General features: G+C 34.7%; 1 long non-coding RNA gene across 1 annotated transcript; it reads right to left on the bottom strand.

Annotated features, from left to right (window-relative positions):
* Positions 1-56707: 56707 nt before the first annotated feature.
* LOC141521289 (uncharacterized) lies at positions 56708-121402 on the bottom strand. The gene is made up of 3 exons (XR_012477882.1): positions 121330-121402; positions 71890-71999; positions 56708-56816 (listed from the first exon to the last, which is right to left on the bottom strand). It is a non-coding gene; the product is annotated as an uncharacterized LOC141521289 (long non-coding RNA).
* Between the last annotated feature and the right edge of the window lie 22777 nt (positions 121403-144179).

Raw genomic sequence — 144179 nt, 5'->3', positions numbered from 1 at the left:
CCTTTAATACACACACACACACACACACACACACACACACACACACACACACACACACACAAAACCCTAAATATTCAATCAGACAGCTTCTCTTCCTCCCTTGTCCCCCTCATGCACAATGGAAAAGAAAAAAGGCAGATTAAATCCAGAAACCCCAGGTGATTGTATTAGGCTATCCTGTAGCTGATGATTTCTTTGCTTTTGAATTTACCTACAATCTATTCAAATCTTAGTGATAGTGGATCCTGATTATTTATTTTTCATTTTCTGTGTTCATTCTTGCAATTAAAATCAACTAAATCCTAACTACAACTTGTAAGTTTTATGGTTGGAAGGTTGGGGAAATTGGAGCCAGGGTGCTTTGAATTCAGTTGCCTTTCTTGGGTCAACTTTGTTCCACAATTGCCCTTCATGCTGGTCTGTTTACACAGACCTTTGCCTGAATGATTTGAGAGGGTCTCTTGACTGGATAATTGGGCATTCACTTGGAAGCTTTATTTTGACAGTAGGTTAATAGGTTAATTCAGAATCCAAAAAGGCATTCAGAGGTATAGACAGGGGAAGCATTTTTTAAAATGAATAATGTGTTGTCAAGCAAATTTGTTTGGTTTCTCTGGAAGGCGAACAACTTTTATACATGTATCTCATTTAATTATATTTTCAATTATTCCTCTTCCCCAATCAAGACCTTGCTTTCTGACAGTGAAACAAATATAACATTCATAATTCAGACTTAGGCTATGAGAATAATGCAATGTAGTAGTAAGATCTAAGTTTTTATTATGCTCAAGAAATAAGGTGAAAGTAATGCATGTCTTGTACAGCTTGCCTATTACCCTTGGCCTCAAGTGGACCATCATTTACATTCCAACAACACTGCTCTCCACTATGAAAGATTGCCCAAAGGGCAAAGAATTCTCTCCAGAGGTATTCATTGAATACACATTAAACCTGGATGGAGAACAGATTAACATTGACAGTATGAGAGAAATAATAAGAGTGTTTGGGGAAAACCTACTAATTTTAATAAATAACTTCTAAGTGATTTCATTGGATAATTGGAACCTTTCAAATATGAAATTTCACAGAATAGGGAAAGGGAAATACTGACACAGTAATATCTCATCATGAAAATGGCCTTCCCTACTCTTTCCCAAATGAACTATAAACTTCACAGAGCTTTTTTTTTAAATCATTATACTGGGAGGGGTTAGGAAGAATGATGTCCTGTCACATTATCTATCTCTTATTAACAAACGTACATGCTATCTTTATTGGGTAGGACTGTTATAGCAAAAGCTATTCAAGTATGATATAGTAGGGTCTTTTTGGAATCAGAAGACTTAGGCTAAAATCCTGATCTATAACTTGTGTGACTTAGGGTAGAAAAGATGCTTCATCTGGGCCTCAATCTCCCCATCAGTAAAATGAGAATAATAATTCTAATATCTCCTAATTAATGTGTTGTTTCAATACTTGGATGAGATAAAATATATAAAAACATTTTATAAATTTTAACATTTTATATTTACATACATATTCATTCACTCATTCATTCATTTATTCATTTATTCATTATGTAACTGATACCACGATTTTATCAGTTCTTCAAGGTACCAGTAAAGAAATTTCCTTTGGCATGATCAGTACCTTACCCAAAACAGTCTTTGAAAATTGCCTGGGGGAAGAGAATTTAAGTGAACTAGTCAGGATCACAAGAAAGCAGGAATTGAATTCAGGTTTTTTGTCCTTCCAACTCTTTCTACTCTATTTCAATAACATAATAACATAGCATAATATGCTGCTGTGTTCTATAAATATAGGATACTGTTATTACTTTTCAGAGTAGGAAATCACATTAGTGAATGTGGACAGAGAGAGAGCAGTAATTTAATTTTTTCCTTTACATACATTCAAATGTCTATTAGAGGTAATGTAGCTGGCAAGAAGCTTGAATCATAAGTATCATCCCTTACTTCCAGCATCTTTATTAAAAATCCTATGTGACAATAACCCTAGGAAGATGATAGAGTGCAGACAGCAACTCAGATGAACTCTCCTAGTATTCTCTTCCAATAATTTAAAAATAACTTCGAAGTTTGGAGTGTTAGAGGAAACCACAGGTCAGAGTAAAACATTTTCCTAGCCTAAATCAATATAGGAGGTGGAAGCTGTCAGTGACACCAGGTTGGGACCTGCCTGGAGTGTGGCAGCAGCAATAGCAGCAGCTTTGGGAGCTTTCAACCCAGAGATGGTAAAGGAGGGGGAGAGAAGTCATATAACTAGTCAGGAAGGGAATTCTTCACTGGTCCTGGGTATAGCTGGCACTGATTGACAACTATATTGTCCAGATCCTATTTTGAGTACCATTTCTAGGGTGGATAGTAACACTTGTGATCTATCAGGTCACAGTTCCAAAGCAGAGAGGAGTGCTAGTGTTTGCAGAAGAGCAAGAGATCTGATTACAGTTCCAGGGTCAAGAGAATAGGTAGCACTTGTGACTGCATCAGAACAGGAATTTGTCTTGGATAAAGACCAGAGGTTAGACCAAGGAGTAGTGTCAATACTTCTCCCTGAATCATACTACGTTGGAAGCATGAAAAACTAGCAGACCACCAGAATTAATTCTGAAAATAGCAGCACAAAAAAATCCTGAAGTTTAAGATAGTGTATCCTCACTCCAAGTCAGCAGATCACTTCTTTAACATAAAGTTAAAACTCAAGAAATAAGCTGAGAAAATCAGCAAATAATATCAACAAAAAATAACAACTATGGTTATATGAATAACCAATACAATCTTAGAAGACAAAAATGTGAAATAGCTTAAAAAGGCTAAAAAAAAGGCTAATTGGACCCAAATCCAGGAAGAATTCCTGGAAGAGTTAAAAAAGAAATGAGTGGAAGAAGACAAACTGGGAAAAGAAGTGATGCAAAACTAGAATTAACATTTTGATATGAGGCAAAAAAAATACTGAAGAAAATAAGATCTTTAAAAATAAAACTAACATATGTTAACCAAGTTTTTACTAAGCTGTCTTTAACCTGATCTTGACAAAACAGATCAAACGCATAGCACCAGTACATGGTGGTGTTTTATTAATTACTTGCAAGGAAAATCATGGGATTACTCCATTCCTTAGAGTTTGACCTTGCAGTTGTAGAGCCAGATAATTTATTTTATTCATCAGTGGATGAATCATAGAACAATCAGATTTGAGACTTGAATGATCTTCTCAGAACAAACTCACAATGCAGGACATTACAATAATCATATCACTTGTGACCCTCTAAGTAGAAACAGCTTGATTGATAGTATCATTTGGGGATTATAGTAAAGTATACATTTTACTAATATACTTTGCTTAACACAGGTAAGCAGAGTTCAGGACAGGACCTGTCATGATTGATGGATGCTTCCTACTACTTGTTATCCCAGGTCCAGAGCCTACCTGTGAAAAGGAACTCTAGAAACCAAATTGTTATTATTGTTGAATTCATTATATATGCAAATATTTATATATTATACATGTAATTATAAGTATATATATATTTATGTAAATATATATATAATTCTAATCAATCTAAAAGCATAACTTTTGGCATCTAATGGCATAAGAAGCACACAAATTCATGCTTGAAAAGCAGAACTGGCCAAATGGAAAAAGAAGTACAAAAATACACTGAGGAAAATAAGGAAGTAGAAGCTAATCCCACAAGAATATTTCACTGGAAAAACATCTGACCTAGAAAAAATATCAGAAAATATAATTTAAGAACAACTGGATTATTAGAAAATCATGATCATAAGAAGACCCTAGGGCTGTTGGGTAGCACAGCAGAAAGAGCCCTGACCCTGAGGTCAGGAGGACCTGAGTTCATATCTGACTTCAGACAGTTAATAATGACCTAGCTATGTGACCTTGGGCAAGTCACTTAACTCCATTGTCATGCAAAAAACGGAAACAAAGAAAAAAGACCCCAGACATCATATTTTAAGAAATTATCAAGGAAAATTTCCACGATATCTTAAATCTAAAGGATACTAGACATGGACAGAATCCACTGATCCTCCTGAAAGAGATCCCAAAATGAAAATGAAAATTGAGAGGATGCTCATCAATTGTGCAATGACTGAAAATGTTGTGGCCTATGGTTGTGATTGGATACTAGTATGCCATAAATGGTTTCAGAAAAAACATGACAAGACCTATATGAACTAGTTCAAAGTGAAATGAGAAGAACAGGGAGATTATTTTGTGCAATGTTGTAATATTGATCAACTATGAAAGACATAGTTATTTTGATCAATATAATGATCCAAGTAAATTCCAAATTTCTCATGATGAAAAAAGTCTATCCAGTTCAAAAAGAGAAACTAAGAGTTCTCGAGGCAAAATGAAATATAGTTTTATTTTTATTCCTTTGCTTTTTTTTGGTGTTATGGATAACATGGAAATGTTATGCATGATTTCACATATACCTTGTTATAGCTTCCGTGCTTTCTCAGTGTGTTGGTGAGAATGTGGAAGAGGGAGAGAGAGAGAGAGAGAGAGAGAGAGAGAGAGTTGGAAATTCAAACTCTTTTTCTTTTTGCAAGTGAATTTTAATTTATTATTACTATTATTAAAATAATTTTGTTATGAGTGAATATAAATCCCCCTCCCCTCCCAAGAAGATGAGAAAACTCAAGAATAGTTAGAAAAGAAAAAAAATTTCCTTCAGTCTGTGTTCAGATTCCAATGGCTCCCTCTCTGGGGTGAGTTGCCCTCTCTATCATAAGTCCACCAGAGAAGCTGCTTCAATATCTTTCCCACAGTTTCCACCACTAGCTGTACCTCCACTCTGTTCCTCCCCACTCTCAATTAGTCTATTCTCTCTCTCTCCTTTCATTCTGGCCCTGTTCAGAAGTGTGTTGTATCTGAGTACACTCTCCCCTGATCTTCCCTCTCTGCTAACACCCATTCCCCCCTTCCCTCCCCCAATCCCCCCTTATCCCATCCCTTTCCTCTCGTTTTTCCTTTAGGGTAAGATAGATTTCCTCACCCTATTAAGTGTGTATGTTATTTCTTCTCTGAGCCATTTCTTTTTTTTAATTTATTTTTATTAAAGATATTATTTGTTTTACAATTTCCCCCCAATCTTGCTTCCCTCCCCCCCCTCCCCCCAACAGAAAGCACTGTCAGTCTTTACTTTGTTTCCATGTTGTACCTTGATCCAAATTGGGTGTGATGAGAAAGAAATCATATCCTTAAAGAGAAGTCTAAGAGGTAACAAGATCAGACAATAAGCTATCTGTTTTTTTTTCTAAATTAAAGGGAATAGTCCTTACACTTTGTTCAAACTCCACAGCTCCTTATCTGGATACAGATGGTACTCTCCTTTGCAGACAGCCCAAAATTGTTCCGGATTGCTGCACTGATGGAATGAGCAAGTCCTTCAAGGTTGAACATCACTCCCATGTTGCTGTTAGGGTGTACAGTGTTTTTCTGGTTCTGCTCTGAGCCATTTCTGATGAGAATGAAGGCTTATTTATTCCCCCTTGCCTTCCCCCTTTCCACTCCATTGAAAAAGCTTTTCTTGACTCTTATGTGAAATTTCTTAGCTTCTTCTTCATCTCCTTTCTCCTTCCTCCCAGTACTTTCCTTTATCACCCATTGACTCCATCTTTTTACCATATTTTACCATTATATTCTGCTCCTTCCCATGTCCTGTGTGTGTGTGTGTGTGTGTGTGTGTGCTCCTTCTAGCAGCTCTTATAAATGAGAAAGTTCATGTGAGTTATCAATATCTTCTTCATGTGCAGAAATACAAACAGTTCAATATCATTAAGTTCCTCATAGCTAGTCCTTCTCATCCACCCCCTCTATGGTTTACCAGAGTTCTGTACTTGGAGATCAAACTTTCTGTTCAGCTCTGGTTGTTTCAATAGGAAAGTCTGAAAGTCCCCTGTTTCATTGAAAGTCCATTTTTTTCCCCTGAAAGAGAATGTTGAGTTTTGCTGGGTATTTGATTCTTGGTTGTAAACCAAGATCTTTTGCCTTCCAGAATATCATATTCCAATCCCAATGAGTCCTTAATGTAGATGCTGCCAGATCCTGTGTAATCCTGACTATAGAGCCTCGGTAGTTCAATTGTTTATTTCTGGCAGCTTTTAGAATTTTCTCTTTGATTTGGGAGTTTGGGAATTTGGCTGTAATATTCCCAGAAGGTTTTTTTTTTGAGATCTCTTTCAACACATGACTGATGAATTCTCTCAAATTCTATTTTACCCTCTGCTGCTAGGATCTCAGGGAAATTTTGCTGTATTATTTCTTGAAAAATGAAGTCTAGGCTCTTTTCCTGATTGTGGCTTTCAAATAGCCCAATAATTTTTAAATTATTTCCTCTGGATGTGTTTTTGAGGGTGGTTGTTTTTCCAATGAGATATTTCACATTTTCTTCTAATTTTTGGCTTTTTTAGAAGAGTTTTATTTCTTCCTGATTTCTTGCAAAGTCATCAGCTTCCTTTAGTTCCATTTTGCATTTGAAGAAATTATTTTCTTCAGAGAGTTTTTTTATCTCCTTTTACAGCTGGCAAATTCTGCTTTTCAAGGCCTTCTTCTCCTCATTTGCCTTTTGTTTTGCTTTTTCCATTAGGCCTAAACTGGTTTTCAACATATTATTTTCTTCAGTTTTTTTTGTATTTCTTTCACCAAACTGTTGATTTGGTTTTCATGATTTTTCTGCATTGCTCTCATTTCTCCTCCCAACTTTTCCTCCACCTCCCTTACTTGATTTTCAACATCTTTTTTTGAGCTCATGCATACTCTGAACCCATTTTCTATTTCTCTTGGAAGTTTTGGATATGGTAGCTTCAATTTTGATATCATCTGAGTATGTGTTTTGATCTTCCATGGGATTAAAGCAATTCTCTATGGTCAGATTCTCCTTTTTCTGTTGTTTACTCATTTCCTCAGCCCAAGAATAATTTATAGCACTTCTAAGGCTTTGAGGTTTTGGGGGGCAGGCACCCTATTGGGACCTTTATTCCTCCAAGGTTTTTATGCTCTCTTGCCTGTGCTTTGATATGTAGATGACCACCCACACTTCTCTCTGCCCTGGAGCTGTAAGGAGGAGTTTTGCTTGGGTGGATAGAGCACTGACTTTGGAGTCAGGAGGACCAGAGTTCAAAGTCAACCTCAGACATGTAATAATTACCTAGCTATGCGATCTTGGGCAAGTCATTTAACCCCATTGCCTTGCAAAAACAAAACAAAAAGAAGAAGGAAGTACAAAATCATCATCATCATCATCATCATCATCATCATCATCTTCCTTTATTAGAATACAGGTCAAGGCCTGTCTTTCTTTTTCTTATTTGTATCTCTGGCATTTATCATCATGCCTGGAACTTTGTAGGTGTTTTAAAAAATGTTCTTTGTATTATATTATATTGTATTTTAAAATAAATCTCAGCCTTGATACTTACTAGTTGCGTGACTCCTGGACGTGATACAACATCTCTGAGGCTGTTTCCCCACTTATAAAATGGAGATAAAAATAGCATTTATTAGGCACAAGGCATTGTGTCATAATATTGGACCAGATAGTCTCTGAGTAAAAGAAGAAAAGACTCAGAGAGGGGGCTTGACAAATGCAGATTTTGTTAATTATAAAAATGACCTTTCTAACTAATAGAACTGCCCCCAAAAAGGAATGTACATGCTTCTGAAGAAAGAATTTGAGAGCATTTTATTCCTAGAAGTTGGCCAGGACTAGATGACCAATTTGGAATGTTGTAGAGAAGATTATGAGTCAGATGGGGGGTGAAGAATACAATGGAAAAGTATTTCCAGCATCCTAATTACCCAGCATGCAGTTCATACCATGACCATAACTAGGGTAAGGAAACTGAGGCTGAATGTAGAGGAGGTCAAATTGGTCACATAACTCATGTGATTCTTTCATATCTGCTTTGGGGATTTTCTAACAAATGTACAATGCTGTGCATTCCAGCAGGATACAGAAAGGTGAGAACCAGACTTACTTTATCAATAGTTGGATATTTTCATAGGCATCTCAAACTCAACATGTCTAATCAAAACAAGACTCATTTTTTCCTCCTTGAATTTCTAAATGTTTCTGTTTCTGTTTAAGTAATCATCAATCATTCAGTAACCCTCTTTACAACCTCAGCATCACTTTAGACTTTTCTCTCTCTCCCTTCACTCCATATCCAATCATCTGCCAAGTCTTGGTAGACCCACATTTTCAATGTTTCACATATATACCCTTTTCTTTATTTGCACAGCTGCCACCCTAACTCAAGTTCTAATTACCTCTCACCTAGACTCAACAGATTCCTAATTATTCTGGTTAATTACAGTCTCTCTTCTCTCAATCCTTCTACCATACAGCTTCTGAAATGATCTTCCTAAAACATATTTGACCACATCACTCCCTTACTCAAGGACATTCAATGTCTCTTTATTCCATCCAGTTTATAATATAAACTCATCAGCTTGATATTTCAAGCCCTTCACATCAGCCTCTACCCTACTTTCTGAACTATTTCACATTACTTCCATTCAAACTACATTCCAACAAAACTTGATGACTTTTTATTGCCTATCCACATTCCATTCCATGCCTTAGGGCCTTTCCACAGTCTCTCCTCCTTGAACAGAATCCATTCCCTCTTGACCCATCCATTTGAATTCCAATCTTCCTTCTGTGCTCAGTTTATGGAATACAGAGGCAACTTGGGGTGCAATGTATAGTGCTATAGCCTTGGAGTCAGGAAGATCTAAGTTCAGATCTGATCTCAGATACTTGATACTTAGTAACTGTGTGACCTTATGCAAGTCACTTAATCCTGCTTACCTCACATGCAGGACATCTCTAGTCATCCTGATTCATATCATGCCACTGAACCTAGATAGCTCCAGAGGAGCAAGTGAAGCTGGTGACTTAGCACAGCACCTCTTCATTCAAAATCCAAGTCTAATGATTACAGGAATCATTATTATCCTTTATTAAACCTGTGATGATCCTACTTTCTAGCAAATCTATTCCTCCACTAATAATCATGTGTATACAGAGATGCAACATGGCATTCCAGACCATACTGGGAAGATGATATCAAACTGAGTACCTCAAAAGGATACAGCTTTGCTGTGCTTTCTATGGCCTATGAATAGCTTGAGTTTGGCTACTATGACTCATGACTCCTGGGTGATATGAGGCACAATAAAACTCCAGTCACCAAAAACAAAACAAACAAACCAAAAACTCCTCTGGTGTGGAATTCAATGACAAAGGAAGGACATTGTCTCTAGAAGACCATAGTTAAATACTTAAGTTCCATGGGAACAACCTTTTAGCTCTTTCTAATTAATGTCATTCCACAGATTTTAAGAGATGAATAAAGGCCCATAGATAATCGATTCTGATTTGGAAGGGACCTTGGAGATCATCAAACCTCATTATCTAGTTGAAGAAAATAAACTTTCTGAGGTTAAATGATTGCCTAAAGAGAAGGATAACTAGGTGGCATAGTGGATAGATTGTGGGTCCAAATGAGATCATAAAGAGTCAAACAAGACTGAAATGACAACAAAATCACACAGATAGAGACTGGATTTTAACTTGGGTCGTCTTGTTACAAATTCAGTGTATTTTTCCCCCATACCACACTGGTCATAGAAATCTAGAAAAAATTAGTTGATTGAGATACTTAAAGGCAAAATGACTAGGGGTTGAGCATAGAAGGCTTATGTATATTTTCTATAATAAGTTAGTGTCAAACTTCTGATTTATAAATTAACTCCTTTTGAGTTTTTTTCAGTACAGATTACTTCACAGGATTTGGTAATTTCTGAAGGCAATAATAAAAGTAAATTGCTAAAACTTCAAAGTCAAAGACTAGTCTAGAGTAAAGGTGGAAAGCCTAGCAACCACAGGTCCTGCCTACATCATCAGGTCTCTATTCAACTTACCTCAAAGAACTAGTGATTATGGGTAGAGCTGGACCTGGAATCAGGAATACCTGAGTTCAAATTCACTCTCAGTCACACAGATCACAGTATGACCCTGGGCAAATCATTTAACCTCTGTAGGTCTTAATCTCCTGTAAAAGGAAATGGCAAACTACTCTAGTACCTTGACCAAGAAAAGGATAATATGGTCCATGGGGTGAGGAAGAATCAGATATGAATGAATTATTGTAAGAACTAGATTAACAGACTGCCTGGTGACTCTCTGATCCTGAAGGGAATTAGATCCAAGAACTTAAGTACAAAGAGCTCATAAGTGAGGCAATGGGAAAGAGCATACATTTTTAAGATTATGAGAAAGACAGTTTATTGCTCATAGGCATGCAAAAATGTTGTTTTCCATCCCTATAGACCTACAGGTGAGCACTGGTAAGGATATAGTTGTACAGTTGGAAATATGCCACATTTAGGAACTGGATTTCTGGGTTTCTGCCTTTAGCTCTGATTATCCTTACTGGGAAGATTCATAGGAACTGAATAGGAAGTGAATTTTTAGGGTATTCAATCAAGAGATGGTCTGAACTATAATCTCAAAGGCATTGTGATTAGAAAAGTTTGCTAACCTATCATAATTGGATTAGGTAAAGTTTGCACAACTGACTCTGATCACAAAAGTCTTGCTCTAGTTGCTAAACGTAGTAGATTCAACCATTATTGGGATCTTGGAATTTCCCAGAACATGGACAGGTGATCAAATCCTCACATCATGTTTTAACCAGCAGCCGCTAGTAGAGAGAACCTATAAGGGGGAGAGGGGTCTACAGAAGGTGATCCCAAGAGGAGACTGTACTTGAGGGCATTGTGCTTTGAGCAGCAACTCCAATCTTGAATTGATTCATACTTTTGCCTAGGGCAAACCCTGCAGAAAGGGCAAGTTGCCAAATATCTGGCCTCAGTCCAAAAATCATTTTCTTGCCAAACCATGGAAAGATCTACTTGTATACAGCACATTCACTGCCAGTGTCACTATTTACAGTCTGTTCTGAGATTTAGGGCTATGCACTTCATCAATGCATATGACTTGACACAAATACTCCAGAGTGTTAGACAAGTCAAAGTCTACTGCAACCATATGTTCAAATTCATGTCCTGGATACTTTTGTGGAAAAGAATTTCAAATGAAATAAACTCAGTTTACTTTGTAGAAACGGTATTATATCGTGTAGACTTGGAGTTAGGAAGACATAAATTTAAATCTCATCTCCAATACTTACCAGGATTCTTACTCATGACAGATCATTTAATTTCTCTACGTCTCTATTTCTTCATATGTCAAAAGAAAAAGTTAAACTGAATGACCTCTAAGTTCCTTTTCAACTCTAAATATATGATCCTGTAACTTCTGGTGTACTTTGAATTGTGCTGTCCCTGGAGAAGCAGTAGTAATAGTAATGGCAATAATTAGTATAGTGTGACTGGTAATTAAAAAAGATTCCAGCTATTTCAAAATTAGAAGAAACCTCAGAGCTCCTCAAGTTCAACCTCAAAATAAATGTAATTCCTCTTAAAAGCTTGTTTTAGATAGAAATATCAGGAGTTCTTTCTATTGGTGAATGTTTAGGATTGGCATATTATAGAATCAAAGTATACATGAGAAACTAAAGATATCCATGGAAATAAAAGTAAACAGAGTAAAATACATCACTGACTAGTGTTCTTAAACTATACATTCATATAGTAAAGTGAAGATGACTATATTGGTCTGACTAGCTAAAATATCATTTAAGATCTAACAGAATAGGAGTCAGGTAGGTAGACATTAATGGCACAATTAAGTCATTGGATTCCATTATAGGGAGTTGTGGAAAGACTGTGTTTCAGGAATAGGTGATATATAGCACAAACCATGAAAGTAGGAGGGGATGAAAGGAAAGATGGGGGAAATGGTACCATTTTGACAAGACTGTCTAATTTGTGGAGTCAAATTTAAAGTTCTTACATTCTATAATTCTGTTTGTCCATTGGTGATTTAGTGAAAACAATACTTCCTTAAGTGTTCTCTATTCACATTCTAATGTTGTCTTTCTAGCTAAGTATAGAAATTGGAACTATTCTAATCATTTTTTTGTATTTTATGATTTTTAAAATATTTTTTCATCTATATGCACATGTATATTTTTAAGTTACAAAATATCCTTCTACCCTCCCTTCCCATCCCCTTCCCCTCCCTGGCAAACAGTCAGGTTAAAGTTGAACATACATATTTTTGGCAAACATGTTTACATATTCATCATTTTCAGTATAAGGATTTAGGATTAAGGGAAAGGAGATATATAAGGGATAATTTTTATAAAGTGTTCATCAGATTCTGATGGGTTGTTTTGTTTGTGTGTGTGTGTGTGTGTGTGTGTGTGTGTGTGTGTGTGTTTTGGTTTGTTTTGGTTTTCTTCCTCTGAATGGGGCTAACATAGTACATAGCCAGTCTAATACACTTGTCCTAACTCTCTGGACTGCCGAGAGGAGTGCTTCCATCAATGTTGTTCATCTCACAATGTTGTTATTCGTGTGTACATTGTTCTCTTGCTTCTGTTCCCTTCACTCAGCATCAGATCCGGTAAGTCATTCCAAACTTCTCTAGAGTTGGACCATTTATGGCTTCTTATAGAAAAATAATATTTTATAGTATTCATGCACCATAACTTATTTAGTCATTCCCCAATTGATGGGCATTCCCTCAATTTCCAATTCTTTACTACTACAAAAAGAGCTGCTATGAATATTTTGGAACATGTAGGACATTTCCCTTTTTTTATAATTTCTTCTTGGATATAGTCCTAGAATTGGAATTGCTGGGTCAAAGAGAATTAACATTTTCATTGCTCTTTGGACACAATTTCATATTACTCTCCAGAATGGTTGGATCCATTCACAATTCAAACTATTCTATTTTCTAATATTAACAGAGTTGAGTCTCCCTCCCATTCCCATGGTTTTGAGTCAGAGTTGATCCAGCACATTGGATCCTCATTCATCCAAAATCTTGCCTTCACTGCAATAATCTGATACTTCATCTCACCCCCTTCTCTTAATAAACATAATATTCTTAGCTTTATATATGTTTCATGTATAGTTAAAATATATATGTTATCTAGGAGGAGAAGAATGCTTACCTTTTTCAACTTTCTGCTATAAACACATTAAAAAAGACAAACTAGAGAAGTTCACTAGAGAAGTTACGTGCCATTTCAGAAGTCACAGAAAAGCCATTCCAGTTAGATGTAATATATTGTTACTTATGTTAGTAAGATTTTACAAAATAATAGGCAAATGGCAGTTGCTAGGGCTGAGGCACAGGAAAAGAAAGGAGTGACAAGAAAGAAAAGAACACGTTATGATGTCTTATGCCAATGGGGTGATCATCTTGGAGCTACTTTTGAAAGACAGAAAGTTGGAGCACATGGAACACAAAATGAAGAGCAAAATTATAATAAATTTTATGATTTTTGTCTTAAAATTCTCCTTTGGATCAGAGATTTGGAATTAGAAGAAATCTTAGGAATTATGTAATACAAGTCATTTATTTTGGAGATGAGCAAATTATAACCCAGAGAGCTTAAAAGAATTGTTCAAAATTACATGGGCCATAAATGACAGAGCTGGAATTTGAACCCAATTCCTATTGATTTTATACCAAGTCTCCATATCAATAACTCTAGTTTCCACCTTAGTAAATGTATAAAGGGGTTCTCATTCAAGTTCAGTTTTGGTTAGATGATCCCAGAGGTCCTAATTCTGAATTTCAGGGAAGCTGCAAAACTAAATATGTCCAGCTAGCTATCAGAATTGACCTTTTCATGTACCAAAACTCATGGCTTACAATTATAACTCCTCATTGAAAAGCTATTAAACACACAAGGAAAACAGTCTTTAATGCCTTGGTACATTTCAGTTCTATCAGAATACTACTCTTTTGCAAACACAGATTATGAATTCAAATAAGGGTAGGAATTGAGAGGGGAGACAACAGATCCAGAGTCTGAAGTCCTAACTCTGAATCTTCATGCCCTAATTATTATCTATGTGACCATAATTAAATCATTTATGCCATCTGAGATATAATTTCCTCATCAGCAAAATGAGGTATTAGATAATCTTTCAGGAGTCAAAGCCAAGATGGTGGCACGAAAGAAAGCAGCATTTCCCAGGAACTCCTTCTCCCACAAATGCCAAAAATCAAATAAATGATGTCTCTAACCAAAGTTTAGAGGGGCAGAACCCACAGAAAGACTGAGTGATACATTTTCCCAGTCCAAGATAACTTAGAAGTTCCATGGGAAAGGTGTGTTTCACCAGGACTGGGGGTTGGAAACAAAGCAGAGGCCACAGTGCAGCCCAGCCCAGAGATCACCAGCAGCAGCTTGAAGGAGCAGGAAAAGAACTCTGCTAGCTCCAAGATGATCACCCCATTGGCATTAGTGTGGATTGAGGAGTACCAGCTACAGAATCTGCAGCAAGAATCTAGAGAAAGCAGCCTGCACCCCCCAGAGACAGTAAGGGAAGTCTGTAGAGATTTCTCTGCTCTCCCTCACGGTAGGACTCTCCTGTGAGCCTACACTCAGATCCAGGTTGCATTTTGGGCTTCCATACTAAAATAGCAGGATCCCTCCTTATAGCCCCAGGCCAGAGGGAAGTATAGGGATCATCTACATATCAAAGCACAGGCAAGAGAGCATAAAACCTTGGAGGAATAAAGGTCCAAGTGGGGTGCCCCCCCCAAAAAACCCCAAAGCCTTAGAAGTGCTGTAAATTAGTCTTGGGCTGAGGAAATGAGTAAACAACAGAAAAAGAAGAATCTGACTATAGAGCATTACTTTAGGCCCATAGAAGATCAAAACACATACTCAGTTGATGACAAAAATTGAATATTCCGTATCTGAAAATTTCAAGAGAAATAGAAAATGGGCTCAGACTATGAATGAGCTCAAAAAAGACTTTGAAAAGCAATTAAGGGAAGTGGAGGAAAAATTGGGAGGAGAAATGAGAGCAATGCAGAAAAATCATGAAAACCAAATCAGCAGCTTGGTGAAAGATATACAGAAAAATAGTGAGGAAAATAATATTTTGAAAACCAGTTTAGGCCTAATGGAAAAAAGCAAAACAAAAAAGGCAAATAAGGAGAAGAATGTCTTAAAAAGCAGAATTGGACAGCTATAAAAGGAGATAAGAAAGCTCTCTGAAGAAAATAACTCCTTCAAATGCATAATGGAACTAAAGGAAGTTGATAACTTTGCAAGAAATCAGGAAGAAATAAAACTCTTCTAAAAAAGCCAAAAATTAGAAGAAAATGTGAACTATCTTATTGCAAAAGCAATCAACCTCGAAAACAGATCCAGAAGAAATAATTTAAAAATTATTGGGCTATTTGAAAGCCATGAACAGGAGTAGAGCCTAGACTTCATTTTTCAAGAAATAATACAGCAAAATTGCTCTGAGATCCTAGAAGCAGAGGGTAAAATAGAATTTGAGAGAATTCACCAGTCATCTCCTGAAAGAGATCTCAAAAAAAACCTTCCAAGAATATTATAGCCAAATTCCCAAACTCCCAAATCAAAGAGAAAATTCTAAAAGCTGCCAGGAACAAACAATTCAACTACCAAGGCTCTATAGTCAGGATTACACAGGATCTGGCAGCATCTACATTAAGGACTCATTGGGATTGGAATATGATGTTCCGGAAGGCAAAAGATCTTGGTTTACAACCGAGAATCAAATACCCAGCAAAACTAAACATTCTCTTTCAGGGGAAAAGATGGACTTTCAATGAAAAAGAGGACTTTCAAACCTTCCTACTGAAACAACCAGAGCAGAACAGAAAGTTTGATCTCCAAGTACAGAATTCTGGTGAACCATAGAGGTAGAAGATAAGGACTAACCATGAAGAACTTAATGATATTGAACTGTTTGTATTCCTGCACATGAAGAAGATATTGATAACTCATACAAGCTTTCTCATTTATAAGAGCTGTTAGAAGGAGTACATATATATATATATATATATATATATATATACATATATATACATATATATACATATATATGTATAGACAGGATATAGGAAGGAGCAGAATATAATGGTATAATATAGTAAAAAGATGGAGTCAATGGATGATAAAGGAAAGTACTGGGAGGAAGGGAAAGGAGATGAAGAAGAAGCTAAGAAATTTCACATAAGAGTCAAGAAAAAGTTTTTTTCAATGGAGTGGAAAGGGGGAAGGCAAAGGGGAACGAGTGAGCCTTCATTCTCATCAGAAATGGCTCAGAGAGGAAATAACACACACACTTAATAGGATATAGAAATCTATCTTACCCTAGAGAAAAATGAGAAGCAAGGGATGGCATAAGAGGGAATGGGAGGAAGGAAGGGAGGGAATAGGTGATAGGAGAGGGAAGATCGAGGGAGAGGGTACTTAAATTCAATACATCTTTGGACAGGACTAGGATGAAAGGAGAGAGAAAGAGAATAGAATAAATGAGAGTGGGGAGGAATAGAGTGGAAGTACAGCTAGTAATAGCAACTGTGGAAAAAATATTGAAGCAACTTCTCTGGTGGACTTATGATAAAGAAAGCAACTCACCCTAGAGACAGAGCCATTGAAATCTGAACAAAGACTGAAGTACAATTTTTTTTTTCCTTTCTCTCTACTCTTGTGGTTTCTCATCTTCTTGAGGGGGGAAGGGGTTTATGTTTACTCTTATAACAGATTCAATTTACATCAATGTATAGCATGGAAACAATGTAGAGTCTATCAGACAGCCTTCTTTGCGGAGGGAGGGAAGGAAGGGTGAGGGGCAAATTGTAAAATTCAAAACCCTACAAAAAATGATAGGTACAGATTACTATTGTATATAATTGGAAAACAAAATTTCATACAAAAAAAAAACTCACCTCCCCCTCAGTGGAGTTGCTGTCTCCCTTTGGGAGGCCAGCCTGCTCTAGAGGAAATGTGATTTCTCAAATAAATGCCCTTTGTTTGACTTGGAAAAAAAAATCTTTCAGATTCCTTTAAATCTTTGATCTAATTTTCCCATGAATATAAAGATTGAAAAAAGAATTTTCCTTAGAAGTAAGAAGGAACCCAGACTCATGGAGGCATGGGGTACTGTTTAGATCCCCATGAAAACACACTGAGTACATACTCCCTTGTGCCTAAACTTCCATTAAAGCTATGTAGATTTAGAACTGGAGAGGAGTGTTGTTTTCTTTTTTTTTCTTTTTTGGAGAGAGGTGATTTTTCATTCTTCCCATTCTCATCACATTAAATTGTGGTTCCTCTAGAACGTGGAATGTCTTTTGCCTTTCTTTACATACCAATGTACTTATTAACAAACTATCATCCAAATATATAAATTTCCTTTTCTACTTTATAGAAAATTATAAAGATTAAGCCCTTTTTCCTTGAAAACTATTTCATAAACTATTAAGATATTTTTGTTTAAATTTCCAACAAATAACAATAAAACTAGAAAACATCAAAATAGGAATGACTGCAGTGAACCACCTACAAGTTTCTTGAGTAATCCTAATGAAACCATCAGTCTAGAAAAACATAGGAGTAACTATCTGGATCATAAAAATCTTCAGTAAATAGAATTTTTTACTTGGTAAGTCCATTTCAATATGATTTTTTCCTTTGCTGTTTTGTATTTTATTTTATGCATTTAAAAAAAAAACACTACAAATACAAAATTCCAAGAATGGGTCCATGGGCTTCATCAGACTCCCAAAAGTTTATTTGTCACTAAAAAGGTTAATAACTTCTGAAGAATATTAGAATTGTGTCTAATCTTCTCCTTTCATATCCTTCAAAGAAATTTACATATGAAGGAGTAGAAAACTTATAAATCAGTCATTTTCAATATGAAAGAGGTTTGAGGAATGTAGGAATAAGATGAAGTGCCTGATATTCTTTGCCATGGAGATTGTAGGGAAATTTAGTATTGCATTATTTGATTGGATTATTTTTATTTTATTTTATTTTTTGCCATAGTCAATAGAATTTGTCTCCCCACTCAGGATACTCCCTGAATTTCCAGGTAGTTCCAACTTAAATACCATTCTTCAAAATATAATGGGGATTCTGACTGAAAGGGAATTAAAGTGAAGAATAAGTCCATTGTTCTATTCACTCTAAGGAAGAGTCATTTAAACATTTTACTTGTATTTCTGTTTATGAGTCCTTTTGACATTCTAGTGGAAACTGCAGTTGCTTTTTCAGCAATTAAATTAAATATAAATGACTAATTAAATATAATTAATTATATTTAATTAAAATTTATTGCATTAAATATAAAGGATTATAAAGGGAACCAATGACAGTGAAATAAAGTCAAGTCAACAAGCAATTATTATATGTCAGGTATTGTGCCAAGTCCTGGGTATATAAATAGAAGCAAAAAGATAGGTCCTGTCCTCACAAAGATTACCTTCTAATGAGGAACACAAAACATAAAAGGGAATTGTAAAAAGGTAAGAAGAGATATGGCATATTGAAGTGAGGAAATATTAGACAGAGAAATATGTTTTATAATTAATCTGTTCCCTCTACACTGACCATGATTCTTTACATTTAACATTGTTCAAGTAATTAATATGATGTCAATGAACTTTTAATAAAGTACCTTTCAAATTACCCTGACTAGTACTCCTTTTAAATCCCTGCCCCTTAATACAACACAAGCCCCTAACAACAAAATGATGGATCCCTGGCCGCCTGAAAGGATTGTCTTTGAGCTACTGTTACTCATTAATATATTGCTCATTACTTCATGTTTATTCTCTGAGCCCCAGGCCCTCCCATCTATATATCACTACCTATCCCTTCTTATGCCCCTTTAAAAACTCACGTTACTCAGTAGAGTTGTTTTTCTTCCTTTGTAAATCTAGCCTGCTCTTGGGAAGAATAATTCCTCAGATAATCTCTCATACTTCTGTACATTTTCTTACTGCTTGTCCCACCATGGCAGCTGATGTTTCTGAGTTTGCTACTGATTCTAATTCCCTTAGGGGAATCGATGATTTCTGACTGCATTGATTCTTTCTCTCCCTTAGCTTCTTCTGCTAACTACAGAAATATTCAAATAATTTTTTTTGTCCATAAATACATGTGGGTCAGAGTTAGTATTTTCATGAATTTCTCAAATAATTGAGCTTGAAACAAGATCATCCTAAAAACAGTTTCCAAAAATATTTTAAAACCTCCTTTAAAAAAATATTTTTAAACCTCATTTTAAAATTTCTTTGATTGGTTCCCTCTTCATCAATATGGTTCAGGAAGACATCAGCACAGGAATGTATTCCTAATGAAGTCCTGAAAATAGAAGGATACTAGGTTTAGGTCTTTGAGAAAAGGTATGCTGGGGACAAAGAACAAGGCGACTAAAGCCAGGTGGCAAAAGCAAGCTCATAGACCTCAAGTGAAGGAAAGCTGCAGGAATCTTTCCCTATAAGATGTAATCCATGTTAATTAATGAATAGGAATCAGAGGCATAACTTGATGAGAGGACTTGTCATTTTGCAGCAGAGAAACAACAGTTAAGGATCTAATTGCCAAAAACAATTAGTTAATATAGGAAGCTATGTATTGGGAAATAGGAATAATCATCTTCTATGACACTCTTCCTCTCCTCCTCTAGAGATTTATTTTGTCCTAAGTTTATCCAAAAATTTGTGACATTTGACTTGTTTACTAAAATGAATAAAACCTGTTTCATTTGTATTTGTACACTCAAATACGTTGCTGTCCAGTAAGAAACAAAAGCCAAGATATGATGGAATATGTTCTGATTCAAACCCAAGGACTTATGGATAATATTGAAGGCAATATATAAGATGATTGTTGAAGGAAATGGCTTTTTGCATAAATGTTCCTTCTTTCTATTCTCTGTGTGTCTGACAGTTCTCTTTTAAATTTAGAAAAGTCAGATCACTTCATCTCTGACTCATGTTGCTTCTCATGATTACAGCACCAGCCCACATTACATAATGAGAAGAGGCATTAGCATGTGAGAAAAGGATAAATTGTCTGTACACTGATAAATGACATTCACTCTGGTTTTCATGTCACTGGTAGAGTTGTCAGATCCTTAAGATACATTCCCAGCATTGAAATGTTTACTTTCATGACATATCAAAATAAGAGAATGAAAAAGATAAGGATGCTGCACCATACATTTAAACAGAAGTGTGGGAAACAGAAGTATGGTCATTTAAACATGGGAAACCACTTCTTAATCTGCTGATTAAGAACACGAAATCAATAGATGGATTTTTCAATTCTGCAGTAATAATTTGCCCTTAAGAAATTTATGGAACTTGAGTTGTTCCTTCTCTACCCCTATCTCACTCCCTATTTATTAGTGTAGATGTAATGGAGACTGCCCAATGGAAGTCCCATCTTCTGAGCATATGAAACTATTTTGCCTGACAAACCTTGTAGAAAGTTTAATGAGTCTATCTCTGGAAGTGCATGATGAAGTTTCTTGAAGGGCCCTCATCTCCACTTCAAATTGTCCTCAGGTATGACTATCTTGTAAATTTGCACACTATGAGGTGAAAAAACAGACTTCTGATTTTTTACTGGGAATACATAAGAAAAGATGCCTGAAGAGGCAACTCAGTCCTTCTTCCTTCCCTCTGGGGTCAGGAAAAGACTTCAACCCTCTCTCAGTCATAAAACCTCTTGAACATGGCCCTGACTACTGTGTGGTGCATAAAAAATTTGGCAAACATAATTTCTGGGTAATCAATCATGTTATTAATAATGTTAGCATATTATTAATAAAATATGTCAGTGACATTCTGGAATGCCAAAGATCCCTTAGCTACTCAACACTTATATGCCCTCAGAAAAGTGGATGTTCCTGAGGGTAGCAATTGGTTAACAAATAATGAGAGAATGAATATTATAATGAGAGGTGTGCCTATTTGAATGGGTTGGAGTATATAATTTTCTTCCTGTTATTTATTTTCAAATCTCCCCCAGGTTTGGACAATCTAATCAAAGAATTTAACAGGTCTCAGTATGACAGAGGCAATGCCCTTATAGTGATTTAGCTAGGTAAGAAAGAAATAAAACAAAGAATGACTTCTTTTACCTAGTCAAAAAAAATCAATCAAGAAGGGAAAGACTCTCAGGGTTTCTGGCCAAAATAGAAGCAATAGCTATTTACATTCATTCTGAGTCAATCAGGGCCAAACAAAGATCAAATGGGGGGGCTAGGCTAGACACCTATTGTTCTAAATCAACAAGAGGCAGAAAGATTTGGAGCTGGTCAATCCCAAATTATCTTTCCAAGTTTCAGAAATCAAAATTACATTCCCTTGGTCAAAGCAGAAAAAGGTGAGATACTTTATACCAGGAGTGGGGACATTTTTTTTCTTCCAAAAGTCAAAACTTAAAAATTAGTCTGCTATTTTTTGGTCAAACAATTCACCACTAAAAAACACTCCTCAATTTATTGAATTTCAAGTTCTGCCTATAATTGTCTTGGCAACACCAGACCAAACCATTTCACAGGCCATAAACAGATGTTCCCTGTCCCAGTCCTATGTGAACAGTTGGAAGGAAAAAGAAAGGAGAAAAGAGAGAGAGAAAGGAAGAAGAAAGGAAGGAAGAAAGGAAGGAAGAAACTACAGGAGGACAAACCCATTAAGTCATTAAGTGAGTCTCAAACTCAAAATTAATTTCAGGTCTAGCATTTTTTGTATCAGCAGTTACCTTTCAGTTCTAAGTGAGGTGGACTTTTCATGTCTAAAGTAATTCATGCATTTGGATTCTTCCCTCCTCTTCCTTTCTTCCCCTTTCTTCCTCTCCTTCTTCTCTCCCTCACACCTTTCCCCATTCCAATTCATTCTCAAATTCAGTTGAAAATATGATGTCCCTAAAGCAAAGAATTGATTTTGTAACTTTCTTTATTCTATTGACTCCCTATTACCTCTAGAATTAAATTTAAAAATCTTCTTGTTAGTGATTTAGGGAATTATGAGAATATGATGCAGGGAATTATGAATATGGGAGATTTGTAATTGGAAAAAGATTTTGTACTCCTTTATACCTTTAAATTTTGTAAAAATTGTGGTCAGCTCCTGTGATGTAAATTGACTCTCATTGTTCCATTGTTAAATGCAAAATTCCTAACTTCTCCCCATTCCCACCCCCCAATTTTCAACCTTTTGCCTGACTTCAGTTGCATGGGGGGGGGTGGGGATTTTCCCTTTTGCCCGAAGTTTCCAGACCCTTCTATCCCCATCGAATTATAAAAACCTGTCCTATTTTCACTTGAGTCTCAGCCCAGCCAGCTCTCCCTGGCTGTCTCTCTTTCTATCCTTGTCTCCCAAACAGATCCCACCTAACCTTTTGTTATTCTCCTGCCTCTAGTAGTTTACAATGTGCTGCTGCTTCTCCAGGAGGAGAAAAGATTTTAATCTGTATACTTTCAGGCTTGAAAGTTTTATAATCACAGGGCTGTATGTGAATTTTTTTCCATCATTTAAAACCTCTCAATCTTAAATTGGTGACACCAACCGCCCCCCAACATTAGCTTTTAAAGTCTTTCTTAACCTAGCTTTTCCTATATTTCCAATCTTATTATGATTTAGTTCTCTGATCCAGCGTTCCTGACACATTTCATCCCCCACTCCCCACTCTGAGAACTTTCATTATCTCTCTTCCTTACCCAGCTCCTAGGTTTCCTGCCTTTCTTGCCTTTCTTGCTTCTACTCAGTTCCTTCTTCTCTCTGAGATTACCTTCCATTTGCACAATTTATGTCTATGCATACATACATTCATGTAGATACATTTTCATTTACATCTTGTCTCCTGCATGAAAATATGAACTCTTTGAAAACAGGGACCATGATGTTGTCTTTCTTTGTATTGTCAATCCTAGCACAATGCCTGTGATAAAGTAAATTCTTAATAAATGTTCAATGATTGATTGACTTTTGTTTCCTTTCTCTTCCCTTTTATTTTAATTTTTTTTAATTTGTTTAAGTCAATGGAGTTAAGAGACTTGCCTAAGGTCACACAGCTAAACCGTTATTAAGTGTCTGAGGTCAAATTTGAACTCAGATCCTCCTGACTCCAGGGCTGGAGCTCTATCCACTGTGCCACCTAGCTGCCCCTCTGTGCCCTTTTCTTCCTTTGCCTCTCACCAGTTAAGGCAAGCTGGCTTTGATGGATGTCTAAAGAATATATTATGGAAATATGCTAGTTTGCCTTAAAGAAAAATGTGCAGATTAGGCATTACATCTTTTAGAATTTGAAAGATTGGGAGTGAAAGAGGAATTAGATTTACTTTGGCAACAAAGGATAAAACAATGAGTGATGGAGAAAAAATTCACAAAGACAAATTTCAGCTTACTATAAGGCAACATATCCTAATCGCAGTAGTCAAAGGCAGAATGTGCTGCCTTTGGAAAAGTAGATCTCTGCTTTATTAGAATTCTTTTAGTATAAGCCATATTGAGGCAGGGAAACTAAGGACACAGAGAAATATTGTAATTTCATATATATTGGAAACACATTTTTGCAATATTTTCTGTACTGTTAAAGTATTTCTTTTTTTGGCTTTTGTGAACCCCAATTATGGCAAGCAGACAGCCCCTAGGTTCTTATGAATTCTAAGTCACTTTGAACACCCTTGGTCATACATTTGCCTGTAGGGCAGTCTAGTTATGAATGTGCAGTAAATATTGCCCTAAACCAGTAGAAGCTCATCCTACAGTAGCCCCTCCAAAACCAGATATTAATGTCTCCCAAAATGCTTCCCTTTCACAAATCCTAGAGGGGCATTTAAGGAGAGTCTTGTGTCTGTCTGTCTGTCTGTCTGTCTGTCTGTCTCTCTCTCTCTCTCTTGCCTTTCCTACATGTCTTGTTCAGGCACCTGGGTCTGCTTGGATTAAACTACTGCTCATTATTCTCCACATTAATTTGAAAGAATTCTTAACCCTCTATAAGATGTTTAACTGATGAGTTTTTTCTACAAGTAATCAATTATTTGCCTGTTGTAACTTTTCCTAATAAATTTGTTTTTCTTTTTTTATACTTGCACTCTGGGGTCAGATGGTCTGTAAGTTCTTCATCAACCAAACCCAGAGAAAAAATTTCGTCATCAGTACAACTTCTCATCAGGAATGTTATAAATTGGATTTCTGCTTTAGTATGACTTGTGTTTCATTATTTTTGAAAGGACCACTGACATTAGGCTTTTGTATGGGATTTCACTGATAGATTCCTGGTCATATTCTTTTCTCCCAATTAATGTATAAATATACAACTGAAGAAGCTGACTATTTCAATCTACTTTGTACACATTTTGAAAAGCAACTCTTCATTTTTTCTGAGGAAGAAATATCTTTAACTTGAATTAAATCAAATGATGTTCTTTAATATTTAACAAGAATGTGTATGGGCAGAGTTTTCTTCATTAAAATTTTCTCCAGTTAGAGAACTGCTAATTAGAGACAAGTTATTTGATTCTTTTACACTGAAACCCTGGAAAATATAAGGAGACTATTTTCTAATCAAATTGCAGCTGAAGAAATTGGTAATGCCTGCTGCCCTCCACCTCCCTGAATTATTTTGCATGTAATTTAACTTTATTAAATTAATTTTAATAGAAAAAGCTTGTGGAAAAAACATAGGGATTTTAATTGCTAGTGGAAAGTATGGCAAAGTTCACCATTTTTTCCCCCTAGCATTTTGTCCCCTACTCTGGCTTTAAGGTTTGTATGGCTTTTATGATGGAACTAATTGTAAGGATGGTAAAGAAAAGTGTCCTCAGTACATCTTTAACTCAACTTCTTTGTAGCTTTTCTTTGAAATTTATTTACCTAGGTCAATTGATTAATCAAAAAATAATTATTGGGGCAGCTAGGTCATACAGTGAATAGAGCACTGGCCCTGGAATCAGGAGGACCTGAATTTAAACCCAATCTCAGACACATAATACTTACCTAGCTGTGTGACCTTAGGCAAGTCACTTAATCCCATTGCTTTGTCAAAAAAAATCACATATATATATATATATGTATATATATATATATATATATATATATATATATATATATATATATATATATATATATATATATATATATATATATATATTAACAGGCACTATGCTAAATACTGAAAATGCACATAAAAATATAATACAGTCCCTGATCATAAGAAGTTTACATTCTAATGGGGAAGAAAACTGATTAAGCTGAAAAGACCCTATGGTCCTTAAGGTACTGTAGCAAAGCAGATAAATGGTAAGATACCTTCTTTAGTGACTCTCCCATGTGGTTTTATTACAGATCAAAATTTACAGCTTTCATCTCCATTTTAATTTCTCTGAACGAAATAGATTTCTTTTTCTTTTCTTTTTTTTTTTACTTCTTTGTATTTATCATTAAAGGGGCATCCAAATAGTATAGTGGATAGTGTGGGGCATGGAAGCAGGAAGCAATATTCCTGAGTTCAAATCTGGCTTCAGACACTAAATTATTTGATCCTGGGCAAGTCTTTTAAACCAATTGCCTCCAATTCATTTTCTGTAAAATGAACTGGAGAAGGAATGGCAAATCACTCTAGTATCTTTGCTAAGAAAGCCCAGATGGGATCTCAAAAAATTGAATATGCCTGAAATTATTGAACAAAACCTACCATTGCATGTAATGTCAAATGTAAAACAAGGGTAGGAAAAAAATGGGACTTTGAATTAAATGGGCTTATTTTGCTCTTCATTATTTTGTGCAAGACTTTTAATGGTTTTTTTTAGATTATTGAGCACATATTTTTTTATAGCACAGTGGTATACCATCACAATCATATGCCACAGATTCTTCAGCCATTCTTCAACTGACAGGCATTCCTGTAATTTCTATTTTGAAAGAACTGATAAATAGAAGTATCTATAGAATAATTTTACATATATATTCCTATTTGTGTTTAATGGTAATCATCTTTAGGGCAGGAGGGGGAAGAAGGGAAGAGAAAAAAAGGGAAAAAAGGAAAAAAGAAATTTATATGATAACTTTATTATATATTTAAAAGGAATAGCAGTTTATACAAACTAGATTTTCAGCTTCATGTGCAATCAACTTTTTTATATTCATATTATATAAAATACCTGTTTTATTCTATAAATAAAAATAAATGAGGCACATTGGATCAAAATTTAGAGGCCACTCATACTCCTTCCATAGTAGCCTCCAGTTAGCAAAGATAATTGGTTCAAAAAGTAAGCAAGATGACAGGTCCCAAGCCTTAGAAGTGCACTTAGAAGTGACATGCTCAGTAGCTTTAGAATTTCTGCCATGGTGCAGGGGTCCAGCCTCTGTGGGGTCCTTGGAACCTGACAGGAGGGATAGAGTCGGCGAAATGAGTTGAGTCAAAAAGTGGGTAAAGGCAGGAGCAGGTTGACTGACTGTCAGCTGCTTAGATTTATTTTTATAGTCACAAAATCATATGAAACAAGCAAACTAAAATCATTTCCTTGGTTACAAAAGTATACAATTTTCATCATTAATCATATAGTTCATATGGTTACAAGTTTGATCATGTAGTAGTTACAAGTGTGATTATCAATCATGTAGTTAATTTTGTTGTCCCTGCTCAGACCATGATGACCTCAACCTGCCTGTTGCCTAGTTTGCTGCTGCATAGTAAAGTTATTAATTAAACAGAACTTTCCTGATAATAATCTTTGATATCATTTGTTTAATGGAATGCTTTTATATTTTTGTACCGCATATGTAATGTTTTTCAGTATGCTCCCTTGACAACCTATAGTGAGGGTAGTTATGTTTGTCCACCTGTTGGTTGACTCCTTCAATAACCAATTTTTCCTTTCAGCCCTTGTTGGTAAATGTTACAGTTTCCTATGACTTTTTATTCTTTCCCAATAAACTAAGGCTGTTAGAGTTCACATATTGGTTACCTATACTAACTATTCTTTCACCATCTTTATCATATATTCCTGTGTATGATAAGGGGGGCAAAACTGTTAATTTCCCTGGAATTCTATCTGACCCATCTTGTATCTGGTTTCCCCATATATATTCTGACATCTCCCTGGAACTCCCAGTGCTGTATCTTCCAAAGATTTCATAATGTTGAAGCCTTTTGTATGTCTCAAGGAGAGGCAGTCCTGTAAAATTTGGACAGAGTTGACAATCTGTTTTATTCAAGGAATTTCTCTGAAATGCTTCCTTTATAGTCATTCCACTATTAGGATAAGTAAGTTTTGTAATCAATAATAGACCTATAAATATGGGTATACATGGAATCCCTATATATACTGAAGAAGGAAATGTTGTTCCATCAGGCAGTGTGACTGCCTTGAGTCTTCTTGCCCCAAGTGTGTCAAACAGCTTAGAAACCCTGGCTCCCAACACCATGGAAATAATATATTTGTATCTCTCTCCAGGTGTTAATTTTTTGTCTTGAGATTTGTTTTGACTTGAGGATTCATTCCCCACTCACCAGCCATGGTCTTTCATGTTGTTTTCTCAAAGTACCAAAACGTTTTGTTATAGATCTGTGTTTCACAAAATGGAGGGTATATAAAAACCAACTTGTTGATTGGCTACTCCTATTATAAAACCCAGAAAAGGAATACAAAAAAATAATGGTTGAATGAATGCATAATAATAAACAAATACTTGTGATTAAAATTTCAAAACAAAAGGTAAGGGCACTGACATTTAGGCAAGGTTGATGAAATAGTCTGAAGAATTTTTTTCTAATGAATGATATGTTAATTTTTTAAAGAATAGAATGATGAATATATGGATACTTTTTGAGAAAATCTAACTGGAATCTGATAACATAAATGGATGTTTCTCTCTACTCTCAAGATCATTTTTGTATAGTCTTTCACTCCTTTCTTACAGATGTGTGTTTGTTCCACATATATCTATACTTCCTTTGTGAGAAGTATAAAAATATAAACATAGAGCCTTCTGACCAATATGGCAGAGAGAAGCCAGACACTGTCTTTCCAAGCTTTCCCTCAGAACTAACATGAACCAAGGCTCTTAACAGAATTTGGATCCACAAAACCCAGAGAAGAAGCTAGAAGAACATCTACCAATAGGGGAATTTGGGTGAGCCAGGGGCAGAGAGCCCAACCCACAGAGTTTGAGGATAACCCAGATCCTGTTGCACACCCCATCCAGCCAGGTCTAGAGAGTGGGCCACTGATCAACGTCATAGACACTCCAGAAAAAGCATCTAGTATCCCCTCCTGGCCATCCTACTAAGCCCAGTGAGCAAAGCCTCAAGGGATTTCAATACTAAATGTCTGTGAAACAGCCACTACCCCAACACAAGATCCTAGAAAAATGAAGAAAAGCCAGAGAAAAGGGGGATCCATTGAAAGTTACCTAGAAGACAAAGATCCTAATTCATAGAATTCTAGAACTTCTGAGGAGAATATGAAGTAGTCTCCAGCCCAGAAAGACTTCTTAGAATTCTGAGTCAGGAAGGAGTTTAAAAATCAATTGCAAAAGTTGGGAAAAGAAGCACATGAGAAAATTAACACTTTGCAAGAGAAAATTATCATCTTGCAACAAGAAAATGAAAATACAATTGGACAAATGTAAAAAGAAAATAATTCTTGGGGTGGCTAGGGGGGGCAGTGGATTGAGCAGAAGCCCTGGAGTCAGGAGTACCTGAGTTCAAATCTGGCCTCAGACACTTAATAATTACCTAGCTGTGTGGCCTTGGGCAAGCCACTTAACCCCATTGCCTTGCAAAAAAAAAAAAAACACCTTAAAAAAATAAAATAATTATCTCAAAACCACAACTGAGCAAATGCGAAATACCCTCAAAAATAGAATTGACAAATTAGACAAGGTATTGCAAAAGGTAAATGAAGAAAATTCTTCTCTTAAAAAAAAAATGGAATCTGTGGAAACTGATTTCATGAGACAACAAGAATCTGTTAAACAAAACTAAAAAAAAATCCCAAACGGAAGAAAATATAAAAGACCTCATCAACAAAGCAACTGACCTAGAGAATAGATCCAGGAGAGATAATTTAAGAATCATTAGATTTCTGAAAACACTGAGGAGAAAAAAAGCCTGGAATCTATACTTTAGGAAATAGTGAAGGAAAACTGCCCTGCTTTCATGGAACCAGAGGGCAAAATAGTTCTTGAAAGAATACATAAATCCCCTCCTGAAAGGGATCCCAAAATGAAAACACCAAAGAATATTGTGGCCAAATTCCAGAATTATCAGATAAAAAAGAAACTCTTGCAAGCAGCCAGAAAGAAACAATTTAAATGGCAAGGAGCCACAGTAAAGATTACACAGGACCTGGATGCATTAATATTAAAGGATTGAAGGTCCTAGAATATGATATTCTGAAGCAAGGGAGCTTGGAACACAGCCAAGAATTCACTATCCAGCAAAACTGAGCCTTCTCTTCCAGTGGAAAAGATGGATATTTAACAAAATAAGAGACTTCCAACTTTTCCTGATGAAAAGACTAGAGCTAAATAGAAAATTTGGACTTCAAACAGGATACTCAAGAGATACATGAAAAGGTAAAAAGGGGAAAAGAAAAAACCTGTTATTCAATAAGATGAAACTGGTTATATCCCCACCTGGGAGAGTCTCATAACTCTTGAGAATTTTAACTCTATTAGATAGAATATACTAGCCAGAATAATGGATATTCATGACTTGTCAGTGACTCTGATAGAATGATTTAAAAATAATATCTCCTTAAAGGGGGGGGGGGTATTAAAGAGGTTTGATCAGGGTAAATTACATCACATGAAGAGGTACAAAAGACCTATTGCAATAGAGGGGAAGAAGGGAGGAGGTGAGAACCACCTGAACCTTACTCTCATCAGATTTAGTTCAAGGAAGGATTAACATATACACATATCAAGTAAGTTTAGAAACTTATCTTACCTTTCAAGTATTAATAGGGGAAAGGGGGAGGGGGAGGAAAAGAAGAACTGATAAAAGGGAGGGAGGGAAGGAAGAAGGGGAAAAGGGAAAGGAGAAAGAAAAGGGAGGGGGGATGGATATAAGGGGGTAAACACACTGAAGGAGGTGTATTAGGAAACAAAATACTGAGGAACATTAATAAGGTAGAAAAAGGGGAAATTACAAGTGAGGGAAGATAGTATGGAGGGCAATAGTTAGTTATTATAACTTTGAATGTGAATGGGATGAACTCTTGCATAAAAGATAAGACATAGCATACTGGATTAAAAACCAGAATCCTACAATATTCTGCTTACAAGAAACACATTTGAAGCAAAGAGATACCTCCTGATTAAAGGTAAAAGGTTGGAGCAGAATATATTACTCTTAAGCTGAAGTGAAAAAGGCAGAGGTAGTAATCCTTATCTCAGACAAAGCAGCTGGAAAAATAGATCTTTTTAAAAGAAATAAGGAAGGAGGGGCAGCTAGATTGTGCAGTGGATAGAGTACCTGCACTGCAGTCTGGAGTACCTGAATTCAAATCCAGCCTCAGACACTTAATATAATTACCTAGTTGTGTGGCCTTGGTCAAGCCACTTAACCCCATTGTCTTGCAAAAAAAAAACTAAAAAAAAAAAGAGATAAGGAAGGAAACTACACCTTCCTAAAAGTTACCATAAACAATGAAGCAATTTCAATACTAAATATTATGCATCAAGGGGTATAACATCCAAATTCTTAGAGGAGAAGCCAAATGAGTTACAGGAAGACATAGGCAGCAAAACTCTACTGGTGGGACACCTCAATCTCCCTCTTTAAGAATTAGGTAAGTCTAACCATAACATAAACACAAAGGAAGTTAAGGAGGTAAATAGAATGTGAGAAAACCTAGACATGATGGATCTTTGGAGAAAACTGAATGGTTTTAGAAAGAAATATATACCTTTTTTTTTTCTGTAGTACATGGAAGGTACACAAAAAATGACCATGTACTAGGGCATAAAAACCTCATAATCAAATGCAGAAAAGCAAAAATAGCGAATAATTCCTTCTAAGACCATAATGCAATAAAAAAATATGTGCAATAATGGGCCATGGAGAGATAGAGCCAAAACTAACTAAAATCTAAATAGCCTCATTTTTCATGAATTCTATCAAATATTTAAGATTCCAATTCTATATAAACTCTTTGGAAAAAATAGGTGAAGATGGAAGTCTGCCTAACTCCTTGTATGACACCAATATGGTGCTGATTCCTAAACCAGGAAGAGTCAAAACAGAGAAAAAATATTATAGACCAATTTCCCTAATGAATATGGAAGCAAAATTCTTAAATAAAATCTTAACAAAGAAATTACAGCAAACTATCATTGAGATAATACACTATGTACAAGCAGGATTTATCCCAGTAATGCAGAGTTGGTTCAATATTAGGAAAACTGTCAAAATAATTGACTACATTAATAACTAACCTAACAAATCATATGATTATCTCAATAGATGCTGAAAAGACCTTAGACAAATTCCTGTTGGGACAGCTAGGTGGCTTAGTGGATAAAGCACCAGCCTTGGAGTCAGGAGTACCTGGGTTCAAATCAGGTCTCACACACTTAGTAATTACCTAGCTGTGTGGCCTTGGGCAAGCCACTTAACCCCTTTTGCCTTGAAAAAAAAACTAAAAAAAATCATCTAAAAAACTACTAGAAATAATTAGCGACTTTAGCAAAGTTGCAGGATATAGAATAAACTCAATGGTGTTGAGAAACTCAATTTAAAATAACTTCATGCAATATAAAATATTTGGGAGTCTACCTGTCAAGGAAAGTTTAGAAAATCCATAAAAACAACCTTAAAACATTTTTCAAACAAATAAAATCAGATTTAAATAACTGGGCAAATATCAACTTCTGATGGATAGGCTAAGCTAATATGATAAAAATGGCAATTCTACCTAAATTAAACTGTTTATTTGGTGTCTTACCAATCAAACTTCCAAAAAATTACTTTAATGAGCTAGAAAAAAATTGTAACTACATTCATATGGATAAATAAAAAGTTCAAGAATATCAAAGGATTTAATGAAAAAAGTGAAAAAGAAGGTAGCTTAACTTCATCAGATTTAAAATTATATTATAAAGCATTAATCATCAAAGTTGTCTGGTACTGGCTAAGAAATAGAGTTGTGGATCAGTGGAATACACTTGATGCAAAAGGGACAGCAGGAAATGATTATAGTAATCTGTTTGATAAACCAAAAGAGTCAGCTTCTGGGATAAGAACTCACTCTTTGATAAAAACTGTTGGGAAAATAAGAAAATAGTATGGCAGAAACTTGGATTAGACCTACATCTCACACCTTTTACCAAGATAAGATCAAAAGGGTTATAGCATTTAGACATAAAAGACAATATTATATGCAAACTAGGGGATCAAGGAATAGTTTACCTGTCAGATCTATGGAAAGGGGAGCAATTTATGAAGGGGAAGGAAGAGATGGAGTACATCTTTATAAAAAAGTGGATGATATTGATTACATTAAATTAACAAGTTTTTCCACAAAAACCCCACTGTTACCAAGATCAAAAGAAATGTAGCAAATTGAGAAACAGTTTTTACAATTTATGTTTCTAACAAAGGACTCATTTCTGAGATATTTGGAGAACTGGGTCAAATTTATTAAAAAAAGCCACTTCTCAATTGACAAATAGTCAAAGGATATGGGAAGGTAATTTGCAGTTGAGGAAATCAAAGCTATCCATAGTCATATGAAAAATTGCTCTAGATAATTACTGATTAAATAAATGCAAACTAAAGCATCTCTGAGATACTACCTCACACCTCTCACATTGGCCAATATTACTAGAAAGGACAATGATCAGCGTTGGAAGGAATGTGGAAATCTGGGACACTAATGCATTGATGGTGGAGCTGTGAACTGATCCAACCTTTCTAGAAAGCAATTTGGAATTATGCCCAAAAGGACAATAAAAATGTGCAGACCCTTTGATCCAGCAATGTCACTACTGGGTCATGAAAAGATCATGGAAAAGGGTAAAAACATCACTTGTACAAAAATATTCATAGCAGCTCTGTTTGTAGTGGGAAAGAATTGGAAATCGAGGGGATGTCCATCATTTCAGGAATGACTGAACATGTATATTTTGAATTCACTATTGTTCTATTAGAAACCAGGAGGGATGGAATTTTAGAGAAATCTGGAAAGATTTGCATGAATTGATCCTGAGTGAGATAAGCAGGACCAGAAGAACAGTGTAGATACTAACAGCAACATGGGGGTAATGATCAACCTTAATGGACTTGCTCACTCCATCAATGCAGTAATTAGGGGCAATTGTAGGGTATTTGTGACATAGAATATCATCTATATCCAGAGAAAGAACTCTAGAGTTTAAACAAAGATCAAAAATTATAGCCTTCAAATTTTTTTTTTAAAAAAAGTCTTACATACTACACAGTTTTGCTATCTCTAATATTTTATTTCTTCTTCAGAGATATGTTTTTTTTCTCTCTCAAGACATTCAATTTTGATCAATGTATGGTATGGAAACAATAAAAAGATTATCAGATTGCCATGGGGGGAGGAGGGAGGGAAGGGAAGGTGGAGGGGAAAAATTATAAAATTCAAAACCTTACCAAAAAATGATAGATAGAAACTACTATTGTATGTAATTGGAAAATAAATAAAACATTTATATAATAAGATACACACACATATAAATATAGAGGGTTATAATATAAAATCAGGACAGCATGGCAATGATAAGAGTTTAGAAAATTGTCCAATGTGAGTATATACTTGGAAGGGTGAGAAAATAGGGAGTAGGAAGTTTTACAGGGCAATAGGGCTAAATGACTTGTCCAAGGTCATACAACTAGGTAATTATTAAGTGTCTGCAATCTGATTTGAACTCAGGTCCTCATCATTCCAGGGTCAGTGCTCTATCCACTGAACCACCTAGCTGCCCCAATAGGAAGTCAATTGTGTTCTTTGTTTTGATGAATAGTTGAGTCTTATTATGTTTCAAATTGACAAACTAAAATGTGTTAACCCCAGAGTTTGATCTTAAAAAAGAATGGAATTAGGTTAACATGTTTTTATTAGTTCTCTAGGCTTGCAGTTACGCATGCAAAGTGAGATTTTTGGAGAAGCATATTTGGACAATTGCACAAATCATAAGCTAGGATCTAATAAAGTTGCTTCTGCATCTATCTATCAAGGGAGTGGCCCTCAATTCAAGATGCTGCTTTATCTCATTTTCATTAGCAGGGAAGAAGCAGAATCAAAGAAATTCCATTAGATTAGGAGGAATGCTCCCTCCTGACTGAGGACTTTTGTGCCTTATCAATTATGCCAAAGACCTCCACAATGCAATGAAGCCTTCCTCCCTTTCTTTAATGTCTGTGCCATCTTATAACTATTGATACAATGAGAAGATTTATATTTGTTTTTAGATAACATTGTCAAAACCTTCCAGTTTACCTAATATGGGGAATTGCAAATTTTGAGATATGTGGCAGATTTATTTTAAATCTTATCTATTTGATTCTCAGTTTCTGCAGAATCAAATTGTGAGTTCTTTTATTTTCCTTGATAGGGAAGTATAATTTGAATATACAAAGAGTATATAAAATTTTACTCTAAATATAAACTGAAATTGAATCAAACTCTCTTCCCTAGCTTCAAATACAAAAAAAATGAAAAGGAAAACTAAGCAGGTAATAAAATCATAAATAAGGTGGATACAGAAAGTTAGTTGGGGAATTCAGGAAATAATCGTTTAGACCTTTTAAAAAATAACTTCTCAAGTATTTGAAAGAAAGATTCTATCTTAAAGCATTTTAATTAGAATACATATTTGTGTAGCTTTTAACTTTATTTTGCTCAGATAGACCAGGAATGTTATTTCCATGGCATTTACAAATTTAGTGATAAAGCCAACCAAGGTGCTGTGAAGCTTTCATTTTTGATTTCTTGAAATTTAGCTTTGAAAAAACATTATGAATAAAATGGAACTACATGACTATACCTTCAAGCCCAAATCACTCAGGCTTTAATTGACCAGTCAATCCTCTATTTCTCATTGTTTGGGTTAGCCACTGTTTGACTTAGAGTGACTGTAAATACCTAATATTAACTATTCTGACTGGAAACCCTGAGCATCTTCCTCTCCCAGATTACTACTTTTGTGATGGTAAACTAGAACATCTTTTGTCACAATTCTTACCCAGTTCTTAATCAATGAGTGGTCAATGCCTAAGACCTACTGAGACCTGAAATTTAAAAAGGCAAAGTGTATCCTGGGCCATCACCAGTTGTCTATTGTCTTGTCACTGGACTTTGATCAATCCTTTCCACTCTACCATGATACCTCTCCCTAATAAATTTATCCTATCAAACATCTGCAAATTGAAGACTGGAGCAACTAGATCATACAAGAGAATGTACTTTGTTATGGATTAGTCAACTTCCTCCCACCCACTGGCAAATAAATTATTTTTTTCATTTTGATTGGTTTTTGTAATCTCCTTCAGACAAGAGTCATCATAAGTGTGTCTCTGTGTGTGTGAATGTGTGTGTTTGGTGGGTTTGTATAAGTATAGATATATCTCTCTGCCTGCATATGTATGTATATATGTAAATACATATTGTTGCTGTTGTTTTTGAGTTGTGTCCAACTCTTCATGACCCCATTTGGAATTTTCTTGGCAAAGATACTGAAGTATTTTTCCTTCTTCAACTCATTTTATAGATGAAGGAACTGAGGTGAACAGTGTTAAATGACTTGTCCAGGATTATCCACTTAGTATCTGAGGCCAGATTTGAACTCAGGAAGATAAGACATTCCTTTTTAATGCCTGGCATTCTATCCACTGTGCCACTTCATTGTTCAGTGGTTACATAGACACACATTCATGCATATGCACACACACATGTATTTGCAATGTATGCATTATGTTGTAGATATCTATATACAAATATACACCAATATATGCATATGTATACATATGTCTACACTCACATACATGCATACATCTATTGTGACACACATACATAAACAATTCAAACATAATACATAAATACATATGTGGATATATATAAAATATAAATGAAATGATGTGTTTCCCAATAGTGCTTTCCTCTTTTCTTTATTTTTTTTCAAAATATAAAAGATCTTATTATAAAATGCTGAGTTATTGACACTGAGCCAGGAGTCAAGAATATCTGAGTTCAAAGCTGACCTCAGACACTTGCTAGCTATGTGACCCCAGGCAAGTCACTTAATTCTATTTGGGGGAAGGTAGTGGAAAAATCACTAAAATAACTGAAAAACACTGCAATCCTAAAAGACAAATTTATAACAGAAATGCTTTTATACTTTAAAAACGTTTTTTTTAAAGTTTCTAAATCTTTTCTTCCATCTTCCCCCTCTATTGTAAATGAGCGATTAATTCAATAAATGCTGAAGAAATAGTGACTTGTCTTACAAATGGCAAAACCTTGAATTAGCCATCATGAGTTCTGCCATTTTATTAATAAAAGGATTATTAGTCTGTTGCATTCACAGCCCAGGGTAAAGCTTCTTGTTGGCTTTCTGACATTTTCACAAGAGATCTGCAAAACTATGCAATTTCATGAATTCAGTTCGACATTTAAAATTTCTTCTTTCAGTATAATTTTGTGGCTTTGTTGTCCTTCTGTCAGTTTTGAATGGTAGTTTATAATTAGGCATAGGGATCAAAGTGAAGATGTGAAGGAAGGTGCATTTTTTAAAACTAGCTTTGATGCAGGTGCAGATTGCCTTTCCACTTGGAAGCTTTGGTTATTACACAGCAGATCCCCAAACTATCTATCTTTTGTCCATTCTTTTGAGGAAGAGACATCCCTATGTTACAAAATCAATTTATTAAAAAAAATAATGCCAACCCAAAAAACAAATCAAAGGACATACAGATTAAATAAAATAAATGATTTGCTGTCCTAATGTGTACTAATTCTAAACTAACCAATTTTTTAGTTTAGTTTTTTTTTTTTGCAAGGCAATGGGGTTAAGTGGATTGCCCAAGGCCAAATAGCTAGGTAATTATTAAGTGTCTGAGGTCAGATTTGAACTCAGGTGCTCCTGACTCCAGGGCTGGTGCTCTATCCACTGTGCAACCTAGCCACCCCTAAACTAAACAAATTTTAATCTTGCAGATTATCTAAATGACTATTCTGCTTTTATAAATGCCTCATTTATTGCAGGATATATAGATTTCTAATGTCTAACAAAGTCTATCATCTTGAAAGTTGTGTTTTCCATTTTTTCCTTCTTCTAAAGAGGAAGAAATCAGAATACAACCTTGACTTGGAATAAAGGAAATTAACAATTATTTTTTATGACATGTACTTAGACATGTTAAGTTAATGTTCCTTAAAATTCTGAATCGTAAGCAAAGATATATTTGGTGTGCTATTGGACATCTTGTATTGCATAATTGCTGGGAGAATTCTAGTGGCCATTTATCTTTTCCCTGCACTCAAAAATTTTCTCTTTCTGCCTCTTAATCTTTGTGATAATTTTTCTGGGTTGTTTCTTTTGTTTCTATTATGTTGAATTACATTACCTTTAAAAGTTTACTTGCCTTGGTAAATTGTTCATAAGAAGCCCTTTTGCTGAATTCTTCCTCTACTCATTTTCTTCTCAGTAACTCATAGTTTGCCCATGGCTTTAAAACTCAGCTGCTTCTCCTCAAGAATGTTTTTTGTATGCTCGTGTGACAATCTTCCTCCAGGTTTTGCTCATTTCTTCTTTTTTATTACTATATAAAGATGATGAATTACTTTCATATTGCCATGCTTCATTTTTTGGGGGGTAGCATAGTCTATTACTACTACGAAATACTATATATAAAAACTAGGAAGTAAACTGTATATATTTTATACTTTACTGGTGCAGAATCATAGAAGAAATCTGCTGATGTTTGATACTTTTTAAATTGATGATGACAGATTTCTGATGTTGTCAGTGTGATGGACTCTTCTTTTATATTTTATGTCAAGGAATAAACACTGGAAGGATTTAGAGATGACACAATCCAGGTCCTGTGTTTTAGAAATGAAGAAAATGAGGCTTAGAGATGTGACAACTAAAGGCAAATTTATACAGAATAGAATGACAGAACTAGAATTTAGGACCAAATCAACAACTATTTCCATGACATCATGTTATTGAGTAAGATTTACCAAGTTTTACTTTTGCTGGACATGATTTTTCCAAGCTTAGGAAAATCTTTTGAGTTTGTCAGACTTGTATTTTTTTTGAATTATTGTTAGAAACTCAAAAAAGAATTAGGCATACTAGAAAGCAAAGATTAGATTAGGATGGAGTTGAAGTGATAAAATAAATAGGGAAATAAATAAATAAAATAAATAAAAAGGGAAAGAAAGTAGAAAAATATATTATGTATATATAGAACAACTTGGTAGATGTTTCTCTACCTTAAATGTAATATTGGAATGATCATTTTGATATTAAACTAAAGAAAAGTTAACTCATCTCCACACTACATTAAAAGTCTGAGTTATACAATGTCACCTGGAGGGTTAGTGAAGAAATTGAAACATAGTCATCAACTGGCTCTCTATGGAAAAAAATTCAAACAAATTTAATATTCATTTCCCAATTACATCCTCAAAATACCAAACAACAAGCATTTATTAGGTGCTTTCCATGTGCCATTGCACAGGCAGGTAGACAGGTGGCTCAGTGGATAGATTGCCAGACATAGAGTCAGGAAAACTTATCTTTCTGAGTTCATATCTTACCTCAGATACTTATTAGCTGTGAGACTCTGAAAAGGTCACTCAACCCTTGTTTTTATATCTGTAAAATGTTAGGGAAAGAAATAGCAAACTATTCCAGTATCTCTGCCAAGAAAACCCAAAAGAGGTTGCGAAGAGCTGTACATGACTGAAAATGACTGACCACCAACAAATTTAAGGTGCCAGACACTGTACTAAGACTGCTGAAGCAATTCAAGAAGAAGATGAATATTTGAAGCTGTTAATTAACAAGGTCCAGTTTTGCAGAGTCCTGTCAGCAATAATCAATAAACAAGTATCTATTATTAAATGCCTAGCAAGAGCCAGTCATTGAACTAGTGACTGTGAGATTACAGTGGGAAATAAGACAAAAAGTAAGAGTCCTAAAGGAACTTATATTCTAGGAAACTTGTTGGAGTAGTGAAAAGATTGTTGGATTAAGAATCAGGAAGACCTGAGTATGACTTTTCCAAGACATTTAGTAACTGTGTTGATATTGTGCAGTTGTGTCTGACTCTTCAGTTCCCATTTGGGGTTTTCTTGGGAAATGAAAGAATGGCTTGTCATTTCCTATTCCAAGTCATTTCACAGAAGAAAGAACTAAGTCTAAAGAACTTGACCAGAATCACAGAACTAGTAAGTGTCTGAGGCCAAAGTTAAACTCAGGAATATGAGCTTTTCTGATATTAGGCCCAGAACTTCTAGAAACACACACACACACACACACACACACACACACACACACACACACACACACAAATACATATTTATAATGTATGTATAGATCAACTGAATATACAAAAAATGTACAAAAATAAATACAAGATTTTTTTTGAAGAAGCTAATAACAGCTGTGTAGATCAGGAAAAATCTTCATGTAGAAAATAATGATTGAGCTAATTTTGAAGAAAACTAAGGATATTAAGATAAAGATGAGTAGGAAGTTGCTAATTTCAGTCATCAAGAATGAGAATGGAAATTTTTTTCTGACTGCAATGGAGTAAGCCTGAGATTGACTTCTAAAATGAACCTAACATATGGATATTCAGAACCTTTTTTCCCTTTGAGTGATAGAATTGAGGGATTATCACAAAGAACTTAAAGAGTTGAGATGGACTTTAAAGACCATCTGGTCCAGTCCTCTTGTTTGAGCCCAAAGCAAAATAAAACCCAGAGAGATTAAGTGAATGATACCATTTAATAGATGAGTGACCACAGGAAAACTGTTGAGCATCACTCAACCTCATTTTTCTCATATGTTCATTTTCTAATAAAACAATACCTTCACTATTTACCTCACAGGTCTATTGAGGAAAACATTTTTGAAATGTTAAGGTGATATAGAAATATGAGTTTTTGTTAATAATATAATCTTTTCTCTGTCTTGTTTGACTCCATTTTTCTTCTTTAATATTTAATATAGAAACAAGAGAGAAAATCATAGCCATTGATGACATATCTTTTAGAAAATACCTATTTTTATGCTTGAATTGTCCTGTTCTCCCTACATTCATTCTGGACAGGGCTTGGACTACAGCTGATATATTTTATCACCTTTCCATGTTGCAGACACAGAAACATCAACTATTTTAGAAAAGCAGAGCAAAAAGAATCAGCAATAAAGTATAGAAATTGGAATAGGAAAAAAAAGTTCATTGTTTCTAGGGGTCAACTTCTTTTGGAAGACAAAACAATAATTTCAATTTTAATTATATATACATATCCATATACTATTTTGTTTCTCCATTACATGACAAAAAATTTTTAACTTTTATTATTGTTTTGTTTTTGAGTCCCTGAGACATTAAGCAATCTGCTATGTTATACATGGACAATCATGTAAAACATTTCCATTTTAGTCATTTTGTACAAGAGAAACCAAAGAGAGAAAGAAAGAAAAAACAAAGAAAGAGAAAAAAGTATGTTTCAGTCTGTATTCAGATAACATCAGTTCTTTTTCTTGAGACAGATAGCATTTTTTCATCATGGATCCTCTCTGATTGTCTTGGATCTCTGTATTGCTAAGAACACCAAAGTTATTCAAATTCTTCATTGTACAATATTGTAGTTAGACTAAACACGTTCTCCAGGCTCTGCTAATTTTACTTTATATCAGTCCATTTAAGTCCAGGTATTTCTGAAATTGCCATTTCTTATAGCACAACAATATTCCATCACAATCATATATCACAGGTTGCTCAGTATTTCCCAAATGATAGACATTACTCCCATTTTCTAATTCTGGTCAACCATAGAAAATGCTGCTGTAAACATCTGCACAGAGATATATCTGACAGTATCAGAAAGCCCTTGTTACTATTACCTCCCTTCTGGGAAGCCTGTGCCATCAAAGTCCATGTCAGCAGGGGTAGGAAAAAAAAAGCTCACTTCACTCTCAAGATCTTCTCTGGATTTTCTTCCAAATGAAATAAAAAAATAATAAGACCTAGTATGTCACCAAAACAAAGAAATGCTTTCCTTTTGAACCTGCATTGACCCTGGAACATAAGGGCAGAGGAGACAGGGGCAGTGGAGTATATGAGGGAGACAGGAGAGCCATCACTACCATCTTCACCATCACACCTACTATGGCTATCATCATGCTTATTGACTCTACACTAAGGGTCATTATACATGTAACCTGCACTGGAGTTTTCCTTCTATGGAGAAACATTTTATATATGTTGCCAAAGGGAGTACACACTAAATGTCCAGGGACCCTCCATTTTGTTTGATCCTGTTTATTTATGTATTTCAATTCAGTTCAAAAAGCATTTATTAAGCATCAACTATGTACCAGATGCCAAGGATACAAAGGCAAAAACCAAGTTGTCCCTTCTCTTAGGGAGTTTACATTTTAGCAGAAGTTAGGAATAGGACAGGGAACATTCACTTAGCTAGTTACAAAATATATGCAAAGTGAATATAAATTAATTCTGGAAGCAGATTTGAGAAAGTACTAACAATTTTGAGAATTTGTAGGAAAGGTACTTGAACTCATGCTGCAAAGTAGCCTGGTATTACAAGAGACAAAGTTTAAAAGGTAGAGTATTAGGGGCAGCTAGGTAGTGCAGTGGATAGAGCACTAGCCCTGGAGTCAGGAGTACCTGAGCTCAAATCTGACCTCAGACACTTAATAATTATCTACCTGTGTGGCTTTGGACAAGCCACTTAACCCCATTTGCCTTGCAAAAACCTTAAAAAAATGATCAAAGTCATAACATTCCAATATTTGGTTTGATTAGTTTCCTTCATGTCTGAATTCTTATGAGAATGTAAGATGGTAAACAGAAAGAATAAACTATAATGGATAGGAAAATGGGGCATGAATGGGGAAAAGAGAGGTGCATATTTGAAACAAAATGCAAGAGTTTGAAATACATGGATAGTTACAAGAAAACCTAGCAGTCTTTACATTGGATTTGAGCTACACAGATCTTAATATTTGTGGAGTTTGTTTTTTTTTAATTAAAAAACAACTCCTAAAATTTAGAAAAGGCAAAGAAAAGTTTTTCAGTTATATCTAAGGAAAGTAAAATTTCATGCTGATAAAAAGAAGGAAACAAGAATGGTGAAAATCTTTGGACAGAGTAAAAACCTTCTCACTCTGATATATCTCCTTAGAAAAAGAGACCTGTTCAAGAAGGAGGAATGTCTCTGTGCTGGGTTAACAAGTTCTCCCACATCAATGCTTTATGTTTATCATCAGTATTCAAAATCTAGGTACATACATAGAAACTACAGTTGCTAGGAAACTGACATTTTAAATCCTCCCTTTGGCTATTGCTTTGCTCATTTCATTCTTGATCACCCTATTAATTAGTTAGGACTAACACATTGTAAAATTCCTTGTTCATTTTCCCTTATTTTAAAGTGCCATAGACCCTTCTTCCTAAGGCCTTTGATCAGAACTACATTTTTTCCTCCTGCACAACTGTCTACTTCTTTGTTCAAATGCCTAGTTTGTAAGAAGTATCTCATTATACTCTTGATTATGTTCACAAGTTGTTTTCTCCAAATAGTTCTTCATTTGTTTCCATATGACATCACTGTTTTTCAAGATTGCCACTCTCTTAGATACATTTCTTTCAGTGATTTTCATCCACAAAGTAGTGTTATTTCAAAGGAATTCTGTGCTTTAGTTACCAGTGTACTTCAAGGGTTCACTTTCTTTGTTGAAAACTACAGAGAGAACCTTATGGAAAGAAAATAATTCATGAAAAGACTTATGATTTTTCTTCTAATGTAAAATCATCAATGTTTTAAAAATCCAATTGCTAGGTCACATGCAATTTGTTGTAGTCTATGACTAGAAGTGACAATTATTTTATTTTTTTTTGTCTAGATTATGATTTTTCTAGTGTATGGAACTGCCTTTGGAAAAAATTCTTTCCACCAGTGCAAATAAATTATTGAGACCTGGGACACTAAGACTATAAGTGACTTATCCAGTGTTCAGTGTCAATCAATCAATATGGATCAGAGGCAGGACTTCAGGACTTGAACTCAGTTATTCCTGTCTCTGATTTGCTCTTTACTGTAATACCATCTTGCCTCTCATGTGTTGATGTAAATGTATATTTAAAAATATTTTACATCTTTCAAAGTACCTTCCTTGTAATAACTCTTTGTGATTGATAGTACAAGTATTTCTATTTTCATTTTTTTTGATGAGGAATTTGAGTCTCCCCAGAGTCTCCTAAGACTAAATGACTTTCCCTTGGTTACACAGCTATAAAGTGGTGGTACTAAAATTCAAAAACCCATTTTTGATGACTCTTGGGCCAGAATCTTTATCTCTGCTCCTAGACCAACTACTCTCATTGGTAGAAATGATTTGTTTTTTTCTACTGTCTTTCTTTTTGATGATTGTTTTTGTTCTCAAAGAAGACCAAAATGGTATCATCATATAAGTCATTTCAGTGTGTCCAACTGTGGTAGATCAGATCAGCACAAGCTCAGAATGTTCTACCACAGGAAGGGCACAAATAGTCCATGTGATCATTTGTGGCAAATTCTCTAAATGTACACATCTCTCATTTCTTTGTTCTTACTATGTTATAAAAATGCTTGTGTAGGGGGCAGCTAGGTGGTGCAGTGAATGGAGCACTGGCCTGGGAGTCAGGAGGGCCTGAGTTCAAATTCAACCTCAGACACTTAATAATTGTCTAACTGTGTGACCTTGGGCAAGTTACTCTTAACCCCATTGCCTTAAATAAATAAAAAAAAAATTTTAAGAGAGAAAAGAAAATGCTTGTGTTGTTCCATAAATTAAAAATAAAATTTTAAAAAAGGAGAAAAATAAAATAAATCTGAAGATATACAGTTTGGCAATATAAAGACAAATGTTATCTCATATGATAATCAAAAAAACTAAGGGTTTTGTGGAGACAAGATCTTTTTTTTTGGTGAAGCAATGGGGTTATACTGAGCCACCTAACTGCCCCAAGACAAGATCTTTGAATAATATTTGAAGAGCACATTTATTTGATCATTACATCAATATTGAGAAGGAGGTAATCCTCATTATGTAAATGAAGAAACTGAAGCTGACAGAGGTTAAGTGACTTGCTTAGGGCCACAAAACTAGAAAGCATCTGAAGCAAGTTTCAAACTTAACTCTTCCTGTCTCCAAGTCCAGCATTCTTTGCCAATATTTAAACTCAATAAACTCTAAAAATCAGGCACAAGAATCTAACAAGATGATTTTTCCAAGTTATGTATTCTGGACTGTCAAATTTATCAGCATATGTTCAAGCCATAATGGAAAAAGGACTTGGATCTCATGTGTCATATCCCCAAACTAAAATGTAATGTTCCATGAGAACATGCATTTGGTTTTATCTAAATTTTGTTTCTATTCTACCATAATGCTCTATGACAACCAAACGATCATAGATTTAGAACTGGAAGAAGGTCTCAGAGGTTATTTAGTCCATATCCTTCCTTTTACTGATGAGGAAATAGAGACCTAAGAGAGGTTAAATAAGTTGTCCAAGGTCATTTAGGAAATGAAGTAAGAGATAAAAATAGGAAACCTAGTCTTTCAATTCCAAATTCATCACACTTTCCACCAAATTATGTAGGTACTTAAGAGATATTGAATAAACTAAATTTTCAAATCCCAAATGTTCTGGAAAGTTTAACAACCAGAAAATAGGAATGAATTATGTAATTTATTAAATTTTCTTAAATTCTATGCCCAACCCAGATTATTAAGTACATAAGAGCATGCTAGTGGACCTATAAATTTACAGAAATTAATTGAAGAGTTTAATTTCTGTTTTACATTTTTGGCCTGGGGAATTTTAATTTTATAATGGAGGTTTATTTAGGTAATGAATGAATGAATGAAGCAAAAGAAAAAATTAATCAAGTGCTTGCTATGTGTAAAGGAAAAGAGATGGCATTTATGTAACATTTAAATGTTTGCCGAGTACTTTGCCTGAATTATCTCATTTAAACATTACAAATCTCTCTGAGGTAACTGCTATAATTATTTCCCCCATTTTACAGATGAAGAAATTAATATGACAAAAAGTAGCTATCTTGGCCATGATCATATAGGAAGTAAATTTCAGAGGTCAAATTTTAACTATGTCTTCCTCACTTCACTTTTTCTTTTATATTATGTGTTTGTGGTATACACATATGAAACAGATGATGGCATGAGAAGATTCTTTATTTATCTTCACATGCTCAATATCAAGTATAATGTTCTAAATAATATGTGTGTGTGTGTGTGTGTGTGTGTGTGTTTTGGAATCAAAGCTCTAGAGCTGGAAGGTACCTCAGAGTACATCTAGTTTAATTCCCTTGTTTTACAGATGAGGAAACTGATTCCAATGAGTTCATGACTTTCCCAAGGTCATACAGATAGTAAACATCAGAGAGAAGATTTGAACCTGAGACTCCTATAGCCTTTGCCAACATAACTCTAAATGAAACCTCTACACAGACCATAAAACTACAGATTCCACCAAAAGAAGAATAAAATAAGTTCTCAAATCAATATATCATGAAGAATCTTCTGTAAAGGTCTGTCTTTTTGGCAGTAAAGGGAAAATAAAGCCCAGTATATGCAGGAGACTGGAAAAGTCAGCATAAAGTTCTTAGCTACAAAGTAACTCAGGTCCCTGCTCAGTAGGTCAGCTTAATAGCAGGTCAGCAGAGAGGGTCCTAACCCTGGATAAAGTCCAATCCCTGGGAACAGTGGGGCAACAAATAGGACTGGGTTGGGAACAAATCATTGCATAGGCAAAACCTGGTCATAAAAGAGTAAGCAAACCTCTGCATAGAAAATACCTTGTCAAATGATTAACCAGGGACCAGAATCCAGCCCCAGTACAAAAAGCATGGGACTATACTCCCCACACCCTAGGAGTGAACAAAAAAACAAAAAGGATAGAAAGCCACTATTCAGATAGGGATGATAAACATGCCATCTCAGAAGAAGAAGGCAGTGATAAACTGCTTATATGTAAAGTCTCAAAGGAGTTTGTGAATTGGCCTCAAATCCAAAACCTCATGGAAGAGGTCAAAAATGATTTTGAAAACCAAAGAAAGGGGGGAGAAGAAAAATGGAAAAAAGAAATGATAGCCATGCAGGAAAATTATGAAACATTGACTGAAAAAAATAACTCCTTTAAAACAGAAATGACCAATGGAAAAAAGAATGTAACTCTTCAAAATTAAAAATCAGCCAACTGGAAAAGGAATACAAATCATCAAAAATTAAAGTTAACCATCTGCAAAAGGAAAACAATTCATTTGAAAGTAAAATTAGACAAGTGAAAAGGATACAAAATATTAACTAAAAAATAAAACCATAAAAATTAGAATTGGACAAATGGTACTAATGACTCTATGAAACATCAAGATTCCATCAAACAAAATCAAAAGATTGAAAAAATAGAATAAAATGTAAAGCTCCTTTCAGTAAAAGTAAATGACTTGGAAAATAGGTTCAGGAGAGACAATTTATGCATTATTAATCTACCCAAAAGTCTTGATCAAAAAAGATCCTGGAAAATATTTTCTGGAAATTTTCTTAGATAGCTGTCCTAATATTCTAGAACAAGAAGTCAAAATAGTCCTTGAAAGAATCCACAAAACACCTCCAGAAAGAGACCCCAGAATAAAAACTCCAAGAAATATTTTTTTATTGATTTTAATTTAAATTTATTTTTATTAAAGATATTATTTGAGTTTTACATTTTTCCCCCAGTCTTGCTTCCCTCCCCACTCCCCCCACAGAAAGCACTCTGTCAGTCTTTACTTTGTTTCCATGTTGTACCTTGTTCTAAATTGGGTGTGATGACAGAGAAATCATATCCTTAAAGAGAAGAGAAGTCTAAGAGGTAACAAGATCAGACAATAAGCTATCTGTTTTTTTCCCCTAAATTAAAGGGAATAGTCCTTACACTTTGTTCAAACTCCACAGCTCCTTATCTGGATACAGATGGTACTCTCCTTTGCAGACAGCCCAAAATTGTTCCCAATTGTTGCACTGATGGAATGAGCAAGTCCTTCAAGGTTGAACATCACTCCCATGTTGCTGTTAAGGTGTACATTGTTTTTCTGGTTCTGCTCATCTCACTCAGCATCAGTTCATGCAAAATCCACCAGGTTTCCCTGAAATCCCGTCCCCCCTGGTTTCTAATAGAGCAATAGTGTTCCATGACATACATATACCACAGTTTGCTAAGCCATCCCCAATTGAAGGACATGTACTGGATTTCCAATTTTTTGCAACCACAAACAGGGCTGCTATAAATATTTTTGTACAAGTAATGTTTTTACCCTTTTTCCTCATCTCTTCAGGGTATAGACCCAGTAGTGGTATTGCTGGGTCAAAGGGTATGCACATTTTTGTTGCCCTTTGGGCATAGTTCCAAATAGCCAGATTTCCCACATCCCTTCCAACAATTGATCATTATCCTTCCTGGTCATACTGGCCAATCTAAGAGGTGTGAGGTGGTACCTCAGGGAAGCTTTAATTTGCATTTCTCTAATAATTAATAATTTAGAGCATTTTTTCATATGGCTATGGATTACTTTGATCTCCTCATCTGTAAATTGCCTTTGCATATCCTTTGACCATTTGTCAATTGGGGAATGGCTTTTTGTTTTAAAAATATGACTCAGTTCTCTGTATATTTTAGAAATGAGTCCTTTGTCAGAATCATTAGTTGTAAAGATTATTTCCCAATTTACTACATTTCTTTTGATCTTGGTTATATTGGTTTTATCTGTGCAAAAGCTTTTTAATTTAATATAATCGAAATCATCTAATTGGTTTTTGGTGATGTTCTCCAACTCTTCCTTAGTCATAAACTGTTCCCCTTTCCATAGATCTGACAGGTAGACTAGTCCATGATCTTCTAATTTGCTTATAGTATTGTTTTTTATGTCTATGTCCTGTAACCATTTGGATCTTAGCTTGGTAAAGGGTGTGAGGTGTTGGTCTAATCTAAGTTTCTTACATACTAACTTCCAATTTTCCCAGCAATTTTTAACAAAAAGGGAGTTTTTATCCCAATGGCCAGACTCTTTGGGTTTATCAAACACAAGATTACTGTAATCATCTCCTGCTTTTACACCTAGTCTATTCCACTGGTCCACCACTCTATTTCTTAGCCAATACCAAACAGTTTTGATGACTGATGCTTTATAATATAATTTTAGATTGGGTAGGGCTAAGCCACCTTCTTTTGCACTTTTTTCATTAAGCTCCTGGCAATTCTTGACTTTTTATTTCTCCATATGAATTTACTTACAATTTTTTCTAACTCGTTAAAGTAATTTTTTTGGAATTTTGATTGGTGGGGCACTAAACAGATAGTTTAGTTTTGTTAGAATTGTCATTTTTATTATATTAGCTCTACCTATCCATGAGCAGTTGATATTTGCCCAGTTGTTTAAATCTAATTTAATTTGTGTGAGAAGTGTTTTATAATTGTTTTCAAAAATATTCTGAGTCTGTCTTGGCAAATAGACTCCCAAATATTTTATATTGTCTGAGGTTACTTTGAATGGGATTTCTCTTTCTAGCTCTTCCTGCTGTTTCTTGCTAGACATATATAGAAAAGTTGAGGATTTATGAGGGTTTATTTTATAACCTGCAATTTTGCTAAAATTGCTAATTGTTTCCAGTAGGTTTTTTTGGATGATTTCTTGGGATTCTCTAGGTAGACCATCATGTCATCTGCAAAGAGTGAGAGTTTTGTCTCTTCCTTCCCAATTCTAATTCCTTTAATTTCTTTTTCTTCTCTAATTGCTGATGCTAACATTTCTAATACAGTATTGAATAGTAGTGGTGATAATGAGCACCCTTGTTTCACCCCTGATCTTATTGGGAATGCCTCTAGCCTCTCCCCATTGAGTATAATGCTTGTTGATGGTTTCAGATAGCTACTGCTAATTATTTTAAGGAACACTCCATTTATTCCTATGGTCTCTAGTATTTTTAATAGGAATGGATGCTGTATTTTGTCAAAAGTTTTTCAGCATCTATTGATATGATCATATGATTTCTGATAGGTTTGTTGTTGATATAATTGAGTATACTAACAGTTTTCCTAATATTGAAATAACCCTGCATTCCTGGAATAAATCCTACTTGATCATAATGTATTATCCTAGTGATGACTTGTTGTAGTCGTTTTGCTAAGATTTTATTTAGGATTTTTGCATTTATATTCATCAGGGAAATAGGTCTATAATTTTCTTTCTCTGTTTTAACTCTTCCTGGTTTAGGTAACAGCACCATATTGGTTTTATAGATAGAGTTAGGCAGAGTTCCATCTTTCCATATTTTTTCCATAGAGTTTATATAGGATTGGAACCAATTGTTCCTGAAATGTTTGGTAAAATTCACTTGTGAATCCATCAGGCCCTGGAGACTTTTTTTAAGGGAGTTCAGTAATGGCCTGTTGAATTTCTTTTTCTGAGATAGGGTTGTTTAGGTATTTAATCTCTTCTTCATTTAACCTGGGCAACTTATATTTTTGTAAATATTCATCCATTTCACTTAGATTATAAAATTTATTGGCATAAAGTTGGGCAAAATAATTTCGAATTATTACTTTAATTTCCTCCTCATTGGTGGTGAGTTCACCTTTTTAATTTATGATATTAGCAATTTGGTTTTCTTCTTCTTTTTTTTAATAAAATTGACTAGAGGTTTATCAATTTTATCAATTTTATTCATTTTTTCATAATATCAACTTTTGGTTTTATTTATTAATTCAATAGTTTTTTTGCTTTCAATTTTATTAATTTCTCCTTTAAATTTTAGAATTTCTAATTTGGTGCTTAATTGAGGATTTTTGATTTGTTCTTTTTCTAATTTTTTTAGTTGCATGTTTAGTTCATTGATTTCCTCTTTCTCCAATTTATTCATATAAGCATTTAGAGCTATAATATATCCCCAGAGAGTTGCTTTGAATGAATCCCATAGGTTTTGGTATGTTGTTTCTTTATTATCATTATCTAGGATAAAATGGTTAATTCTTTCTATAATTTGTTTTTTGGTCCACTCATTTTTTAAGATAAGGTTATTCAGTTTCCAATTTGCTCTAGGTCTATATCTCCTTGGCCCAGTATTGCATATGACTTTTATTGCATTGTGATCTGAGAAAGATATATTCACTATTTCTGCCTTTCTGCAGTTGATCATTAGGTTTTTATGTCCTAGTACATGGTCAATTTTTGTATAAGTTCCATGTACTGCAGAGAAAAAGGTATATTCCTTTCTATCCCCATTCAGTTTCCTCCATAAATCTACCATACCTAATTTTTCTAAAAATCTATTTACCTCCCTGATTTCTTTCTTGTTTGTTTTATGATTCGATTTATCTAGATCTGATAGAAAGAGGTTGAGGTCTCCCACTAGTAGAGTTTTGCTGTCTATGTCTTCCTGTAATTCTTTCAGCTTCTCCTCTAAGAATTTGGGTGCTGTCCCACTGGGTGCGTATATGTTCAATATTGAAATGACTTTATTGTCTATGGTACCTTTTAGGAGGATACAGTTTCCTTCCTTATCTCTTTTAACGCTATCTATTTTTGCTACTGCTTTGTCTGAGAAAAGAATTGTTACCCCTGCTTTCTTTTACTTCAGCTGAAGCAAAATATATTTTGCTCCAACCTTTTACCTTTACTCTATATGTATCTCTCTGCTTCAAATGAGTTTCTTGTAAGCAGCATATTGTAGGATTCTGGTTTTTAATACACTTTGCTTTTTGCTTACATTTTAAGGGAGAGTTCATCCCATTCACATTCAAGGTTATGATTACTAATTCTTTATTGCCCTCCATGCTATCTTCACTCTGTTTGTATTTTTCCCCTTTCCCCCCTTTTATTCATATTCCCCAGTCTTTTGTTTCTGAAAACCACCCCCTTCAGTGTGTTTGCCCTCCTATATCACACCCTCCCCTTTCTTTCCCCTTTCCCTTTTTCCCTTTTTCCTTCCCTTCCTTTTATTATTTCCCCTTATTTCCCCCACTCCCCTTCCCTTTTTCCATGCCCCCTCCCCTTTTCCCCTTCTAATACTTGAAAGGTTAGATGTTCTGTAAGTTAACTGAGTGTGTGTAGGTTGACTTTAAGCCAAGTTTGATGAGAAGAAGATTCAGGTGTTTCTACTCTGTTCCCTTCCTCCCCACTATTACCATAGGTTTTTTGTACCTCTTAGTGTAATGAGATTTACTCCATTCAATCCCTTTCCTCCTCCTGTCTCTTTCCTGTCCCCCTTTTTAAGGAGGTAGTGTGTTTTAGATCATTCTATCTAAGTCATAGAAAATTCTGAGTGTCTGTCCCTTCTAGTTCTGTATATTCTGTTGAATAGAGTCAAAATTCCTGAGAGTTATTAGAGTCTTTCTCCCAAGTGGGGTTAAAGCCAGTTATATCCCATTAGATAGTAGTCTCATGGATAGGTCATGAATGTCCATCATTTCTGGCTAGGTGTATTCTCTCTGTTACATTTCTCAAGGTTTATGAGAATCTTTTTTTTACCCCCATGCTGGGATATAGCCAGTTTCAACTAACTTACTGGATTGCATTTTTTTTTCTTTTTACCACTCCCCCTTTTTTTTTCACCTTTTCATGTGTCTCTTCAACCTCCTGTTTGATGTCCAAATTTTCTGTTTAGCTCTGGTCTTTTCATCAGAAATTTTTGGAATTCTTCCATTTCGTTAAATGTCCATCTATTTTCCTGGAAGAGAAGGCTCAGCTTTGCAGGAAAGTAGATTCTTGGCTGCATTCCAAGCTCCTATGCTCTTTGAAATATCTCATTCCAGGCCCTTCGATTCCTTAAATTTGATGCAGCCAGGTCCTGCGTGATCCTTACTGTGGCTGCTTGATATTTAAATTATTTCTTTCTGGCTGCTTGCAGGATTTCCTCTTTTATCTGATAGTTCTGCAGTTTGGCCACAACATTCCTTGGTGTTTTCATTTTAGCATCTTTTTCTGGTGGGGATCGATGTACTCTTTCAATAACTACTTTGCCCTCCAATTCCATGATATCAAGGAAGTTTTCCATCACTAGATCCTGTAATATTAAGTCCAGGCTTTTTTACTCTTCAATGTTTTCAGGAAGTCTTATAATTTTGAGGTTGCCCCTCCTCGATCTATTCTCAAGGTCAGTGGTTTTGTTGATGAGGTATTTTACATTTGCTTCTATTTTTTCTATTTTTTGATTTTGTTTAACTGACTCTTGCTGTCTTGTGGAGTCATTAGTTTCTGTAGACTCCATTTTTTTTGGGGGGGGGAGTTTTCTTCATTAACCTTTTGCAACTCCTTTTCCAATTAGTCAATTCTACTTTTGAAAGAACTTTCCATTTGACTAATTGAAGTTTTGAGAGAATTAATTTCTTTTAGCGTTTGCTCATTTGAGGATCTGAGAGAATTATTCTCATTTTGTAATTGTCCAATTGATGATCTGAGAGATTCATTCTCCTTTTGTGTTTGTCCAATTGTACTTTCTAAGGTTTTGTTTTCTTGTTGCAAGGTATTAATTGTCTCTCCCAAATTTTTAAGCTCCTTCCTTATTTCTTCAAGGAAGTCTTTCTGTGCTGGAGACCAGATTGTATTCTCCTCAGAGGTTCCAGGTCTCTCTGAGTTGGGGTCTTTCCCTTCCAGGAATTTTTCTATGGATCCACCTTTCCACTGACCCTTCTTCATTATGCTAAGACCTTGAGTTGGAGGTGGGGGCTGGTTCACCTGGGCTTAGGATAGCTAAAGGCTTTACTGAGTGCAGTTTCTCTGGATGGCCAGTAGGAGGTTCTGGTTGCCCTCTCTGGAGTGTCTGTGACCTTGTTTGAGAGACCTTCTCCCTTTGCCAGAAGGGAGGAATTGGAACTATTGAATTCTTTTGCTTTCAATCAGTGGTGGGCTTTACCCTGGTCTGAGGTCATTCCTCAGCTGGGCTGGTTCTTCTGCTCATACACCTGGGCCTGAGGCAGAAGTAGTTTGCATTTGTTTGGGAGGTGGCCTCTGTGCAATGGAGGCATGGGCTCAGAGTTTCTCAGACCTGAGGAGCCTAAGGATGGTGTCTGCAGCATTCCTGCACCAGAATTCTTCCCTCAGCCTGGTCCCCAAGCTCCAGGGGGACAGCACCAACACCAGTGCCAAGCCCCTGTCATCCAGCGCCCACCGCTGATCTAGCAGGTCCTGCTCTACAGAGCTCAGACTTCCAGTTCCAATTCAGCTGTTAATCTGGCTGATCCGGGGCTGATCCTCCCTCTGAGCCCGGATTCATCCGCCCATACTCAGCCAAAGCTGCTGCGGGAGACAAATCCTGAGGTAGATGTTCTTTCTCCTGGCTTTTCTTTCTGTGTTTTGTGGGTCAGATTTCTTTTAAGAGGTTTGTTTCATGTGATAGATGGGGAAGAGATCAGGAGACTTTAGAACTGTGCCTGTCCTCTCCACCATCTTGGCCGGAAGTCTCCAAGAAATATTTTAATCACATTTGTAAAAAGTACTGCAAACACTCACAAAAGGGTAATTGAAATACCAAGGAAGGACAATCAGAATTACATAGGATTTATCATATTCAACATTAAAACATCAGAGGGTATAGAATAAAATATTTTCGGGCCAAAGGACTTTGGATTACAACAAAGAATTAATTACCCAGTAATCAGCGTATTCTTTCCAGAGAAAAGTTAGATTTTTCAATGAAATAGAGAACTTCCAAAATTTTCTGATACAAAGACCAGAACTGAGTAGAAAATTTGATATTCAAATACAAGACCCAAGAGATACATAAAAAGATAAACGGAAAGAGGAAAAATGCAAGTCAATAACATTAAACATCCCTACAAAGAAAGATGATAACTTGTAAATCTTGAGTACTCTATCTCCCTGAGGAAAGTTAAAAGTCACATACTTAGAGAGAAAGTTTGGTTATAGGATGATCACGAACCATTATTTGATGAAGGTCGAATATAGTTGCAGGGATAGTAGTTAGAGTATATGAGTATAAATAAGTCACAAAGCAATGTTGACTATGAGGATTATATTTTCTATTGGGAGAGAGGGAGGGAGAGTACCTAGAGTATATGGACATAATTAAATCATGACATAATCTTACTTTAGTATATACTATAGTTAAGGAAGGACAATAGGAATAGAGGGAGAGAATGTACTTAAAAGCACTGGACAAAAATAGATCATGAAGTGATTATTCAGCTAGTAAGATCTGGAGTGCTATAGTTGGAGTGCTATAGGGACAGAGGGAGAGAGTGTGTGCTTGATACTTTGGTTGAGGAGGGTTGTAGGTCTTTAGAGACAAAGGAGAGAATGTACATTAATAAAAGCAGAGACAAATTAATAAATCATGAAATAATTTTGCTTTGCTTGATGTTTTGGCTACAATCGCAAGGAATATACTTGGGGGTAGTGTAAATGGTTCATGAAATGATTTTGATTTGCATGGTGCTTTGAGTTATAAAGCTTGGGTGTCCATGGAGGATACTTGAAAAGAGAGTGTGGTATAAATTGACTATAATTTGAAGATATTTATGACCTTTGAGAAATGTATTTCTAATGGGGCAGAAGAGGGGAGTATACTAAGACAGTGACTATGAAGCAATGTTGTTTTATCATCCTATCAATCAGTCCTTGAGAAAAAACTTCTATCAGGACAGATAGGAGTATATATTGACATAGATGTTGTAGGTACAAGATAGGTTAAAACTAAGAAGACATGAAAAGAAGCATTATACTAGGAGAAGGTTAGGCATTAGAGGACAAATATCACCACATGAAGAGGCACAAAGAACTATTATAGTAAAGGGAAAGAAGTAAGGGTCTGAACACTGAGTACATGCTACTTTCAACAGATTTGACCCAAAGAAGGAACAATTTACATTCCCAACTAGAGATTAAAAATCTATCCTACTCTACAGGGAAGTATGGGGGGAGGGAAAGAAAGGGGGGGGAAATTATTGAGAAAAGGGAAGGTGAAACTAAAATTAAAGTTAGAGTTAAAATTAAAAGGAAAAGTTAAAGGAGAAAGGAAGCAAAGCATTATTGAGGAGGCTAAGAGGAAAGGAAAGAGAAAAGCATAAATGAGGAAAGATAGCATGGAGGGGAAATACAGACTTAGTAATCTTAACTGTAAATATGAACAGGATGAATTGTCCCATGACACTGAAGCACTTTGCAGAATGGATTAACAACCATAATCCTACACCTTGTTGTTTGCAAGAAAGACATTTGAAGCAGAGAGAAACACAGAGGGTTAAGGCTGGAGCAAAATATATTATGCTTCATGTGAAGTGAAGAAAGCAGGGGTAGCAATTCTGAATTGAGACAAAGCAAAAGCAAAAATAGATCTCATTAAAAATGAAAAGAAAGGAAACTACATCTTCTTAAAAGTCATCATAGGCAATGAAGTATTATCATTACTTAACATATATGCCTCAGGTGGTATAGCATCCAAATTCCTAGAGGTGAAGTTAAATGACATTCAGAGACATAGACTACAAGACTATAACCTCCTTCACCTTCCTTTCTCAGAATTAGATAAATATAACCACAAAATAAACAAGAAGGCTAAGAAGGTGAATAAAATCTTAAGACAACTTAGATACGATAGACCTTTGGAGAAAATTGAATGGGGATAGAAAGGAATATAACCTTTTTCTCTGCAGCAAATGATACCCATACTAAAACTGATCCTTTACTAGGCTCTAAAACCTTACAATCAAATGCAAAAAAGGGCAGAAATAATAAATGCATGCTTTTCAGATCATGGTGCTATAAAAAATCCATGTAATAAAAGGGCTATGGAAAGATGAACCAAAAATTAATTGGAAACTAAATAACTTAATTTTAAAGAATGAATGAAACAGGGACAGCAAGAAGGCACAGTGGATAGAGCACCAACCATGGAGTCAGGAGGACCTGAGTTCAAATAGCCTAGCTATGTGGTCTTGGGCAAGTCACTTAACCCCATTGCCCTAAATAAAAATAAAATTCAAAACAAAGAAGATCTCTATACAAAAGAATGACAACCAATCATAGAAGTAATCAACAATTCCATCCAAGACTATAACAATGAGATATCATACTAATACTTATGGGAGGCAGTCAAAGAAGCTCTTAAGGAAAATTTTATATATCTAAATGCTTAAATGATAAAATAGAGACAGAGGAGATCTATGAATTGGGCATGAAACTAAAAAAGTTATAAAATAATATAAATATAAAATGTAAAGAATATAAAAACAAAATAAAATAATATAAATATAAATATAGACTTTTGGCCAAGATGGTGGAGAGAAGCCAGACCTCATGCTAAGATCTCCTGATCTTCCCTCATATATAATATGAAACAAACCTCTTAATGGACATCTGATTGACAAAACCCAAAAAGAGAAGGTAGGAGAACACTTACCTCAAGATCTGTCTTTGGGGATTGTGGGTGTGCCAGGTTTCAGAGAGCAGACAGCCAGTAGGGGTGGGGTGAGAGCCAGAATAACCTAAGATGAGCCCTGGAGACTTTCACTTTGGGAACCACTCTAAGAAACAAGAGGAGAATACAGGCATTGGCAGTGGGACAGACACTCTGGAGTGTACTGGAAGGGCTGAAGTGTGAGTCCCAGACTCTAGCACCCCCTACTAGCCCAGTAGAGTTATTAAACTAAAAGAGCAAAGCCTCTAAGGATCCCAACATCAAACCTCTGGGAACCAGTCCCTCCCCCAATGCAAGATATTAGAAAATGAAAAGAGGCCAGTGGAAAGGGGGGTCTACAGAAAATTTCCTAGAAGGAAGAGACCCTAAGAGAGACATAGAAACTCTGAGGAGGATATAATTTGGTCTCCAGCACAGAAAGATTTTCTTGAAGAAATCAGGAAGGAGTTTAAAAATCAACTGTAAAATTTGGAAAAGGAAACCCGAGAGAAGATTAACACCTTGCAAAAAGAAAACAAATCTTTGGAAGATACAATTGGCAAATGCAAAAAGAAAATAATTCTCTCAAAACCTCTATTAGTCAGATGGAAAACTCTTACAAAAAATAGAATTGATCAATTGGAAAAGGAGTTGCAAAAGGTAAATGAAGAAAACTTCCCCAAAACACAATGATATCTGTGGAAAACAATGACTACATGAGACAACAAGAATCTGTTAAACAAAGCCAAAAAAAAATTGAAAAAAATAGAAGAAAATGTAAAATACCTCATCAGCAAAACCACTGATTTCAAGAATAGATTAAGGAAGAATTATTGGTCTTCCTGAAAACACTGAAAAGAAAAAAACCTGGACTCAATATTACAGGATTTAGTGCTGGAAAACTGCCCTGATATCATGGGATCAGAGGGCAAACTAGTCATTGAAACAATACATTGAGCCCCTCCAGAAAGGGATCCCAAAATGAAAATGCCAAGGAATTATTGCCAAATTACAGAAATATCAGATAAAAGAAAATCCTGAAAGCAGCCAGAAAGAAACAATTTAGATAGCAAGAAGCCACAGTAAAGATTACACGGGACCTGGCAGCATTAACATTAAGGAATCAAAGGACCTGGAATGTGATATTCAGAAAAGCAAGGGAGCTTGGAATGCAGCCAATAATCCATTATCTGGAAAAACTGAGTCTTCTCTTCCAGGGCAAAGATGGACATTTAATGAAATAGGAAACTTCCAACCTTTTCTGATGAAAAGACCAGAGCTTAATAGAAAATTTGGACTTCAAACAGGAGACTCAAGGGACACATGAAAAGGTCAAAAAGGGGGGGGGGAGTTATCAAATAAGATGAAACTGGCTATATCCCTACCCAGGAGAAAGACTAATAATTCCCAAGAATTGTAAATCTATTAGAGAGAATTTAATTAGCCAGAAGAGATGGATACTCATGACTTATTTGAGAAACTGCTATTTAATAAGATGAAACTGACTATATACTTACCCAGGAGAAAGACTCTAATAAATCTCAATAATTGTAACTCTAACAGAGATAATATACTTAGCCAGAAGTGATGGACACTTGTGACCTTTCTGTGATTCAGATAGAATGATTTAAAAACAATACCTCCTTAAAAAGAGGACAGTAAAGAGATGGGAGGATGGAAGAGACTGAATGGGGCAAATTTCATTACATTAAGATATACAAAGGACTTATTGCAATAGAGGGGAAGAAGTGAGAAGGTGAGAAACATCTGAATCTTACTCTCATCAGATTGGCTTAAAATTAGCATACATACACTCAGTTAATTTAAGAAACTTATCTTACCTTTAAAGCAGTAAAAGGGGAAAAGGGGAGGGGGAAGAAAGAGGAAACCAAAAGAAGGAAGGAAAGGAAGAGGGGGGCAAAGGGAAAGGGGAGTGGGGGGTTGGATATAGGAGGGCAAACACACTGAAGGCTGTGGTATTCAGAAACAAAATATTGGGGAATATGGATAAAGGAGAAAAAGGAGAAAAATAAAACCAGAGGGAAGATAACATGGAGGGAAATAAAGAGTTAGTAATTATAACTTTGAATGTGAATGGGATGAATTCTCCCTTAAAACATAAGTGAATAGCAGAGTGGATTAAAAACCAGGATCCTACAATATGCTGCTTACAAGAAACTCTTTTGAAATAGAGAGATAACATATAGAGTAAAGGTAAAATGTTGGAGCAAAATATATTTTGCTTCAGCTGAAGTGAAAAAAGCAAGGATAGTAATCCTTATTTCAGACAAAGTAGCTACAAAAATAGATATCACTAAAAGAGATAAGGAAAGAAACTATATCCTCCTAAAAGGTACCATACAAAATAAGTAATTTCAATACTAAATATGTATGTACCCAAGGGTACAGCATACAAATTTCTAGGGGAGAAGTTGAAGTTATAGGAAGACATAAAAAGAGAGCAAAACTGTACTAGTGGGAGACCTCAACCTCCCGCTCTTAGATTTTGATAAATCTAACCATATAATAAACAAGAAAGAAGTTAAGGAGGTAAATAGATTGTTAGAAAACCTAGACATGATAGACTTATGGAGGAAATTGAATGGGGATAGAAAGCAATATACTTTCTTTTCTGCAGTACATGGTACTTACACAAAAATTGACCATGTACTAGGGCATAAAAACCCAAAGATCAATTGCAGAAAGGCAGAAATAGTGAATACATCTTTCCTCAGCTCATAATACAGTAAAAATCACATGCAATTTTGAGCTAGGGAGATAGACCAAAAACTAACAGCAAACTAAATAACCTCATTTTGAAAAATGAATGAATCAAACATTAAATTATATAAATAATTATTTTATCCTAGATAATGACAATAATAAAACAATATACTAAAACCAATGGGATACACTCAAGACAGCTGTCAGGGGATATATTATATCTTTAAATGCTTATATGAATAAATTAGAGAAAGAGGAAATCATTGAACTAAATATGCAACTAAAATTAGAGAAAGAACAAATTAATAACCCCCCAGTTAAATACCAAGTTAGAAATTCTAAAAATTAAGGGAGAAATTAATAAAATTGAAAGCCAGAAAACTATTGAACTAATAAACAAGACCAAGATTTGGTTTTATGAAAAAACAATAAAATTGATAAACCTCTAGTCAATTTGGTTTGAAGAAAAAAAAAAGTAGAAAACCAAATCATAAATGAAAAAGGTGAACCCACCACCAATGAGGAAGAAATTAAAGTAATAATTCAGAATTATTTTGCCCAACTCTATGCCAATAAATGTGATAATCTAAGTGAAATAGATGAATATTTACAAAATATAAGTTGCCCAGGTTAAATGAATAGGAAATTAAATAACTAAATGACCCTATCTCAGAAAAAGAAATTCAACAAGCCATTATGGAACTCCCTAAGAAAAAGTCTCCAGGGCCGGTGGATTCACAAGTGAGTTCTGTCAAAGGGTCAAACACTCAAGGAACAACTGGTTCCAATTCTAAATAAAATCTTTGGAAAAAGAGGTGGAGATGGAACTCTGCCTAACACTTTCTATGACAACAATATGGTGCTGATACCTAAACAAGGAAGAATTAAAACAGAGAAAGAAAATTTTAGACATATCTCCTTGATTAATATTGATGCAAAAATCTAAAATAAAATCTTAGCAAAACAACTACAACAAGTTATCACTAGGATAATACATTATGACCAAGTAGGATGTATCTCACGAATGCAGCATTGGTTCAATATTAGGAAAACTGTCAGTATAATTAATTATATGAATAACAAACCCATCAGAAATCATATGATTATATCAATAGATGCTGAAAAAGCTTTTGACAAAATACAGCACCCATTCCTATTAAAAACACTAGAGAGAGTGTGTAGGAATAAATGGATTATTCCCTAGAATAATAAGCACTATATATCTGAAACCATCAACAAGCATTGTGTTCAATGGGAATAGGCTAGAGGAATTCCCCACAAGATGCCCATTATCACCACTATTATTCAATATTGTATTGGAAATGTTAGCTTCAGTAATAAGAGAAGAAAAAGAAATCAAAGAATAGGAAAGGAAGAGACAAAACTCTCACTCTTTGCAGATGACATGATGGTATACCTAGAGAATCCCAAAAAATCATCTAAAAAACTACTAGAAATAATTAACTTCATCAAGGTTGCAGGATATAAAATAAAGTCCCTTCAATCCTCAACATTTCTAAATGTGACTAGCAAGATGCAGCAGAGCTAGAAAGAGAAATCTCATTCAAAGTAATTTCAGGCAATATATAATACCTAGGAGTCTACTTGCCAAGGTAGACTCAAAAACTTTTTGAAAACAATTACAAAACACTTCTCACACAAGTGAAATCAGATTTAAATAACTGGGAAAATATCAACTGTTCATGGATAGGCTGAACAAATACTTTCAAAATGACAATTCTACCAAAATTAAACTACTTGTTTAGTGCCCAACCAATAAAAATTCCAAAAAAATTTTGCTTTAATGAGTTAGTAAAACATTGTAAGTAAATTCATATAGAGAAATAAAAAGTCAAGAAACTGCAGGAATTTAATGGAAAAAATGTAAGAGAAGGTGGCTTATCCCTACCACATCTAAAATTATATTATAAAGCATGAGTCATCAAAACTGTCTCGTATTGGCTAAGAAATAGAGTGTTGGATCAGTGGCATAGACTAGGTGCAATAGCAGGAATTGATTAAAGTAATTTGCTGTTTGATAAACCCATGGAGTCAAGCTATTGGGATAAAAACTCTCTTCAATAAAAACTGTTGGGAAAATTGGAAGTTAGTATGGCAGAAATGTGAATTAGACCAGCACCTCGCACCTTATACCAAGATAAGATCAAAATGGATACAGGATCTAGACATAAAGAAACAATATTATAAGCAAACTAGGAGATCAAGGAATAGTTTGTCTACCAGATCTATTGGAAAGAGAAGAAGTTAATGAGTAAGGAAGAGATGGAGAACATCATTAAAAATAAACTAGACAATTTTGCTTACATTAAATTAAAATACTTTTGTACAGACAAAACCACTGTAACCAAGATCAAAAGAAATGTAGTAAATTGGGAAATGATTTTATGTCTACTATTTCTGATTCATTTATTTTTAACTATATTCTTTTTTATTTTATTTTGAATTTTTTTTACAATTTCTCCCCTTATCTTGCTTCCCTTCCCCCACCCCCCACAGAAGACAGTCTGTTAGTCTTTACATTGAATGTGATGAGAGAGAAAAATCATATCTCTAAGGAAGAAAAATAAAGTATTGTGCCTAATTGTTGCACTAATGGAATGAGCAAGTCCATCAAGTTTGGTCATCACCCCCATGTTGCTGCTAGGGTGCACAATGTTCCTCTGGTTCTGCTGATCTCTTTCAGCATCAGTCCATGGAAAACTTTCCTGGGTTTCACCAAATTCCCATCCCTCCTGGCTTCTAATAGAACGATAGTGTTCCATCACATACATATACCACATTTTGTCAAGCCATTCCCCAGTTGAAGTACATTTAATTAATTTTCAATTCTTTGCCACCACAAACAGAGCTGCTATGAATATTTTTGTACAAGTGATTTTTTAAAATACATTATTAATACCCCCTCTGCCCAAGAAATATAGACTCTCATGAGAAATAAATTAAAGGAAAGAGTAAAAAATGTGTTTCAGTCTGTGTTCTGATACCATTAGCTCTGTCTTGGGTGGATCACATTCTTTTTGATAAATCCATCATAAGCGGTACTTCCATATTTTTCCACAGTTGCTGTTTCTGATTGTAATTCTGTCCATCCATTCCTCCCTACTACCACATATTATATTTTCTCTCTTCTTTCACTCTGTCCCTCTTCTAAAATGTGCTGTGGGGTAGCTGAGTGGCACAGCAGACTGATCACTGGCCCTGAAGCCAAGAGGCCCCAAGTCCCCATACCACCCCTGAGACCCAGCAACCACCCGGCCCCGTGGTCCAGGACAGGCCTCCCAATCCCAGCACCTTGTAAGAAATAAAAAGAAAATGTGTTATATCTAACTATTCTCTCCTATGATCCACCCTCCCCTCTATCACCCACAACCCCTTTCCCCCTTTCCCCTTTCTCTCCTTTTTACTCTATATATCTATATCCTATTGAGTGTGAATATTGTTTCCCCTCTGAGCCATTTCTAATGAGAGTGAAGGTATTCTCATTCCCCCTTGCCTACCTCCCTTCATATCATTGTGTGTGTGTGTGTGTGTGTGTGTGTGTGTATGTGTGTGTATCTATCTTTTATATGAAATATCCTAGCCTATTCCACCTCTCTTTTCTCTTACTTCAGGGTATTTCCCTTTTAGCCACTGACTCCATTTTACAATATATCATATCTTAAAATTCAGATTTCTCCTGTGCTTCATCTATAAAAGCTCCTTCTACCTGCTCTATTAAATGAAAAGTTTCATATGAGTATTATCAGTACCATTTTTCTATGTAGGAATACATACAGTTTATACCATTAAGTCCCTCATATTTTACCCTTCTCCTCCACTCTCTATGCTTCACCTGAGTCCTGTATTTTAAGGTTGAACTTTCTGTTCAGCTCTAGTTATTACCACAGAAAAAAATTGATATTCCCCTGGTTCATTGAAAGGCAATCTTTTCCCCTGGAAGAGGATGTTCAGTTTTGATGGGTAGTTTATTCTCAGTTGCATTCCAATTTCTTTTGCCTTCTGGAATTTTACATTCCAAGCCCCTATGAGCCCTTAATGTAGTTGCTGCTAAGTTCTGTGTGATCCACAATATTTGAATTGTGTCCCTCTGGCTGCTTGTGATATTTTCTTTTTGACTTGGGAGTTCTGGAACTTGGCTATAATATTCCTGGGGGTTGATTTTTTTGGATCCCTTTCTGGGGGAGACAGGTGGAGTCTCTCAATTTCTATTTTGCCCTATGCTTCTAGAATATCAGGGCAAATTTCCTGTAGGACTTCTTTTAAAATGAGGTCAAGGCTCTTCTCCTGATCATGACTTTTAGGTATCCCAATAATTTTTAAATTATCTTTTCTGAATCTGTTTTCCAGATTAGTTGTTTTTTTCAATGAGATGTTTCATATTTTCTTCTAATTTTTCACTCTTTTGGTGTTGAAGTATTGTGTCGTGACTTCTCGTAATGTCATCTGCTTCCTTTAGCTTCATTCTACATCTGAAGGATTTGTTTTCCTCAGAGAGCTTTCATATCTCCTTTTCTATCTGGCAATTCTTCTTTTTAAGGCATTCTTCTCCTCAATAACTTTTTTGAACTGTTTTATCCCTTTGACTTATGCTGGTTTTTAACATGTTATTTTCTTCAGTATGTTTTTGGATCTCCTTGACTAAGCTGCTGACTTCTTTTTCATGTTTGTCCTTTGTCTCTCTCCTTTCTTTTCCCAATTTTTCTTCTATCTCCCTTACTTGATTTTCAAAAAATTTTTGAGTTCTTTCATAGCCTGAGCCCATCTCTCATTTTTCTTGGAGTCTTTAGATACAGGAGCTTATATTTCCTCATCTTCAGATTGAGTATTATGATCTTTCTTGTGATCATAGCCGAAGAATTTCTCAGTGGTGTTCCTCTTTTTTCTCTGTTTACTCATTTCTCCAGCTTGTGCCTGCTTTGGGGGTGCTTCCTAGCTTTTGAGTATTATTGGGACACCCACTTTGGGTTTTTTTTGAGACACCTCATTGGAACCTATATTCCTCCAAGGTCTTATGTTCTCTTGCCTATGCTTTGATATGTAGATGACCACAGGCACTCCCCTCTGCCCTGGAGCTGTGAGGAGGAAGGGTCCCTGCTATCTTAGTATGAAAGGTCAAACTGCAACCTGAATCTGAGTGTGGGCAAACAGCAAATTTCTACCCCAGGGAGAGTAGAGAGATTTTTGCAATCTTTCCTATCCCCTTACTGTCTGTGGGCTGTGCTCTGAAGGTGCAGGCTGGTTTCCCCTGATTCTCACTGCAGGTCCTGTGGATGCTCCTCACTCCACACTCATTCTGGTGCAGCAGAGTTCTCTCACCACCTCTTCAAGCTGTTCCTGGTGACCTCTGGGCTGGCCTGGGCTGGGCTGCACTGAGTTGTGGCTGGTACTTTTTTCCATCCCCCAGTCTTGATGAAAAATACCTTTCCCATGAAAGTTCTAGGTTATTTTGGACTGGGAAAATGTATCACTCAGCCCAAATTTTGGCTAGAGTCATAATTTGATGGCTTTTGGAGTTTGGGGGGGGAAGGTGTTTCTGGAACATGCTGCCTTGATGCTGCCATCTTGCCTCCAAAACCCCTTCTAACATTTCTAAAATATACAGAGAACTGAGTCAATTAAAAAAAAAAAAGACAAGCCATCCATAATTGACAAATGGTCAAAGGATATACAAAGGCAATTTACAGATAACGAAATCAAAGTGATCCATAGTCACATGAAAAATTGCTCTAAATCAATAATTATTAGAGAAATGCAAATTAAAGCATTTCTGAAGCATTACCTCACACCTCTCAGACTGGCCAATATGACCAGAAAGGACTATGATCATTGTTGGAAGGGATGTGGGAAATCTGGGATACTAATACATTGTTGGTGGAGCTGTGAACTCATCCAAATTTTTGGAGAACAATTTGGAATTATGCGCAAAAGGCAACAAAAATGTGCATACCCTTTGATCCAGCAATCCCACTACCAGGTCTATACCCTGAAGTGATTATGAAAATGGGTAAAAAATCACTTGTACAAAAATATTCATAGCAGCTCTGTTTGTGGTAGCAAAGAATTGAAAATTGAGTGAATGTCCATCAATTGGGGAATGACTTAATAAATTGTGGTATATGTATGTCATAGAACACTATTGTTCTATTAGAAACCAGGTGGGATGGGAATTCAGGGAAGCCTAGGAGTATGAACTGGTGCTGAGCAAGATGAATAGAACCAGAAGAACATTGTACGTACCCTTAACAGCAACAAGGGAGTGATGTTCAACCTTAAGGGACTTGTTCATACCAACAGAGCAACAATCAGGCATTTTGGGATATCTTCATTGAAGAATGTCATCTGTATCCTGAGAAAGAATTGTGAAGTTTGAACAAAGACCAAAGACCTTTACATTTTTAGAAAATGATATCTTAGTATGTAATTCTGCTATATCTCATACTTTGTTTCTTCATTAAGGATATGATTTCTCTCTCATCATATTCAACTTAGATCAATCAATGCATACCATGGAAACAATGTAAAAACTAACAAACTGCCTTCTGTGGGGGGTGGGGGAGGGAAGCAAGATTAGGGGGGGAAATTGTAAAATTCAAAATAAATAATATCTTTCTTAAAAAAAAGAAGTAAAAATCCCCAAAGATCAAGTTAGATATTATGAAAATCAAAGGGGAAATAAATAAAATTGAAAGCAAGAAAACCATTGATCTAATAAATAAACTTAGTTGGTTTTTGAAAAACCAATAAAATAGATCTGTAGTTAATCTGAATTACAAAAAGAAGAAAACCAAATTACCAATATAAAAAATGAAAAAGGTGAATTTACCAACATCTATGAGGAAATTAAAGAAATAATTAAGAGCTATTTTGCCCAATTGTTTGTCAACAAATTAGTAAAAATGGATGAATATTTATAAAAATATGTTATCCAGATTAAAAGAAGAGGAAATAAAATACTTAGATAATGCCATTTCAGAAAAAAAAAATTTAAAAAACCATCTTAAACTATCTAAGAAAAAATCTCCAGGCATGGATGGATTTATAAGTGAATTCTACTAAACATTTAAAGAACAACTGATTCCAATTCTATAAAATACTGTGGCCATTTTTTGTCTTATTTTGGTATAGGTATGAGTTGTGGGTCTATGCCTAGTTTTTGCCATACTATTTTCCAGTTTCCCTGACAGTTTTAATCAAATTTTGAGTTCTTAACACTGAAGCTAAAGTCTTTGTTCTGAATCAGTATCAGGCAGTTTTGATGACTGTCACTTTATAATATAATTTTAGTTCTAGTACAGCTAGGTCATCTTCCTTTGAATTTTTTTCATAAATTCCCTTGATATTGTTGACGTTTTGTTGCTATCTTTTCTAGTTCTGTAAAATAGTTTTTTTGGTAGTTTGATTGGTATGGAACTGAGGTAATTTAATTTGGCTAGAACTGTTATATTTTTAGCTCAGCCTTACCATGAGCAATTGATGTTTTTCCATTTGTTTAGATCTGACTTTATTTGTGTGAAATTTTTTTTGCAATTTTGTTCATATAGTTTTTCTTGGTTTGTCTTGGGAGGTAGATTCCCAAGTAATTTATGATGTCTACAATTACGTTAAATGGAATTTTTTTTAGCATCTCTTGCCCCTGGGCATATGGAAATGCTGATGATTTATGAGGATGTATTTTATATCATGAGGCTTTTCCGGAGTTGTCAATTGTTTTTTTTTTTACATTTTTTTAAATTTTTCCAAATACATGTTATAAAAGTTTTTTTGACATTCATCCATATGCCTATGCATATTTTTAAGTGACAGAATATCGTTCCACCCTTCCTTTCCACTCCCCTTCCCTACAGTGACAGATTAATATTGTACATTCACATTTGTACACTAATTTTCATTATGAGTAATTAGGATTAGGGAAAGATATACTTAAGAAATATTTTTGTAAAGTTAATGTAGCATTCATCAGATTCTGAAGCATTTTATTTTGTTTTGTTTTGTTTTGTTTTCCTTCCTCTGGATGGGGTTAGCATTGTCCATAGCTAGTCTAATAAGGTTGTCCTAGTTCTCTATAGTCTTATAGCTGTCCTAGCTCTCTGAACTGAATCAAATTTATAAGACTACAAACCATGTCACAATTAATAAATGGTCAAAGGTTAAGAACATTCAGATGAAGAAATTAAAGCTACATATAGTCACATGAAAAAAACACTCCAAATCATTATTAATTAGAGAAATACAAATTAAATTAACTATGAGGTAAAACCTCACACCTATCAGATTGGTTAATGTGATAAAATGGAAAATACTCAATGTTGGAGAAGATATGGGAAAATTGGAACATTATTGCATTATTGGTGGAGTTGTGAACTGATGTGACCATTCTGGAGAGCAATAAAGTTGATTATATCCTTTGATCCACCAATATTAGGCCTAAATCCAGTGGAAATGATAAAAGATGGAAAATCTCAAAATATTCATAGCAACTCTTTTTGTAGTGGCATAGAATTAGAAATTGAGAGAATGGCCATCATTTGGGTAATGGCTGAGTATGTTATGGTATGAGAATATTATGGAGTACTCTTGTTCTATAAAATATCATGAATGGAGAGGGGGTGGAGCCAAGATGTCAACAAGAAAGGACCATGTCTTAGGCGCTCACTCATAAAACTCATAAACTAAGGATTCTAACTAAATTTTTGAGAGACAGAGCCCACAGAGGGACCCAGTGAGGCAGTTCTCCTACTCAGGGTAACCTGGAAAAGGGCAGAAAGACTCTGCTCCCTGGGGTTGGAGGGGCTGCCCACCAGAGGGGTGGCCCGCCAGAGCAAAAGAACTTCAACCTCCGGAGGCAGCCCTAGGGTATTGGGAGCCAGGGCTCACAGCAGCGGGGAAGTTTCCTGAGCTACACCCCAGGGAGTACCGAGCACAAATTGGGGGAACAGCGGGGACCTCTGCCAGAGAAAACCCTTGGAGCCCAGCCCTCAGGGCACACAGCAAGCAGCATGGCCAGCATAGCCCAGATCCAGGAACAGAAGCAGGCCGAGCCAGTAAGTGGGAGCCCCCAGGGCATGAGCCCATTGAACCCAGGAAGAGGAGTGAAGAGAGACTGCAAAGGTTCTTACCACATTCAGATTCTGATCTCAGTCTAGGCCCCCCCCATAGAAGAGCAGCCCCCCACCTCAGCCCCGTGGCAGAGGATGGTGCATATGGTCATTCACAGACCAGGAGGGAGGACAAAGCCTCACATACTGAGACCATTGTGGGAGTGTCCCCAAAGCTCAGGAAGCACCCCAAAAACAGGCTTAGACTGGGAAAATGAGCAAGCAGAGAAAAAAGAGGAACACCATTGAGAAATATTTTGCAAATGAGCCCAAGAAGGATCAAAATACTCAGTCTGAAGATGAGGAAGCACAAGCTCCTGCATCTAAAGACTCCAAGAAAAACAGAAATTGGGCCCAGGCTATGACAGAGCTCAAAAAAGACTTTGAAAATCAAATGAGGGAGTTGGAAGAAAAACTGGGAAAAGAAATGAGAGAGATGCAGGAAAAACATGAAAATGAAGTCAGCAGCCTAGTCAAGGAAATCCAAAAAAGTGCTGAAGAAAACAGCATGCTAAAAACCAGCTTAGGTCAAATGGATAAAACAGTTCAAAAAGTTATGGAGGAGAAGAATATTTTCAAAAGCAAAATTGGCCAGATGGAAAAAAGAGATAAGAAAATTCTCTGAGGAGAACAAATCCTTCAGACAAAGAATAGAATTCAGGGAGATTGATAAATTTACCAGAAATCAGGAATCAATACTCCAAAACCAAAAAAATGAAAAATTAGAAGAAAATGTGAAATATCTCATTGAAAAAACAACTGATATGGAAAACAGACTTAGGAAAGATAATTTAAAAATTATTGGAATACCTGAAAATCATGATCAGGAATAGAGCCTTGACATCATTTTCAAAGTATTACTACAGGAAAATTGCCCTGATATTCTAGAAGCAGAGGGCAAAATAGAAATGGAGAGAATCCACCGATCCCCCCAAGAAAGAGATCCCAAAAAACCAACCCCTAGGAATATTATAGCCAATTTCCAGAACTCCCAAGTCAAAGAGAAAATATTACAAGCAGCCAGAAGGACACAGTTCAAATATCGTGGAGCTGCAGTCAGGATCACACAGGACTTAGCAGCAACTACATTAAAAGCTCGTAGGGCTTGGAATATAATATACTGGAAGGCAAAAGAGCTTAGAATGCAGCCAAGAATCAACTACCCAGCAAGGCTGAATGTCCTCTTCCAGGGAAAAAGATGGGCTTTCAATGAACCAGGAAAATTTCAGATGTTCCTGTTGGAATGGCCAGAGATGAACAGAAGGTTTGATCTTCAGACACAGGACTCAGGTAAAGCATAGAGAATGGAGGAGAAGGGGAAACTATGAAGGCCTTGATGATGATGAACTGCATGTATTCCTGTATAGAAAAATGACACTGATAATTCTCATATGAACCTTCTCAGTTAATAGAGCAGGTAGAGGGAGCTTTTATAGTTGAAGCACAGGAGAAAGCTGAATTTCAAGATAAAATATGGTGTACAAATGGAGTCAATAGAAAAAAAGGGAAATGTAATGGGAGAAAGAAAAAAGATAGGGGAATAGGCCAAGATATTTCATATAATAAGATTTTTCTTTATTACAATGAGCTATTGCAATGATATGGAAGGGGGGAAGGCAAGGGGGAATGAGGGAAATTTCGCTCTCATCAGAGGTGGTTAGGAGAGGAAACTCAATGGGGTATAAGCATCTGGAGTAAGAAGGAGGGGGGCATGGGGGAATGGGGGTGATGTGAGTGACAGAGGAGAGGATCAACCATGGGGGGAGAGTGGTCAGATATAACACATTTTCTTTTTTACTTCTTGCAAGGGGCTGGGATTGGAAGGCCTGTCCAGGACCATAGGGCCAGGTGGATGCTGGGCCTAAGGGGTGGTATGGGGGGCTCAGGGCCTCTTGGCCCCAGAGCCAGGGATCTGTCTGCTGCACCACTCAGATACCCTACAGCGTCAGAGTGAAAGGAGAGAGAAAATATAGTACATGGTAGTGGAGTTGCGATCAACAATGGCAATGGTGGAAAAATATGGAATTAACCTTTGCCATGGACTTATCATAAAGAATGTGATTTACCCACAACAGAGTTGTTGGTGTTGGAACAAAGACTCAAGTACAATTTTTATTATTATTATTTTTGGAGGGTGTAGGGCAAATGGGGCTGGGTGGCCTGCCTGGGGCCACATAGCAGGGTGATCGTTGGGTGTCTGGGGCTGGATTTGGACCCAGGTGCTCCTGGCTCAAGGGCCAATGATCTGTCCATCACCCAGCCACCCCTACTATTATTATGACTATTTTATTTTATTTTGGGTCCTTTTTTCTCTTTTTTTTTTGGTTTTTGCAGGGCAGTGGGGTTCAGGTGGCTTTCATGTCACACAGCTGGGTGATTGTTGGGTGCATGGGGCCGGATGTGGGCTCGGGTGCTCATGGCTCCAGGGCTGGTGCTTCGTCCATCACACCACCTGGCCATACCTACAATTATTACTATTTTTTTTTAATTTTAATTTTTTTCTCTCCCCTTTATAGCTCAAGCAAGTCTATATTTATGGGGGGAGGGGGGTTTTCATTTACTCTTAAACAAGAATATTTTATTAATGTAAAAAACATTATTTGCACAAAATGAGAATAAATATTAAAGAAAAAAGAAAAAATCATGAGTGGTCAGACTTTAAAGAAACATGGAAAGAATTACACGAATGAAGGTAGCAGAACCAAGAGAACATTATGCACATTAACAACAACATTGTGGGGCAGTTAGGTGTCACAGTGAATAGAGCACCAGCCCTGGAGTCAGGAGTACTTGAGTTCAAATCCATCCTCAGACACTTAATAATTATCTAACTGTGAGGCCTTGGGCAAGCCACTTAACCCCATTTGCCTTGCAAATTCCTAAAAAAAAATAAAACAGAAATAACAACATTGTGAAAGGATTAACTATGATGGATGTAGCTTCTATTAGCAGTTTAGTTGATCAAGGATGATGAGAGTCATCCACATCCAGAGGGGGAAAAAATCCTTGGAACCTGCATGCAAACTATGTTTACCTTTTAAAAATTTCTCTTATATTTTTCCTTCCTTTTGTCTTTTTTTTTACCCTTAGTTCTAATCCCTCATACACAAAATGACTAATATGTAAATATGTTATACATCAATGTACATGTATAACTCTCACAAGATTGTTTGCTACTATGGGGAAGGAGGAAGGAATGAAGGGTGGTAGAAAAATCTGAAACCCATAAATTTATAAATAAATAAATGTTGAAAAACTACCATAGCATGTAATTGGAAAAATAAAATACAATTTCAATAAAATAGAGTAGGATAGATAAACAAACAAAAAAGCAACAATCTCTAAAATTGCCATACTCACATCATCTTTGACCAGTTCTCTGTTGCTGTGTGCCAATACACATAGCCATTGTGGATACAAGTTTGCAGAAATTATTCAGAATCCCCCTGAGACATAAGCTCCTTTCTTCCCTGCATAGGAAGTATAGAAACATGGAACATACACAGAAGATAAGTTACTTGTAGACTCCAGACCACCTTTTCTCTTCCCGAAAATTATTCTCCCTTCCTTCTTTTCTCTCTCCTTGATTTACTCATTGTATTTCTAGTCTTGTTTGTTCATTTTGATGCTGCAAATACTAAAGTACATGAGCAAAAGCTTCCCCTGCTTTCTTCTCCAAACTTATGGATGCCACTATACTGCCTGCCATTTTTTCTTGCTAAATAAAATACTCTCCTATACAAATTTTCCTAATTTTTGCTTCTGGCAATAAACCTTTAACCATCATTTTTCAAAAGTCTTCAATAATTTTCCATTTCCATTGGGAAAAAAAGAAACACTGAGGCAGGATCATCTGTCTCTGTGGGGGGGAATTGTGGGCAGAAGAAACTTAGCTGATAGACATATTTTTCTCAAACCTTGGTGTGTTATTAGCTGTATCTTATTCTCACTGAAACCATCTATTATAGCAAATAGAGAAGTTCTGAGTATTGTGGATAAGTTCACTTGCCTTGGCAGTGTCATTTCCAGGGAGATACATATTGATAATGAGGTTGATACTCACATTGCCAGAGTGAGTTCAGTATGGGGGAGGCTTAGAAAGAAAGTGTGGGAGAGAAGAGGTATTAGACTGACTACCAAACTGAAGGTCTACAGAGAGACTGTGCTGACCTCATTGCTTTATGTCTGTGAAATCTGAACAGGCTACCAGTACCATTTCAGGAACTGAATCACTTCCATTTAAATTGCCTTAGGAAGATTCTGAAGATCACCCGGCAGAAGAAGATACCAGATACAGAGGTCCTTTCTCCAGCTAAACTGCCCAGCATTCCAACATTCCTACAGAGAGTACAATTGCAATGGGCTGGACACATTGTTAGAATGCTGGATATACATTTGACAGAAAGACTATTTAATGGAGAACTCACACAGGGCAAGTGCTCACAAGGGGGTCAGAAGAAGCTATACTGGGAGACCCTGAAGGTCTCTCTTAAGAACTTTAGAACTGATTGCAAAGGATGGGAAACATTGCACAGGACCACCCAGTATGGTGTGTCCTCTTTAGTGAGGGTGCTGCACTCCATGAGGAAGGCAGAATTGAAGCAGCTCAGATATTCAGATGAGAGGATATATGTGCCTGCATGTCCCTTCTTAGCTGCCCAGTTTCCTCTGGTAGCATTCAGTATCATCCCTGGTTTAAGGGAATCTATTTTCTTGTGATTTTAGAGAGTTTTTTGGATGCAGCTCAAGCTGTATCAAGCTTTCTGATATTGTGTTTATTTTTGAGACTCTATCTTATCCTCCTAAGGGTCTGTTTGAGGGGCCAGACATAATACCTTGGCCAAATTCACAAATACATATTATGCATCTTTTATATGCCAGCCAAAGTGCAAACTTCTGGGCATGCAAAAAAAGGCAAAATACCCCTGTCTTTAAGGAGCTCACAATCTAATGGAAAATTCCCTGTACTAAAAATTATGCAGAAAAAAAGATTTATTTAGAATAAATTGGAAATAATTTCAGAAGGAAGGTCCTAGGTAGTTTACTAAGAGGGAACCAAAAAAAGCTTTATATAGAAAGTGGGATTTTAACTAAAACTTGAAGAAAGCCAAAAAGTGGAAACTAGAAGGAGGAGAATTCCAGGCCTGAGGGAATCAATAGAAATGTCTGGAGTCAGAGATGGAGTGTTTTGTTTGAAGAAGAGCAAAAGGTCATTATTACTGGCTCATAGAGTCCATGGAGATGAGCAAGGTTGTAAGATATTGGAAAAGTAAGATAGGGCTTGGTTATAAAAGTTGTTAAAAGCTGATTTTAATGATTTGGGAGATAATAGACAGTGAAGGTGTTTATTGCATGGAAGCTGAGGGAGATTTTTAAACCTACACTTTGAGAAAATTTATTTAACATCAAGAGTGAGGAGAGACTTGTTCCAGGAAGATAATCTAGATAGACAATAGATAGTTATTCAGAGTTGAATGCCTGTGCTAGAGTGGCAGCAGGATCAGAGAAGAGTAGAAGGCTTAAACAAGTGAAGGTATGTATGAAGGTAGTAATACCAGCAGACCTTGGCAACAGATTAGCTATGGAGGAGGGGAAGGAGTAGTGTCAAGTCAAGGATGACCAGTTACAACCAGATTGTAAGGCCTGGGAGGATGGATTTATTCTTAAGTGCTTACCTAAAATCCTATGCCTGTAACTTCAAAATACTTTCTACCAATACTATAGCTTGAAAAACAATCTAAGATATCTGTATTTTTTTAATCATTGTAGGTAATGAGATCTCCTAATGCTTTTTTTTTGAATAGGTGAGTATGTTGATAAAATAAGTGTGCCAGGAAGATTAATCTAGAATTGATGTACATTAAAGTTTAGAGTAAGGAGTGCTTAAATGTAGGGATAGGGTTTTGCAGGAAAAAATGGATGAAGGGAATTTGTGATTCAAAGAGCTATGATTAAGGTTGTAAAAATAAAAATAGATAAATAAATGCAAATTGTCTTCACTGAATTATTTTAATTTACCTACTTTGTTCCCAAATCTAAGAAATTGTCAACTCATAGAATCTTTCTTTTTTCTTTCTCACTTTTTTGAATTCCTTTTTCTATTCTTCCCTCTTCCTATGGCCTGGAGTAGTAGATTGATTGGGGATAAAAGGGCAAAAGAAAGGTCAATCTATTCAACTTTGTTTTTATTTCATGCATCAGGCCTGAATATAAAATAATTCTTGTCTGGTCTGCTTCAAGTTCTTAATGCTTTGAGTAGTAAATCAGTTTCTTCTGGGCTCAAGCCACACTAAACCAGGCCAGTCATATACCTGAATATATGAGGTGTGAGTTTAAAGTAATGCGACACCCTCAGGTATCGCCTCATACCCATCAAACTATCACAGATGCTAAAAGATGAGAAAATTCATTGTTGCAGGAGATATGGGAATATAGGAATGCTAAATCACTCCTGGTAGATCTGTGAATTGGTTTAGCCATTCTGGAAAATAATTTAAAATTATGCACAAAAAAGTTACTATATGGTTTATTCTCTTTTACCCAAAGATTATAAAAATGCAGGTTGTATCCTAAAACAATTACTGAGAACATGAAAAAACCTATGTGTATAATACTATTCATAGTAGCACTATTTGTAAAAAAAAAACTTGGAACAAAATATTTTCCTTATAATTAGAGAATAAATAGTTAGATTATGTTGTATGGTGAAAAAACATTGATTCAGCACTAGGAAAAAAAAAACCTATTTTCAAATCTTGCTTCTGATATTTAAAATCTGTGTGACTTTGGGCAAGTCACTTAACCTGGACAGTTTGGAGAAGGGATGGGTTTAAGGCAAAAAACAATGAATTCTGTTTGGTGGGGCATGTTGAATTTGCCTAGGGGACATCCAGATGAAGATGCAAAAAACAACATATATATTTGTATTCCTCACTTTTGTTTCATGCAGTAGAACCACTAGATGTTATCTGACCTGACCTAATGCATTATATACAACAAATAATATACAGACCTTTTCATCTCTCTCTCTCTCTCTCTCTCTCTCTCTTTCTCTGTCTCTGAAATATCAGTTTTATTTCATTATATATACTGATACCTGGAGTGTGTGTGTGTGTGTGTGTGTGTGTGTGTGTGTGTGTGTGTGTGTCTATAAACAGAAGAGTGAGAATGATGAGGGAAGAAGCAAGGTATAACCTCTGGATACCTTTTCCTCCAACCTCCAGACTGGATGTAAATCACTCCAAAACATTTAGCATTTTTACCCTTTAATTTTCACTTTAGCCCTTTCATTTCTCTATTCTTGTTCTCTGGCATCAAAAGCACCAACCGTATCCCTACTCTTAGGAAAAGGGGAATTAAATGGGTTGGAAAAGAGAACTGGATCAAAGTTAAAGTGGAACTATCTGCTCTTTTACCTCAACATTTTTTTAAATAATATCAAAGTGGAACAATATATGTGCGGACTTTGCCTTAAAATCATATATAAGATGCCAGTTTTATTCTATAACTACCACCACCAATAGCACCAGCACCAGCACCAGTACTACCCCTACCCCCCTACCCCATCACCAACACCAGCACCAGAACCAGCACCACTACCACCACTACCACTACTACTACTACTACTACTACTACTACTACTACTACTACTACTACTACTACTACTACTACTACTACTATTACTGCTACTACTATTACTGCTGCTGCTGCTGCTGCTACTATTACTACATAAAGCCCATTAAGAGTTCAGAGGTAAAAGAAATTATTTTTGAGAGGTGAGAGAAAAATAGTTAAATATTCCATCCAACTGTTGACTCTCTAAAATTCAATAGCTTTTGTCGTCCTCAACACTAATAAATCCTATAGATGAAGAAAAGGAGAGATTATAGAGGGAAAGCCCAAGAAGGAGTAAAGATATAGATAGATAGATAGAAATGGGTATATATATAAATATATATATGTAAATAGATAGATAGATATAGGTATATAGATAGACATACCCAAATCATATTATAACAGGTATGTCATGTATCAAGTGGAATCAGGTAACTTAATCTTCCATTTACTATCTCTTGGATACAAAATGAATTTCCTGGTCCTGGGTCTTCTTTGATATAGTCTTTGTCTTTGCTCTAGTCTAAGTAACAGGATCTTGGAGTTGATATCTCATGAATGGCAGAAGGTCATAGAATGAGCTAATTTGGGGGTTTGACCTTTAAAAAGAGATAAATATGTGAGATACAGTATTGTGATATCAACACAGTTAAAGGAGTAGACATAAAGAGAAGAGATCATTGGCAGTATTACTTTATTGGATCAAATACAAAACATTCTCTTTGTCATTCAAAACCCTTCATAACCTTTCCAGTCTTTTTACACCTTATTTCCCAAGACAAACCCTATCATCCCTCGAGGTTTCTATGAACAAGATCCTCCTCCATCTCTCCATTCCAGATATTCCCTTTATTTACCTCATACTCGGAATGTTCTCTTCTCTGCTCTGAAACTATTGAGCCTCCTGACTTCCTTGAAGTCCTAACCAAAATCCCACCTTCTATATAGGAAGCCTTTTGCAACCCATTATTTCCAGTGTCTTCTTTCTCCTAATTCCTATTTATCCTATGGATAGCATACTTTGCATATATCTATATATAGAGATAGAGATATACTTGCATATTATCTCCAGATATGCCCAGAGTTTAGCAGAGTCACTGACATATAGTAGGTGCTTAGTAAATATTTATTCATTTGGTTGATTAAAGAGAGGATAATAAAAACTCAAAAGATGTTTTCCTCAAAGAGAAGATTCAGAGAGGAGACATTCAAAGATGCTAATTTACTCAAAGACTTAAAGACCAACATATCCATGTGATCTCTTTCTGGGTCTCTATAACTAGAATGATAAATAGAGAAATTGAGCCTCAAGGAGAGGGAAAAAAGAAAGGTATTCAGAGTTCCAAAAAGAAAAGGTACAAGAAATTACTTGTGTCACTGATCCCTAGAAAGAGGCCATGGACTATAATAGCTGCATGATCTCAAAGGGGTGATTTAGATAAAAAAAAATTTAAGGTATAATCTGAGCCTATCCCTCCACTGACACTGAGTCTTGAAGACTGTATTGTCTTAATGAAAAATGAGAATTGTCAAAGGAAAAGATTGCTCAGTGTCCTCTGGAAAGGAGGAAGAGTTCTTGAGTACTGAAGACTTAGATACAAATGCCTTCTGTATTTTTTATCAGGTTAAGCAAAATTAGTACTCTCTATATTGCTATCCTAAGTAGAAGAACTGATGTCCCTTAAAGGGATATGAACAAACTTTGATGTTTCCAGGAAAAAAAAAACTCTGATTGGGGACAGCACCAGTCAAGTTCTAATGTTTCCAGAAGCAATAGTAGCATAAGTCATGGGTATTTTGTAAGAGATTTTCTATCGTCATATCTCAGTCTGTTGAGTCGTTGGTTATGTTATGACATTAGGTTGTTTATAGTGAGCCCTTCACATAAAGGCACATCTAGACATAATCTGACATTTAGTAAATTTTTTATAGCTCCAGTAGGACATGTCTTTTGAGTTGCTTTTTTTCTGTGATGGTTGACCGGTATTTATGCCCTATTAATTCCCCTGGAGACTACTGTGGATTTATGAGACATATGGGCAAGTTTATCTACACATGCAGGGTCATTGATGTGAGTTTGAACCTCTGACCTATATATTATTGCATTGTGCTCTGAACTAAGTAGTCAGAGCTAGTATGAAATAGAAGGCAAGTTCTTACTACAGCCATCAAACAACTATGGAATGCTCTGTGGTTTTAATCTCTGTGACCCCATTTTGGAATCCCCCTATCATAATAGCTTTGTTTCCCCCTACCCCTCCACTTTTCCCACTCTAGTCTGAGAAAACTGATTTCAAATAACATGTTCAATGAAATCAGGATGATCCTATGAGGTCAAAGAGTTCTATTTTGTCATGGAATTTTTAAAATGAGCCGGACAATTTTATGGTCTGTAATAAAACTATGGTTATGCCAGCTAAAATAAAAAAGCTAATCAGATCCTGAGTTTCAGGACATAAACTTGTCACTATGAGGATTAAAAAGATGTCCCTTCCCTCCTGGATATCAGTACAAAATCCTTCTGTGAATTTTCACTTTTCAGTAATCTCTGTCAGATTTTTTTTTTTGCTCTCAGTCAAAGGTCAGGTGATGAGGTTTACAGATCCCTTTGAAGTTGATTCTCCAGGATTTATTCAGTTTAAGAAATCAAATTCTTAATTCAGGTGACTAATGAATTCTGCTGAAGTCAAGAAAGGTGTCAATGAGCTCTAGGTTTCTAAAATCACATATCCCTCACCAAAATGGTTGTTGACTAACATCATTTTGAGTATCACTTGGTGCATTATTATCAAGGCCATTTTAAAGTCAGAAATTTTACTATAATGTGAATCCTTATGTAACTGAAAGAACATGAGAGTAATAGGTAAGAAACTTTGATCTGAATCTTGACATTAATTGTGTGATCTTGCTGATGATTTAAGGTCCAATCTCTTTTGTGCATAGTGTGCCAGGCTAGAGTATGGAAGATTCATCTTCCTGAATTCAAGTCTGACCTCAGACACCAGTTTTGTAACCCGGGTAGGTAAATTAACCTTGTTTGCCTCAGTTTCCTCATCTGTAAAATGATCTAGAAAAGAAAGTGGCAAATCACTCCAGTATCTCTGTCAAGAAAACTCCAATTGGGATCATAAAGAGCCAGGAATTAACTAACTGTACAGGGAATTTTTTTTGCTAAGTTCTGGGAATACAAAGAAAGGTCAAAACAAAGAAAAAGAAAAAAGTAATCAAAAAACCCCCATGATCCTTGACTTCAGGAAGCTCATGTTCTATTGAGAAAGATAACATACAAGCAAGATATGTGCAATGTAAATTGGAGGTAATCTTAGAAAGGAAGCATTAGCAGTTTTGAGAAGGGAGGGATTGTCACCAGGATGGGATTCTTGGAGAAACTGATTTTATCTGAGTCCTAAAGGAAGGCAGAGATACCAAGAATATGAGAAGGATAGTCAGTGAAAAATCAGTCAGGAGATGTATCACCGTACTTGAGAAGACTAATATTGCTGGAGTATAACATTAGAGTATAACTGAGGAGAGCAAACTAGAAGAAGACTGAAGAGTAGGGCTTATATAAAATCAAACACTATATTATGGGGGGTATTAATTTAGAATACATTTTAATCAGATATACTTTTTTAAGTAAAAATAAAAGTAAAAGATTCAAAACCTTCATTAGGAAGATTAAGTTACTAGGAAAACATCTGTTGAATCCCACAAAATCTGAGGAAAAGGAGAAAAAAACACCTTCAGACTTTTAATTCAGAATTTGAGATAATTAAATTCTTATTTTAGGATGGAATCATTATGACTTGTAATTTCTTTTTTGTTCTTAATTGAAAAGAATCTGTAGTTGGAATATTTCAGTCCTATGCACCCAGACACTTGATGGTTTGGCCATTGAATCCACACCTGCTCCCAAAATTGGCAAGGCAACACTTACTGTGAAGAATCAGTTGTTTTAAATGGCTAATTGGTTACAGGTGCAATGAATTAACCATCTGCCATAGAACTAGACCAAACCTGAAAAAAAGAAGGAAAATCCCTTTTCCTCTCTTACTTCAGGAGCTCCTCAGGAAATTTTAGTGAGATCTTACTTGTAATCTTCTGAATCTGAGATTCAGTATATCTTTACAGGTGACTGTAAAGGAGTCTATTACAATTCTCTTTATCTATGTGTGTGTGTGTGTATATATATATATATATATATATATATATATATATGTGTGTGTGTGTGTGTGTGTGTGTGTGTGTGTGTGTGTGTTTGTGTGTGTTTGTAAGATGAATCAGTCTCCTCTTGAAGCAAATAAAATATTGTGTCCTAGATAAAGCATAAGCTCTAGAAATCAGAAGACCTGGATTTAGGTCCCAGCTCTGATATTTATTACCTGACTGACCTCCAGAAAATTATTTATCCTCCCTAGGCTTTGAACTACAATGCCTCTCAGGTTCCATCCATCTCTAAATATGATAAAAAAAATTTTATCACAAAAATTTGAGGCTGTTTTCTGAAGAAAGCAATGTACATTCTAGGGTCTCCTAATCACTCTAAATTGCTAGACTTTTGTTTCTGAGATTTTCCCTTGTGTGAATTTCCTCTAAGGCACATTGGCTTCTCTGTGTTTGGGCTTCAATTCTTTCTTGTTTCTCTGATACTCCAATTTTTACAAATTCTTATGGCTGAAGTTTTTAGCAGACAGAAAGATATGGGATTAAAGGCTCATTCCTCTTTCTGTGGGCTGAATCTCATCATAGTTAGCATTGTAATTTATATGCCAATGAGATGCAAGGCAAATCAGGTCTTCTGATTGCTCAGTTGAGGTGAGTAACCATATTTCTAATTGTGTAACAGCTGTTTCCTTCTGGATGTGTCAAAATTTTCCTGGCTCTTGAGTATGGGCAAAATGAAGATCTTGTTAACTAAAAAATCATCTGAATTTTGAACTGAGTTGCATTTCATATTGTAAAAGCTAATTCAATCAGTTGAACCCCTTTGTCTTCAAAACCCAATGTGATTGTTTATTCATAGAATTGCCTCAATTCACATTGTTTTTATTTTTTAAATAATATATTTGGTTTTCCCTCCTAATTGTTTCTCATCACCAAATAATTTCTATAACTTTCTTTTTGTGGTTATTATTCAGCTGTTCAGTCATATCTAACTCTTTGTGACCCCATGGACCATAACATGCCAAATCCTTCTCTCCTCTTCTAGCTCCTGATGTATGTCAGGCTCATGTTCATTGTTTCTATGATACTGACTATCCATTTCATCCTCTACCATCATCTTTTCCTCCTGCCTTTAGTCTTTCTGAACAGTAATATCTTTTCCAATGAGTTCCATCTTCTCATTTTGTCGTCAAAGTATTGAAACTTCAGTTTCAATATTTGACTTTCCAGGGAATAGCCTGGATTAATTTCTTTAAGTATTAACTGATTTGATCTCCCTGCAGTCCAAGGAACTCTCAAAAGTCCCTGATACTCAGTTTTCTTTATATTCTAACTCTCACAGTCATACTTCTAGAAAAAACATATCTTTGACTATATGGAACTTTTTTGGCAAGGTAATATGCCTTTCCATATTATGACATATTATGGCCATATTATGGCCGTATGTCTCCTTTTTAGTCTGCTGTTGAGGTTTGCTATAACTTTCTTTCCAAGGAGCAAGTGTCATTTAATTTCATGACTGCAGTTGTCATCTGAGGTGATCTTTGAAACCATAAATGTAAAATTTGATACTGCATCCGTTTCTTCTACCTTTATTTACCAGAAAGTGGGGGGCCAGTTGCTAAGTTCTTAGTTTTGTTTTGTTTTTTTTAATTTGGAAGTTTGTGATGATGTTTGTCCTTCATTCTAGAAGAAGACCATGACATCTGGGAGGTGATGCCATGATTCACATGAATTGGATTTGATTGAGGGCTGCTATGCTAAGTCATCAGCCTTACTTTCTCCTCCAGAGAGTCAACCCTGAGCAATTTGCCCAAGGTCACATGGCTGGTGAGTATCAAGTATCTGAGGCTGGATTAGAACTCCAGATCTCCTGACTCCAAGGCCAGTGCTCAATCCTAGCTGTTCCTTTTATTAGCACTTGTCCTGGAGTCAGGAGGGCCTGAGTTCAAATCTGCCCTCAGGCACTTAATAATTACTTAGCTATATGACATTGGGCAAGTCACTTAACTCCATTGCCTTGCAAAAAAAATAGGCTTATAATTTATTTTTAAATTAAGCTTCAAACCACCTTTTGCATTCTCCTCTTTCACCCTCATCAAGATACTTCTTAATCCTTTTTAACCTTCAACCCTCAGAGTAATACTATAAACATATCTGAGAATGTTAATATTTCTCCTGACAACCTTAATTCCACCTTTTAATTGATCTAGTTTGACATTTCACATGATAAACTCTGCAAATAAGTTAAATAACGGGACAATAAGCAAACTTGTCATATTCCTTTTCCAATTTTAAACCAAACAGTTGTTCCATGTTTGGTTCTAACTATTGCTTCCAGGCCTACATACAGTTTCCTCAAGAGGCAGGTAAGATTATCTGATAATCCCAATTCTTTGAAGATTTGCTATGTTCTGATCCATGTAGTCATAGGCTTTAATATAGTCAATGAAACACAAGCTGTTTTTTTCCTTTTTTTTCCCCTGGAACTTCCTTGCTGTCTCCATAATAAAAAAAAATTGGTAATTTGCTCAAGAGTTCCTCTGCCTCTTCAACAACCACCCTGTACTTCCAGTAATTCTAGCAATTCTTGGTTTACAAATTGCTAAAGCCTAGTTTGTAGAATCTTTAGTTTAAATTTTCTGGCATGTGAAATGAGTGCAATTGTTTGTTAATTTGAACATTCCCCGACTTTATCCTTCTTTAGGATTGGTACATAAATTGATCTTTTCTAATCCAGTGGCCACTGGAGTTTTCCAAATTTGCTGGCATATTGAGTCAGCAATTTAGCAGTATCATCTTTTATGATTTTAAATATCTCAATTAGGATTTCATCACCTCCAGTAGCTTTGTTGCTATCAAAGTTTCTTACAATCTATTTGACTTCATTCTCCAGGATGCTTGGCCTTAAAGAAGTAACTACATCATCGTGGTTGTATATCTTGTGATTGTATTGATCATATATATATATATATATATATATATATATATATATATATATATATATATATTGTTTCCCTGGTTTACTTTACATTTATTTACTTTCCATCAATTCATGTAAGTCTTTTTATGTTTCTCTGTAGTCATTGCATTCATGTTTTCTTAAGAAATTTTTTATCACATTCATAATCAAACATTTTGATCATTTCCAGTTGATGGAACTGATCTTTTCATGTTATTACCACTACAAAAGAGCCACTGAAAATATTGTACACACACACACACACACACACACACACACACACACACACACATATATGTGTGTGTACTTTCTTCTTATCAATGACCTCCTTGGAATATATAATTAAAATGAAATCTCTTGTTCAAATGGTATTAGACATTTTAGTCACAATTTACCCAATGTCAAATTATATTCAAAAATGTATTAATTGTAAAAATACAATCGTGTACCTGTCTTTCCCAAATCCTTCCAATACTGGCTATTCCATCTTTTGTTATCTTAACCAATCCGCTTGGTACCTAGTATATTCTCAGGGTTGTTTTGCCTTGCATTTCTCTTATGTATCATTAGCAATTTGGACCATATAATTTTTTCATGTCATTATTGGAATTGGCCATTCTTTTAAGAACTATTCCTATCCTCTCTCCTATCCTTCTTATTCCTATCCTTATCTATTATGGAATGAATTTTGAAAAAAAAAATGTGTATGCATGTTTCTCAATTGTGTATGTATCCTGTATACCAAAGCCTTATTTGAAAAACTTGTTATAAGATATGCCCCCCTTTCCATTTTATCACTTTCATTTTTATCCTAGAAACACTAATTTTGTTTGTACAAAAGTTTTTGAATTTCATGGAATTGAAATTACCTATTTTAGCCTTTATAATGGCCACTATCTTGAATTAGGTTGCTAAATTTATCTCATGTTGTCTTTCACAGTTGTGAAAGGTATAAGATCTGATTTGTTTCTAAATTTTTGATATGTGCTATCATGAAAGAAAGGGGTCAGGGTGGGTTAGATTTGGAGGTTCCTTCCAAATTTGACATTCTGAAATACTTAGTACACATTTCTTTGGAATGTGAAGCTTCTAATTAATGGAACCTGCAAGTGCCTTAAATTTTCTGATGGCCACATCACAATATTGACTCCTATTGAGCTTGCAATTTATTAAAACCCCCAGGCTCTTTTCACATAGTATATTTTCTAGCCACATTTCTTTCATCCTATATCGTTAAATTTATTACTTGAAATCAACTGTTGAACTTCATTTATCCTTATTGCATTTCATCTTATTAGATTTGCCCTACCATTCCAGCCTTTTGAGAACATTCTGCATCTTGATTCTCTCAAGTGTGAGTTATCCAAAAATTTCATAAGAATTTCTTTCACTCTCTTGATATATCAGCCTAGTATCCCTAGCCACAAGGGAAATAAAGTTAAGTCTCAAATGACTTATTGAACTTATGTCTCCCATCCATCTGGAGTTGGTTTCCAAAATAGAATACCAGGTCATGGGATCTCACCTGACCTTGCTCTGAATTCTTTGAAAAATATTTTTTCAAATTCTGGCATACAGTTTAAACAATACTGAGTATTCTTTCCCTTATTCATTTACAGTTCCAATTTGGTGTTGATGTTTCTTTTCCAAGACTTCTATAATTTCTAACGCCTAATCAGTTTTTCCCCTTTGATCTGAACTCAGTGAAGGTTAGTGGTCAAAAATTTATCACAAGCATAATCTTAGTAGGAAGAAACCTTCATCAGACACCTGGTTAGTGGAGAAGATCCTGCTTTTATATTAGGTTTGTAATGTCTTCCAGGAATTCTTCCTCAATTTCCTTCTTCTGTTTGGGCTATTTTCTAGCATGTTCCTACTACAATTTAAATTATAATTTTACTCCTCTCGTCCTTAACCCGAATAAAAGGTTTCCCTTTTCAGGTTCATGCATTTACCTATGGTATTAAATGGCTCTCTAGCCACTGTTTTATCTAACCTGTTTCTTCTGAACAGAACATCTCTTTCCATTGCTTATATTGTATTCCTATTGTGAGCCACTGAATCCAAGTCTCACAGAGATATCTTTAAAGTAATATTTACCTTATTCCTATCATTTTAGCAAACACATTTACAAAACTGAGTAATAGTATAGAGAATTATATAGCTAAATTCCTCTGTAACAGCAGGGTACACCCCAAAAATTACACTGCTGCTTTCTTGAGCATCATTTGCAAAATTGGATTAGTATAGGCCAAGATACAGATAATCTACCTGGTGATCACTGAGAATTAGCTGAACAGCTTTGAGATGTCTTCTTTTCAGCTGTATAATGTCTGAAAGTCACTGAAAAATATGGCCCCAGCTGTTAAATACTGCATTATATTGTGTGTGGTTCCTTAGCTCTCAGCAAAATGCAGCTATTCATGACTTTCTGACTGCTCTGATGAAACCTGGAGCTACTTCTGACAATTTAAGAAGTCTATACTGGGAAGAAATAATGGAAGGAGAACAAAAGCTACATTATTTTAGCCTCACAATTGAAAGAGAGGGAGGAAGAAAGTAGAGATATAAGTAAGGGAAACTACACAAGCAAAGATACTTTACTTCATTTCTTGTTTTCCACTTATGTAATTTAATCTGCCTTTCTTTAGATAACTACCATAATTTGTTGATAGACAATCTAGGAAGGATCACATTTGTAACATCCTAAGTAAGGGACTTTGAAGGCAAGGTGGAGGATATATTCTATTTCTTTATGAAGACTTCTTCTGAAAATGACTAGATGATGTATATGACAAACCATTTTAGTCATTGTTATATAAGAAAAAAACTCTTAATAAAATGATATATCTTTGAATAGAATTCTTTTATTATCAGATTTAATAGAAGTAGAAATATGCAGTCTTAAAATTTATAGTTGGATCTGTTTCAAAACCTGTAAAATTCCATTGCAAAGAAAAATCTCTGTATAACAAAAGAATTCTTTGGAGGAAATGGCCCAGTTCTTTCAAACATCATTCAATATAAAGAAAAATGTGTGGGGCACCAAAAGAATTTGGTTCATCAGTAATTTCAAAGCATGGATTTGATGGAGCCAGCTCAAACTGAGAACTATTTATTAAATTTTCTGAGTGAGCATTTCAATGATGATCATATTTGGTCATTTTTCACTCATGCCTAATTCTTCATGATACTATTTAGGGTTTTCTTGGCATAGAAACTGGTATGGTTTGCCATTTCTTTCTCCAGTCGATTGTTTAGACCTAAGAAAGTGATGATAAAAAAAATGTGTTAATAATGTACACTTTGGGGGAAGCTAGGTTGTGCAGTGGATAGAACACCAACCCTGGAGTCAGGAGTGCCTGAGTTCAAATCCAGCCTCAGACACTTAATAATTACCTAGCTGTGTGGCCTTGGGCAAGCCACTTAACCCCATTTAACTTGTAAAAACCTAAAAAAAAAATAATAATGTATACTTTTAAAATGTTGGATTAAATTGAAAAACATTGTACATTTTTCCCCAGAGAGCTGATTTTTAAAAATTTACCAGAAAACTCCAGTTTAGAAGTTGCCTTAATGATGTTTTTCTTCTAGCATTAAAAATAAGTAATTACTATTACACTCCTTCCTCCTACCTTACCTCATGATGCAGTGTGCCATACAAATAATAGTAGACAAGGAGTTAGGAAATTTTAATTTGAATCCTGGCTTTGATGGATATGAGTTCCAGTTTCAGTTCCTTATAAATAAACTGGTAAAATAGTAATCATTGCAATACCATCCTTGCAAAAATGATAGTGAGGGTTAAATGAAATAAACATGCAAAGCATTTTATATAGGTATAAAACTATTATTATTATTTAACTCCATTATTTTAACTCCTATCTAAATCAAAAGGAATGAAATTACTATTTTTATGCTTATTCTGTTCATTGAGTGAGTCAAATTTGATTTAAAGTCTAAGAGAAGCAGATATTTTCCAAATATTTCCTTGCTTTAACTTTCTTTTAAACCTTCTTTAAATAATATCCATTCTTTATTAAGACAGGAGTTGTAAGTATTGATAATGAAACGTACATCAAGTAGACTCTGATTACACAGCCAGTAGGAAGTAGAGTTAAGATAATTAATAAATTTTTTATAACCTTGAAATTATAAACTTACCCCATCTTTCAGGAGAAGCTAATCCACTATGTTGTAAACAACCTCCACCTTCCCCCAGCCATGCTTCTTCTCCCAACCATTTTCTGCCTTCCATTGTAACTATGCTTTCTCTATTTCCTACTTGCTTCTTTTTTGTTCTGAACACTGTAATCAATCAAAACCATTATTACTTCTGAAGAGGACATTGTTCATAGACTGCTATATTGTTACCTTATCATCCTTGTGATTTCTCAGACAAGGCACCCATTTGTGGCTACCATTCCCAGATTAGAGTTGTCTTCCTCTATTAGATTGTAAGACTGTAAATTCTTTGAGTTCAGAAAACATCTGCCTTTTGTCTTTGTTCTCCATGCATCTAACAGTGATCATCACATGGTTAACACTTTATGAATTTTTTTTATCATTAATTCATTTTTTTAAATAAAAAAAACATTGGATTAGGAGATTTCTAAACTTCCTTCAATCTCTAGATTTTTTTCAGTTAAATCTAAGAAAATACATAGAAGTAATTATTATAATTGAACTATATTTGAGATTATTACTTTGAAAATGAACTGGAAGTGGTCTCAGTAATTGCTTGACCCATCACCTTCATTTTATAATTGAAGGAAACTGAAGCTCAGAAAGGTCAAGTGATTTGTTCAAAGGTCATATAACAAATTCATTGTTGAGGTGCAACTAAAATCTCAATCTCCTAATTCCCATTCCAGTGCTCCTTCCATTAGTTAAAAGCAAGTTTGGAGTTTTCTAAATCATGAAAGGGAATACTGCTCTACAATGAAGAAGACCAGATGATCTCTTCAGTCCCTTCCAGTGGCTAGAATGCACCAGTCCATTTCAACAGTTCATTTGGTTACACTTATATAGGTAAACCACTGGAGATTTGCTTTCCAGGGGATTCTTCCACTTCATAACTTTGAAAACTATTTATTAAGATTTTGAATATCTTGGACAGTTCCTCTTGTCAAATGCTAAACTTAAGGTCATTTGTTGGATCCAGACTACTGATGATTTCATTAGATCATTCAAAAACTATTTATTTGCACCATTTCATTGGGGGGGAGGATGCACTGAAATGTAACATCTCATTTCCAACACTATCCTGAGGTAATTTAAGCAAAATGAAACTAGTCACATTTTAAATTAGAGGAGTCATATTTTGAATTTATAACCATGTTAAAATTAAGGACCAGATTTTCTTTTTGTATGTCCACACACAGTTCCTGTTGACTGTAATAAGAACTGTATACTTGCATCTGAGAGCAGAATTTATCAATAAAAACTCGAAGTCTAACAAATTATACTCTAATATTGCTATAGAGCCAAGAGTTGTACTTTTGCTTTAAGTAAAAATGTTTACAGTGTCTGACCCTCAAATCAAGGGCTATTACTGTTTTCCTCTTCTTACAACATTGATTTATTTTATTTTATTTTTTGCTCTTATTCTTTTGCTCAATGATAAAAACAAAATGTAGTCAAGCAGTATTTCATTTGACCAAAAAAAAAGGGGGGAAAGGAAATTGGTGATAAACAGTCTATTTCAGTTAAGGAAATTAGTTGATATGCCTTTAAGTGCTGACTTTATACCATTTTGCTAAACTCTGAGGATGCCATTCCTGCCCTCAAGGAATTTACATTTCTGAGTCCATTATACTTGGTTCCAATTCTACCATCCTGCTCTCTCCCCACTAAGAAGAGCTCTCATCAGGGAAGGAAATCATCAAGGAGCTCATTTCAACTTTGATATCCAAACTTAATTGAGACCTTCAGTTTCCTCTGTTGCCCTATTGGGAAAAAGTAAACAGACAAAAAAACCAAAATACACAACAAATAAATAACTTCCATTTAAAGAGAAGCTCTCTCAACTCTTCATTTCCCTATAGTTGCTTTCCTTGGTTTCCAGTCACCATTATCATGGCCTCCCTATCCCCTCCCCCCCCTCTTTCTTTAGTCTTTTTTATGTTGTCCCAATTAGATTTCAAGATCCTTGAGGGCAAGAACTGATTTTGTTTTTGTTTTGTGTGTTTGGTCTTCCCTAATGAGATTTTAAGGAGCTTGTGTTCAGAAACCTTTGATCTTCTCATTTATATCTACAATGCTTAGCATAAAAGCTGGCACATAATACACTTAATGAAGGTTTATTGAGGAGACAGCATTTAAGTGTACAAAATTTATAAAGAGCCATATAGATGGCAAAGTTTTATAAAGTTGTTGCTTGTAAATAAATTTACTGTATATAAAATAATTATTATTACATTGGAATTGCTTTGAATAGATCAGTGTTCCATCATTTATGGTCTCTACATATTATGAGAGGTTAAGATGTATTTGATAATAAAGAAATAAATAATAAATTAAAATATAATTAGATTTTTAATTGAACTTTATAGAGTATTTTGTTATAGTTTGTCCTACATTTTCAAAAGAAACTGATGGCATCATCAAGTTGCACATAAATTGGATTTAAATGGGGCAAAGTTACAAGATGTCATTGGACTCATTTTCTCTACCAAAGGCAAAAATAGAAGCAGAACAAAAGTCAAAGCAATCTTCAAGGACCCAGGTTGCAGTAGATAACCTTGGCATCTTTGATATCTGACCAAGCTCTAAACAGTCTACAGTGCCTGCTTTACCACCTTCATAGATATTGGAACAAATTGTTCTCACCTACCCATTCCACTGGGGGAAGTCTTTCCATGTTTGGGGTAGACATCCCACTGGGGCATCTAGGTGACATAGTGGATAGAGCTCTGGTCTTAGAATCAAGAGGATGGGAGTTCAAATCCAGCCTCAGGCATGCCACTTACTAGTTGTGTCACCTTGAGCAAGTAACTTGGCCCTGATTGTCTTGCATCCCAGGTCATCTCCAGTTGTCCTGATTCATATTTGGCCACTGAACCCAGATGGCTCTGGAGGAGAAAGGGAGGCTGGTGACTTAGCATAGCACCCCCCCACACACACACACACACTCAAATCCAATTCAGATGCTTCCCAATGTCATGTTCTTCTTTTAAAATGAAGGGCAAGAAAAAAAAAGACATCCCGCTAATTCACTAACTGGTTTGAAACTTATTAGAGACCTCTTGCTTGCCCTCAACCTGGTTTTTGTCTATCTGCTGAGAAGGCTTATCAGGATAAGGTCACTGACCATGCTACAATTTCTAGGAGAACAGGTGAGAGTTGGGTAAATCAGTCACCAAAGGTAGATCAGTAGCCCTGAAACGGGTGCAGCAAACTCTTGTACCAGAGGTCCTAGTCTTCCTGAACATCCCATATACCTCAATATAGAGCATGTATTCTCATGCCCAAAGTTCAAAGTAGTTAAATATTCCTGGATTAATATTCAAATTTACACTTATTTTGCATACAAAATCACAATGCCATCTGGACATTGTTGGTTGGGGAAAAGGCCTAAATCCTGCTTTCCTCTTCAAATTTTCACACATCCCACCTTGTATGACTCAAAGCCTTATGTCAATTCCAAATATTATGTCTTATTTTCAGCCTATCTCCTAAGAAATCCAGGAAAGTTTTTTTTAAATTTCCTATTTAAAAATACCATTTAAAAATCAATTATTCTTTATGATATTAGAGTGATTTTATTCTGATTTTTCTGATAGCTGAGTACTCTAAGTAATCTAAGAATAACCTACTAATAGTTAAGAACACCTCCATGGAAAAACTTTATGTTCAGCTATATTGTTTGAAGAGAAACCTCAGAGAGGCACATCATCAGAAGTTGCAATTCTTTTCTTTTTCCTTTTTAACAACCCAAGAAAATCATCTACTTAGATGTCTAGAGTATATAGTGATAGCAATTATTTTCCTAAGAAGGAAGATTCTGGAAGAGAAAGTCACACACATCTTTTTGTCAATGCTTACAAGTCATAAGGACAACAAGTATTATCAGGATATCAGCTTCACACTTGAAAGGAGGGAAAAGAAAAAAGGAGATAGTGCCTTACCTCCCAGGGAATTCTGGAAGAAACAAACTAAATTTCAAAGTTTACTCCAACCTTTCTAGCTGATTGTTGTTGTTTTATGGAAGGCAAATATAATACTTACATGAAATGTGACAAATTGACAGCTTGGAAAACCAAACTTTTTATTGTATTTGTTGAAGAATTATTATTCAATTAAAACTTTGCTCATTTGTCATAAATAGAAGGAAAGCCAAGAAGGAGTTGGAGAACATCTTTAAAAAATGGAGTTTTATGAGTTGCCAATAAACACAGAAGCATTGCTAATAGGGTCAGGGGAAGGGTAAACTTGGCTTAACTGTTTTAGGTCCTCTTTTTAGAGTCTTAATAAATGGAAAACTATTACTTGTTATTAGCATACATTGTTGGAATGTAAACTGTTGTCAAATAGGTGCTAGAAAACAAGTTTATTAGGCTTCATTTCTAATCGGGGCAAACTTTTGTCTTTTTTTTATACTATCAATTTTCTCAGCAAAATTTTTTTTAATAGTATTGATTGTTGGGGCAGCTAGGTGGCACAGTGGATAAAGCACTGGCCCTGGAGTCAGGAGTACCTGGGTTCAAATCCAGTCTCAGACATTTAATAATTACCTAGCTGTGTGGCCTTGGGCAAGCCACTTAACCCCATTTGCCTTGCAAAAACCTAAAAACAAAACAAAACAAAACAAATAGTATTGATTTGATAAACTCTGGCCCAATCAATCTATAAAATCACTATTTCTGAATTATGGAATTCCTTATGAATTATGGAATTCCTTATGAATGCTTCATGAATTCCTTATGACTTCCTTATCAGTTATTCTATCAAGATGCTTCAGCAATGAGAGGCAGAGCCAAAATGGCAAAGAGAAGCCAGGTACGGTCTTAAGTTCTCCTTGCTTTTCCTCAGAAATAACATTAATCATCTAAGTAGATTTTGAAGCAACAGAACCTCCAAAAGGAACAGAGTAGAGCATTTTCCAGAAAGATCTGTCAAGTGAAACAGGATTATACACAGAGCTGGGAACTAAACCACCTAACAAGGGTGAAGAAGCACGAGGTTCTCAGCCACAGAAGAGATCTGGAGTGGAAGTACCTGGAGCCCCCAGCAGGCATACTGGAAGGGCTCTAACCCAGGTACCCCAAACCACTTGTTCAGCCAGCATGACTGGGCTAGGCAGCCCAACCCAGAGAGCGAGATCCTGACATTCTAAATGTGGATGTCCCAGTCCAGAAAATAAGCTGTTGGTATTGAATGGTCTCAGCCATGATCAAATGAATTAGCTGCTGGCATTTTCAACACAGTTGGCCCAACTCAGGGAACAAGCCTCTAGGGTTCTTAACTCAGAATGTCTGTGACTGGGGTCCTCCTCCAATGCATGAAGCCTGGGACAGTACTCAAACAAAACACAGAATGCATAAAAGAAGTCAGAGCTATAGAAAGTAACCTTAGAGATAAAGATGGGCAAAACACCATCTCAGAAAAGGACGACAGTAAAAACTGCAGAGGAGAATATGAATTGGACTGCAGTCAAAAAAAACTTCTTGGAAGACCTCAAAAAGTAATTTAAAAATCAAGTAGGAGAACTGGGGGGCGGGATATAAGAGAAATTCACCATCTTGCAAAAGGAAGCAAAAAAAACTGAGTAAGAAAATGAATCTTTTGAAAATGCAATTGGACAACTCCAAAAAGAAAATAATTCCTTCAAAATACCATTGGGCCAATGGAAAAAGATAATAACTCCATTTCAAATAAAATTGACTAAATGGAAATGGGGATGGAAAAGCTAACTGAAGAAAATAATTCCTTGAAGAATAGATTGGGACAAATGGAGGCTAATGACTATGAGACATCAAGAATCAACCAAGCTGAGGGGGCAGTGGCTAGAGCACTGGCCCTGGAGTCAAGAGGACCTGAGTTCAAATGTGACCTCAGACACTTAATTACCTAGCTATGTGATCTTGGGCAAGTCACTTAACTTGCAAAAACCAAAAAAAAAAAATCAAGCAAAATTAAAAAACATTTAAAAATAGAAGAAAATGTAAAACATCTTATTGGAAATAACAAATGCCCTGGAAAAGGAGATCCAGGAAAAATAATTTAGGAATTATTAGCCCAGGGGCAGCTAAGTGGTGAAGTGTCAGGAGGACCTGAGTTCAAATTTGGCCTCAGACACTTTATACTTTCTAGTTGTGTGACCTTAGCCAAGTCACTAAACCTGATTACCACACACACACACACACACACACACACACACACACACACACACACAAAACAGAATTATTAAACTACCTGAAAGCCATGATCAAAAAAAAGATCTTGGACAAAATCTTTAAAGAATTCATTTAGGGGGACTAGCCCTGGAGTCAGGAGGACATAAGTTCAAATCCAGCCTCAGCCACTTAATAATTGCCTAGCTGTGTGACCTTGGGCAGTCACTTAACCCCATTGCTTTAAATAAATACAATTTTTAAAAAAATAAAAAAAAATAATTCATTAAGGAAAATTGCCATGATACCTAGAACTAGAGGGTAAAATAGTTATAAAAAGAATCTTCTGGTCACCTTCTGACAAGGATTCCCCAAAAGAAAATCCCAAGGGATATTGTAACCAAATTCCATAATTATCAGATAAAGGAGAAAATCCTGCAAGCAGTCAAAAAGAAGTAATTCAAAAACCAAAGTGCCACAGTAAGGATTTTGAAGGATTTGGCAGCATCAACAGTGAAGGATTGAAGAGCTGGGAATTTAATATGGAGCTTGGATTATAACCAAGAATCAACTACATAGCAAAACTGAGCATGTTTTTTTAGGGGAAAAGATGGACATGAAAAAACATCGGTCACTTTCAAATTTTCTTGATAAAAAAAAGCAGAGCTGATCAGAAAATAATTTGATCTTCAAACATGAGAATCAAGAGATACTTAAAAAGGCAAAAAGAACAAAAGAAAAAATTTTATTCAATAAGATTAAACTGGTTACATCCCTGTATGGAAGGATGATCCTCATAACTCTTGAGATCTGTACACTTAGAGAGAGTATACTCAAATAAAAGGTATGGACATAAGTTGATTTTGATGGAATGATTTTTTAAAAATTTAGACATTAGAAAAGGGATTATACTGGGTTAGTAAGGAGGATGCAGAAAGGAGTAAATTTTATCACATGAAGAGGTGCAAAGTACCTATTATAGTACAGGGAAAGAAGAGAGGGAGTAAGAATTGTATAAATTTTACTTTCATTGGATTTGACTTAAAGAGAGAATAGCAGACAGTGAGTTTAGTTTAGAAATTTATTTTACCCTTCAGCCACTATAAAGGGAAAGGAGGGAAAGGGAGGGAAGGTAGGGAAGAAAATAGAGACAGGAGTTAAAGAAGAAGGGAAGAAAATACAGAAAAAAGTTAAAAGATAAAGAAGGAGGCAGATTGAAGGAGGGAGTATTCAGGAGCAAAACAATGATGAGGAAAGATAGGGTAAAAGGAGAAAGAAAAGCACAAATGAAGAGGAGATAGGATGAAAGGTAATAAATATAACTGAATATGAATGGAATGAAGTCTCCTATAAAACTGAAGTAGATAGAAAAGTGGATTAAAAAGCAGAATCCTACAATATGTTGTTTATAAGAAACAAATCTTAAAGCAGAGAGATATGTACAGAGCAAAAGACTGGAACAGAACATACTATACAAGTGAAGAAAGCAGTGTTAGCAATCCTAATCTCAAAGCAAAAGCAAAAATGTATCTCATTGAATAGGTGCAGGGCAAGAAAGATCTCAATTCTGGTGGAGTTCTATGGATATTTCTAGCTTCTTACCTATAGGAGTCTATTTATGGAATAGCTGGAAGGGATCTCAAGAAGCCTAGTCCAACCACCTCATTTTACAGTTGAGAATCCAGCCTAGGGAACTGAAGCAACTTAAACAAGTTAAAAAATATCAGAGCTGGGATTTGAACCCAGCCTCTTGTTCCAAGGAATTACTCATCACTTTTCCTGCCTGCACCAAGCTATTTCCTAAGGATAACAATAGAAGTTGATGGAATTCCTAAGAATTTAATAAAACCACATGGTACAGTTAATTGATAAGAGTCAACAAGACCTGAACCTGAGACCCATATCTAAAACATCCTGGCTGTGTGACCCTAAATAAGTCATTTAAACCTTAGTCCCCCAGACAACTTATAAGACTGAAATTAAGGGGAAGGAAATTCCTCAGTAGGAGCTACCTGCACCAATAAAATCTCAAATCAGGTAAAACCCTGCCCCCTTCCTTTTTTTTGTCTGGAAGGTTGAAAATGTTTACTACATGCTTTGGGGGTCTGAGTGAAGTAGGCTTCTGAGAAGATAAAAGCAGCTGGTTCACAGCACAGGGTTCTAAATTGACAATACTACCAATGACTTGAAAAGATATTTGTTCATTCCAAACTCCCAAGGCCAGGGGAATAAGTATTTTTGGAAAGTTGAGTTTCAGGAGAGTTGTTTCCCTTATGTTTATATTGCATATTCTTATTTATGTACATGTAATATTTCCCATTAGAATGTAAGCTCCTTGAGGGCAGGGTCTATTTCTTGTTTGTCTTTGTATCCCCAGAATCTAGCATACAGTAGGTATTTAATAAATGCTTGTTGGTTAATTGAAAAAAAATGTATCTCATTAAAAGGGATAAGGAACTACATCTTCCTAAAAGGTATCATAGACATTGAAGTGATTTCACTACTAAACATACATCCACCAAGTGGTATAGCATCTAGATTCTTAGGCAAGAAGTTAAATGAGTTACAGGAAGATATAGAGAGCAAAACTATACTGATGGGGAAACTCAGCTTCCTTCTCTAAGAATTAGATAAATATAACCACTAAATAAACAAGAAGGAAGTTAATGAGGTGAATAAAAGCTTAGAAAAGTTAGATATGATAGATCCTCAAAGAAAACTGAAAAAAGGAATACATATTTTTCTTCCTAGTACATGGCACCCACTCAAAAATTGACATGTATTAGAGCCCAAAAACTTCACAATCAAATGGATAAAGGGAGAAATGTTAACTATAACATTTTTAGAGAATGATACAATAAACATCAGAAGCAATAAAAATCAATTGAAAACTAAATAACCTAATTTTTAAATATGGGTGTATCAAATATCAAATCACAGAAATAATTTCATACAAGACAGTGACAATAATGAGACTACACTTCAAAACTTGTGGAGTATAGCTAAAGTGATTATTAGGGAAATTTTATATCTCTAAATGCTTTCATGGATAAAATAAAGGAGAGATTAATGAAAGAGGCATGCACTTAAAAACTAGAAAAAGAATAAATTAAAAATTCACAATTAAATACCACATTCTGAAAATAAAAGGAGAGATTAATAAATTCAGAAGTAAGAAAACTGTTGCTCCATAATGAAAACTAAATTTGGTTTTATGAAAGAGCAATAAAATACTTAATTTGAATTTTAAAAAGAAAGGAAAAAAGCTAAATTACCAGAATCAATATGAAAAAGGTAAATTCACCACCAATGAAGATGTGAAATTAAAATATTAATTTGGAGCTACTTTGTTCAACTGTATGCCAATAAATATGACAATCTAAGTTAAATGGAAGAATATTTCCAAAAATATAAATTGCTCAGACTAATATAAGTGAAAATTAAATAACCAAATAACTCCATTTCAGGAAAATAAATTGAACAGGCCCTTAATGAACTCCTTAAGAAAAATATCTTCAGGGCCAGATGGATTCACAAGTGAATTCTACAAACATTTAAAGAACAATTAATTCCAATTTTATATAATTATTTGAAAAAATAAGTGAAAAAAGTTCTGCCAAATTCCTAATTTGAGACCGATATGGTGCTAATACTTAAATCTGGAAGGGTCAAAACAGAGAAAGAAAATTATAGACCAATTTCTCTAATGAATATATTTGCAAAATTTTTAAATAAAATAGAAAAACAATTACAGCAAGTTATCACTAGAATAATACACTATGATATAGAATTTATATCTATTTATATTAAATTAGAGGTGAAACAAGAAGATCTATTATCACCACTATTATTCAATATTCTATTAGAAATTCTAACTTTAGCAATAGAGAGGAAAAAGAAATTGAAGGAATTAAAATAGTCAATGAGGAAGCAAAAATCTCATTCTTTGCACCTGATATGATGGTGTACTTAAGAGAATTCTAGAAAATCAACTAAAAACCCATTTGAAACAACTAGCAGCTTTAGCAAAGATGCAAAATATAAAATAAACCACATAAAACATCTGCATTTGTATATGTTACCAACAAACCACAGCAGCAAGAGATAGAAAGAGAAATTCCATTTATAGTAACTGTAGACAGCATAAAATACTTGTGAGCCTACTTGCCAAGGCAAAGTTAGATACTATTATGAAAACAATTACTTAACAGTTTTTGTACAAATAAAATCAGATATAAATAACTGGATAAATGTTAATTGCTCATGAGTAGACCAAGCTAATAAAATAAAATTGTTAATTCTACCTAAATTAAATTACTTATTCAATGCCATATCAATCAAACAACCAAAAATAAGTTTATTGAGCTATGAATAAATAGTAACAAAATTTATATGAAGAAACAGAAGATCAAAAATATCAAGGGAAATAATGAAAAAATACAAAAGAAAGGGCCTAGCCATACTAGATCTAAAATTATATTATAAAGAAGTAATCATCAAAACTGTTGGTACAAAGAAGTAGAGTAGTGGATCAATAGAATTGATTAGGTACAAAAGAAACAGTAGTAAATGACTATAATAATCTGCAGTTTGACTCCAACTTCTGGAATAAGAACTTAATCTTCAACAGAAACTGCTGGGGAAAGTGGAAAATAATATGGCAGAAACTAGTTATAGTCCAATATGAACTTATATAAGATAAGGTCAAAATGTTTAGGATTTAGACAGAAATGATGATACCATAAGCCAGTCAGGAGAACAAGGAATAGTTTATCTGTAAGATCTATGGAAAGGGGAGTAGTTTATGATCAAAGAAAAGATAAAAGACATTATTAAATGTGAAATGAATAATTTTGATGGCATTAAATTGAAAAGATTTTGTATAAATAAAACCAATGCAATCAAGATTAAAAGGAATGAAGCAAGTTGGGAAATAATTTTTAACAGCTAATAATTTTGATAAACTATTCCATCCTATAACATATAGAGATCTGAGTCAAATTTTTTTAGGGTTTTTTTTTGCAAGGCAAATGGGGTTAAGTGGCTTGCCCAAGGCCACACAGCTAGGTAATTATTAAGTCTGAGACCAGATTTGAACCCAGGTATTCCTGACTCCAGGGCCAGTGCTTTATCCACTGCGCCACCTAGCCGCCCCAGAACTGAGTCAAATTTATAAGAATACAAGTCATTCCCCAATTGATAAATGGTCAAAAGATATGAATAGGCAGTTCTCAGATGAAACATTTTCCAGAGTCAAAGAAAAAAATTTTCTAAATCATTATTAATTAGAGAAATGAAAATTAAACCAACTCTGAGGTACTACTTCATATCTATCATATTGTTCATTATGGTAAAAAAAAGGAAAATGATCAATGTCGGAAAGGATGTAGGAAAACTGGGACACTAATACATTGTTGATGGAGTTTTGAACTGATCCAACCTTTCTGGAGAGCAATTTGGAACTATGCCCAAAAGGCAATCAAATTGTGCATAATCTTTGATCCAGCAATAGCACTACTAGGTCTGTATCCAAAAGAGATTGCAAGAAAGGGTAAAAAACCCATATGTTCAAAGATATTTATAGTAGTTCTTTTTGCAGTAACAAATAATTGGAAATTGATAGATGCCCATCAATTTGTGAATGGCTGAACAAATATTATATATGAATTATAGAGTACTGTTGTATTATAAGAAATCATGTGGGGTGACCCTTCACAAAAATCTGGAAAGACTTACATGAACTGTTGCTGAATGAAGTGAGCAGAACAAGAACATTGTAAACATTAATAGCAACATTGTATTGTTCACAACCATGATGGATTTGTTCATCTCAATAGTTCAATAATCAAAGATAATTCTAAAGGACTTATGAAGGAAAATACTATACATATTCAGAGAAGGAATTATGGATACTGAATGCAGACCAAAGCTCACTGTTTTCAAATTTTAATATTTGTTTTATGTTTTAGGATTTTTTCCCTCATGATTTTTTCCTTTTTTGTTCTTACTCTTCTTTTACAACATGATTGATATGGAAATATGTTTAACATAGTTATACATGTATAACCTATATTAGATTGCTCTTTGTCAGGGGGAGGGAAGGGAAGGAGGGAGAAAAATGAAACTCCAAACTTTATAAAAAAATGATTATTGAAAACTATCTTTGCATGAAGTTGAAAAATTAAATGAATTTGAAAAAAAGAAAGAGAAAAATAAAAACAAAATAAAACAAAAAATTCAGTAACAGGGTCATTTTCAAATATTTCTCATTTTTATACCCCATAAAATCTACTCTGAGATGTTTTTCCTCTGGTGATGGAAATTACAATTGTTGTCACCTACTGTCTAAGAATTGTTTAGATAACTGTTTCATTCTCTGTCTGAAGGCAGATGACAGTAAGAAAGTAATTGTTTTTTCAGATTCTTCCAGAATGGGTTGAGCTTGAACCAATCTCACTCTGCTGAAGAAAACTATAAAACCCTATGAACTGCCGAGGTACTCACAATCATGGCCTGTACAGTTCATCTACTGTTTTTGATTAAGGAAGGAAACTTCAGTTCTTTCTTTTGAATCTTTTAAATTCAGTTCCATTTCTGTCTTCCCCAGGAAGTGTGTGTGACTGAGAGAGAGTACAGAACTCAGACAGTGTCTTTTTGCTGGTGATTCCTATTATTTTATCATTTTTTCATGAGGTGAGCCTGGCTGTTTAGTAATATTTTCTATCACTCAACAAATATTTGTGAAATAACTATGACATTCAAGGCACTGTGCTAAATGATACAAAACAGACATTGGTCCCAGGTCAATGGGGAGTTAATGTTAGCTTTAATTTTTAGTTTTCTGAAATAAGTAGGTCCTAAGTCCATGACCTTTTATCAGATCTTGTCTTCATTAATCTCCATAACAGCATTTGATTAAGTAGACCTCTTTCTATTTTTGTGCTCTTCCCTGCTTTTCCCCTGATGTTGGAGTAGCAGAGTTGTTGGGGAAATAGGGTTATTATAATGCTCTGGTAAAGGGTCAGTAAAGCTCCCCATCACTGGACCTAATACCTTCTGTAAACTTGCTGCAATTTTTCAAACCTCCCCTCTGGAAGAATGATTTTCTTTTGAAATCAGACCAAGAAGACAATGGAAACAAATAGTGGCAAAGATGCTGCCTCTCAAAGGAGACACAACTTGTTAAGTCAATCTTTCCCTCATCAAAATTAATCCATTGGTTTGAAAGTTCTCACCTACTTTTCCCCCTCTGGAAAATAGGAAGCTAATTAGGAGAGAATGTAAGCTTAGTTGAAGTCAAGGACTGTCTTTGTTTCTATCTTTATCCTGAGCACTTAGTAGAGTTTCTGACACACAGTAAGTTTTTAATAAATATATCATGTATTTGGTCTATGTTGGGCAGTTACAAATTTAAAAAAAAAAAAAGAATCATTTTTAATTTGTAACCGCCCAACATAGACCAAACACAAGAGGCCCCAAACAGGAGGAAAAAATTGTCTTGGGTGAAATATTGTGTGTGTGTGTGTGTGTGTGTGTGTGTGTGTGTGTGTGTGTGATGTATATCAGTAATGCAACAGTTAATAACATTGCTCTTGTTGTTCAGTTGTTTCTGTAATGTTCAGTTTTTCATGACACCATCTGTCATCTTCTTGGCAAAGATAACAAAGTGGTTTGCCATTTCCTTCTTCTGCTCTCTTTAGAGATAAGGAAACTCAGACAAACAAGGTTAACTGATTTCCCAAGGTCACATAATGAGTAAGTGCCTGAAGATGAATTCAGGTCTTTTTCTTTTATTAATATAATATTTTATGTTTTCCTCAATTATATTTTAAAATAAATTTTACCATTTAAAAAAAGTTTTGAGTTCCAAATTCTATTCCTTCCCCTTCCCCTTCCCTTTCCCTAAGATGGTAAGCAATATGATATAATTTATACATGTATAGTCATGTAAAATATTTCAAGTCATTCTATTCAAGAAGACTCAAAGGAAAAAAAAGATTGAAAGAAAGCAAAAATAGTATGCTTCAGTCTGTATTCAAACACTATCAGTTCTTTCTCTGTAGGCAGATAGTCTTGGATGATTGTATCGCAGAGAATAGCTAAGTCATTCACAGTTCACATGATACTGCTGTTATTTTGTAGAACACTCTCTTGGTTCTGCTCACTTCACTCTGTGACAGTTCCTATGAGATTTTCCGGATTTTCTGAAATTGTCTTTCTTGTCATTTCTTACAGCACAATATCCCATTATAATCATATACTACAGTTTTTGTAGCTATCCCCAACTGATGAGCATCCCTTTGATTTGTAATTCTTAGCCAACAAAAAAAACTGCTATAAATATTTGCCCTTCCTTTGGATGTATTTTAGATATCTAAACATAGCAATGATATTGCTGGATCAAAATATATGCATGATTTTATAACCTATTGTGCAAGAATTCACGTCTTCCTATCTCCAATGCTCTCTTTACCACCACATCTCTTCTCTGTTCAACATTTATCTTAAAAACTGGCTTTTTAAAACAAAAGGAAATGGAAAAGGAGCAAATAGGCAAGCGTTCTCAAGAAGAAGAGGCATGAGAGGAAAGGAATTTCCATTCTTAATATCAATTTTAATAGTATCAGCAAAATCTAATATCTGCTCTGTGACATAGGCACATGATGTCATTATAACCTGGCAGGTTGTTTCTCTTCCTTCATGATGTCCTTGGGCATTGTTGAACCCCCAAATAGCTGTTCTTTTTCACAGTGGTAGGAGCACCTCATTCCTTTTCCTACTTGTGAAGGCTCCCTAACACTCCTGCCCAGCACCACATTGAGTATGCTCAGACTATAACTTGGGATAAATGATCTGGCTGTCAGTAGGAATCTGAGCATTCTATACTTAGTTGAGATTAACTACTTGAGAGTTTAGTATTGGAACTCTGTGAGATTTCTTTCCAAACAGATATTGGGCTATTAGTGGACATTGGCTTCTTGCATCCTTTTACACATGTGAAAAAGGTAACTGAAATCTCTTTGGATTTTCTCTCCTGCTTTCATCTTTATTTCAGTCAAAGATACTTTTTTTTCAAATTGTATTTCACAATTTTACTAATGAAGAGTAATATTGATAAGTAACTTATTCTAGTTCACCTTTAAAATATCACACAGAGGGGTAGTTAGGTGGTGAAGTGGATAGAGCACTGGCCTTGGAGTCAGGAGGACCTGAGTTCAAACTTGACCCCAGAGACTTAATAATTGCCTAGCTGTGTGGCCTTGGGCAAGTCACTTGACACCATTGCCTTAAATAAATAATTTAAAAAATATATATATCACACAGAAATGGTTATAATTTGTTAGGACATCAAGATAGTACAGTGGATAGCTGCTCTTGGAGCCAGGAAGGCTCATCTCCTGGATTCTTTGTGAGTTCAAATCTAGCCTTAGTTACTTCATAGCTGGCCAAGTCACTTAACCCTATTTGTCTTAGTTTGTTCATTTAAAAAAGAACTGAAGAAGAAAATGATAAACCACTCCAACATCTTTGCTAAGAAAATCTCGAAAAGGTCATGAAGAGTCAGACAACTGAAATGACCCAATAGCAACCTCAATAAAAATAAGTAATTTGTTAACTGAAATTATATCTACTGATTTCAAAAACCTAACTAATTGCTCTAAAACAAAAAGGGGGGTAGTTTCTAGAACTGTAGTTTCAGTGTGTGGGGAACCCCTGATGTGGAAACTCCTTCTACTCTATAATTAGTCTCTCGAAGACCTGAAATCTTAGGTGACTAATCTAGAAACACACAATTTTTATGTGTGAGAGGCAGCATTTGCACCAATGTTTTATTCTCCAAAGCCTATGGCCCCTACTTCTATTTTTAATCTTTAATCCCCTCCACCCCCCAAAGAAAGGGAAAAAAATCAGGTGAAGTACATAAAACATTTTCAGAAAGCACTATTAATCATTTTCACAAAAAAGCTTCATTGTATTTTAATTCATTTGTTGCTAAAATACTCTGACAAGTTGATATCATCATCATCATCATCATCATTATTATTATTATTACTATTATTATTATTATTATTATCACCACCACCACCACCATTTTACAGTTAAGTCTGAGAGAGTTTAAGTGTCTTGGCCAGGATCTTACAGAGCTAGCATGAATCTTAGGCAGGGTTTGAATTCAGATCTCCCTGACTCTATGTGTAATAACTCTAGCCACTATGCCTTTTAGCCTCCTTGTACCAGGAAGAACAACCAAAAACCAAACCAAAACAGAAATCCTAATTTATTTATATTTTCTTAAAGTGTAATAGCATAGGGAAATAGAGAAATAATTGGACTAAGAATCAGGAGATCCAGATTCTCTTTCTAGTCTTGTCACTAACAGTTATACACCCTATGGTGAGTCATTAAATAACTAAGGTTTTACTTTCCTCAGCTATAAAATGAATAAGATAGAAAGGATGATCTTTAAGATATAATAACCACCACCCCTACTCATGCCCACTAATTTAGAATAATCTGAGGAGACTTCAATCTGAATTAGTGAAAGGTCATAACTATAGAGTAATGAAATTGAATTTCTTAAATATGGAATCATATAATTTTATTTTTGAAAGGAACTTCAGATATTGTCTTTTTTTAACCAATACCTGAACAGAAATAAATAGCATTATGGTCTTCAGTGATGAAGAACTCATTAATTATTTAGCTCTCTAATTAGCTCTTTTTTGAATTACTCTCCTTGTTTTTATGACTTTCCACCTTTGTACCCATTGCTGCTAATTCTGGCATTTAGATTCAGTCAGAGTACAGTCTAATCCCTATAAATCATTAAATATTTGTTAATCACCTACTATGCCAGTCACTGTGACAAGAGATGAAAATATAAAAAGAGGCAAAAAAACAGTAGCTAGCTGCTCACAAAAAGCTTGCAATCTAATGGGTGAGAAAAACAAGCAAATAAATATATACAAAGGAAGCTCTATCAAGAAAAAATTAGGAAATAATTAGGGAATTAATAGGAAATAAAAGAGGAAAAGGTGTCTGACCAATCTTCCAAAAGTTCTGAGATATCCATTTCTTTCTATTGTACTTCCCTAAAGTAGTATAAAAATTAGAAATAAGTTTAACCAACTAAATCTTTCTAGGGAACTCTAATGAACAAGTAAAATTGATTTAGGAAATTACCCTATCAAGTAAGTAAATTGATGTTTCTTAATTGATTTAGAATGTTAAAAATCAATACAACCTCTTCTTCCTTTTAAATAACAAAATATTGTACTATCAGTTTGAAATAACTCTGAAGGAAAGATTACCTGAGCAACAGTAAAGCACAATCCAAGTCTTATCTAAATTTCCACAAATTTAGATTCCAAATAATACTTAATTCAACAAATATTTATTAAAATGCCTGCTGTGAGCAAGAAAGTACTGGCAGGCTTACAGCAATGATATACACTCAATCAAAATGATCTCAGTAAGAGACTATTCTTAAAAAAATTGACTCCTTTATTTTTACATCATATATAAAGTATTTTGCAAAATTTAAAAGCACTTTATAAATGCTATCAACATCATCATTATTACATGTGTTACTTGGATATTTGGCCCTAATTAGGGATATCTGATAAATTTTTCCTTGTTATCAACTTCAATTCTTATCCTAGGTATTTTAATTTTGTTCATGTAAAAGCATTTCAATTTCAAGAAGTAAAAATAATCTACTTTTTATCTTTTGTGATTGTCTCTATCATTTGAAATTACTCCATGTTCCTAACTATGAATGATTTGATTACTTATATATATTATATATACATGTACATATACATATATTTTTATAATATGTCATTTTAGTCACATGTATTCTGAGTTTATTATGATATATATAATATAAATAGTTTAAAACAATTAGATGTCACAGTAGGTTATATGTTAGTCCTGAAATTAGGAAGATTCATCTTTCTGAGTTCAAATCTGGCCTCAGATATTTACTTCCTATGTGATATTAGGTTTATCCCTTAACCCTGTTTGCCTTAGTTTCCTCATCTGTAAAGTGAATTGAAGTCACTACCATATCTTTGCCAAGAAAACTCCAAACAGATCATGAAGGGTTGGACATGACCAAAAGAACTGAACAACAAATAAGCAGTTTATCTAAAAGTAATTTATATGAATTACTTTACAGTTTTTCCAGAAATTCTTGCTAAAATTAATGTTTCTCCATTGTATCTAATATTAGCTTTTGGTTTTAGATAGATATGTTTAATCATATTTAAAAGAATATTCTCCTTATGACTGTGATTTGAAAGATTTTTACCTTAAATATGCATTGTATTTTGTCAAAGAATTTAACTTTATTAAATCTTTCTTATTATCATGTGGTATGGACTATTTTTGTTTTTAATATTTTCATTATATTAATTGTTTTCCTAATATTGAATTATTCTTTCACCTTTTTAATAGATGCAAATTGATCATAGTGAATATTTTTAAAGAAATTGCTTTCTATTTTCCTAGAATTTTATTTAAATTATTTGAATCAATATTCATTAATGATATTGTTCTGTAGGTCTGATTTTTCTTATTATATTTCTCTGACTTATTAAGACTTTCATAAAAAGAGTTTGACAGAGTATTTTCTTTCTCAATGTTTTTAGAATAATGTATATAGTACAAATTATTCTAAAATTATTATTTAATAATTTAATACAATATTTATATCAATCTAGAGAAGTTTATTTTCTTTTGCCTTATTGTTCATTCAATTCATTTCTGAAACTGGAATGTATAATATCTCTAGATGATGTTACATTAATTTGAATATTTTATACATGTATAGATAATCCTTAATTTCTTTTAAAATCTTGATTTTACTGATGCAAAACTATGTGTAGCAGCATCTCATAAATATTTTATTCATTTTGTGCTTGTTATTTCCCTTTTTTATTTTTTTACTTAATATAATTTTGTTCTCTTGTTTTAATTTAGAGTGAACTAATGAATAATTGATATCCTCATTCTTTTTACAGGACCAGCTTTTTAATCTTGCTTATATTTTTAAATTTGGATTCATCTAGTATAATTTTGTTTAAGAATAGGGTTTTGAAGTATAACTCTATTTATATTCTTTGTTTTCTATTTCTATCTATTTCATCTCTAATTTTCAAGATTTCATCTTTTATTTTCTAGCTTTTAATTATAGATTATGTTTTTAATATTTATTTTTCTATTTTGTTAATGTATACTCTCAAAAATACGTATTTTTTCACCTAAGAAATTTTTATTTTTATGTCATGGAAATTTTTTATATTTGTCTAATTGATATCATTTTCATAGTAATTAATTGTTTTTATGATTTTCTTTCATTTAATGTATGAACATTTGCATTAACATTATTACATAACAGTATCCAAATAACACTTCTGCTTTTTTCATTTAATTTTAAATTTTCTGCGACCTAGTTCATGGTCTATTTTAATAAAAGTGCTATACTTGAAGTGTGATATTATAAAATCTGTATATATTTTTAATATTTTCAGTCAAAAGAAGGCAAAAGTTCTTAAGCTCTAAATTCCTCTACAATTCATCCAGACTTGTATTTTCCTTTATTTTTCTCCATCTCTGAGAAAGGAACATTAAGATTTCCTATTATTGTTGTTGTATTGATAATCTATAGAATTTTGTGATTCAGCAATTTTTCCTTTAGAAATATGTATCTGTAGCTTATCCCATTTGGTACATAAAAGCTTAGCACCTGTCATGCATATAGGTGTGTGTTACAAAAAAATGTAGAAATGTTAGTTATGTTATATATAATTCTTTTATTTTTCTCTATTGATATTATGACTTTATGTTTTTGCTTTGTCCCAGTGAAAAGTTTGATGTTTTTGGTTTCACCTAATGTATAGAAAATGTTATGCCATTTTTCTCATTTTGCTAAATATTTGCTCTTTTATTTCCTTATCTATTCTGCCACTCTTTTTATTATATTACTATTTTATTTTCATTTAAGATAGCATGCTTTTTAATATTATCTCACTGTAGTAGAAAGACCAGTGAACTAGGTCAATGATTGAAGATCTTCATAGTTCAAAAACAATGATAATATACTTTAACTTAAAAAATATTTACTTTAGTTAATAAACATTCATTTTCTCTTCTCCCCAGTCCATTACCATTGGGGAATAAAAGGAAAAGGTTTAAAATAATCTCCTTTAACAAATAAAGAAAGTCAAATAAAACAACTTTCCATATTTGTCACATCCAAAACTGTGTATCTCAAATTTTATAATTAAGTCTTTCACCTTTTTTTCCAGGTCATGGATGCCATGCATTATCATTAGTTTTCTGGAATCATGGTTAATTGTTTTATAAATCAGAGTTCTTCTGTTTGTTCTAAAATTAACTATCACAAGTTTCAAGAGAGTCCTTTTTTTCATGCTCATATCCCTAGTGACTCATTTAATGCCATCAGTGCAAATAGTAAACATTTGATAAACAGTTTTTTATTTCATTTTACTTGATTTGGTTTGACTTGAATCAGATTGAATAGTATCTCATAGCTTTAGTGCTCTGCAACTTGGTAAATTAGTCTCTATTCACATATGCTATTTATAATACTTTAGATTTTAATCAATACAATGTAAATCTCTGCATAAGAGAAACACAGTTAAAACAGGAAAATAAAATCTATTTATGGAATAGAAGGTTATAGAAGTGAATTAATTTGAGATAGGGGAAACCAAACATTAGTTTCCAAACCTTAATGCTGTTAAGGAACTAAAGATTATCTCACTCTTTTAGGATATGGATTCTTTGCAAGATTTGTGGGTTGTCTAATGCGTTTTCCATCCACAAAAAGCACATACTCTCTGATTAGTGTAGAAGGACCAGTTGTTTTTTTCCTCACTTTATCAGCACATTTCTTTAGAAAGTGCTGACTGTTCTTTAGCCTCATGAGTAATAGTAGTGTACCTGTCTCATCAAATCAAGTTGGATCATACAATTGAGAAGGCTAAATAAAGCAGTGAAATATGCAATGATTTAATAGAAAATGGTGATAAAAGGTATAATTATTTTATCCTACTATTTCTATTTTCATTTGTTTGCAATGTAAATAAGGCTTAATTAAATGGAAGTCTTTTATGCCAAAAACAATAGATTTTTAAGGGCATATATTTGGCCACATCTGTTCATTTCATAATTTCTATTGTAATATTGTACAGATAGGCAGAGGGTGAATTTGCCAAGACATTCTAGTTGCTTAATGAATTTGGCATATTATCTTTAAATATTGATTTCATCCTATTTACAGGAAGTCCAATTTTCACCTCAATTCCTATAACTGATGATTTTCCAACTGCTCATTCTAGAATTTAGCTTACATTAGATGAAAGAAAGAAATGATTTCTAGTGATCTACTCTTTACTTGTAAATTCTCTAGTGGAATTCAATAGGAGGGGAGAATCAAAGAATTATTGTGAAAGAATAGTAACAACTTACATTTATATATTGCTTTGAAGTTTTAAATGATTTACAGATATTCTTACTTTTAAGTCTGACAACTATCCTGTGAGCTAGGTACTATAGGTTCTTATAGGATTTTATATTATTTTCACTTTACATCTGAGGAAACTCAGTGGGGATAAATCACTTGCCTTCCATTACAGAGCTAGTAGATATGAGAGGTAAAATTTTGACCCCATTTTCTAGATTCTAAATAAAACTTTGTTTTCGTTAGGTTATGATATTTCTCTTAAAAAGAAAACTGACAATGTATTATACAATAAAATAATACTAAAGAAGACAATTTAGACATTGAAATACATGCATGTATCGTGTAGACCAAAGCATGCTAAAATACAACCATTAAAAAATTATGTGATGATATTTTTAATCCTTGTGGGAAGAAGGAAGGAAAAGAGAAAGAAAGGAAGAAAAAAAGAGGGAGTGGATGAAGGAAGAAGGGAGGGAGTAACAAGCAAGGGAGGAGGGAAAAAGGGAAGGAAGAAAGAATTTATTAAACATTTACTATGTTTATTCCAGATATTATTCTATATCTTGATTTATGTAAAAAAAAAAACAATGTCAAGATTCAGTTTGCTGATGGAAAGGCTCTTGGGATATGAAAGTCATTTGCAGAAGGAACATATTTAAACCAAGGTCAAATTAGTGATTATATATGCACCAACATCTAAAAACTGTTCCTGATTTTGTGGGTCTTGGTTCCATCTAAAGTTAAGCTTAGTATATATTTGGCAGGAAAATAGTGCTGGAGAGTCTAGGCATGGGATCCAAGTCGAATGCAGAGGGAATTGCCTGGATTTAGAGGTGTAAAGGATGCAAAAGTTTATTTAATCCAACTACTTATTTGAAGGTTAGAAGAGGAAGCTAATTTCAGAGAAATTAAGTCACATTGGAGAAACATTTGCACATAACTTTCAGAAGTCAAGTAATATTCTGATTTAATCAAGGAATTTGAGATAATAAGAGATTTTTGCATCTTCGGTTTGATTTCAGTTAAGAATACTAAATCATTATCTCTACCCCTTGCTCACCCAGTGCATATTGAGTTTCAAATAGGGGCCAGGAATGTTGTCATTCATCAAGAAGAGGAATTAAATAAAATTAATTTGTATAGTATTTAAATGGTTGCAAAGCACAGTATATAGATTCCACAGATGTCATTGTCTTTAAATAGATATCCAAATGTAGGCTTAGAGAGCTTGTTGCTTGCCAAGATCAGGCAGCCAATAATTTATTGAAGGCAGAATTTGAACCAAGGATTTTTTGAACCTCAAGTATTTTATTAGGAAGAAAGTCTGGCATAGTGGTTAGTATATAGGACTTAGAGTCAAAAGTCTTGATTCAAATCTCTTCTCTGATGTTTGTAGGCTGACTTACTATGGAGAAATCACAATTTCTAAAAGCATCAATTTTTCCCTCTATAGAATGAGAATAATAACAATGCTATACGCACCTGGTAGGGACCTTGAACAAGGATGTCCTGATCAAATGATCAGAAAAAGTAATGTGCATATAAAATACTTTACTTTGAGTTGAATTAATGAAAGATTTTCATGGATTTTATGTTCTAGTATAGATAGAATCACTGATGTTTATTTTGAGCTCCAAGAAATAATCAATTATTTATCTACTCCTTGCATTTTAGAGATGAATAAAGTATGGCCTGGAGAGAATGGGAGAGACAGAGACAGAGATAGAGTCCAAGTGAGATAGAGAGACAGTGAGAGAAAGACACAAAACAAAAAAGAAGAGAACTGAAGTAAACTTCTGTAAAATGAGGAAAAAAAACAAATGCCTAAAATCTAGGTAGGATATTTTTATAAAATGAAGAATTTATAAGTTTTAAAATAATCACCAAATATTTGGGGAATATTGCAAGTGGTTAGCATTAGCCTAAGCATTTAGGTAGGACAAGAAATATGTAAGACAAAATCCACACCCAGAAAGAGATTATAATTTTGGGGGGCTGGTGATACAAATTAGACATTCATAGATAAAACTATTTGTCAGTAAGATGATTTGTAACAAAGTATTAAATTGTTCAAGGCAGTATTTTCTAATTCCAAAGGGAAGTATGTTTATAAGACCAATTTTGAAATGAAGTCATCATGTCAATTCAGTACATGAACTTATGCAAGAAAAGATTGTTTATTGAGATCCTCCAATATTTCTGGTCCCTTAAGTTTCTTCTCTTTCCAGAATCTGGTTGTCCAACTAATAATAATTTACATGAGGCAAATGAAAAGAAGTTCATAATTTTCTGATGATTTCTCATTAATCTAAGGGAATATATGTGAGGAATGTTGCAAAATCCATTATTGACATCCCACTCTTCTATTGTCAAATTTTCCCTTTCTTCCCTTCTTAGTCATTAACGTTATATCTCATTATAACAATGGAAGGCTTTTAAAAAAAAGAAAAATATATATTATGTTTATCCTGTGGATAAAGATAGATAGATAGATGGTTGGATAGATAAATAGAGAGATAGATGATAGATAGATAGATGGATAGATAGATAGATAGATAGATAGATAGATAGATAGATAGATAGATGATAGATAAACACCACTCATTAAATACCTATTCTAAGTGCTGGGGATGAAAAATACAAGCAAAAAGGAAGATAGGTCCTGCCATCAAGGAACTTACATGTGACAGGAAAGTGTCAAAGAAGGAGTGAGGGATCTACCTCATTAGGACAAGGTGAAGAAGTAGACTAGGAAATTATGGACAGAGTCAGGTTTGAGACTGGCATGGGAGTTGAACAATAAACTCACAATTCAGAGAAGCTGGCTGCATAGGTGAAAGTACTAATAATGTAAAAAAGTTGATTGGATAGAAATTAAGTAGTCTGAATAGTTTGAAGAGGTCTACTCTGTTGTGATTCCTCACACACAGCTATTTAATAGATGGAAAATGGAGGTTGAATTGGAGAAGAAACAAATATAGAACCTCAAAGAGACTCCTCCCTCCCATGGTTATTGTGAGAATCAAATGAGACAATATTTGTAAAGGATTTAGCAAGGTATTGGTAGTTGGTGCTATATAAATCTTTGCTATTTTATTTTCACCTTTATTATTATTGTTGTTGTTGCCTTATTCATCTGAATATTGACTAGCAAAAGGTCACAAACCTAAAAGGAGATGTATTTGAAGGGAAATAGATAAATTGTTGTTCCCCAAAGACAATATAAACTTTTTGAAGACTGGAAATAGTTTTCTTTGCTTGTTTAGAATTGGCATTAATAAGCATTTAAAGCTTCTTGAATGAATGGTAGATAAGAATTAAAATGACTTTTGAAGAATGTAAAAAGAATTCTTAGGAAAAATAGACAAAATTGTCAAAAGACACACACAAATAGTTTTCAAAAATTGAAAATTGTGAAAGTATGCTTTGCATGATTTATTCCACCCTTAAGGGAAGAGAAATACACATCAAAAAGACTGAGGTTCACTTTATATTCAATAAATTGTCACAGATAGCAAGAGATGGAACTTTTCAATGTTGGAATAATTAAAGTGTCATATTAAGGTACTCTTGGTGAAACTGGGGATTAGTCTAACAATTATGGAAAGCAATTTGGAATTTTGCAAAGAATGTAACTAAAATATCCTTTGACATATATAGCCCAAGGAAGTAGATGATAAATACACCAATATATGCATATATATACATATATATAATAGCAGTTCATCTGCACATGTGTATATGACAGCAAAAGGGACAGAGAGAAATATACAGTGAGAGAGAGAGAGAGACAGAGACCGAGAGAGAGAGACAGAGAGAGAGACATAGAGACAGAGACAGAGAGAGAGAGAGAGAGAGAGAGAGAGAGAGAGAGAGAGAGAGAGAGAGAAACAACTCTCTTAAGACCATAAGTCTCAAAGAAGATAATTATGAGTGTTAGAGAAAATTTCCTCCCTGGGAACTTCCAATACCACATGCCTAATATATAGATAGCTATATTCTCTATGTATTTATATGCCTGTGCACACACCTTATTGTATTAAAGGACAGTTGATGTGTATTTTAATTGCTGTTGAAATTTGATTCTGGGGTCAGAGAAAGAGGATAGTGTATATACACTTAGCTAGTTTGGGGGAGGGGATGATGGTGGAAATGTTGCATATATTTGAACTATATTTCTACAAGTACTAAGTTCAGGACATCATATGTCAGACAGAGACACTTTAGAGGATATTCTAATTCTTAATTCAGAGTCTACCAAATATTCCACAAGTATTTTTTAAGTATCTGTTATGTTCTAAGTTCTAGGTACTGAGGAAAATACAAAGAGGAATAAGAAATACTTACTACTATCAAGGAATGAAATCTTTCAGTTGTCTAAGTCTATTAGGAATAGGATGTGTATGAGTCATTCTAAGTCATTAACTGCCCCTTAATTCTGAATGAATTCCTAGAGATAGCATGGAACTACATCCCTTTGAGTGGAAGAATGCCTTATTTTAACAGCTAAGATGAGAATTCTTACATCTAGCTAACTTAGGAAGGCAATGTTGAGGAACAATTAACTTGAAGAGAGAGAGTCATTGCTCTTTGACACCTTAGTAAAGAATGTAATTTAACTCATGATTCAATAGCTAATAGATTTAAAGCTAATAGATTCAATAGCTAATAGACTTAAAGCTAAACTTTTTGCTGGGCTGAGGCAAGCCAGAGTTTGCAAATAAACTCCTACCAGGCAAGAGACAAGAAATTTGTAATGGGGCCTGAAGATGGGATAGTTTTCAAAGTAGATGAGAGCAGCAAATTATGGAGGGGTGCAGTAGGTAGCAATGAGCAAATGATTAATTTCACACAATTTCTATATCCAAAATAGTATGGTGGGAGAGAGAGAGGCAGGTCAGTGCTAGGCAATTAGTATGATAATGTGTATGTGGATGTAACTATAGAGTGCTGGTTCTGGGCAAGCATGCCATAGCCCCATCACTATATTTTCTAAAAAAAAAGTATCATTGTCTCTTAAAGTATAAGGTGCTATATACTTCTGTAAAAGAAAAGTCTGATTCCCAAAGAGTGAATTTTGGGACTTCAGGAACACCATGGATTTATCATTATAGTAAAGATCAGATAATATTGCCTCTTTTATCCATAAAAGCTTTCATTCTTTTGTTGCAAAAGTCTACTTGCAATCAGGAGGGTGCTAGGCAGTCCAATAGAGTAAATTCTCAAAGTTTTTGAATTGTTCTTTGAATGAATAAAACTGTACTCCTGAAAATTTGCATTAACTAACTATATTATGGACAGAGGTTTTACATATGAACTTGGTTGTGATATTGCAGGCAAAAGTGTAAAATTGTATGCTATTTCACAGTTCCATAATCCATATTTTCAGACATTTGCATTTATATTTAACTTTTAGTTACACTTGACATTAACTCAAGAAAATCTAGGGAGAGAGTTTGTTTCCAATGACAGTAACTTTTTTGTGTGTGTATTTACGGTTGTTTGAAAGTACTCACTCTATCTAAGCTTCACCTTTAGATGAGTTCTTTTGATAAAAGCATCTTGAGTGCTTTCCTATTTTTTTTAGTAGTGAGGAGGCATTGATAGCACCTAAATTATATAGACCTCTACCAATAAGCAGGTCCACGAGGGCACTTTACATCAGACCTGAAAGTTCAACAGTGCAGCTTTGAAAGTGAAGAAAGAAAACAGCTTCAATTAGAATGGAATTGTTCATGGTCTGCTTGTCCAGCTGAATTGAGTCAGGTCACAAATGGTGGGTAAAAACCAAAGGCTCTGATCAGTTCAGAAGATCTAGAAATCTATTACCTGTGAAGAATTTCCTGGTCAACTTTCAAATAAAATTTCTAAAGTAAAAGTTAGAACTTTTCATAACAGTGGTACCAAACCTACATTGGGAAAAGCAGTAGTTATTATTGCACCACTTCTTTTTACTAAATTGACTACAAGGATACATTTACCATATTGAATAGTGGTGAAATTTATTCATCATATTTTGCCTAGTCACTAGTTCTGCCAAATTACTTTCATGACACCAACATTGTGCTAATACTGAATCAGAATGAGCTAAAATAGAGAAAGAAAATTATAAACCAATTTCTCTCATCAATATTGAGACAAATTTTTTAAATAAAATATTAGCAAAGAGATTACAGAAATATTATGACCAGTAGGATTCATACCAGGAATGCAGTGATGGTTCAGTAGTAGAAAACAATCAGCATGATTGACCATATCAATAACAAAATAATAGAAATCATATGATTATCTCAATAGATGCTGAAACAGCTTTTGATGAAATGTAACACCTATTCCTATTGAAAATATTTGAAAGCATAAAAATAAATGAGGTTTTCCTTAAAATGATAGGTAGTATCTTTCTAAAAGCATCAGAAAACCATTATATGTAATGAGGATAAGCTAGAAGCATTTCCAATAAGATCAGGGTGAAACAAGGATGCTCATTGTCATTGTTAATCAATGTTGTACTAGAAATGTTAGTTTTAGCAATAAGAAAAGAAAGAAATTAAAAGAATTAGAATAGGCAATGAGAAAACAAAATTTTCATTCTTTGTAAATGATATGATGATATACTTAAAGGATTCTAGAAAATCAACCAAAAAAACAACTTTAGCAAAGTTGAAGGATAAAAAACAAACCCACATAAATCATCAAAATTACTATATTATTAACAAAGCTTAGCGGCAAAAAAATATAGAGAGAAATTCCAATTAGAGTAACTGTAGACAGCATAATATACTTGGGAACCTACTTCCCAAGACGAACCCAGGAATTACATAAACACAATTACAAAATATATTTCACATAGATAATATCATATCTACACAACTGGAAAAATATCAATTACTTATGAGTAGACCAAACTAATATAACAAAACTAATAGTTCCACCTAAATTAATCTACTTATTCAGTGTCATGCCAATCAAAACTACCAAAATAATAACAAAATTCTTCTAGAAGAACAAAAGGTCAAGAATATTAAGGTAATTAATGAAAAAATAACGCAAAAGAAAGTGGACTAGCCATACTAGAGCTAAAACTATTTTATAAAGTGTCAGTCAGTCATCAAAACTATTTTGTATTGGTGAAGAAATAAAGTGGAGGATCAGTGGAATACATTAAGTTCAAAAGAAAAAATAGTAAATGACTATACAGATCTACTGTTTAAAAAAAGGTCAAAGAATTCAGCTTCACTATTTGACAAAAACTGTTGAGGAAAATTGGAAAATAGTATGACAGAAACTAGACAATGACCAGCATCTCACCCCCTATACCAATATAAGGTTGAAATGCATACATGATTTAGACATACAGGGTAATATCATAAGTTAATTAGGAGATTAAGAAATAGTTCAATTTGTCAAATCTATTGAAAGGGGGAAGAATTCATGAACAATCAAGAGAAAGAACATTATAAAATGCAAAATGGATAATTTTGGTTATATTAAATTAAAAAGATTTTACACATGGGGTGACTAGGTGGCACAGTAGACAGAGCACCGACCCTGGAGTCAGGAGTTACCTGAGTTCAAATCTGGCCTCAGACATTTAATAATTACCAAGCTGTGTGGCCTTGGGCAAGTCACTGAACCCCATTACATTGCAAAAAAATATTTTGAACAAACAAAACCAAAGCAATCAGGATTAAAAGGAAAGCAGAAAATTTCAAAATGATTTTTACAGTCAGTGTTTCCAATAAGTTTCATTTCTAAAATAGAGAACTGAATCAAATTTATAGGAATATAAGGCATTCCGCAATTGATAAATACTCAAAGGATATGATGAAAAAATCAACTCTATGTCATATGAAAAAATGTTCTAAATCACTATTGATTAGGAAAATGCAAATTGCAACTCTGAGGTACAACCTCATACCTCTCAGATTGACTAATATGGAAGAAAAGGAAAAATGATAGATCCTATACTTTCTTCTTAGTATGGAAGGCTTTTATTTTTCTTTAGGGGATGGTTTTAGGAGTTGGTCAAATGGAGAAAAAAAGGAAAATTATTTATTTTGTAACAACAGGAGAAAAGGAAGTTAATAAAACAGCATAGGCAAGCAAAACAGTTTTTTTTACTTTTATAGCCCAAAGGGCTATAAAACTCTGCCTATCCTTTGACCTAACAATGTCAATATTAGGTCTGTATGCCAAAAAAGATTATAAAAAAGGGGAAAGACCCACATGTATAAAAATATTTATAACAGCTCTTTTTATCCTTACTTTGGACATTGGAAATTTGGAAATTTGGAAGATGCTCTTCAAATGGGGAATAGCTAAACAAGTGGTGGTATATGAATGTGATGAAATACTATTGTTCTGAAAGAAAGAATTAACAGAAGAATTTCAAAAAAAAGGCTGAAAGGGCTTACATGAATTGATGCTGAGTAAAATGAGAAGAATCAGATGAATACTATACACATTAACAGCAACTTTGTATGATGATCAGCTATGATAGACTTTGTTCTTCTCAACACAATAATGATCAAAGACAATACCAAAAGATTTGTGATGGAAATTGCGAATCACATCCAGAGAAAGAACCATGGAGTCTTAATAAAGATTGAGCATACTATTTTCATTTTTTTTCTTTTTCATGATTTTTCCCTTTTGTTCTGATCCTTCTTTCACAACATGACTTATATGGAAAGAGGTTTAACACGATAATATATGCATGACCTATATTATATTTACTTGCCATATTGGGGAGAAGATAGGGAACAGAGGTAGGGAGGAAGAAAAATTTAGAACTCAAAATTTTATAATAATGAATGCTAAAAGCTACTTCACATGTAATTGGAAAAAATGCAAAAAAATCTTGAAAAAGAAAAAGAATGTACATAGGAACATAGTTTTGGATAAATCTCAGAACTTCCAACTAGTAGGATAAGAACTCACTATTTGATAAAAAAAAATTGGGAAGCCATAAAGCATTCTGGTAAAAATTAAGATTAGACAAACACGTTTTGCCATATGCAACTATGACTAAAGAAAATATTCTTCAACATAAACTGGAAAGGATCAATAGACTTGAAATAGATACTTTTGATTATGTATTTTTTAAAATGTCTGCATAAACCAAATTAATGGAGTTTATTAGGAGAGAACATGTAACTTGGAAAAACATTTACAGTAAATTTCTCTGCTAAAAGATTAATATTCAAGATTTATAAAGAATAGATTGGGATAATTAAAAACTAGCCATTCCCTTAAATATATAAACAAGTAGTTACATTTAAAAAAGGAAAATGTTAAACAAAAAACTGCTCATTATTAGGTGAAATAAACAACTATAAATAATAATATAAATAACTATAAATTAACAACAATGAACAATATCTATAAATGAAAATAAATAAGAAAAATAACTCATTAATCATAATAAAAAATCAAATTACAACTTTTTCTAACTCATACTCATAAAGATTTTAACCAGGTAACCAAAAAAGAAAATGACAATTGTTAGAATAGATTGAGGAGTTTATGTACTACTAATGGGCTATTAAAGAAGCTATAAAGTAATCCAAACATTCTAAAAAATAATTAGTCCTTTTTTGGAAAATTTGCTAAAACTGTACATATCCTTTAACCAGTTACTATAGCCTTATTTCCAAAAGATTAACAAAAAAGTGCAATGAGTTATATTTGCAAAAAATACATATATCAATACTTTTTTTGTTGTGTCACTAAAACCTAGGAAAAAGCTGAGAGTGTCCATTGCTGAAGAAAGGCTAAAAAAATCATGACCTATGAATATAATGGAATAGTATTATGCCATTTAAAATTATTAAAGGGACAAATTCAGTGGAAGCTAGGAGGATTCTAATGAACTGACGCAGAGAGCAGTTGCAGGAAGAGAATAATTTATACAATCTACAATGTTATTTTTAAAATGTGATCAACACAATGAAAAATGACTCCAGAAGATTTGTAATATCTTGTCTCTGAAAGAGAGATGACAAATCATAGATAAAGAATGAGCCACATTTTCAGATCCAAACAATGTGTGGATTTCTTTTCTTTTACTATACTTTCTTCTTAGTATGGAAGGCTTTTACTTTTCTTTAGGGGATGGTTTTAGGAGTTGGTCAAATGGAGAAAAAAAAGGAAAATTATTTATTTTGTAACAACAGGAGAAAAGGAAGTTAATAAAACAGCATAGGCAAGCAAAACAGTTTGGAATTACCATATAAAATTAAACCATCTTCCCACCCCCCAAAAAAAACCATGCTAGCTTTATTTGATAGGAAAAAAGATAAACTATACATAATAGATGTTCATAGTTTCATGTAAAATTGCCCCCTTTTCTGAACATATTGAAATGTTCATGTTTATGATGTTTATTACATTCATAGTTAAAAAAAGAAAACCCTCAAAGAACTAAAGTATTACTTTGGGAGAAAAAAAATAATACCATTTAAAAGGACATATCCTTCAATAGTCCTGAGACTCAAATCATCATCATCCCTGTGCCATTCCTGATGAAAATACAGGCCACTACTCCCTTACTTCTTTCCTTTTGGTTTAAATCGAATGCAAGCTTTTAAAAAATTATTTATTTAAAGCAATGGGGTTTGAATGACTTGCCCAAGGTCACACAGCTAGGCAATTATTAAGTGTCTGAGGTCATATTTGAACTCAGTTCCTCCTGACTCCAGGGCCAGCTCTATCCACTGTACCATCTAGTTGCCCCCAGAATGTAAGTTTTTTGAGGTTGAAAATTGTCTTGCTTTTTGCTACTTGTTTACCATGTGTCTAGCACAGAAAGGAAGATACTCCTACAAAGACATGAAAGAAGATAGAATATTCTGTACGTTACAAGTAGACAAGTTTGATTTGAATTTAGAATATGTGAGAGAAATAATATCAACTACCCAGCGAAACTGAACATACTCTTTCAGGGGAAAAGATGGAGAATCAATGAAAAAAGGAACTTCCAAATTTTCCTGATGAAATAACCAGAGCTAAACAGAAAATTTGATCTTGAAGTACAGGACTCAGGTGAAGTATAGAGAGGGTGGATGGCCAGGAAAGGCCAATCATGAGGGACTTAATGATATCGAGTTGCTTGTGTTCCTACATGGGAAGATACTGATAATTCATATAAACTTTCTCATTTGTTAGGGCAGTTAGAAGCATATATAGACAAGGAATAAGAGGGAGTTGAATTTGAAGGTATAAAATACACATTATACATACATATATACATATATATGTATATACATATATATATATATACATATATATATATATATATATATGTATATATATATATATGGAGTTAATTGGGGAGAAAGGAATAAACTGAGAAAGAGAAATGAGAGGTAAAATGGCGTAAGTTATCTTACAGAAAGAGGCAAGGAAAAACTTTTGCTATGCAGTGGAAGAGGGGGAAGGTGAGGGGGATTAGGTAAGCTTTACCCTCATCAAAATTGACCCTTTTAGTCCTTGTTGGTAATATTCTTGCCTGAGTCCTTCTCAATAGACTGATCCTTCATCTGGAAGATTGACATCACCCTGAGAGTCAGTGTGGCTTCAGGAAAAACGTAGAGAAATAATTGTTATAGCATTTGCTGCCAAAACAACTCCAGGAAAATACCAGAAATAGAAGAGAGGTCTGTATGCAATGTTTGTAGGTCTGACCAAGGTCTTTGATGCCATCAGGCATGAGGGTTCATGGAAAATTATTTCAAAATTTAGTTGCCTGGAATATTAGTATCGCACATCAGTTTCCTAATGGCATGCTTGTCCAGGTTCTAAATAGTGAACATTGTTCTCCAGATTTCCCAGTCACCATTGTAGTGAAAGAAGGATGTGTCCTTGCTCCCATATTTTTTTACATGATGTTTTCAGTAATGTTAGCAAACTCCTTCTCTATGAATGAACATGTCTCAAGGTCAGTTACCACATGCAGATTCTCCAATTTGAAAATGCTATAAGCCAAGACCAAAGTGGAGGGAGAGTTGGTACATGATCTTCTATTTCCAGATGAATGTGCACTTAATGCTGCCTCTGAAGCTGAGATGCAATACAGTATGGATTGATTCTCTGTTAGTTTTGCTAATTTTGCGCTAACAATTAAAACCAAGAAAATCTAGGTGCTACCTCAGTCAGTACCACACCATCCATATGTGGAACCACTGATTACAGTAAATGGAGAAATTTTGAGAACTGTGGACAAGTTCACTTACCTTGGCAGTGTGCTTTCCAGGGAGGTACACATAGACAAAGAGATCGACACTCGTATTGCCAGAGCTAGCTCAGTATTTGGGAGGCTTGGAAAGAAAGTGTGGGAGAGAAGAGGTATTAGACTGATTACCAAACTGAAGGTCTACAGAGGAAGATTCTGAAGATCACCTAGCAGTAGAAGATACCAGATACTGAGGTCCTTTCTCAAGCTAAACTGCCTAGCATTCCACTATTATTACAGAGAGAGCAATTACAATGGGCTGGTCATGTTGTTAGAATGCCAGGTTTATGCTTGCCAAAAAGACTATTCTATGGAGAACTCATACAGGGCAAGTGCTCACAAGGGAGTTAGGAGAAGTGATCCTGGGACACTGTTCTCTCTTAAGAACTTTAGAATTGATTGCACAGCATGGTAGACACTGGCACAAGACCACCCAGCATGGCGTGCCCGCATCATTGAGGGTGCTGCTGTCTATGAGGAAGGCAGAATTGAAGCAGCTCACAGGAAATATGACATCTGTAAGTTTAGAGAACCCACCCCAGATGTTCACATGGACCGTTTGTGCCCAACCTATGGTAGAGCATTCTGAGCTCACTTTGGACTGATCAGTTTGGTCTTCTTTAATAACAAAGTACAAGAACCACCAACCATGACTATTGTAGTAATGTTTTTCATGGCTACATATTTTTAGCCTACACCAAGTAACTTGCTTTTTTCAATGCTTTTGCATGTGGGTGTGGGGGGGGTATTTTTTAAACAAAATAAAAAAATTCTTTTAAAAGAAGATTGGGAAGAAACTATAGAATAGTTAGCACTGGTTGATATTATATTTATATAAGATTAACCTTACAGAGATGATGACTCCATGTTAGGTGGATTTTTTAGTTGTCTTTAAAAATATATTGTTTTGCATATTTTAAAATTTGATGGAGAGAAATTTTCTCCTTTTTCTACACAAGATTTTCTGTGGCAACCAGTAAACCACAATACATAGAGTTTCAGCTGTTAGTGTTATTTTTAGGAAATAGGAATGCCTAGAGAGTGATCAGGTACATAGGAGAGAATAAGGACTTGAGGAAGAAGAGAAAAGATGAAAAATAGGCCAGGGGTGCTGGTAAATGTTTAATAACTGCATTTCAAAAAATGTACAATGATACATTTTAATGTTTTCTGCATTATTTTAATTTTTTCCATCACTTTCTTAAGACTAAACAATTGACATAACAATAAATTAAGCCTTTACTTTAGGTGCAAGGTGTAAATTCTCACACTAAAACCATAATAATCAGGGCATGAGATGATTCATGTCTGTGTGTGTGTGTGTGTGTGTATGTGTGTGTGTGTGTGTGTGTGTGTGTGTCTATATGCAGAGAAGCTTGTTCACATTTCTATAGATGTAACAGAAGGAAGAATCAAAGTCTCAGGTAATGGGAGTGGATGAAAGGGTATGAAAGTTGAGTGTGACTTGTGGAGAGAGACTTTGGAAAATTTAGACTACAGTATAAGAAAGAATAAAGATTTGGGGGCCACTAGTTATATGTGTAAATTAGGGATGTTTAGTGGCTTCTGTGTGGGGATTCTGGACTGATTTTTGCAATAAGGGAAAAAATATAACTGTATAAAGGAATGTTGCACATTACCTGTAATATAGAGGTGAACATCTGTTATCCAAAGGGCCTCAGCATCTGCAATCTTGAGTATTCTCTCCATCTTGTCAATTCACATGTGTCAAAGTTGCTTTCCAATTTTAGTATTGATCCTTTGTAGCAGTGTCTCATTTTTGAGCTCAGAGACCAGATATCTTGTGTTAAGACTGTTTATAGCTTCTATTCTGTAGCTGGAAGGAAATGGAAAGTTAGCCTCCTGTGGTTAATCTAGATGGGGAAATTATTGCTGGTGAAAACTGTCTTCAGAGGTGGTTGGATCACTTCTAGTCTGATTTTACAGAGCTGTGTTAACTCTGAGGTAACCCCTGTCACATTTTAACTTTGCAGATTTTAAGAACTACTCTAAATCTGCCCTACCCCCTGCCACCTCTATCTGTGTGTTTCTTTCACTGTCCCTCTTTTTCTATTTGTCTTTCTAAAGTAAAATCAGTAAGAAAAGCTAAACTTGACCTCAAAAAATTCCCTTTAATACTTGTTAATCTCCCTTTGAATGAGAGATAGAGAGGCAGAGAGACAGAGAGATGTCTCAGTATTAAAGTTATAAGGCAAAGGAAGGGGGAGTTGCCAGTAAGAGATGGGTAAGTAAGTAAGTAAGTAAGTAAGTAAGTAAGTAAGTAAGTAAGAGACTTGCAGGCAACTGAATGCCCTGAAGGAAATATATATTCAAAACCTTTTTGATATTGAGGGCATCCTATATTTGATCCCATCTTCCACCCAGCCTGGCTAAAAATCTTTATTAGCTAATCTCTATTTCTGAGCCTTCACAGATGCCAATTGTCTGCAGTTCTTAACAGAGAAGCTCACAGGTTCTGGGAAACAGAAGTGGAATGTTTTTTAAAATACAATAATAAAAAACAACAACAAAACAACCCTCTTGTCACAATCTTATAAGAGCTCAGGGATACAGAATGACATGCTATTAAAAACAAAAAAAGACAAAACAAAGCATCTCTCCCAAGATATATCCAGAGTCATATTTATATATTAGCCACTAGGGTTTTTTTTGGTTTTTTTAGGTTTTTTTTTTTTTTGCAAGGCAAATGGGGTCAAGTGGCTTGCCCAAGGCCACACAGCTAGGTAGTTATTAAGTGTCTGAGACTGGATTTGAACCCAGGTACTCCTGACTCCAAGGCCGGTGTTTTATCCACTATGCCACCTAGCCGCCCCTTATCCGCTAGTTTTAAAAAAAAACACAATAATAGTGACTAACATTTATGAAGAACTTAAAGATTGTAAAATATCTTCCATTTATACTTATTTTAGCCTCACAGCAATGCTGTTCCTATGAAGTAGATGCTATTTTGAGTGGATAGGACTCATTTTATATTCCAGGAAAAATTGAATGAAAAAGAATTTAGTTATTGTTCAGAATCTCATGTTTAAAAAGTGTTTTAGAGAGGTGTTGGTCTTAGATCTTTTTGATTTTAAGATTCTGTACTCTATTCTGGCTTTAAGATCTAGTACTCCTTGCACTGCACCACCAAGCTGCCTCAATATAGTAAGTTTAATTCTATAAATCATATCCCAAATTTGATGATTTTGATCAGCTTCTCCTCAAACTTATTGAAGGGTTATTATAGAATTGGAGTGCCAACCTGATATCTTAAGGAATTTGATGGTCTGAAGCACCCTATGATAAAATACTGTTCTAGTGGTGTAAATGAAGTGAGTGTGCATTTCTATCCTGGATAATCACCAGCATAGTTATTGGGTAAAGGGAAATTGTGTAGTTGTTTTGTGTATTCAAAATTATAGACCCCTTTCTGAAAGTCTTAGTTATGTTTGGAGGGGGGGTAAAGGGATATAGGTTGGTCTACAGAAATCCCATCATCAGGGACAGAAAATTATGATGAAAATCTGCCCTATATTAGTTGCATGGAAGTTTGTATATGCAAACCTATGTGTAGTATTCATATGGTGGGTCCTAAAAAATGAAGCATCCAAATCCTTGGAGCCATCTTCTCTGCAACCAGAAGCACTTCTCCTGACCTGGAATTGCAGCTTCCTTGAGTCCTTTAGAAAGCATGCCCTGCTCTGGGACTCAGATAATTTATTCAGTGAATAAGTCTAAACTCATCTAGGCCACCATATCTAGCCAGCCCTTGACTAGACTGTGGTTGATATCCAACTATCCACCTGAGGTATCTTGCCAACCTAATTTATGCCATTCCCTCCCTGCTTCATCTCTTTCTCTAGGCACAGTAATCAAACATATATGATAATTGTTTCTGTAAAGGTTCTATCAATCAGTTGACCTATAGATCAAAACATATGACTCCCCAGATTAAAACTCCTTTTTCCTATAGATGTTATCTCCATCATTAGGGATAAAAGAAGGGAATAGAATAAGATTTAGAATGTAAATTGCTCTAGGACAAAAATTATCCCAATTTTCTATTTGTATTCCCAAAAGGTAGCACAGTGGCTGACATGAAATAAGGACTTAAAAATGGTTTATTCTCTCACTCATTTATCCATTCCTGTATGATCTGAAATAATCACAAACTTATGTGAGTGCCATGTTTAGCTTCTTCCAATGAGGATTTATACCATTAGCAGGCCATAGTAGATAAATTGTGGCTTTGAAGTCAGGAAGACCAAAGGTCAAATCCCACATTCAACATATATTGATTAGGTCACCCTGGATAAGTCTCTTCTAGATAGTTCTCTAAGTCTATAACTTGCATAGATGGTGGTGACTTCCATTAGTAGAGGGAAATTTCTCATTCAGGACTTCATTTTGCCAGAGAAATTAGAGGGTCATTCCTTATTCTAAGTAGAATCAGATCATAGAGCTAGAAGAGATCTTAGAAATCCTTTTTCCTTTAGTCTTCTCATTTCGCAGATCAAGTAAATAAAACCTATAGATAAGGTAATTTACTTCAAGAGCAGGATTAAGAATTTTGGTGAGAAGAAAACAGTAGGTTGAGAGGAGGTGGAAATTTTAATACTTAAGATTATTTAGCTTGGAGAATAAAACATAGAGGGGAGAGTTACTGGCTTTTGGTAATATCATTGAATAAAGAACAAGGAAGGCAAGGATAGTGTGAAATGTATCATAAGCTCTGTAATAAATATAATAGGCATCCTGCTTTGTAAAAAAATGTAAATATCTAATATGGTTGAATTTAAATTTCAATATTTCAACAATCTTTGATTTTATAGGTGAAGATTCTTAACTCCCTCCATTGATGGAATCTTCAAATTGTTTACAACTAACTATGCCTTTAAAAGATGCTATGACTATAAAACCAATTACCATCCTACTCTTCACGTGATGAGTCTTTCTGAATATCATCTGCAGTGAGAGACATACAGGCCAGGTAACATGCTCAATGTGAAGTCTTTCGAACTTGCTAGTAACTACTAAAACTGATTCGTGTACTGTCTTTAAGAAGCCAGTATCTTCATGAGGCCTAGTGTATCCACTGTAGTGGATAAAGCCTAAAATCAGATCTGGCCTCAGACATGTATTAACTGTATGAACATGTTTGCATGTTTGCATCAGTTTTCTCCTCTAAAAAAGAGCCAGAGAAGGAAATAGAAAACCACTCCAACATCTCTGCCAAGAAATTCCAAATTGGGTGAGTCATGAAGAATTGGATACAATTGAAATGACTGAACAACAACAAAACAATCATTGTAATTAAAGTAAAACCAGTAAAATATATGAAGGTAATCTAAGAGGTTCAATATTTCAACAGAGTGTATATCATCAATGAAAGTAAATACTTTTGTCCCATGATATAGATTACAATTCATCCATGCCTACAAAATTGGTAGGATTTTTGTCAATTCCCTTCCCATAAAATCTCCAAAGCAGAAAACTGAATCAATGCTTTGGTGACTTTCTTTAAGACTCTTGATTTTTCATTGGTACCAATGAAGCCCACAAGCTATCAATCAGTTCTACCTCCTTCCATGACTATCCTATGTCATTTTCTTATCTTTCAGTCCTAATGTAGTTTATATCATATATTTTAAATAATTAATTGTTGGTCATATACCACAGTCTTTATGTATTCTTTATACATGTTTCCCTTGTTCTTTTGATGATGTACAACTTAAATTCTTTGGAAGCTGTGGTATTGTATATTTTAAAAACATATGGCATCATCAAAAACTATTATTCTCCATCCTAACCATTACCTTCTGGAATCTTTGACTTCCTTTAAGACTCATTTTAAGTGCCATCTTACCTGGAAGCCTTTCCCAGACTCTCTAGCCATCAATACTTTCCCCTCTATGATTACTTCCCATCAACTCTATATATTTTATTATGTGCAGATTGATACATTTGTTACTTTTCTGTTAGAATGTATCCTTATGGTAGGCAAGGCTTTTTTAATTTTCTTTTTATATCTAAGTCTGCCTAGCCTTTGACACAAAAGAAGGGCTTAGTAAATTCCCATTAGTTAATGATATAAAGAAGAGTCTTTTGCAGGGAGAAATTTGAAATCTTTAAAAGCACTGCACAAACAATCCAACCTGTTTATTTTCAAGTGTCCAATTTTATACTTAGCTCCTTGTCTATCTAGAAGATATGTATGCTGAGGGACAAGCTCATAGCACAGTTGATGCAATAGGAATTTTTCATTCACAAGGTTTTATTCATAGAGGCAAGTTAGCTTAAACTCTTCTGAGTAATTTTAAATTAATTTAGGAAGTTCTGCAATATTCTGGGGATTCAGGAAATCAGCACAATATTTTCTGCAAGGCAGATTATTTAGAGCATCTTATAGTACAAAATGAATCCTCTTCAATTTTCACTCTGAACTGGAAATCTTTCTTGACATTGCCAAATAACTTTGGTGAGCATATATCTCCTTTTTAATGGCCTGCTTGACATTTATAATCAAATAGTCATTAAACAAAGTTATTTCTGTTGTTGTATCTTTAAAAGAGTCATGCATAGCTTCAACATATGCTGGGGAGATATTTTGGAAGAGTTATTTTAAGGTGGTATTTGATGAACAAAAGACTTTATTCATTAATTTTTAAAAGTACAGTGAAATGTTGTATTTTTAACTTACAGTAAATTGTATAAAAATATAGTTCTCTATAGAATATCATTTTTGAAAATCTGTTTTTTATAAAAGTCCTCCAAATGTGTGCACAATATTTTTTTACAAGTCCCATTGGGGAAATGAGATATATAGTTTAGTTGTTATGGAGGTTTCTTGATCATCTTTCATCAATAAAAATAACCTCCATGATTTTTTTCCCCAAATGTTTGGTTAAGTTAACTTTTTTGGGTATTTAAGAAACCATCTTTGATATGTATAAAATTGTGTTACTCCTAGCATATATCTGTAAATACTGTTAGCAACTCTTTAACTTGCAGCAAAGATTGTTGAACTGCATTGGCAGAGTTTCCTCTCTTATCAATGAGGTCCTTTAACAATGAAATCACATGTCCAATGACTATTTTGTTCTTAGTTTTAAAAGTAACTGGTTTGAACATTTTAACTTTGGAAGGAAATACATAAAATACATAAAATTACATTAAAAAAGAGAGGCAGTATACTGTAATGGATAAATAAATATATAATGTATATTGGGTTCAAGTAACACATTTGTAACATTGCCTTTGGATGCTGGTAGTGTAATACTAACTTTGGACATTGGTCAGACCTACCATCTCAGTGCTTTAAATTAGGTTTAAAGGTTATAAATTGTATAGAAGGTACATATGTGTTTATATTCACACATAGGGTGTTTAATTACCTGAAAATTCTCTGTACTGTAATCAAGGGTCCTTATCTCTATCATTATTTGGAACTTACTATGACCAGAGGTATAGAAATATTTATGATATAAAGGCATTTATGATACAAAGACTTTTTGACCTTTCTCACTACTTAACCTTTAGCCACATTTCTATTTTTAATATTTCTATGTTCATTTTGCATTGAGGTGAAGATGATGCCTGCCCTTTGTTCTCAAAGAAGACCTTAATATCAGGGAGGTGATGCCATGACATGCCACGAATGGGATTTACATGAGGGGTGCTGTACTAAGTCACCAGTCTCACTTTTTCCACCAGAGTCATGAATCAGGATGACTGGAGATGGATAGCCCTGGATGTAAGGCTATCAGGATTAAGTGATTTGGCCAAGGTCATATAGTTAATGAGTTTCAAGTATCTGAGGCCTGGGAAGATGTCACCTTAGCTGCCCTTCCTTTCATTGTGGACTTTTTTTTTTAGGTTTTTGCAAGACAGTGGGGCTAAGTGACCTGCCCAAGGCCACACAGCTAGGCAATTATTAAGTGTCTGAGGCTGGATTTGAACTCAGGTACTCCCGACTCCAGGGCTGGTGCTCTATTCACTGAGCCACCTAGCCACCCCTCATTGTGGACTTCTTAATAATTCTTATCATGTACAGTGCAATATAAGTTGATCACAACAGAAACAACTCTTCTTGCCTTTGGACAATTCCTTATTTACTTCTCCAAAGAAGCCAAGATTGATATGCTTTAAGCCCACCAATGATATGATCACTCATTGATCTCTGGACAAGGAAGAAATAGTAATGTATGAAAGACTGAATGATTTTTGGTACCCTCTGCCCACTTTGCCATCATCGTTGCAGAAGCAGCAGTGCTTTATACAGGAGAGATAGCTCTGAACTTTTCATTGTTTTGAAAATCTTACATAGCAAAGAAAAAATAGAGATCAACATTAAAACAAGATACATTTAAAAAGGTGCATAAACCAAATCATTAACAATACATTAAACTTTTGGTTAGCTTTGCATACCAAATTTAGTGCCTAGAATTAAAATATGCTGCAGCATAAAGTGACAGAACAGGTCAGAAGACCTGGGCATAAACCCTATCTCTTCCAATAAACAGCTATTTAAACTTGAATAATCCATTTTAACAAATTGACCCTAAATTTCCTCATCTGTGTAGAAAAGTACTTGGTGTTCTTAATATGGGGAACCTGAAATTGTTTTAGAAATATTTTAATAACTATTTCATTATAACTCATTTCCTTTGTAATCAATCCTGAGTATTTTAATTTATCAATTTAATATATTATTCTTAGAAGTGGTCCGTCAGTTTCAGTAAACTTCCAGAAGGGTCTATGACAAATACAAAAGAAGTACCCCTCCTCCAGATAATCTCTTAGATCTTTTATACATATAAGAAGCCATTAATTGATAAACTGTCTTCAGGTACAACACAGAAGGAAATTTCACTTTTCAGAAAATTATCCATAAAAAGAAAAGTTGTAAAAATACTTACTCGCTATAAATATGAAGAATGTCATTTCCTAGAAGGATCAATCAAATTGAGTATAATTTTATGAGAAAGTGATGCTAATTTCATTTGGCCATGGTTTCTAAGTCTCAGCAAAAAAATGGTCCATCCAATAAACCACTGATCATTTATAAATCCCAAGCACCAGATACTATCTATCTTAATTTTGTTGAAATGGTAGGTAATGACATAGCTTTAATATTTTATTCAAGGTATGAAAGTCTCAGATTTTCTGAGAGTAAATTTGTGGGAGTTTAGACTGGAGTGAAGGAGGAAGAGATTCTATAAAAAAATCATTTTTATTTAAAGTAAAACAAGCTATCTACTAAATAGCATCTGTCAATCTAATTCTTATGACAAAAATTTTTGGAATTATGTATATAGGGGAAACCAGTTAGCTCATTTCAAAAGAAGAATAGCAAATTAAGGGATTGTTATCTTGGATTCTCATAGACACAAAAAATGAGTCTTGTCAGAGAAAGCCTATAGTTTGTCAAGGAGGTGACCAAGGAAATTTTTTTTCAGGTTTTTTTTTTTTGCAAGGCAAATGGGGTTAAGTGGCTTGCCCAAGGCCACACAGCTAGGTAATTATTAAATATCTGAGACCAGATTTGAACCCAGGTTCTCCTGACTCCAAGGCCGGTGCTTTATCCACTACACCACCTAGCCGCCCCACCAAGGAAATTTATTAAGATCTTGAAAAGGATTTATTTCAGCAGAACTTCAGATGGATTGTTTTAAAGGGTATTATTGAGGGGAAGCTAGGTAGTGCAGTGTATACACTTCAGTGTATTCACCAGCACCAGTCCTGGAGTTAGGAAGATCTAAGTTCAAATCCAACCTCAGACAATAATCATCTAGCTGTGTGACCTTGGGCAAGTCACTTAATAATCCCCCCCATTGCCTTGCAAAAAAACTTAAAGAAAAAAAGAAAAGGTAAAGAAGAAAGAGTATCATTGGAAAAATTAATGAGAAAAAATGCTAGGTTTGAGAATAAGCACCAAATCAATAGCCAAGCTCAAGAGTGAATGCAAATTCAAATAGAGAGGGGAGCAGGAAATTTTAGCAAATCCTTATAGAGAAATGATAAATGGAGTACTTCAAGATTCAATGCCAGAATTATTTCTTTTTTAACATATATTATAAGTTATGGTTGTCTGAATTAGTAGATTTTACTGAGTTCAATTCCATCTTTAAAATAAAAAACAAGGATCAGGATGTTTTCTATACTGAGTATATTGGCAGTTTTACTTGTTATGCATTATGGTAGAACTTTGATTAGATCCTAGGAGATGGTCAGATTATGTAATGTGATGGGGAAAAGATTTTCAGATTCATAATTCAAAAGAAACTTTTTAATGTTCATGAGTATTGAGGAGAACATGCTTTTCTAAACTACCCATTTCTGGATACCACTCTGGAAACTATTTTTTTCTAAGCAATGAGATTTTATTTTCTTTCTTCCTCTTTATGGTATTGAAAAAGATTCTCAATCAATAAACATTTATTTGCACTTGATACTATATATGTCAGACACTGCCATGGGTTAAGTATGATTGGACCCATGATTTCATTGGTATAGAGTATGCTTGGGTGAGAAAACTCAACCAATGTGGAATGGCACCTTTTCCAAAATTCAGAGTCTTGGAAAGATGTCTAGGGCACTGATTGGTTAAGTGACTTATCCAGGATCACACAGCCAGTATGTATCAAATGTGTCACTTGAATTCTAGTTTCCCTGGCTTTAATGCCAACTCTCTATCATTTTTCCATGCTGCCTCTTCATATTACATTGTCCTTATTATTACTGCTATTATTATTATTATTATTACTAGGTACTTATATATAGCATTTTTGCATATTTTAATTCATTGGATCCTTAAAACAACCCTCAATTTTCTCTGATAAGAAAATGGAGGCTTAGAGAAGTTAGATTACTAGATCAAGGTCATATATATATAAGCCAGTTTTCAGATTTGTCCTCCTTATTTCAGGTGCATATTTATCCAGTGTCATCTAGCTTCCATTGAAATGGAATTAAACATTGTCTGAATTGAAATTGTCATTATATTCTGGATTTAAAACTTAGTAGGACCTGAATAATCAGTTAATCTAGAAATTTCAAATTCCAGGTCAAGAGACTAGCAAATACCTTCAGTGAGTCAAACCAGAATGAAATGTCATTGAGATTGGAAGGAAATTTTGTAATTTAAAAATATACATGTGTATTTGGATGAATAAATAAATAATAAAATACAAAAAAGGTTATTGGGAAGTGTTCAACAAAATAAATATATAACACAACACACAATCTTATGATTTTCTAAATCAGTATGCCTCCTGTTGTTCAGTCATTTTTTTTCAGTCATGTCCATGCCCCAATATGTTCTCTACAAGTATCTGTTTCTGTTTACTTTGACTCCATTGTCTAATCCATCAACCTAAGTTGAAATAACTAAGTCACAAGAAAGATTAGTGGCATGTCCATGGTCACTGTGATAATAGAAGGATATATGGGATTTGAACTCTGCCTGCAGATCCAATTCACTTGAGCAAAACCTGATAATACCCTTTTGGATAAGGAAAAAGAAAAGATCAAATCGTTCATCAAACTGCCCTCACCACTGTGGAGCAGGACAATGCAACCCAGCAAATACATTGACCCCTCATTGCCTACAAAGTAGAGTGCATCTGTGGAGAAAGTTCCTGCACTAGACATTCACTATATTAGAGAAATTATTGGTGAAGTCCAGAAATATATGGTTTGTATTCACATGAAAGTTAATAGGGGCATGTAACATATATCCAAATAATTATAGAACAGCATTGTAAATGATTCAGTGATATAATTTAGGCAAACTGATATTTGAGGGAATAAGCATCAATTCTGACTAGGAGAGTTAGAATTGGCTTTAGGAATGAGGGCATAAATGGCATGCTTATTAAATTTATAACTGAAATAAAGTTAGGAAGGGTAGGTAACATTTGAAGAAAAGAATCTGGATCTTAAAAAGTTGGAACATTATGCCAAGCCTTGTAAATTGAAGTGAAATAAAATGTAGAGTCCTTGCCTACATAAAAAATTCAAATTCTCAAGCAATAGCTTAGAGGAATGAAAATTCAGCAAACAAAAACAAATGAAATAAGAGACATTGAAAGACAAAATTCCCAGAATGAAGAAGTTTTACCTGGACAGACTACATATGGAATGTAGTTTCTGGGAACTTCATTTTGGGAAGGACACATAAACTTGAGAGTGCAGCGGATGCCTTGGGATTATATCATCAGAAAGTCTTTTGAAAGGACATGGATGTTTAGCTTGAAGATCAAAAGAATTAGTAATGAGATGATGTTCACCTTCCACAATCTGAAAGTTTGATTTTGTTGAAGGATCAACTTTTTTTCTTTATGAACTCTTGTAGTAGAACTAGGAGTTAGTAATAGAAATTGAAGAGAAATAGGTTGAAATTCTCTGCTAAAAATTAAGATAACAAAAAGTAGGACTGATTTGTGCAGTAGGTATTGAAATCCCTTCAAATAAAAATCTCCAAGAAAAGGTTAATTCAGGTGCCCATCACCTCTTGTCTAGAATCTTAAAATAGTCTTTTCCTTTATCTCCCTACTTCCATTCTATATCTCTTTAATCCATCCTCCAATAATCTGACAAAATAACCTTCCTAAAGCATACATCTGACCATCTCATCCATGCTTAAAAATGTTCAGTTGAAGAAATGAAAAAATCTTCACTGGTATTTTATTTCCTTCAGTTCTCAGTTTGACTTGTGAAGCATTTCCCAGATTTTCTGAAATTGTTCCCCATTACTCCATTCAAACTTTCTATTTTTTATATTCTAATCAAAATGTACTATTTATCATTCTCCGAGCTTACATTTCATATTCTGGCTCCACTCTTTGCCGAGCCTGTTAGCCATTCTTGTAATAGACTCCGCTTCATCTGAGCCTCCTAGAAATTATCAGTTCTTTCAAAGCTTAGCTCATATGTAAGAAAGCCTTTCCTGTTCCTTAAAATAGTAATATTCTCTACCCTAAAATTATCATGTATTTGCTCACCTGTTTACATGTCAAACCTTTAGTATAATGTGATTTGCCTGAGATTTTTGCCTTTACATCTCCAGGACCTATTACAGATTAGCAAATGTCCATTGCTTTCCATTGAACTGAAGGCTAGATGGTGACTTATTGGGAAGTTTGTAAGTGGAGATTCTTTTTAAGTGATAGGTTGGACTAAATGCTTTCAAAGTTTCTTCCAGTTCTTAGATTCTGTAATTCTGTAAGAGAAGTGGCATTTGATTTGGACTTCAAAGGATGAATGGGAGTTCACTTTGGGGGGAAGATTATAAGAAGCCATTCCAGGCATTTTGGTTAATAATTTGACCCTCAAGGTGGGAGATTATAGAATGTGTATTAGGGATGATTAATCATAGGATGGGTTTTAGTCCCAAATGGCCTTGGATTTAAGGCAAATGATTTAAACTTTCTTCTGAAGGCAAAAGGGATCCATTGAATAGTTTTAATATAGCAGAAGGTACAACCATTTCTGTGTATAAGGGAGACTGGTCAAGACAGCATTGTGAAGAGTAGAGATTTGATTACAGAAAGGGTTTTTTTAACATTATAAAAATATGTGGCCTTAAAATTAATTAGAATTAATCTTTTAAGAAGTGACTTTTGGCCACACAGAAACATAGCTCATATTTCTAAATTAGTTTCTATTAAATTAAGTATGCCCTGTCATATCATTCCATCTAACATTCAATTTTCATGGAATTAATTAACTGTTTGCTTGCATATTCTTGTAGGTATATTGCAGGAAATTGTAAAGGTATGATTAGGAGTATATTTTTAAAAAGGTTTTCCTGAATAGAAGAATTTCCTTTTAACAAAATATATTACCAAGTATCCCAATAACCTTTGTCCTAACAGGGTAAATTCCACTATCACTATTCTTTAACTCCTTAAAAATAGTCTGTAGTCAAAACTTCAAGTTTCTTTCTTTTTTATTCAAAGTGACAAATATATCATGATAATATAATCTTAAACTTGAACAATATAGTCTTAAACTTCATGGGTCCTAATGTGTGAAAGAACTGAAGTATTCTATTATAGGTAACATAAAGAATTTAACATCATTCTTCTGTATATAGAATACTATTTTCAAACCAGAGTTATTTAATAATGGGAATTTGAGCATATCAAGTCCTTAGCACAGTGTCAGTAAAATAGTAATACTTAATAAATAGTTTTTCTTTCATTCACTCATTCAACGGACCCTGTCAAGAAATCTTTCACTTTTTGTTATTTCTACTCCTGTTGCATAGGACAATGTTTGACACAAGTAGAGGCTTCATAAGTGCTTGCTAATTAAATGATTGCAACCAGCAACATTTGGGATCTCTTATAAAATTGAAAATAAATGATTGGGCTGACTGAATCTCACTAAGTAAAACAGACCTGACCAGTCTGTTAAGATTACAGAGTGGGGAAAGGGAGTTATTTAATGAGTATGGTGCATCACAGGAACCATAGGGAAAATTTCTAGCTCAATATAACTGTACCTATCAAAAACTGACTAGTGTGAGTTAAGAAGATTAATTCTTCATAACTTCAAAGATGCTGACACACAAGCATTCATTCATACACATGGCATGGCAGATGACAAATTAATACCTATCTAAGAGACCTGCTGGGACTGGCATACTTGACTCAAAGTCCAGAGCTTACCATCTCTAAAGTTGGATGGGATCAAGGAAGGAAGAGAGGAGGAGGGGAAAATAATTATGACTGAGCCTAGCTGGAGACCAGAGAGAAAAGAGTCAGGGCTCTAGCTGGGCATTGTTCTGACTGCCAGAAAGAAAAATACAAGAAAGGGAGAAAAGGATGGGATTAATTTGTGTACAGCTGCTTCTAGGCCTACCAGAAAGAAGGATAGCACACCCATAATCAAAGAGCTCTGGCAAATGTGACCTCTGATCTCATTGTGCATCTTCCCTATATCTTTATTTTTCTCCCACTTTATCCAAGTCCTGTGGCACAATGACTTTCTTTCTTTGAATCTCTAGTCTCTAGGAGATACAGTGGACAGAGCACCAACTCTGGAGCCAGGAGAGCCTGAGCTCAAATTTAATCTCAGACACTTGATACTTAGTAGTTGTGTGATCTGGGGCAAGTCACTTATCCCATTGCCCTACATGCATTCACTCACACAAATAAATAAAAGAATTTCTAGTCTCTCTCTCTCTTTACTCACCATACTATGACTTCCTGATCAAATCTCTCAGTCCTGGCCACCATTCCTTTCCTCTGCCAGCAATAGGCCATGAGTTCCTTTAAGACAAGGATTGTATTATTCTTTTCCATTTGTAGTTCTAGAGCATAAAATGTTTGCAACATAGTAAATGATTAATAATTACTTTATTTCATTTATTCATTCATGTTCTTGGTTGTCAGCACTCCTTGGAGGCTGGAGGCAGAATTTCATTTTCTATTTAAGAGGGCAACGTTAAGACTGGAGATACTGGATTACTGCCTCTTTATTCCTTCAGGCAAGCTCTATTTTCTGTTTGAAACTGAGGGATTGAGTTTTCATCATTATTTATTTCTCCCTCTTAAAATAAGAAGTTAGGAAGTTTACAATCAAAAAATAATATCAGGAGGTTTATTCTAACATATCAATGGAGATCTGATTTTCCTTCCACTATTAAAGATCAGAATCTATATACATCTTGTCATCATATGTGATTTTTGTCCAGGTCCTCCATGAATTCTCTGTAGAGCTTGTATCCATCATAGAAAGGAGCCTACTCTAGGTGTTAAACATTTTATGAGTATCAAAAACTAAATTGTACAAAACTTTAAACTTAGCAACAATATTACTAGATATTTATTCCAAAGAGGAATGAAGCAAAGAGAAAGAATTCATATGTACCAAAATATTTATAATATCACTTTTGTTACTGCAAAGAACTAAAAACAAAATGAACAGTTATCAATTAGGGTATGACTGAAAAAATTATAGCATATAGGTATACTGAAATATTATACCATAATGAAATGGTGAAAATACAGGTTTATAGAAACCTTAGAAAGAACTAGTGCAAGCTGAAGTGAACAAAAGGAGAATGATTTGAGGCAGCAAGGTGGTGCAGTAGATAGAGCATTGACCCTGGAGTCAGGAGGACCTGAGTTCAAATTCAAGTCAGACACACACAAGCTGTGTGACCTCGGGCAAGTCACTTTACCCCATGGCCTTACAAAAAAACTTAAAAAACTAAAAAGAAGGAGAATGATTTATAAAATGACCATAATAATGTAAAGGAAAACAACTTTGAAAATCTTAAGAATTCTTATCAAAATAATGGCAATTAAGAATCCAGAAGACTGATATTAAAACATGCTTCCTGTCTCTTGGCGGAAAGCTGATGATCTAGAGATGCAAAATAAGAGACATTTTAAGACAGCTAATTCATGAATTGTTTTGCTTGACTACTTTATTTATCATGTTATAGCTTTTTGTTGCCAGGAAAAGAGAAAGTTGGGAAGTACTGATGATGATGCCAAGAAAAGAAAGACCAATGTATCAGTTAAACATTTAAAAAAAATAGAATAGAGAATGGGGAAATTCAGAAGGGCTCACACATAAGCAGAGTATTTTTAACTATTTTGCTCAATTTACACCTAAAATTCTAGATAATAGATCACAAATTCATTAATGTTCATAATCATTATTCATGTTTATTGAGTTAATGAGTAAGTATTTTTAAATGAAATGAAAAAATTAAAAATAAACCAATAAAAATCATTAGAAGCAGCTTAACATGTACCCTGTTCCTCTGTTTATTCTCATTCTCACTAAGTCACTTTCTTTCTCCCACTCTCTTTTCCTCTGGCATCCTCCCTCCCACTCCTCCTTTTCTCTCTTCCTCCCTTCTTCTTTGCTCTAAACTGGTTGTGCAGTAGCCTCTTATGGACTCTGGTGCAATTTCATTAAAATTTTTATCAGCTCTTTTTCTGACTCTTCTTTAGGTAACATGATGGTACCCAGATCCTAGGAGTTCACCATGTTGATGTTAGAGAAACTATCAGATTTACTTTAGTTCTGCTGAACAAAGACATCAGGAAGTGAAATGACCAATTTCCACCTTCCCAAGAACACAGTCTACTGGCATAATAGACCATACTTGGCCTCTTTTTGTAGTCATATTTTTCCTAGATGAAATTTCTTACAATAGTTCCCATGTACAAATATGTGTTTCATTGGTGGTATTCTATAACCCACCAATCATCTCTACATTGTAACTCAGATCATTAGCAATTTTGATTCTTTTAAGATTACATGATTCAAAGAAAAAGAATATCATCAAGAGCAAATCGTTACAAAAGAGATTGACTTTTGGCCAATATGGTGGAGAGAAGACAGGCACTATGTTAAGTGATCCTCTCTTCGCTCAAAAATAACATTAAAGAAATCTCTTAACAGAAATTCAATTGACAAAACCCAGAAAGAGAAGCTAGGAAAATACCTACCAACAAGGTCTATCTGAGGGGACTGTGAGTGAATGAGAAGACAAGAGCAGAAGGTCAGTGCAGGGACAGCAACTGGGGGGAAGCCAGAGGATTAGCCTCAGCTGCAGATACTGGTGAATGGCAGGTGCAAGATCCAACTTTAGCCAAGGAATCTTTGTTGGTTGGGCTGGGGGGGGGGGGGGGGGATACTGCAGAAGGTTAAGTTCCAGCACCACAGAGTTTCAGAGCATGCCTGGAGAACAACCAGCTGGGCTAGGGACCTGAGCTCCATACTTTCAGCAGAGCCCTTTGCCCACAACAAACAATAAACAACCCACATCCCCTTAGGTTCAGGTGTGGGCAACAGAGTTCACTCAATGGAAAGCCTTGTTCCAGGGCTCAGCACATTGTTCAAGGTCAACTCAGACCCTGAGGGCCTCAAACACTACAGAGAAAGCAACCAGTGCTCCTGACTAGCCAGCACTTGAAATTACTAAGCCAAGTAAACAAAGTCTCTAGGCTCTTCAAAAGCAAACTTCTGTGAGCCAGCCCCTCCCCCAAGACAAGATCCTAGAAAGATAAAAAAAAGGCCAGAAGGGGGGGGGGGGTCCATGGAAAAACACTTAGAAGAAATAGATTCTTACCCAGAGTGATCTAGCAATTCAGAGGAGAATATGAGTTGGTCTCCAGTCCAGAAAGACTTCCTTGAAGAAATCAAGAAGGCAATTAAAAATCAATTGGAAAAATTGGGAAAAGAAACTAAAAAGAAAATTAACGCCTTGCAACAAGGAAACAAATACTTCAAAAATACATTTGGACAAATACAAAATGAGAATAACTCTCCCAGATCTTCAATTGAGCAAATGCAAAAAGAAAATGATTCTCTCAAAACTACACTTGAGCAAATGGAAAACTCCTTCAAAAATAGAATTGGCCAACTGGCAAGGGATTTGCAAAAGATAAATAAAAAAAATTCTTCTCTAAAAAAGAAGATGACTAGAATCAGTGGAAACTAATTACTTCATGAAACAACAAGATTCTATTAAACAAAACCAAAAGATTAAAAAAAAATAGAAGAAAACATAAAATGCCTCATCAGCAAAACCATTGACCTCTAGAACAGATCAAGAATGGACAACCTGAGAATTATAGGCCTTTCTGAAAACATTTGAAGAGAAAAAAAAGCCTGGACTTAACATTACAGGATTTAGTGATAGAAAATTGCCCTGATATCATGGAACCAGAGGGCAAAATAGTTATGGAAAGAATATATTGATCCCCTCTAGAATGTGATCCTAAAATGAAAACACCAAGGAATGTTGTGGTCAAATTCCAGAACTATCAGATAAAAGAGAAAATCCTGCAAGCAAGGGGCAGCTAGGTGGTATAGTGGATAAAGCACTGGCCCTGGAGTCAGGAGTACCTGGGTTCAAATCCGGTCTCAGCCACTTAATAATTACCTAGCTGTGTGGCCTTAGACAAGCCACTTAACCCCATTTGCCTTGCAAAAACCTAAAGGAAAAAAAATCCTGCAAAAAGTCAAAAAGAAACAATTTAAATACCTAAGAGCCAAAGTAAGAATTACACAGGACCTGGCCACATCAACATTAAGGGATCAAAGGGCCTGGAATGAAATATTTGAAAAGCAAGGGAGATTGAAATGTATCCGAAAATCCACTATTTGACAAAACTGAGCCTTCTCTTCCAGGGGAAAAGATAGACATCTAAAGAAATGAGACTTCCAGCATTTCCTGATGAAAAGACCAGAGCTAAATAGAAAATCTGGTCATCAAACAGGAAGCTCAAGAGACACATGAAAAGGTTTAAAAAAAGGGTAAACAAAAAAAACTGTTATCCAATAAGATGAAACTGGCTATATCACAATTTGGGAGAAGGATTCTCATAACTCTTGAGAATTGTAACTCTAATAGAGAGAATATACTTAGCCAGAAGTGATGGACACTCATAACTTTTTGGTGACTCAGAATGATTTAAAAATACCTCCTTAAAAAAGGGGGACAGTAAGGAGATGGGAGGATGGAGGAGATTGAATGGAGAAACTCTTATTACATCAAGAAGTACAAAGGACCTATTGTAATAGAAGGGAAGAAGGGAGGAGGTGAGAACAACTTAAATCTTCATCTCATCAGACTTGGCTTAAAGTTAACTTTCACATGCTCAGTTAAGTTAACAAACTTATCTTAAATTTCAAGTATTAAAAGGAGAAAAGGGGAGGGGGACAGGGAGGTGGAGAAAGGGGGAACTAATAGAAGGAAGGGAAGAAGGGGAAAGAAAGGAGAGGGGGTGATTAGAAGGGCAAGCACACTGAATGTGGCAGGATTCAGAGACAAAACACTGGGGAATATGGATAAAGGGAAAAAAGGGGGGGTGAAATACAAACGGAGGGAAGATAGCACAGAGGGCAATAAAGAATTAGTAATCATAACCTTGAATGTGAATGGGATGAACTCTTCCTTAAAATGTAAGTGAATAGCAGAGTGGATTAAAAACCAGAATCCTACAATATGCTGCTTACAAGAAACTCATTTGAAGCAGACAGATACATACAGAGTAAAGGTAAAAGGTTGGAGCAAAATATATTTTGCTTCAGCTGAAGTGAAAAAAGCAGGGGTAGCAATCCTTATCTCAGACAAAGCAGCTGAAAAAATAGATAGTGTTAAAAGAGTTAAGGAAGGAAGATATATCCTCCTAAAAGATACCATAGACAATAAAGTAGTTTCAATGCTAAATATGTATGCACCCAATGGTATAGCATCCATATTCTTAGAGGAGAAGTTGAAAAAGCTACAGAAAGACATATACAGCAACACTGTACTAGTGGGAGACCTCAACCTACCACTCTCAGATTTAGATAAATCTAATCATAAAATAAACAAGAAGGAAGTTAAGGAGGTAACTAGATTGTTAGAAAACCTAGATATGATAGACTTATGGAGAAAATTGAGTGGTGATAGAAAGGAATATACTTTTTTTCCCCTGAAGTACATGGCACTTACATGATCACATACTGGGCATAAAAATCTAATGATCAATTGCAGAAAGGCAGAAATGATGAATATATCTTTCTCAGATGGTAATGCAATAAAAATCATATGCAATATTAGGCCAGAGAGATCTAGAGAACTAATTGGTAACTAAATAACCTCATTTTAAAGAATGAATGGATCAAGCAACAAATTATAGAAAGAATTAATTATTTCATCCTAGATAATAACAATAATGAAACATACCAAAACTAATGGGATACACTCAAGGCAGCTGTGAGGGGATATATTATATCTCTAAATGCTTACATGAATGAATTAGAGAAAGAAGAAATCAATGAACTAAATATGCAACTAAAAATAGAGAAACAACAAATTAAAAACCCATAATTAAATACCAAATTAGAAATTCTAAAAATTAAAAGAGAAATTAATAAAACTAAAAGCAAGAAAACTATTGAACTAATAAATAAAACCAGGAGTTGGTTTTATGAAAAAAAACAATAAAGCTGATAAATCTCTAGTCAATTTGATTAAGAAAAAGAAAGAAAAAAACCAAATTGCTAGTATCATAAATGAAAATGGTGAACTCACAACCAATGAGGAGGAAATTAAAGTAATAACTCAGAATTCTTTTGCCCAACTCAAGGCTAACAAATTTGACAATCTAAGTGAAATGGGTGAATATTTACAAAAATATAAGTTGCTCAGATTAAATGAATAGGAAATTAAATACCTAAACAAACCATTATTGAACTCCCTAAATAAAAATCTCCAGGGCCAGATGGATTCATGAGTGAATTCTATCAAACATTTAATTAGCAATTATTTCCAATTCTATATAGACTCTTTGGAAAAACAGGTGAAGATAGAACTCTGCCTAATCTTTCTATGATACCAATATGGTGCTGATTTCTAAACCAAGAAGAGTTAAAACAGAGAAAGGAAATTATAGACCCATCTCTCTGATGAATATAGATGTAAAAATCTTAAATAAAATCTTAACAAAACAACTACAAAACATTATCCCTAGGATAATACATTATTATCAAGTAACATTTATCCCAGGAATGCAGGGTTGATTCAATATAAGGAAAACTGTCAGTACAACTAATTATATCAATAACAAACTATCAGAAATCATATGAGTATATCAATAGATACTGAAAAAGCTTTTGACAAAATACAGCACCCATTCATACTAAAAACACTAGAGAGAGTGTAGGAATAAATGGATTGTTCCTCACAATAATAAGCAGTATCTATCTGAACCATCAACAACTATTATATGCAATGGGAATAGGCTAGCAGCATTCCCAATAAGATCAGGGTGAAACTAGGATGCCCATTATCACCACTAATATTCAATATTGTATTAGAAATGTTAACTTCAGCAATAAGAGAAGAAAAAGAAATTGAAGGAATCAGAATTGGGAAGGAAGAGACAAAACTCTCACTCTTTGCAGATGACATGATAGTATACCTAGAGAATCCCCAAAAAACTATCTAAAAAAACTACTAGAAATAATTAGCAACTTTAGCAAGGTCATAGGATATAAAATAAACCCTCATAAATCCTCAAAATTTCTATATATAACTAGCAAGATGAAGCAGAAAGAGCTAGAAAGAGAAATCCCATTCAAAGTAACCTTAGATAAAATAAAATAGCTGGGAGTCTACCTGACAAGGCATATTCAAAAACTTTTTGAAAACAATTACAAGGACAGCTAGGTGGCATGGTAGATAGAGCCTCGGCCCTGCAGTCAGGAGGACCGGAGTTCAAAACTGACCTCATACACTAAAGAATTGCCTAGCTGTGTGACCTTGGACAAGTCACTTTAACTGCATTGCCTTCCCCCCAAAAAAAACAATTGCAAAATACTTCTCACACAAATAAAATCAGATTTAAATAACTGGACAAATATCAACTGCTCATGGATAGGTCAAGCTAATATGACAATTATAACAAAACTAAACTTCCTATTTAGTGCCCTACCAATCAAAATTCCAAAAAAATTATTTTAATGACTTAGAAAAAGTTATAAGTAAATTTATATGGAGAAATAAAAAGTCAAGAATTTCCAGGGATTCAATGAAAAAAAGTGCAAAAGAATGTGGCTTAGCCTTACCAGACCTAAAATTATATTATAAAGAACACGTCATCAAAACTGTCAGGTATTGGCTAAGAAATAGAGTGATGGATCAGTTGAATAGAATAGGTGAAATAGCAGGAAATTATTATAGTAATCTGCTTTTTGTAAACCCAAAGAGTCAATCTATTGGGATAAAAATTCTCACTTTGATAAAAACTGTTGGGAAAATTGGAAGTTAGTATGACAGAAACCTAGATTAGACCAACACCTCACACCCTATACCAAGATAAGATCAAA

Source organism: Macrotis lagotis, chromosome 1 (genome assembly GCF_037893015.1).
Source record: "Macrotis lagotis isolate mMagLag1 chromosome 1, bilby.v1.9.chrom.fasta, whole genome shotgun sequence".
Lineage (NCBI taxonomy): Eukaryota > Metazoa > Chordata > Mammalia > Peramelemorphia > Peramelidae > Macrotis > Macrotis lagotis.
This window is presented reverse-complemented; position numbering and strand designations above follow the sequence as displayed.